The following is a 144,179-nucleotide window of genomic DNA, read 5'->3' as shown; positions in this document are numbered from 1 at the left end:
CTGCAGTTCAGCGGTTCTAATCTCACCGGCTCAGGGTTGACTCAGCCTTCCATCCTTCCGAGGTGGGTGAAATGAGGACCCAGACTGTGGGCGCAATATGCTGACTCTGTAAACCGCTGAAAGAGAGGGCTGAAAGCCCTATGAAGCGGTATATAAGTCTAACTGCTATTGCTACTGCTATTTGCCAGGAATTACCTCCCTACCAGAGACCTTTCTCTAGGATTAGAGGCGATTAGGCAGGTGAATTTGGGAATGGGTATCTGAGTGAGAGAATCCTGATTCCTGGGTTATGAAATCTGTGTTTTCTCCTCTGTCCTCTGTTTGCACGTAGGACTTTTGGCACACCTGAAAAGACCCCTTGGTCAATGAGACTACTACACCAACCACTGTTACTAGTCAATTTGTCCCAGCTAAAATCCACAGACAGCAGAGGCTCACAAACCTCTCCTTTCCTTTATTGGTCCGTTCCCCCCCCCCTCTTTCCCTCCCAATGTTGCGCCTGTGTTTTGTCACTGCAGTGGAAGATTTGATGTTTTCAACGATCTGCAAATACTCCGTTTTGTGGCATGTGTGAGGATGTGTGGGTTTAATTGCAGAGGACGCTTGTTTTTGCTTAAACTTGGAAACCTGGTAAACTTCAGTGGTGAAGAAAGAAATTATAAACCCTTCTCTCTCCCTCTGCAACACACTCATAAAAGTAGGACTTACAACTTCTTAGAACAGAGGGGGGGCAGTCTCCAGCATCATCTTTGATCCATCACTTTATTTTTAAGGAAAATGAACTCTCCGCTGACTTCCTACCTGGCGATTGGGGGGGGGGGGGGCGGACTGTTTCTGGGCTTTGTGCTGTGCTGAAAAGGCAGAAGTTTGAGAGATTCTCTCTTAAAGCTCAAGAGCCCACTCGAGCCACCATTCAGGCAAGGAAGTCCTTGGTGGTCTTCACTTATCATTCTCCTAACAATGCAAGACTCCTCTAGAATCAGAAGAGGGTTATAACTCTAGATAATCACAGTTTTCAATGCCCCATTATACCCTCCAGATGCACTGAAGAAGCCCAAAGGCATAAGGAAGAAGGGATTGTAGCCATAAGTTCTTGTTCCCTAGGAGCTGGTATTAGGGGATTCCAGATTCAAGGCTAATAGGCATTTATAGCCTAATTTTCTAGAAATTTGTGCAACTAAACTGGGGCTGTAACTATGCCTGATGGCAGTGAGTTACAGTTTCAGTCTTCGCCATAATGCAAAAGTGCTGCCTTTTTTATTGATCATGCTTTCCCCAGCACTTAGTTTTAGTAGGCAATCTCAAATGTTTACATTGTTAAGAGGAAAAAACTTTTTATATCCACATTTTTGGTGCCACATATAATTGTATTTACTTCTAGAATGCAGACTCCCCCATAATCTAAATGCACTGACATGGCAGCCTTCCCTATTAAGGAACTATTTTAGCCTTTACTCATTTTAGTTGCATCTTTCCCAAGGCTACAATAACTTTTAAGTGTAATGACCGCATCTTTTAGAAGGAAATTGGCATCTTATATTTCAAACGGCCTTCTTAATTGCAATAATAGACTCTCTGCTCTCTCTTTTTTTTTTACAACAGTCCCATACATTGACATTTTTATTAAGCTATCAATAAACTAATTCTACCTTCACTGGAGTATAGGTCTCAGGGAACTCAGTGAGTAAACGTATCTAGAATTGTATTGATAGTCCTTCTGGTTCACTCACAAGCTCAAGGTATGTGTTTAATCCTTCCTGTATTGATAAAATATATGGTTGGCTCTTCCAGCAAGTCCTTTGCAAGTTTTCTCAAAAGTAAATTATCTTTCAATTCAGCAGGTTTTCTGACAATGTGCATCAGACTTATGTGCACCCAGCAATCCTATTTAGATTCCAAAGTGTATCTCTGTGATTTTCACGAAAACACCCCTGCTTATCTCCTTCCCCCAATTAAATGTGCATAGAATTGTCCTGGTCGTACTTATTCTGGGTTATTATTATAATTCTGTTTGGCAAATCTATACTATTGCAGGATAAGCAAGTATGTTTAAAAGACCGGTGGTTCTGATCACACATGTGAATTTCGTCTTTACATAAACAGGGATTAGATTAGGTTACACAAAATACTAATCCTAAACTAAACTCTTTAGTTGGAGCATTCTTAACCCGGTTAAAAATTCAGGAATGGCATTTGTATAGCTAGTTAGGCTTTAGTTAATTTTTTTTCATCAGTTTTTAATCTTTAAACGTGTTGGGAAAATTCATTTGACTCAGGTAAATTAAATGGTTTACAGTTTAGCTGAAATCCAGGTTAATCCAAGGATCGAATTAAGCCTGGTGTCTGAATTCAGTGACAAACCGTATTTTAGCATAGTTTGGGGGGAAATCCCACTTCTTGCGTGCAGAATTCTTCCTGTTCGAAGCCTTCATACAAAGGTTGCTCTGTGAGATGGGAGCCAGATTCGGACGTCGCTTCACAAATCCCGCTAAAGCGTGGTTTGCACAATTCCGGTTTTTGAAATATGGTGCAATGGTGACACGCGCCCATCGTTTTCGTGTTCACTTCTTGAAGTTAAACTCAAACTAGACGTGCCAAATGACAGGTGGGGGGTCAATCTATGCGACGTTGCTGTTCGGGTTGTTAAACCCAATTGATTTGGTGCTTCAAAATGTCCTGTCCCATCCTTGGCCGACGCCGAGATGATCTGGAGTGTATTGCCGCTGTTTCCTCTGCTCTTTCCAGCCGTCGCCTTTTCTCACTTCTCCACCGCCGCCGCCCAGGAACAGCAGCGTTTTGGCCCGTATTCCGAAACAGGCTTTTTTTGTTCCGAGCACGGACTGATGAAGCGACAGTGGTTTGAGAACAGCTACCCTGGGCGCGGAAGGTTCGGGCAGAGCGCGCTTTGCGCATCCCTTAAATTAGCGGAGAATTCCATTTCTAACCCCCCTTATGGGTAACGTCGGCAAAAACCTGATATTTGAAATCTTTTCCTGACAGCCCAACGGGTCTTTTTCAAACCAGGGTGATTTCTGCTGTAGGAGCAATATCTATTATTTGATGGGACTTAAGCAGCTCTCTCAAACTCATGTCACCTGGATGGAAAGATTTGCACAACCTATGCCCTGTTTACTGTGGCACAACGGAGCCGAGGCACCTACCATGCTAGAAGTCCTAGAGATAACAGCAAAGAGGATATGGGTTGCATTTTAAGACAGTAGTGGGTAGACAAGTTAGAAGCTCAACATCTCAGACCATTGGGAAATGGAAACAGAAGAGGCTGGAAAATCCCGTGTCTCCTTTTCTTTTCCAGGTGGACCTACAGAATCCTGAAAGTTGCTATCTAATTAGGGAACTCTCTAAGAGCCAGCGCGTGCTGGGGTTTGAGGAGTCCTTAGAGAACTTTAAAATCCAAAATGTGGAATGGGTGCGGTGCTTTATGGAATATATAAGCCCACTAGCTGTTTATGTTAAGGCATTGTTCCTTGTGACTACACATATTTGAGTCCCTGAATTGTAGTAGACAATCTAATGGGGATTTCTGCACATATGGGTTGCATTTTAAGACAGTAGTGGGTAGACAAGTTAGAAGCTCAACATCTCAGACCATTGGGAAATGGAAACAGAAGAGGCTGGAAAATCCCGTGTCTCCTTTTCTTTTCCAGGTGGACCTACAGAATCCTGAAAGTTGCTATCTAATTAGGAAAAGCTCTAAGAGCCAGCTGGGGTTTGAGGAGTCCTTAGCGAACTTTAAAATCCAAAATGTGGAATGGGCGCGGTGCTTTATGGAATATATAAGCCCACTAGCTGTTTATGTTAAGGCATTGTTCCTTGTGACTACACATATTTGAGTCCCTGAATTGTCGTAGACAATCTAATGGGGATTTCTGCACTAGCTATAGTCAAAGAATATAAGTTTGAAGTAATAGAGATCTTGCTGAAACTTTTCTCTTGGATCCTTATTTCAGTGCAGAAATCCCCATTAGATTACCTGCTACAATTCAAGGACTCAAATTTGTGTAGTCAGAAGGAACCATCAGATTTAACACAAACAGCTAAGGGACTTGTTACATATACCCCAAAGCACCGCACCCATTCCACATTTTGGATTTTAAATTTACCTTGCAGCTGAGGACACCTCAAACCCCAACATGCTCCACCTTATGCTTTTGTGTATTTTATTTTAACATACTTTAAGATATATTATTTAAGCAGTGTGAACTAGGGCCCAAAAGCGTCTTCAAAATGTAACCCAAATAATTTGTTTAAAAACCAGCAGAAGTCTATGAGGCAATTTCGTCTAATCTAATCCTGATATTATATGGGCAGGAAATCAGGATTACTCATTGCCAGGCAAATATGTACAAATATGGACCTAGAAATGCTAAAGTTCCTTCAGTTCTTTTGTAAATTGTTTGCAGGAAACCTAATTGAATGAAAGTCATAATGCCTTGTTTACATAATTTGAGAAGCTAATTTTTTAAAAAAAAATGCTATTATTACTTGGTTAAACAGGATGGTTATGATGTATTAATAGGAGAAAGCTAAGTCTAATGGCTGGGTTTTCTTCAGTAAGAAATATGATTCTGTTAAATAAAGAAATAATGATAGCAAGATATAAGCTTTTTATGCTTTCTATAAATTCCACCTGAGGTTACAATTTTAGTCATCAAACACATCAAGAAAGAATTAGCTAATTACATTATCTGGTTTGATTAAAGCATATAGAGGATCCATAGAAAAATCACGTGAAAAAATGGATCAATAGAATTAATTCAAGAAAGCATATTACACAAACAACTTTTTTTTAAAGATAGACATTTTATTAACAAAAATACATGCACAATCATGTGGTTCAGCACTTACTGAAAAAAATTACCAGACTTCTGGGAGATAATAATGCCAGGACCCATCAATCCTGTGAGAATGAAATTTGGGGAAGTTGTGGCCTCTTCAGCATCATTAGGTTGCCACAGTCAATCATGGTCACATGATTATCATTCTAATGCTCCCTGACATTTTCCCACAAGTCAATGGAGAAGCCAGCAGGAAGTATACATTTTATCATGATTGCCATACTTCTTTCCAGCTTCCCAAAAGCAAAGTCTTTGCAGGAAGCATTGGCAATGGGGAAGCAGGTTTCTCAGGTGAGTTTCCCCCACGTATGCCACCTACCCAGCCCTTCTATGCTCATGTCATGTTGGATATTCGCCAGAGGTGGGTTCCTACCAGTTCGCACCAGTTCGGTAGAACCAGTTCGTCAAATCTACTGAACCGGTTAGAAGATGTTCCACCAGTGGACCCGGAAAGCAGGCCACACCTACAGAAGAGGTTCAAAAAAAAATTGAAACCCACCACTGACACACACACACACACACGCACGCAGGCAGGCAGACAGACAGACAGACAGACAGACAGACTCACACAGAGAGAGAAAGAGAAAGAGAAAGGAAGGAAGAAAGAAAGAAAAAAAAGAAAGAAAAAGTGAGAGATGAAAGAAAAAAAGGAAAAAGGGACAAAGACAAAAGGAAGGAGAGAGAGAGAGAGGAGAGAGAGAGAGAGAGAGAGAGAGAGAGATAACACATGGCCGGCAAGCCACTCCCACCAGGTCTCATGGCCGGCAAGCCACTCCCACAAGGGAGGCCACACCCACAGAGTAGGTTTGAAATTTTTTTGAAACCCACCACTGATATTCACACACCTCTGCACACTCTTTCTGACCTGTGCTACATTCTCATGTGCCCTTCCTGATCCATACCATATCTCTCACAGACACCACACACCATTCACAATCCATACAACACCCTATTCACTTTCCCCAAATCACATTGCCCCTTCATACCCTCTCAACAAATCATCTGGCACCTCTTGCACTTGTCCATGCACTCTCATCAACCTGTGTGGCACCTCTTGTACACCCCATATACCCTTCCTGACTCAGATATGGTACCTATAGAAGTGTCTGAAGAAGTCGTGGGTTTCAAAAATTGTTCGAACCTACTCTGTGGGTGTGGCCTCCTTTGTGGGAGTGGCTTGTCACCCATGTGACCGGATGGGAGTGGCTTGCCGCCCATGTGACCAGATATGAAGATGCCGACGACACTTGTCAGAACCACCTTAAATTACCTCACACACAGCACTGGCATGCATAAGAATAGGATGTAAACTTGTTTTTTAAAAGGCATCTTTGGTTTGCGTTAAAACAACTTCAACACACGCAATGTTCTGATTGCACCACAAACGCAGGAGTCATCCTTATCTTTCACAGAGGCACTGAGTTTTATAAATATGAGCATGATATTGTAGAATAATCATATCCAAGGACCAGGGGTGGGTTTCAAAAAACTTTGGAAGCTCTTCTGTAGGTGTGGCCTGTTTTCCGGGTCCACTGGAGGAATCTCTTCTAACCGGTTCGGTAGAATTGACGAAATGGTTCTACCAAATAGGTGCGAACTGGTAGGAACCCACCTCTGGTCTTAAGAGTTCAATTATTCTAGTTTATAAATGTAAAATCAAAGGGACCAAACAATTGATTGGCTATTCACTGCTACTTTACTGAATCTGTAAAGTGGAATCATGGAGAAAATAAACAGTAACTGTACAAGTATCAGGCAAGCCTTCATAAAAACAAGAAGCTGGTGTTTCATTCTACAACATTCCCTTACAATACAGGTAGTCCTCAACTTACAACAGTTCACTTACTGACCGTTCAAAATTACACTGAAAAAAGCACACTTGAGAGACCGCCTGCTGCCAATTACCTCCAATAGACCAATTGGATCCCACAGATTAGGCCTCCTCCGAATTCCATCCGCCGGCCAATGCCGACTGGCGACTACCCGGAGGAGAGCCTTCTCTGTGGCTGCTCCGACCCTCTGGAACGAGCTCCCTGTGGAGATTCGAACCCTCACCACCCTCCAGGCCTTCCGCAAAGCCCTTAAAACCTGGCTATTCTGACAGGCCTGGGGCTAAAGAGCTTTTGCCCCCCTCCTCGAATGGTATGGTTGTTGTGTGTTTTAAATTGTGTATTGTTATGTTCGTCTTTTTATCCCCTGTCTGTACCCCCTTCCCTGATTGAATTGTGACCCGCCCTGAGTCCCCTTCGGGGAAAAGGGCGGCATATAAATGTAATAAATCCAATCCAATCCACTGAAAAAAGTGACAGATGACCATTTTTCACACTTATGAACATTGCAGCATCTCATGGTCGCATTATTGACCTTTGGATGTTTGACAGCTGAGTCACATTTATGACGATTACCATACCTCGGGGTCATGTGATCAATCTTTTGCAATCTTCCGACAAGCAAAGTCAATGGGGAAACCAGATTGACTTAACAGCCATGTTACTAATTTAACAACTGCAGTTCACGTGACAAGAAAACTTGTAAAATGGGGTTAAACTAACTTAACACCTTTCTCATTCAGCAACATAAATTCTGGGCTCAGTTTTGGTCGTAAGTTGAGGACCACCTGTGTATACGTACTGTTAGTTCTCATTTAGCAAATGGAATTGGGATTTGCAACTCCCCTCCTCAGCACCATGGTGATTAAGCAAAGCATCACAATATTGCAATGGGCTTACAACCTCTTTGGTCATTAAGTGAATCACCAGAGTTGTTAAACAAAACATCACGTGGTTTACAATTTTACTTCCATGTTCTCTATTAACTCACTTTGTCACAAGCAGTTGTAAAGCACACAAATAGCAACCCCATGACTGCAGGATGCTGCAATGGTGATAAATGTGAGGAATAGAGAGACCGCCTCCTGCCGATTACCTCCCTCAGACCGATAAGATCTCACAGGTTAGGTCTCCTCCGGATTCCATCTGCCAGCCAATGTTGGCTGGCGACTCCCCAGGGGAGAGCCTTCTCTGTTGCAGTGCCAGCCCTCTGGAACGATCTCCCCGTGGAGATCCGGACCCTTACTACCCTCCCGGCCTTCCGCAAAGCCACCAAGTCCTGGCTGCTCCAGAAGGCCGGGGGGCTTGTGAAACATCCAGCTCCATGATAACTGTGAATGTTGCGTATTTTAAGGTGTTGTCTTGTTTATTTATCCCCTTCCCTTGTTTATTGTGAGCCGCCCGGAGTCCTCCGGGAGTGGGAGGCATACAAGACAAATAAAATGAAAAATGAAATGAAATAGTCTCAAAGCTGCTTCTTACACCATTGTAACTTTGTCGTTAAATGACTCCTTGTGGATCTTTCATTTGCCTTTAACTCAGTTGTAGAGCAAGATGTATTTGTGCTAGTGCTGATCAGAAACACCACAGACTGTAACGTTATGCAGATAAAGAGTAGGATCCTCCTAAGCTTTAACAGACAGTGTACATATTGAAAGAGGCATGACGCAGACTTACATTCCAGGTTCTTTCCTCTTAATTTTTATTTCAGCAATGCATAGACTTTAAACTTGAATTTTAATTTCATGTCTTTTTCTCCATCTGTGGAGATGAGAACATGCCTCTTCTGGTATACCCAGAAACAAGCTCTGTGGTAAGTCCTTTCCCTCATCTTATGAGGGGATTGACCAAGATGAATGATTTCTGCAAAACAAAATGTAAAAAAGGAATCCAAGACAATTAAGATCAATGTTGGCATAAGATCAGGAAAGCATGCCATGCATAGGGTAGGTGCAGTCGTGGGTTTCAAAAAAATTTTGAACCTACTCTGTGGATGTGGCCTCCTTTGTGGGAGTGGCTTGCTGGCCATGTGACCTGGTGGGAGTGGCTTGCTGGCCATGTGTTCTCTCTCTCTCTCTCTCTCTCTCTCTCTCTCTCTCTCTCTCTCTCTCTTTCCTTCCTTTTGTCTCTCTGTCCCTTTTTCCTTTTTTTCTTTCATCTCTCTCACTTTTTCTTTCTTTTTTCTTTTTTTATTTCTTTCTTCCTTTCTTTCTCTTTCTCTGTGTGAGTCTGTGTGTGTGTGTGTGTGTGTGTGTGTGTGTCAGTGGTGGGTTTCAAAATTTTGTAGGTATGGCGTGCGTTCCGGATCCACTGGTGGAACCTCTTCTAACCGGTTCGGTAGATTTGATGAACTGGTTCTACCGAACTGGTGCAAACTGGTAGGAACCCACCTCTGTGTAGGTGTCAAAGACAGCAGCTATATTACTAAAAATAGGGGAGGATACTTTGGTAACTATCCTACATAGAGCAATAGCAATAGCAATAGCAGTTGGACTTATATACCGCTTCATAGGGCTTTCAGCCCTCTCTAAGCGGTTTACAGAGTCAGCATATCGCCCCCAAAAACAATCCGGGTCCTCATTTTACCCACCTCGGAAGGATGGAAGGCTGAGTCAACCCTGAGCTGGTGAGATTTGAACAGCCGAACTGCAGAACTGCAGTCAGCTGAAGTAGCCTGCAGTGCTGCATTTAACCACTGCGCCACCTCAGCTCTATAAACAGGCAGTCAAAAAGTTGAGACAATTCTATTACAATACAGTACAGGTAGTCCTCAAATTATGCCCGTAATGGAGCCTGCCCATTATGGTTGCAAGTTGTAACTGTCATGAAAGGAGTTAGTTATGACTTTTGGTTTTGGTCATTAAGGGGATACTGCTGTCATTTAAGTACAAATGCCAGGATTGTTAAGCAAATCCGTTATTCCCATAGCACAGTTTTGCTGAAAACTGGAAGTGCCAGCTTTTGACAAAACCATTGTAAAACATGCTCACATGATTACAATGCAAACAATCATAAATTCCATTTTGCTGAGTGCTCGAAGTGTGTCATATGACCCTGGGAGGGGCAACGGTCCGAACTTTAGATCTAGGTCAAAAATCTTCTTTTTTTCAGGTAAGTCATAATTTCAAATGGTCACTAAGCGGCCAGTCATAAGGGTACTTTTACTCTGATTTCTCTGTATGTACTCATACTCTGATTTCTCTTCCACAGACAGTGATAGACATTTAGAAAGCTAGTGGGACCTGCACAATGTTTATGTAGAGAAAACTGGATTTCAAGCATTAATGGTACAAAGATTGGGGGGGGGGGGAATAAGACTGGAGATTTCACAAAACAAGGTTACTAGAAGAATTACACTCCTTCTTCTGAGATCCCAATAACATTTCTATTAATAGAAACTGACTAATGAATGTTTCAGGGTTGAAAAAAGTTTTTTTCAAATACCACAGGACTGCTGCTAGATATTATCAAGAATCATTGAAACAGGAGACACTATTCAAGTTTATCACCCAACAGAACATCTGTATTATATAAGCTTTGCCCCAGATAGAGAGCACATAGTGCATTTAAGAAGCCAGATTTGTTAATAGGAGGACTCTGGGTTCAACTTGGAAATCATCAGCCACTGTCATAAATGTAAAACAAATTCTGATAAAGCATGTTCTCTGTACACTAACTTTTCCCTCACTCATTGCCCTAAGATTTTTAATTCCTGCCCCAACAGTCCTAGATGGGGGAAATTATCTCTTTCTCTTGGTTAATCATAAATGCTTCTGTTGTAGCAGAGAATTGAAAACATATTGATGTTGTTTACTTGTCCAATATAGATCAGCCCAAGAAGGAATATCTTGTCATATGTTCCCTGGCCATAGAATGGCATTCACAGATGTTAAATTGGGTTCACTGACAAATGCGCGCTCGACAAAAGCGCTCCAACGAAACCGTGGTGACAAAAACCGCGAGTTCGAAATCGCGCCGACGAATGAGCACCTTCAACGAACAACTAATAACAACCGAATAACCCTAACCCTAAACCTAACTCTAAACCTAACCCTAAACCTAACTAAACCTAACCCTAAACCTAACCCTAAACCTAACCCTAAACCTAACCCTAAACCTAACCCTAAACCTAACCCTAAACCTAACCCTAAACCTAACCCTAAACCTAACCCTAACCCTAACCCTAGCCCTAACCCTAAACCTAAACCTAAACCTAAACCTAAACCTAACCCTAAACCTAACCCTAAACCTAACCCTAAACCTAACCCTAAACCTAACCCTAAACCTAACCCTAAACCTAACCCTAAACACAACCCTAAACACAACCCTGAACCTAACCCTTACCTTAACTGAAATCACGCTTTTGTGGGTGCGGTTTTGTCGGTGCGTTGTTGTGGGTGCGTGTATGACGTTACGGTTTTCGTCTGCGTGGTTTCGTCGGGGCACTTTTGACGTGCGCACATTTGTCGGGTCACGGTTAAATTGTGACAAAATCTATTAAGAAGTATTCTTATGTTTTTCTTTTAATATTTATTTTATTAGAATAGTGAAATAGAAGGAACAAAGTCTCTATTAGTGACAAATAAAAAAATGAGAACAGCTACTAAGCACAAATAAAAACACTGTGGGATCATATGCTAGTGACACATTCTCTTCATGTCTTCCATTTGTTTCACTCACCGTTGACTACAATTTAGATTTTTATCTTTTACATTGAACATTGAAGATCATTTCTAGTATCAATAAAAGACTTTTCATCCATTATTTTTAATTGGTCTTATAACCTTTTCCCTAGAAACCATATTCCATATGTCTAATTTGCCCTGTTGTGTAATAGGTAGTAAATAAAAGGAGTTGTTCTTGCTTAAATTTGCTCGAACTTCTATTATACATTGTCAGTTTTGTCATTGGATATTCTCCTTTTTTATTTTCCCAATCTTGTATTGTCAATAAAATTATTCTTTTTCATGGTGTTGCGCCAAATTTGTTCTTGCGGCAACATATAACTTATTGTGCTACTTTTCATTTATGTTTTCTGATATGATAAGTAATAAAAATATGTGTGGTTTCTAGTCAAATCTTGCTTTTAGGATTTTCTGAACATCTTTTGTGTATTTCTTACTGGTACTTTTGAGATTTTCCTTTACATAACCAACACACATGATAAAAAATATTACTTCTTTGTTATAACATGATCAGCATTTATTGTTATACGATTTGTCTATCATCATAATTATTGGTGTGGTTATATACCATCTGTAACACATTTTATATTACTCTTAAATTAGATTTCTCTTAAGAAAACCGCAATATTGTACTATGATTATCCTTTGAGGTTTTGTATCCACTTTATCGTGCATTTTTTTATTTGTTCGATCTCTTTGCCATATTTCAATATATTCTCACATTACTGAGCAGGTTGCAAAGATTCCTACAGTAACCAGAAATTCCAACAATTTTTCTCTTTGAGATTAAAGTTGACAATAAAGGGAATGAATGGTCATAATGCTTTTGTGCTTTGATGTTTTATTCAATTTGGTTTTAAATATTTTTTTTAAAAAAGTCCGTACATTTTATTCTACATTTATTTGTGCATCTCCATTCTTGTATTGCAATGGCCACTGAATAAAATTACAATTTTCTTTCTTTTTTTTAGGGCAAAAAGAAAAAAGGAATACTGTTTCCTGATTCCTACTTACATCTTTCTTCATTCCCTTCTCTCTATGTAACCACAGAATATTGGAAGTAATGCCTATAAATAAACCTTCTTCCTTCAGCTTGTCCTGAGAAACTTTTACTTCTGATATTCAATACTGTTTTAACAGTAAATAATTATGATTCTATGTACAGTTGTCTAATGCAATTATTATTTAAGTATATTTATACATACCGGTAGTACATTTATAGAACTATAGAACACTTTCTCCTCCTTTGTTGTATTTTTCTCATTTTCTTTTAAAAGAAAATTTTATTGTCTTTGACAATGTACGCATTTTCATCTTTGTAGGTTTTTCTCCCCATTTCCTTTTGTCACTGTTTTAAAAAGAAAAAAAAAGTATAAGTAAATGAATAAAAACCTCCTGAAATCCAACACTGCCCCATTTTTTGGTTTATACAGAAGGAATTGATCATAACGAAGTCATAGACGAGAATGTTATAACACATTAAAACTGCAAGAATTAGATGGTGAATTGTTAAACAATAGGCATGGCTTTGCCTATGGAGTGATAGCATAACTTATTTAACTCTGAGCAAAAAATGCATCCATAGCAATAGCAATAGCAGTTAGACTTATATACCGCTTCATAGGGCTTTCAGCCCTCTCTAAGCGGTTTACAGAGTCAGCATATTGCCCCCAACAACAATCCGGGTCCTCATTTTACCCACCTCGGAAGGATGGAAGGCTGAGTCAACCCTGAGCCGGTGAGATTTGAACAGCCGAACTGCAGAACTGCTGTCAGCTGAAGTAGCCTGCAGTGCTGCATTTAACCACTGCGCCACCTCGGCTCTTTATACTGCTGGAGCATACCACTATTGTTCAAGAAAAAGGTAACAAGATTAATACAAAATCGATAGAAGAGTCTTTAAGTGTGCCTAGGAAAATGCTCAGCAGAATTTTGATCATAAGGGCCCAAGAGATGACTATGAGCAAAACTTGTGAAATGTAGTATAATATTTTATCAGTGGGTACACATCATCAGGCAGAAGGTGTGCAGGCCGAACTGTTGCTTTTCATTAGATGTTAAGAAACATATGAACGCCAGAAAGTAAGTTCATTGCATATTTGTTGAAGTAGAAAAACTTATAATAATGAATAAGTTTGAATTATAAAACATGTTGCATGAATACTGAAGTTAGTTGCTGAATGCTATAGGAGTAAGTTATGGTGAAAATAACACATACATGAGAATAAATGGACTACTTAGCACAGGGCTGTAAAACTCTAAGCCTGCTGGCCAGATGCCTCACCCTCTAGCCATACCCATGCTCAGTTTAGCGAAGGGGGAAAAAGTTATGATACATCACATGATGATGCTGTGATGACATGAGTTTGACACCACTGACTTAGCAAATGGTTCAACATTGAGCATGACACAGGTATGTGATCTCCCTTTGGTTATTTACTGTATTTATGCATAAATGTAAAATAAATGCTAATGGTGACGTTAGAATTGTGTCTGTTTGCCTTGTGAATGTGTGTGTGTGTGTGTGTGTGTGTGTGTGTATTTAGTGTCACAACCCCTGGTATGCCCCAATTATGGGAGGAAGCTAACTGCTTCCATTATCTGTCAATCGGCTCGTCACAAGAGTCCATCACGACAGAAACCCAATATTTTTACTGTTGCCTTTGTTATATTGTGTTGTATTTGTGCTATAAATATATATATATATATATATATATATATATATATATATATATATATATATATATATATATATATATATATATATATATATATATGCAGATGATGCCACATTATTAGCTGATAAACTAAAATATATGCATTAAACATTAGGTTGTAATAAGTATAGATCTGCAAATTACTGATCAAAACCCAGGTAAATTATGTTTGACAACGTAAATGTATTGAATAATGACAAGTTATATATAAATGACAAAAAAAACTTGAATAAGTAGATGAATTTGTATACTTTGGGTTCAAAAGTAAGTCACAGATGCCCTGACATGTCATCTGTTAGGAATGCAGACTGTAGATTCAATCATACAATCGCTACTCCCATAAGTAAGTGTCTTAGTCACTTTACACAGAGTCAGAGTACTTTACACACAGTCAGAGTACTCCATCCCATTCCTCTGTTAGAAATAAAACAAAAACAATGAATTGGGGGGGGGGGGCAGAACACCAGAGAAGTGACAGGATAGAGGTTGAAAAGAATGTGAAGATACTATGGAAAAGCTTGGGATGAAGAAGTTGGTTTATCCGAGAAGTCCAGATGTAAGAGATATGGAAAGAAAGCATTTAAAAGAGATTCTGCTTTAATTTACTCACTAAACTGACCCTGGAAATTTACAGTTGTGAAGTCTTTTCTATCCAAGATGATAATTAAAGATATCTTTCTGAAAATTATGTGGTTTGTTTGCTTCTTAGGGGTTACAAAAAGTATGGCCTCCACAATCCAAAGAGCAATAACTTTAGTACACTTCAGCGCTCTCTCCACAATGGTTTTGGAGGGTTAATCTTAAAAAGTCCCCTATGAGTTGAGACTGTACCCCTCTAGATAAGGGGTTCTTGAAACTGCTTTCATGTCCATTGGTACCTTCTAGCTGGACTCAAAAGTCCCATCTTATAACACAGTGTTTCTCAACCTTGGCAACTTGAAGATGTCCGGACTTCAACTCCCAGAATCCCCCAGCCAGCATTCGCTGGCTGGGGAATTCTGGGAGTTCAAGTCCGGACATCTTCAAGTTGCCAAGGTTGAGAAACACTGTTATAACGCCTTACCTGGTAAAACACCTGGGAAATTCCAATCTTTTTCATGTACGATTGTTGTTATCCGATCAATATGATTCAGTTTCCTCAAATGTAACTAAGTTTTGTTAATTAGGCAGATTTTTATTATCCACTGATGAACCCAGTCCTAATTGAAATATTTTATTTTGCTTTGCTTTACTTTGCTTTCATTTTTATGTGTTTTTGTTCGTAATGCTGGTCAACAACCAGAAATAAAAATCTGCCACTGCACCCAGAGAGACAAGGAGAAGGAGGAGGAGGAGATGTGATCATTTCTACCAGTGAAACTGTCCTTTGTACAGATCTTGGATCTCTTATTTATTTTGCATGGGTAACTACAAGGGGAAAGAGTGTGTATTTCATCATGTTCAGTGGTGGGTTTCAAAAATTGTTCGAACCTACTCTGTGGGTGTGGCCTCCTTTGTGGGAGTGGCTTGCCGCCCATGTGACCGGATGGGAGTGGCTTGCCGCCCATGTGACCGGATATGAAGATGCCAACGACACTTGTCAGAACCACCTTAAATTACCTCACACACAGCACTGGCATGCATAAGAATATGATGCAAACTTGTTTTTTAAAAGGCATCTTTGATTTGCGTTAAAACAACTTCAACACACGCAATGTTCTGATTGCACCACAAACGCAGTAGTCATCCTTACCTTTCACAGAGGCACTGAGCTTTATAAATATGAGCATGATAGTGTAGAATAATCCTATCCAAGGACCAGTGGTGGGTTTCAAAAATGTTTGGAACCTCTTCTGTAGGTGTGGCCTGCTTTCCGGGTCCACTGGTAGAACCTCTTCTAACCGGTTCGGTAGATTTGACGAACCGGTTCTACCGAATAGGTGCGAACTGGTAGGAACCCACCTCTGATCATGTTGATATCATCCTGGTTAAGATGGAGAACTAAGTACTCTTACTTTGAATTGGTAATGTCCTGGGCAGAGGATGCTTGTTTCATTTGTAGCAAACATCTGTCTTGTGGCCTGCTCGTAGCATTTATTAAGTTTCATTTAAGCTGTTGTTTTCTGTTTGTATGAGCAGTTGTTATTGTTTAGCCACATATCTTTATACTGTGTAGCCAAGAAATAGTATTATGAAAATTATTTCAAGTTTCTTATTTACTTTTTAATTGTCAGAAAGGCAACACAGGGTGTGAGAGCTCTGGCTTACGTACATATCGGGAATAGGGAGAGTGTGCCAGGCAAAGCATCCCCCCCCCCCCGGAAGATAGGTGGCAGCAGTAGGATCTACTAAGCTGGTATCCCAAAATCTAGAGGCAGATCCAGGTTGTAAAGATCCACAAGGTTTCTGGGCCTTCTCCGGGTGCCGTTGACTAGACAATGTCGTCTGGCGGCTCCTCGGGGGAGGGCCTTCTCTGTAGCTGCCCCGGCCCTATGGAACGATCTACCCCCAGAGATCCGGACCCTCCCCACTCTCTCGGCCTTCCGAAAGTCTACTAAAACCTGGCTATTCCGGCAGGCCTGGGGCTGTTGACCTCTTGTAGAGGTCCAGCCCCACTAAGGTTGAGTGCATGTTGTGTCTTTTTAACTTGCTTTGTCTTTCTATTTTAAATTTTTTAATATTCTTTTAAACTGTTTTTATGTAAGCCGCCCGGAGTCCTTCGGGATTGGGCGGCATATAAATTCATTAAACTTTAACTAACTTTAACTTTAACTCAAGAGCTCATACATCTGCTACTTTACCTTTAGCTTTATCGTCTTGGCTCCATTTGGCAAATATGTCATAGAAACAGCTTGTCTAAGGAATAATTTAGCAATAGCAATAGCAATAGCAGTAGACTTATATACCGCTTCATAGGCCTTTCAGGCCTCTCTAAGCGGTTTACAGAGAGTCAGCATATTGCCCCCAACAATCTGGGTCCTCATTTTACCCACCTCGGAAGGATGGAAGGCTGAGTCAACCCTGAGCCGGTGAGATTTGAACCGCTGACCTGCTGATCTAGCAGTAGCCTGCAGTGCTGCATTTAACCACTGCGCCACCTTGGCAATAAATTATATGCAATTTATTGCATATAAGAACAATATAGAATAGTTGATAGCTTGCTGTAGTGTGAGGAGTGAAGAGGTTTATATCCTCAGAGGTTGAAACTCAGGGTTCTTTCCTTCTTCCCTTGTAAATTGAATTACCTAGGACAACAGTTGTTGGCCTTGAAGTTGTCAGTTGTGGTATATTTACTTTAAGGCCCTTTCTAGGGTGGGTACTGCTAGCTCTTGCCCTCGTGAGCTGCAATTCTAAACCAGGTAGAGCATTTACTGAAATGTTGGTTGAAGACAATGGTGGGTTTCAAAAAAATTTGGAACCTACTCTGTGGGTGTTGGCCTCCTTTGTGGGAGTGGCTTGACGGCCATGTGACCTGGTGGGAGTGGCTTGCCAGCCATGTGTTTTCTTTCTTTCTTTCTTTCTTTCTTCTTTCTTCTTCTTTCTTTCTTCTTTCTTTCTTCTTCTCTCTCTCTCTTTCTCTCTCTTTCCTTCCTTTTGTCTCTGTCCCTTTTTTCTTTTTTTCTTTCATCTCTCTCTCTCTTTTTCTTTCTTCTTTCTTTCTTTTCTTCTTTTCCTTTTTCTTTCTTTCTCTCTCTGTGTCCAGTCAGTCTGTCTGTCTGTCTCTGTGTGGGGGGGGGTGGCAGTGGTGGGTTTCAAAATTTTTTGGAACCTCTTCTGTAGGTGTGGCCTGCTTTCCGGGTCCACTGGTGGAATCTCTTCTAACCGGTTCAGTAGATTTGATGAACCGGTTCTACCGAATAGGTGCGAACTGGTACGAACCCACTTCTGGTTGAAGAGTAGTTATGTGCCATATTTTTCTAAAAAAGCAAAATGGCTGTTTTGCTTTTTTAGAGAAATATGGCACATAACTACCATTCTTCTGTGAACTTTACTTTATGAAAGTGAGAGCTGAGTATCTCGTGAAAAATGAAAGTAAGTGAAGTGCAGTGCGGATTGTCTATCAAATAGGTATACATAGTGAAACAAGGTAACGTCAGATTAAGAATGAATGGATGCTGAATGAATTTGGATTGAATCGGTGGTGGGTTTCAAAAATTTTTAGAACCTCTTCTGTAAGTGTGGCCTGCTTTGTGGGAGTGGCTTGCCGGCCATGTGACCGGGTGGGAGTGGCTTGCTGGTCATGTGACTGGGTGGGCATGGCCAACTTGTAAAATGTGGTGAAACTCACTTAACAACGCTCTTGCTTAGCAACCAAAATGTTGGCTCTAGAAACTCTGGCATTTGAAGCACGCAAGTCTTAAAGCTGTCAAATTACAAGACCCTAACCCTTCAGGAAAAAAAAAACCCAAGGGTGTTCAAACCTGACAGCTTTAAGACTTGTGGACTTCAACTCCCAGAATTCCTCCTCTCGCTCTTCATCTTGATGATGTGTGGATGGGCAGGGGGAGGGGGCTGGAATCGGTTCTAAATGGCACTGTAGATTTGTGGTACCTCTTCTGTAGAAGAACTGGCAGGAACCCACCCCTGGATTGAATGCAAACATGAGCTAATAGTATGAAAAAATAATATTGAGGTGGTTTGGCAGGGAGAATGAAAGAGGATCAGATTGAAAACAGTTATATATAAGAAGAATGAATGATTACAGGTGTACATTACACACTCTATCCCACTTTGTCTGCAAAAGGATTACTTTGCCATTTCTAAACTTAGATGCCCCCATAATGTTAGTTTAACATAATTACAGGGGTCAACATGAATTGGTGTTCTGTTGCATGCTCATATTTGGGGATTTTTTTTCTGTAGGAACCATTTCCTCAAATCACTTCCACAGCATTTCCAGGACTTCTTGTAAACCTTTCTGAGTGTAGTTTAAATGAAACTTGTTCCAGCTCTTCTTGTCTTGAGTGCTTCCAATTGTTCTCTTCCCATTGCCCAATCAATGACCTGACTAGATCAGGAGACTAGGAAAAGAAAAAGAAAAAAGACAGAATGTTAAGAGTCATCACCCCTTATGGGAATATGTCCTGTTCCAATTATCCAGAAACATTTAGAGATAGTGCTGAAAGGCTCTGTGTCTTTGACTAAAAAGTATTTAAAAGCTACACAGAGTAAAATACAGGCCTCAGAAATGACCTTTTTGGATTTTATTGTGGACACAGTGAACACATGCAGTGGTGGGATTCAAATTATTTTATTACTGGTTCTGTGGGCGTGGCATGGCTTGGTGGACGTGGCTGGATACTGCAAAATCCCCATTTCCTTCCCACCCCATCCCAGGGCAAGGATACTGGAGCTGAGGTGGCACAGTGGTTAAATGAGCACTGCAGGCTACTTCAGCTGACTGCAGTTCTGCAGTTCGGCTGTTCAAATCTCACCGGCTCAGGGTTGACTCAGCCTTCCATCCTTCCGAGGTGGGTAAAATGAGGACCCGGATTGTTGTTGGGGGCAATATGCTGACTCTGTAAACTGCTTAGAGAGGGCTGAAAGCCCTATGAAGCAGTATATAAGTCTAACTGCTATTGCTATTGCTACTGTAAATCCCCATTTCCTCCCCACCCCACTAACCTGCTTTCCAGCTCCGTTCTCCTGTGCAGGGCAACAGAAGAAGACTCAGCCGATCAGCTGGGACTCGGGAGGCAGCGACTAGATGGGGGCAGAGCCAGCCAGAGTTGGTATTTGCAAATTCTCTGACCTCCTCAAAATTTCCGCTACCAGTTGGCCAGAACCGGTCAGAACTGGCTGAATAGCACCTCTGAACACGTGTGAATGGGAAACACACACATTTCTCTGATTTAAATAAATGAAATTGCTTGATATTTTTTTCTTATGTTTTTTGTTTTTTAAAAAAACCTACTCCAACGGTTCAAACTCTTGATGAAGTTCACTCCTGTTTTTTTTGCATTTAGTGCTGGGCAATTTTCTCCTATGCTGCAAAATGTTCTGTCCAGTTTTTGTTGTAGCATAATTTAAAGTGGGCTGGAAGCAAGGACATTTGCTTGAACTCACCCTAACCCTAACCACAGTTTCTAATGGAGTTGCTAGATGTATTTTCTAATGTGGCATTCCTAGAATTCCTTCCTTCTTTACAATCAGTGCTACAATATTTTGATTCCTGCTTTTGCCTACTTGACAATCTTGGCCCCAGGAGTCTAATGTTCCACCTTCATCATGTGATATTGCCTTGACCTTGTGCCCAACCCAGTTTTATGCCAGTTTTCCCCATTCTTAAAAACAACAATTTCTCCTCATTTACGCTAACAAGGGATCAAAAAAGAAACAAATATGAAAACGCTAGACAGTTTCCAGTACTCTTTTAGGGAGGCAACCTGAGGTACATCTTGGGCATGAAAGAAGATATATTTAGATATATTTAGACACCTTCTTTGGATCAGTAGCCGATGAGTTATTCTGCCATGATAGTGACCAATTTCTAATATGGAAATATTCACTCTCGGTCCAAGAGGGCAAAGGACGAGCTTAGAAAAGTGCATGAAAAGAAAGCAGTTAAATTTTAACTAATAGGGGGAAAATGTTATGATATAGGATATAGTTAAATAAAGAAAGGATAATGATAATAAATTATATACATGGAGGATTAGAAAATTTTGGTATTAAATATTATGGATGTTTAGCTAAAACAGGATATGAGGACTTAATGTTAATGGAGGATTTTACAAATAAGTAAATGAAATGCCAGCATGTGGTTATGGATTGAATCTTGGTATACCTAAGGATGAAGGATGTTTAAATAACCGTAGTCAAATAAAAGTGGAGGTATGATGATGTTAGTATAGTAAATATTTGAGTTAAGATATTTGAATTAATATGAATTATATTTGATGACGGTGGAAGATATGCACAAAAGCTTTTTGTAACCAGCTGATATACTTTCTACAATATATGTTTGTTTTGAAAATAAATAAACAAATAAAAAAATTTTAAAAAGAAAAGAAAGCAGAGAGCATACATCAGAAATGCTATTTAAGAAATGAGTTATTTTCAACATCGCAGCAAGGGGGTGAGGGATGAATTAAAACACTAATGAGGAATAGATCTTTAAGTTACATACTTTACTCTGTTTGCATTAAAATCCTCATTCTGCTTTCCATCTCTAAGCAAGACATCACTTTTATGGATATTTCTGAACGTAACAGGAAGTTAAAGCCTTCACAATTTATCTTCCCATTTTTCTTTTTCCACTCTCTCACCTCACACCTGCTCCCCCCCCCCCCGTCAACAGCTATCTGCCCAAATGTCCTATTTCCTGCCATCCATACCACAGGAATGGAAGTTGGGTTCAAGAACCCAGCCTTGTCGTGCTCTAGCACATATAAATAAATTGTCATCCAGATGCAAGCATATAAAAACAGACCACAAACTTCCTCTTCTTTCTTCTCCCAACTCTTCCATCAGTTTGGCTGAACCACAGGAGCGAAAGTATCTTTAAAACTGATGTTATTTAGTAGCTGTTGTCTGCAGAAGCACAACTGCTCTATTTGATGGGGTAACTCAAAGTAATTAGAACAGTGTTTCTCAACCTTGGCAACTTGAAGATGTCCGGACTTCAACTCCCAGAATTCCCCAGCCAGCATTCGCTGGCTGGGGTATTCTGGGAGTTGAAGTCCGGACATCTTCAAATTGCCAAGGTTGAGAACACTGAATTAGAAGCTTATTGCAAGGGAGTTTAGGTAAGTACTTTGTATATCCCTTTTGTCCCAATCCCTTCCTTTTTGGTGAGTAATCACTCTTTTGGTTAAGAGATTACATCACAAGAACAACCACTTACATACAGAGAAAAATGTCATTTTTGCAGGCTTGATTAGAGATTAACATAGTTAGCCACAATTAATATAAACAGCATTTTTTTTTCAGTCTGGTTGCCTGGGACTGCACATTCCAGAGAACAATAAACAGGTTAAGTTACTTAAAATAGCAGCCAAAATGTTTTTGGTTAATTTGTGGTTCAACATGTCATGAAAATAATATTTATAAGCTATTAAAATGCCCGTTGCCATGACCTTCAACTGAGTGAAACGGTGCATCAGAGGGCAACAATTTTGGAAGATATCTCAAATGAGCTAGCTTAGTAAATGTATCCAAAATCTAGGACCTATGATTTCAAAGGAATTGAAATTTGGGGGAGTGTGGCTCCTTCTGTTATGCTGCAGGACTGCTGCTGGGATCATGTGATCTTCATTTTCAATGTCTCATGATAGTTTCCCAGCCAGTCCCACAATCCCTCTTCCCCCCCAAATCAGGGAGTAGCCACTTATGGTTCCACCACAAATCCGCGAAGTCCTTATCCGCGGAGACATAAGCGCGAAAACTAATTCGCGCCGTTCTAAGCGCTAAGGAAAAACGCGACCCTACCGCGATGACATAATCGCGGAGGGCAAAATCGCGCATTCCCAAGCACTCAGTACCCTAAACCTAACCCTAAACCTAACCCTAAACCTAACCCTAACCCTAAACTTAACGCTAAACCTAACGCTAAACCTAACGCTAAACCTAACCCTAAACCTAACCCTAAACCTAACCCTAAACCTAACCCTAAACCTAAACCTAACCCTAAACCTAACCCTAACCCTAACCCTAACCCTAAACCTAAACCTAAACCTAAACCTAACCCTAAACCTAACCCTAAACCTAACCCTAACCCTAAACCTAACCCTAAAACAAACCCCTAAACCTAATCCTAACTCTTACCTTAATTGAAGTCGGCTTTCTGCCGCGGCGCCGTTTTAAAGCGCCCTTCTGTTGCCGCGCTGTTGTCGCGGCGGTGATGACACACGGTGATGATGTCGCAGCTTTAGCGCCGCGATTTTATCACCGCGATTTTGACTAGCGCGGTTTTGTCGTGCCACGGCCACTTATCTGCTTGAAGGAAATGAAGGGGAATGGAAGGGGAAAGGAGGGGAGATTTCCAAAGCTCCCTACCAGATTCACACAAGGAAACTCAATGGGGAAAGCCAGCAGGATGTTGGAAGTCACTCGTAAACCCATTTTTTTTTTTTTTTTACATCTTTGGTTGTTCTGTTTTTCTCTTTAGGTAAAGAAATATTTCTAACAACAAAAACCCTAGACATAAATTGCCAGCTTGGTTTTGTGGGCCTACTTTTATGAGTTGGTCTATATTGTCTCTGTGTAATACATCTTTTACTGACAATGCATCTGATGCATTCACACCGTAAAAATTTCCATGAACTTCCAAACCCCATTCACTCCCATAAAGTAAACATATCAAGTAGTTGCTTCTGTTTGAAACAATGCTATTTTCAGAGCAATCACATTCAGAGGAGTCTAGAAAAATAGTAACCTTGGGGCAGAGAATGCCATTGTTGTAGACTGCACGAATGAATATTATTATAATTATAATCTAGCGAAGGGAATGCAGAAATCCTCAAATAATAAGTTACCCACCAGCCCTTCTTCCCTTCCTTCTCCCATTATATAAAACATCAATTGGTTTTATTATAGCCTTGGATGTTTTTTCAGTTAAGGGGAAAACGGAAGGAAAGGGAAGGAAGTCTGAGGTCTATTTTTGTTCATCTATTTTCAATTAAGAAAATTAAGTAACCCACACAATGTGGCAGCTACTCCTGTCTAACAGTTTCCTTATTTCTTGCAAAGACAGTTTACTTACTGCAGCCAAGCTAGGCTTCCTGATCCATTTAAAAGAAATTAGAAACAACAGCTAATGAAGAAACTGAAGGCAAAGCAGGGGGAAATTAAGGCATGGAACATCATCAGGGAAATTCCAGGCCACAGGTTGCTTTCATTTATGGAAGAAAACAAATCTCAAAGAAATGTAACTTCAAGGCAGCGGTGGGTTTCAAAAATTGTTCGAACCTACTCTGTGGGTGTGGCCTCCTTTGTGGGTGTGGCCTGCCGCCCATGTGACCGGATGGGAGTGGCTTGCCGCCCATGTGACCGGATATGAAGATGCCGACGACACTTGTCAGAACCACCTTAAATTATCTCACACACAGGACTGGCATGCATAAGACTATGACGTCAACTTGTTTTTTAAAAGGCATCTTTGGTTTGCGTTAAAACAACTTCAACACACGCAATGTTCTGATTGCACCACAAACGCAGTTGTCATCCTTACCTTTCACAGAGGCACTGAGTTTTATAAATATGAGCCTGATGGTGTAGAATAATCATATCCAAGGACCAGTGGTGGGTTTCAAAAAGTTTTGGAACCTCTTCTGTAGGTGTGGCCTGCTTTCCGGGTCCACTGGTGGAAACTCTTCTAACCGGTTCGGTAGATTTGACGAACCGGTTCTACCGAATAGGTGCGAACTGGTAGGAACCCACCTGTGCTTCAAGGGGAAATGGGTAGCTGCCCATAGGAAAGCCTGTCATTGGCCAGGGAGCCCAACAGAATTTCTGAGGTTGGTCACACATACACACCTTGTCCATAGAAGGCAAACCATGGTGCTGCTGCAAATAGTTTCTCCAATCCTGCTTTGGGAGTGGGTCAGACCAGGCCCCTGAAGATGGCTGCTTCTGGCTTCCTCTTGCTGCTCATCTTCTCTCTCTCCTCTTCTCCCTTATGCTTATGAAAAGGGCTTGGCAGATGAGAGGAAAAGAGAAGGAGCAGGACTCACGTTGGGCATCTCTTTCGGAGAAGATCTGCCTGCCTGAGCTTCCCCATAATCTTTCAATGGGCGCTTTGGTTGAAATGCCTAAGAGTTGTAATCCCAACACATTTGAAAGGTTCAAGGTTGGAGGAGTCTGTTATGACAGAGTTGCAGCCTAGAACTCTCCACTCTGAGTATCACAGGAAGATCCTTTGGAACCTCTAATAAACAGTTCGACAAAAAATTTAGATTTGAAATTACCTCTGTACATCATAATCAAATAGTAGCAAATTCGCTCTTCTTTTGGTTGATCATGAACTAATCTATGCAGGTAGAGGAGCCGAGGTGGCGCAGTGGTTAGGGTGCAGTACTGCAGGCCACTTCAGCAGACTGTTATCTGCAGTTCAGCGGTTCTAATCTCACCGGCTCAAGGTTGACTCAGCCTTCCGTCCTTCTGAGGTGGGTGAAATGAGGACCCAGACTGTGGGGGCGATAGGCTGACTCTGTAAACAGCTTAGAGAGGGCTGAAAGCCCTATGAAGCAGTATATAAGTCTAACTGCTATTGCTATTTCTAGGTAATTTATGCACTCATTGGGTTAGTCTAGCTAACTTTCAGTTTTCAACCGTGAACACCGAGATGGCCATCATCCATTTACAACACACTGACTCTGAATATGAACTGCCTCTTAGTAGTCATTCCAGGATCTGCCTACCAAGAACATGAGCCCTTTTTAAAGCTAACCTCTTATCCCTGTATGGGTGCCGCTCTGGGCATACGCTCTATGGTTGCGGCCCAGCTGCTGGCAGAGCATACAACCATAGACCATACACCCAGAGCAGCCACTGCTGGAAAGACTTGGATTGGAAGCCGCAGAAAAAGCCATGTGGCAGCAGCGGAGGTGCCCTGGCTCTGCGGAGAGAGCTGGGCCAGGGCATCATGAGGCTGGCAGGCGTGTGAGCAAGAGCAGAACAGCCGTGCGCGTAACCCCCCCTCTCCAGCCATGCAGAGCGCCATTCACTGCCATTTCGAAGGTGCCAAGCCATGGGAGCCGGGTGGCGGTGAACAGGCGCTCACGCGGCTTGGCGATACCCCTAGGTCAGTGAATGGTGCTGTGCCCAGCTGGAAAGGGGGTTTGCCAGGTGGCTGCTCATGAGCGTGGTCGCTTCATGGCTGCTGTGTTGCGCTGCTGTGTTGCGCTGCTGCAACAGCACAACACAGCCATTCACCCATGAGGCTGTGCCCGGCTCTTTGGGAGCCCGCTCGCAAGAGAGCAGCCGCCCGGCAACCCCCCTCTTCAGCTGGGCACAGAGCCGCTCACCAACCTAGCGGTATCCCGAAGTCGCCAAGCAACACAATCACCTTTGCCTCCCCTCCAGTTCCTGCGGCTTGGTACCTTCGTGATACCACTAGGTTGATGAGTGGCACTCTGCCTGGCTGGAGGTGGGGGGATTGTCCAGGGGGCTTATTTGCAGGGGAGGGCTTATATTTTTGCCCACCAGAAAAATTTGGCATGGTCTTATTATCAGGACATGTCGTAATTTCGGGGAAACACGGTATAATCTTCCTTTTTAAAAAAAAATCTTTAATAAAAATTACACACATAACATGAGAGTGAATGTGAGAGAAAAAAAATGAAAAATACAAGCTAAAATTAAATAGAAAAGTAATGCTAACCTGCATGCTAGGCATTTTAACAACAAAGAGGCCAAATTACAGTTTTGTTTCCTTGAGCTGCAAAGAGTTAAAAGTAAACAGCATTCTGGAGACGTAAAGAAGGAGGAAGTGTATGAAAATATGGGCAAGATCATAAATAAAAAGACTGTACTGACAACAAAGATTGGAGTAATTCAATAATGGTTTTGGTTAATGTATGGCTATAAAAGTGGGATACCGAGAAGCATTGAGAGGAAGAAAACAGATGCCTCCAAATTATGACTTTGGAGATAAGTTTATGAAAGTGCCCTGGTCTATAAGAAGAACCATTCAATCAGTCTTAGACCAAATAAAGATTGATTGCTCCCCTGAGGATATTATTAGCAAGTATAAACTCATATGCTTTGGGTAAATTTTGCCAAGGTAAATGAAGTGAAAAAACAGCAGAGAAGAGAAACGGGGGGGGGGGGGGGGGAATCAAAGAGATGATTGCAATATTCTTGAAACAGCAATGTGTTAATAAATACTACAGGTACAGACAGATCAAGAAACTGAGCATTCATCCTTTCGATCCCCAGGTGTTGAGCCCAACCTGATATTATATATGTGACTAACTACTTCCTGGCCTTAAATGCTGAGGACCAGACGCCTGAAATGGACAATGTGCACTTACTGATACAATTTGAGCTTGCCCAAAAGGGGCTGATTGTCTCAAAGAGGGCTGTATCTGGCCTTCTCTGTGCCTTAACAGCAGCCATGACAAGCCTACACCTGTACGTAATTATTAAACTTTCCACCGTGTCCTTTCCTTTAGCTACTTTTATGAATTAAAAAAAGGGGGAGGTTGGTTTTGCTTCTGGAAGATAGTCTTAAGTTTCTTGTTAAACTGTAGAGACTTTTTAAAATGCAGTTTTGTTTAAAGGGGTGGAGGGGGAGAGAGAGGGAGGGACTTTTCTTTAAACTCCCTAAGCAGCACAGTGGCAAAAACTGTGAACGGAGGCAGGAAGGAGAAATCAGGGGAAAGGCAAAACATCTTAAGCAGAACTTTGCATTTCAAAGACTGCTTCTGTTTATAGCTGACTGACAAAATGCCTCTCAGATGCCCTCCAAGAAGTAATTACATAGTCAATGGGTAGAAACACATTTCCCATAGTGTTATTATTCTGAGTTCATATAAAGCTTTCCTTCTCTGTCTGCAATTCTAATTTCCAGCCCGTTCATCTTCTGGCTTTGAGAGTAGGCTAATTTCTCATAATATCTGTCTTTTTTTGCACCATTTTGTACAATCCTTTCTAGCCTCTGTAAGTACGGCATAATGAATAGTAGGAGGTGGATAAGTGGTGGATAAGACCATATCACATACAGTGACGATCCCCAGCTTTCCTCTGGAAGTGAATGCCCACCTCCGCTTACGACAAGGCATCTGATAATTTGGCCAGGGCCAAACAGTTCACCAGGCCTTTTTGAATTGCTGTCTGACTTGAGCACCTGAGGGAGAAATCTTCCACATCTTGGTTGTGGGCAAAAGATGGTATCACGTTTCCGTTTACGGGCTCTGGGAAGTCGGGGGGGGGGGGGGAGGTGGGGTGTTATGGGGGAGGGGGGAGGGGGGATATATAGTATGTGCTAGATTTTAAAGTAACGTGACGGCACTTGTATACTGTTGCTCTTTAATTCCACTGTAAAAATAGGATAAGCTGAATATATTAATAGATAGTAGAAATACACCAAAGGGAGGAGTAGAGGGATAGAAGAAAGAGGGGTAGAGAGGGTGGGAGAGAGGACTGGAGGGAGGGTGAGAAGGAAGGGAGGGAGTGTACCGGGAGAGAGGAGTGGTAGAGGGGGAGGGGAAGTAGGGTAGAGGGGAATGATGGAGGGAAGAAGGGAAGTTGGAGGGGGGCGAAAGAAAGGGTGTATGGAGGGTCGAAGAGGTACATTGGGTTTCTATTTTGGGGGGTATTGCCGACAAGAGGAATGGCTGTGTTTATTGTTTAATGTTATATGGCCCCGGTTATGCACAGTATATATGTGACTGTACGAAAATGAAATGGAAAATAAAAACACATTTTAAAAAAAAAGATGGTATCACGTTTGCACACCTCTTCATTTTTAGTCATGAAATTTAATCACTGCAGAACGTGTTTTTGTTTTCCATATTGGATAGTTTTCACACATTGAATCTTTCTCTGAAAAGGCAATTCTAGAAAGAAGCCCAGGATTATATGCTGATTAAAAAAAAAAAAAGCCCAGTTTGCTGAAATGGCAGGAGATGAGGTGATGCTGGATGTATAATGAGCCGAGGTGGCGCAGTGGTTAAATGCAGCACTGCAGGCTACTTCAGCTGACTGCAGTTCTGCAGTTCCGCTGTTCAAATCTCACCGGCTCAGGGTTGACTCAGCCTTCCATCCTTCCGAGGTGGGTAAAATGAGGACCCGGATTGTTGTTGGGGGGCAATATGCTGACTCTGTAAACCGCTTAGAGAGGGCTGAAAGCCCTATGAAGCGGTATATAAGTCTAACTGCTATTGCTATTGCTATTGTACAGTGGAATTCGTGATACCATTAGTAAACATTCACCAGAAGACTGTATATAAGGTGATTGATACCCCCGTTGTTACCCCATTTAAAATCCAAACCTTTCACATAACCTGGTTTGGGGCAACTACGTTGACTGGTTCCAGAAAGAAATCAGAACATTTCTTCTCCTTTTCTCAATTCAACTGCTTGAGCAACATCCAACCACAACCGCAACATTGTCAGAATGCTATCAATTCATCTTTACAGCTCGCAGTCTATTGTAAATGCAACAAGGCATCTGGGAAGTCTTGGGAGGCTTTCCATCCTTTTGTTTACATTTTTTATAGTCTGTCTTCCTTGATAATTGTATGGCTTTTCATCATAGAATAAACTCCAAACAAATATATAGAACTAAATGTACCAAAAACATTGGCAACTGAGCGTCCTTATGTGTAGTAGAAATAAGAAGATTTTGGTTTGGAACTCAAGGTTGGGTGACATTTTTTGCCCTTTCTTATTGATCAGCTGAAAAGAAGGGACAATTGGCTCTTGGTGTTCTCTGCATGTTGAGGTTGGAAGAACTATAGCAATAGCAATAGCAGTTAGACTTATATACCGCTTCATAGGGCTTTCAGCCCTCTCTAAGCGGTTTACAGAGTCAGCATATTGCCCCCCAACAACAATCCGGGTCCTCATTTTACCCACCTCGGAAGGATGGAAGGCTGAGTCAACCCTGAGCCGGTGAGATTTGAACCGCTGAACTGCTGAACTAGCAGTCAGCTGAAGTGGCCTGCAGTACTGCACTCTACCCACTGAGCCACCTGAAATATAAAATAACCCATCAACTGAAGATGTTGATGGGTTATTTTTTAAACTGGAGGATTGGGGGATAGAAATACTGGTAGTGTGGGACTGTTTTCAGTCTCATCCTTCTGACTTCAGCAAAATCTGAGATTCATTAATTTCTTTACAATATGTAAGATAACATATGTGCAATGTGAACCAGGAAATCCAGGAGATAAAATATTATCTGTGCCATAAACTTATAAAAGGGGCTCAACATGTTCGATCTTTATAGTAAAATAATCTCCAGCCAGAAATTTCAATTTTTTCTTCCTATGGCACCACAATAGAAAGAATATGGGGAGTAGAAAAGAAATTGAAAATACCACAAGTATTTATTGGTTTTCTATTTATGCCTGATCCATTTACTGGAGGGTAAATTTTATCTCATCTGCAGCTATGTTGAAAGTTGCATTTCTGTTATCTGTATGGGAGATCATATGTTAATATTCCTGTTCAAGCCAGAAGTTATTTGCCTATCTGCATCACATAAGCAGATGCCATCAATATTTGACTAATGTCCTTGGAAGAGCACATGTAAGAAGGACAGGCATTTAAACTGGACTGCTCATATGGACTGAAGGCAGTGGTGAGTTTCAAAAATTGTTCGAACCTACTCTGTGGGTGTGGCCTCCTTTGTGGGAGTGGCTTGCCGCCCATGTGACCGGATATGAAATTATGAATTAGTACTTAGGTCGGTCCAAGTAGCTATTCAGAAGTTAGTGGTTAGAAGCAATCGTAAAGCAAGATATGGAATTAAAACCAGAAATATTTTGTTGGCTATTTGAAAGGGAGTATAATATATATTTAATTTTACACATGGCAATTGTGTTTGCACAACAATGGAAAAACAGAGATATGTAAATGAATAAATATTACAATGTGCAGGAATAAATAAATTGACAATTAAAATCAAGAAGGCTTTGAATACTTTTTCATGTGGGATTGGTTTTAACAATTGCCAACTAACGGAAACAGAAATTAGAAATCCAAAAGTATGAAAGAAAACACCAATTATGTAAGGAAAGGTCCCTAAAATATATAAGGAAATATTATTAGATCATTATTAATGCGTAGATAACTGCGGGACATTACACACCCACCAGTGGTGGGTTTCAAAAAATTTTGGAACCTCTTCTGTAGGTGTGGCCTGCTTTCCGGGTCCACTGGTGGAACCTCTTCTTACCGGTTCGGTAGATTTGACGAACTGGTTCTACCGAATAGGTGCGAATTGGTAGGAACCCCCCTCTGACTGAAGGGCTAGGCAGAGGTTCAGCCAGAAGTTGTGTCCATATTTCTTTTGATATGGCCCTGATTCCAAAAGGCTATAGGATACTTGCATTTTTGAAAAATTAAGAACTGGATGCACTTCATGCGTAGGTGTTTGGCAACTTCTAGAAGAATCAGCCTGCCCATGCTGCAGCATTTTTGGTTTAATATTGAGGTGGTCAAAACTAGCAATATTGAATATTGAAAAAAAAATCAATACTGCTTCATGAATGTACAAAATACAGCCTAGCCTTTAAAGGCAAACCTCTTTTCCATAAATAATGAAAGAAGTTATAGAGAGGCTATAACAATATCAACATTGTTGTGATTGGTAAAGGTGGGGAAATATGTGCTTTAGGGCAGACATGATCAGATTCGTATCAGAATCAGTTTAGTTTCATTTGCCCATATAAAGAAAGAAGGAAGGTAGGCAGGCAGTTTTTGTAAATAGAAAACATACTGGATTTCTGGTCCTTGCAGCTCTGCGGGTATTCTGAGCATTGTTTAGAAGAAAAGTGGAGCAAGTGCCGATCTTTTATACTCAAGCAGTGGGCATATAAGAATCTCTACAAGGGAGAGACAATTATTTTTTTCACTTTGGCCAACAGAAGCGGGGAGCTATAGCTCAGTGCCAAACCTCCTGCTTTTGCATGCCAAAGGCCCCAGATTCGATATCTCATGTCTCCAGATAAAGCAGGAAACACTGCACATTTAAAACCAGTTAGTAACACCGATCTAGCTAGATCATTAGTCTGACTCACGCTCGTTGAAGTTGGGCAGGTAAAAACACAATAAATAATAGAATATCCAGTTTCTTCCTAATTTCCTATTCAGTTATTTTAAAAACAAACTTATTTTATTAGTGTATTTGCCACTCATATCATTTCTCCTCTATTTGTGAAGGCATTTAAAAGATGCCTCATATTCTGCCCTTGGGCCAATTTAGGAAGTAGCAGTTTCAAAGGAGTGGGGGGGGGGGAACTTGTGCCAATTTCTTTTCTCCTTCTGCATCAGAGGGTTTGGATAGCCTTGCCAGCAAATAAGGGAAAATATTTCTCCTAATAGCACACACAAATTATATAACTTTATTGCAGCCGTTAACTAGCACAGCAACACAAGATCCTAGCGCAGTGTTTCTCAACATTGGCAACTTGAAGATGTCTGGACTTCAACTCCCAGAATTCCCCAGCCAGCGAATGCAGTATTTAAATTCAGATTTACTTACCTGGAAAGAAAAAAAGAATCCACATATTGAAAAATCTTCCAGCTTTGTGCTGTTGGTAGTCAGCTTTGGGTCTGAAGTTGTTCATATTTTTGAAGTTTGCAGGTTTTTAACATCCATGAGAATCTGCCTTTTAGCCTTTTAATATAAAAAACATAATTTTATTTATGCATAGCAATCCAACCAGATGTTCTTGGGTTTATAATGGACTTCCAATGTGCCTCTCAAGCATTTTTCTCCCAATTAGGCAACCGGTGTCAAACTCCCCTTCATATTGGACCCTGCAGCTATGAATCATACTGGTCAGTTACCAAGCAGCATCTGCTGGCACCAAGTTCTTATAGCCGTGGGACGATTCCTTCCAGTCTCAGGCTCCATGGATCAGTGTCAACAGCACTGTAACCAAAACAGAGCCTGCAAGCCACGATCAGCTGAGAGGAATCACCTGTTTTGCATTAGTAGCAGATAGATTTAAGAAAACATTGTTAAACAAGTAAAAATACCCTCAAACTCAGACTCAGCTGCGAGGACTAAACAGATTCAGTGATCCCAAAGTGATGACTGTTAACAGAAGGTGAAGCACAGGGAGGAAGCAGGGAGCAGCAGGAGGAATGAAATGAAGCCAGCCCTGCAGAGAAACCCAGAACTATTCTCAGATTTTTACTTTGGCATTTCCCCCTTTCTCAATTGATAGGCTTTTTAATGGTTTGTAGCCATGCTGACTGTGGATGATGGAAGTGCAACTGTTTGCATGGCGCCAGATTGCAGAAGGCTACAGAGATGCTCATCAATTGCACTGGGGGGAGGAAGTGTGTTGGAAACCCATTCATTCTAAGCCAGATTTTGTATTAGAAGCCCAAGAACTCTGCCACTGCAGGGTGTGATATGAGTTTAAAGCAGGTGGCTAGCAGCACTATTCAAAGGGTATTTTCCAGGGGTTTATTTAGTTAGGTGTTTTGACCCCCCCACACACACACCAAAGCACGCAGAGACAAAGATACTTCAAGGATTTATTAACACGCAGACAGGACCTTGGCAGCAAGCCAGCACAGACAAGACGTTGGCAGCAAGCCAGCACAGACTAACCTTGGCAGCCATCTAGCACAGACTAACCTTGGCAGCAATCCAGCCTGCCAAGATAGCCATGAGAGTTCTCCAGCTCAAGTGAATATGTTGACTCCTGCAAAGGGCGTGTGCACAATCAGTCCTTTTATAGTCTTGAGAGGAGCCTAATTACCACCAGCTGAGTGCAATTATCTCCTGTAACTGCGAAACTGTTCATTATACCTATTAGCTCTCTGTTGCTGGGCATCCAGGACCAACTCCCTTGTCCCCTCCCCACTGCTCCAATGCATAACGTCAGGATCACACTCCCTTGTCATCTCCCCACTGCTCCAAGGCTCAGGTGCCTCCTGGTGGCCAACCAGCTTCTCTGCGCCCTGCTCGGACTCGGAACCCTATCCAAGGTCCTCCACATCCTCCAGAGCCGACTCATAGGGCCCCTCGCTGTTGGAGACTAGTGGCAGCTCCAATGGCTCCTGCTGGGTCACAACAGTTAGGTATATGCATTTGATAGTCCAAATGAGTAATTTTTATTGCATACAAATAGGGCAAGTACATTATTTAAAAATATGGCCTCAAATCAGCATGGGCTGGGCTTTCTTTTCAAAACTGGAATTTGATCTTTAGTTGGAATAGACTCAAAACGTGACTTCAGCCGACAGAGATTTACATCAAAAAGTGATAAAGATATTAAAAACATATTTGGTTTCCACTGCATGTCGAGATGAGGATTCCTCTATCGCATATCTTTCATTTGGCCCCTTTCCATAGCCTAGAGAGCTCTAGATGCATAGAAAGAATATTTTCCCAGTCCCCGGTCAGCCTGCAAGTCCTTGGTCTGGGGAAAGCTGTACAAGGACACACACACTGAAGTAGTCTAAGTAGTAATTTTCCTTGTATTTAAATATTTTTTAAAAAACATTACAAATCTAGAATCTCCCCGTGGAGATTCGTACCCTCTCCACCGTCCAAGCCTTCCACATAGCCTTGAAGAACTGGCTCGCCCGTCAGGCCTGGGGATAGGATAGTTACCCCTCCCGAATGATGAATGTATGTTGCTTGCTATTTTATTACTTGTTTGTCCTAATGTCTGTATTTCCCCTTCCCAGTTTTTGTGTGAGCCGCCCTGAGTCCCCTCAGGGAAAAGGGCGGCCTACAAATTCTAATAAATTCTAAATTCTAAATTCTAAATGGGGTAGCAGCTTCAGGATTCAGATGTCTGAAACAGTTGTATACAGAAATCCTACTGGAGCCAGAAATTCCAGGACATAAGACAGCGTCAGTAGAAGTGGAAGCTTTTGGAAGTCACAGGAATCTTGGATGGATTCCTATTGGAGGCCATGGAGATGTCCTTCTGGGCAGGAGTTCCTGCCCAATAATCCATATGAAATTTCTCAGCCAGGCTGGCTTTTGAGCCAAAGGCACCAAATGTTATTTCAAGCAGAACAAACATCTTATACATTTTATACAAAATTATGTCAATTGTACATGTGCAGTTGAATTACAATAAGCTATACATTATGTTAGAGAGACAGTTTGCTGTGGTGGTGAAGGCATTAGGCTAGAATCTGCAAGACCATAAGTGCTAGCCCTGCCTTGGAGATAAAACCATCTGGGTGACTTTGATCTCCTTCTCTTAGCCTAAGAAGCCTGCATTATAGCATATGAATCAGAGATGGGTTCCTACCAGTTCGCACCTATTCGGTAGAACCGGTTCGTCAAATCTACCGAATCGGTTAGAAGAGGTTCCACCAGTGGACCCGGAAAGCAGGCCACACCTACAGAAGAGGTTCCAAACTTTTTTGAAACCCACCACTGGTCCTTGGATATGATTATTCTACACTATCATGCTCATATTTATAAAACTCAGTGCCTCTGTGAAAGGTAAGGATGACTACTGCATTTGTGGTGCAATCAGAACATTGCATGTATTGAAGTTGTTTTAACGCAAACCAAAGACGCCTTTTAAAAAACAAGTTTACATCATATTCTTATGCATGCCAGTGCTGTGTGTGAGGGAATTTAAGGTGGTTCTGACAAGTGTCGTCGGCATCTTCATATCCGGTCACATGGGCGGCAAGCCACTCCCATCCGGTCACATGGGGGGCAAGCCACTCCCACAAAGGAGGCCACACCCACAGAGTAGGTTCGAACAATTTTTGAAACCCACCACTGATATGAATATAATTTAAAGCGTAATTATGAAAAAAAAAATATCCCAGCATTAGTTGTACCCATTTCTACCTTCTTTTAGAGAGGATTGACGAACATTACATTTTGCTTCATTATATTTTGCAAATGCATTTGCATTTGTAGGGATTTGATTGTAAGCGCACATTATCATTTTATAGGATAGACATGTGACATGTCCAGGGAAGTCATGAAATGGGTTCCAAACATAATAGATGCATGGTGTTTCAAAAGTCCTTGCTGGCTGCACCAAGGGAGACAGGAGAGGCTCTTTTGTTATGAGTAGAAGAAACTAGGATACAGTATATTTTCATGGATGAAACACCTGCAAATTGTCCTCAATGTTTTCTTGCTGTAATTGCCAACATTAAAAGTCCAGGGCCCGGGGCAAGGAGTGGTTGTGGGAGTAAGGCCTTTCTGTCCGGGAAAGTGAAAAGGAAGTGAATTAGAAATGTGTTCTGGGAAGTCACAAGATGCAACGTATTTGCTGGAACTAACAGATAGCAATAGCAATAGCAGTTCGACTTATATACCGCTTCATAGGGCTTTCAGCCCTCTCTAAGTGGTTTACAAAGTTAGCATATCGTCCCCACGGTCTGGGTCCTCATTTCACCCACCTCGGAAGGATGGAAGGCTGAGTCAACCTTGAGCCGGTGAGATTTGAACCGCCGAACTGCAGCTAACAGTCAGCTGAAGTGGCTGCAGTACTGCACCCTAACCACCGCGCCACCTCGGCTCTTAAGAGTACAGACCTCACCACTAACCAGGACCATGAGCCTTTCCCTCTTCCAAATCTGGTCAGTGGAGGGCTTATTTTCAGGATGGACTAAGAGAAAGAAGTAAGCACATTCAGACTGAAATGGAAAGGACAAGACAAAAGGAGATTTGGAAAGATTATCCAATAGACTTGTTGGACCAATTTACCGATGGCTTGCCAGTTCTTCCTTTCTTCATTCTCTCAGGGTTTCCTACGCTTTTAATCACTAAACCAGAAGCGGATACTCAAAGGGTGATTTCCAACATGACACAGACCGAGATGAGCACCCTGCATTTTGATCCCATGTACAGCTTTCATTAATTGTATTGGGCAGGTGTTTGGGTCACAGGTTCTTGTCTACTGAGGAAGATTAAAGCAAACAAATATATCTTAATGATTCAGAGGGAAAAACAGACTGGGAATGAGGTCAATTCCATTTCCTCCACCTTACTCACCCTCCCACCGAAGTCTACTTTTATTCTTTCTCTGGAAAGGAAGGAATCAATAAAAAGCTAGCCTATCCTTAAATCGATCGAACACTTTATTGCCTCTTTTAAACCTATTAAAGCACACACTCAATTCTTTAGCTTATAGTTACTACTTTATTTTGCCTTGCCATGTGAGCCAAAGGTAATCCTTTGGGTTTTATTCTGCTTACTTTGTAAGCAGCAATGATGACCTCTAATGAACAAACACAAGGCTCCATCAGGTAACAGAAAAGGAATGGCACCCACTGGTGTAACTCTTAAGAACTGCAGGATAAAAGGAGTGAAATGACTTCCTTCTGTCAGGTGCGACTTCATTTCATAATCAGGAAAGAAACCACTCAACTCCATTTGTTTGAAATCAAGTGTACTTTTACTAATTACAAATGAAAAGTAGCGAAGCTAAGCTGAATCTGGTTAATTAGGCGCGAAAGCAAAGAATGTCATGTATGATTCAATCCCCTCCTCTTGGCCGACGTCCCTGGATAATAAGCCCAACTGTCCATAGTCCGATTATAATTCACCCAACTGTTAGGTGGGAGATGTCTTCAAAAAACATCACCAGGATGGAATGCTGGACAGTTAACTTTGGCGGGAAACTCCCTTCCTCCATATGCGCAATAAGATGGTCAGGTCAGCGTCTAGAATCTTCCTCCAGCACATAACGATTCCCTACCCAAATACCATGCCCCCCTCCCCGTTTCAAGGGCAGCCGAAGCAGCAGCAAAGCGGAGGTTGACAAGTATGACTGGTTTTGAATAGGATTTTTCAGGCTATGCTGAAGTGACCACTAGAAGTTGGCAAGTGTGACCCGACAAATGCTCGCACGACAAAAGCGTGCCGACAAAACTGCGGCGAGAAAACCGTGACGTTGAAATTGTGCCCACAACAACGCGCCCACAAAAGCGCAATTAGGGTTAAGGTAAGGGTTAGGGTTAGGTTCAGGGTTAGATTCAGGGTTAGGGTTAGGGTTAGGGTTATTACCTTGTTTTCGCGTTGTTTGTTGATGGCACGCTTTTGTGAGCGCGAATTCAACATCGCGGTTTTCTCGCTGCGGTTTTGTCGGCGCGCTTTTGTCATGCGCGCATTTGTCAATGAACCGTGGGCAAGAATTAGAGTTCCGCATCTTTAGGCTACCATCTTGATTTTTGTACCATAATTTTGGTATTGCTGCATTGGTTTAATGTCTCCCCTCTCTACTGCCAAATCCTAGGTTAATAATAGAATTTGGAAAGAAAGTAGGGAAAGGGAAGATCACAGTAGCTGAGATTTCTGGGAGCTGCAATTCAAACACATTTGATTAGAAAGTCAAGTTCGAAATATAAAATAGTTCTCAGTCTTTTTCCATTTCCAGCTTAGACAACTGGAGCTCAACATCTTATTTCGGTCATTAAAATCAAATCAAAGCACAAATTAAATTGATGTTTTATTCCATGTACTGTAACTCTTGTCTTCCTTTTGAATTGAATAGATCAGCATTTTGTAATCAAAGTTTTGTAAAAATTGCTATGTTACAATTTGATCTTTTTTTAATATTTGCCCTGGAGGGAGGTAAAAGTGGAAAATCTTGCACCACTAAGAATGAGAAAGGGAGGAAAAAACCTTCAGTTTCCAAATTGCCATCAAAACTAATACTGAAATATGAACAATATATTTGTTTGACCAGCAGGATTTCTCTACTCCCATCTGCATTGAACCCTTGGCATTACCCAAGTATGAGCTGAAAGACTACCATATTTTCTCGAAAATAAGACACAGTCTTATTTTCTTTTGACCCCCAAAATAAGTGCTCAGTCTTATTTTCGGGGAGATCTTATTATTTTTGAGGTGCAGGGGGTGGCGATGATGGTCACCTCATGGCTGCTGCTGTGTTGCAATATTTTCGGGGGAGAGCTTACTTTAGCGCATGCGCTGAAAAGTCCAATTGGGCTTATTATCCAGGGAGGTCTTATTTTCAGGGAAACAGGGTAACTAAGAGGAGTATGTGTGTCTTTAGAAGGGAAAGCTGTGGGGAGCAGCCCATATGCTGGTGAACTCCTTTGCTTTCCCTTTGCTCTCAGTGAAGTTGAATATTTAACTCTCAGCCCTTCCAACAGCAAATAAAATCATAATTGCTACTCATTTATGATCATTGTCAACACAGAATCAGACTGAAATTGAAGATGGCTGGCAGTGAACAAGCCCTTTGTTTAAACACCAGTAGCCTGGGAAAATTAGTAATTGCATGAAAGAATATTATGAAAAAATATATGAAAGGTAAATGATGCAGCAAAAGATTAAATCATTCGCGCTTTTGAAGTCTGTCAGAACAGGTGACTTCTTCCCACCACACCAACCAACTGAACACTGCTTTTCCCTAAATAGAGCAATACAATACAGTAGCAGCCTTTCTGAACTATAGCTTCCTTTATCCCGAGACAGCATGCCTTGCTGTTTGGGATATGGGTGTATCAGAGGTGGGTTCCTGCCAGTTTGCACCAGTTCGGTAGAACCGGTTCGTCAAATCTACCGAACCGGTTGGAAGAGGTCCCACCAGTGGACCCGGAAAGCAGGCCACTCCTACAGAAGAGCTTCCAAAATTGTTTGAAACCCACTACTGGAGGAGAGAGATACAGAGAGAGAGAGAGAGAGAGAGAGAGAGACAGACAGACAGACAGGCAGACAGACAGAGAATCACATAGAGAGACACAGAGGGACGGAGGGAGGGAGGGAGGGAGAGGCAAAGAGCCACACACACAGACAGACACACACACAGACAGACACACAGACACACGCAGACAGACTCACACAGAGAGAGAAAGAGAAAGAGAAAGAAAGGAAGAAAGAAAGAAAGAAAGAAAAAAAAAGAAAGAAAAAGTGAGATATGAAAGAAAAAAGGGACAGAGAGACAAAAGGAAGGGGAGAGAGGGAGAGAGAGAGAGAGAGAGAGAGAGTGAGAGAGAGAGAGAGAGTGAGAGAGAGAGAGAGAGAGAGAGAACAATGGCCGGCAAGCCACTCCCACCAGGTCACATGGCTGGCAAGTCACTCCCACAAAGGAGGCCACACCCACAGAGTAGGTTCAAAAAATTTTTGAAACCCACCACTGGGGTGTATATTCTAAAGTATCCACAGAAGCCCACAGTGGGGTGTATAACCCTAAGAATATATTACAAAGATATCTTGTTGTTGATAAATAATTTTAATAAGGAAATAATTAAAAATTGGTATATATTGAATGTATGATGTACAAGACAATAATGAACATAAGCATATCCGATAGTTGCTTGGTGGAGTTATGCATAATTGAAAACAGTGATATACAAGTATAAATGGCTGGTAAATCTTTTTCATATTGGGATCGGTGAGTATATAAAGGTATACTGTTATTAAATAGACAAGAATGTAAGGGAATTAGGTTTATTGGAAAAAAAATAACAATACTAATTGTAATTGAATATACATTGCACAATGAAAGTGAGGTATTTAGTTATACTAGATGAAAAATCTGTGATTGTAAATGTTATTTGAGAATATGGATGCAAAAACACTTGTAACCAAACGACATGCTGTATGTGATGATGATTTGTGTGTGTGTATGTGTGTGAGAGAGAGTTGTTTGTCTAATAAAAATAAAAATTTCCTGTAAAAAAAAAGAAAGAAGTCCACAGTGTGGGAATCAGCCCAGTACGATAGCATAATTCTCTCAAGATACATAAAGAACTTTAGCAAAAAAAAAAAAAAAGTTACAATGCCTTTAACTCTTATTTATGCTTATGAGGAAGTCAAACCAGAATGAGATGACATGAGCAAATGTTGAGGATTGGGTTGAATGTGCCTTATTGTCATTAGCAGATGTAATCAGGAGTGAATTAAATGCTTTTCAGTGACATCAATGGGAGCTCACCATTTATACTGCTATCTGTTAGCAGTGAATCTTAAACACAAATTTTGTTGTAATCTGAAACTGCAGTCCCTTACCTGGAAGTCCCTTTGAATTCTTCTTGGGCAGACAGATATAAAATGGTAAAGTTGTGCCACTTGTTTGAAAGGGTGCTTCAGAACCAGTATACAGAAGGCACTGCTTTTCAACTTGCTGAAGCTGCTATATTTTTGTATAGACGTATGCAGCTGCTTTACAAATAGCATACGCTCTGAAGATGCTCAACACACCCTTATAAGTGTACAGTATATTATTAGCTTCCTTTACTTGGGTTTGCAATGCCTGTGTTGTGTGTGATACGGAAACACAAAATAACCAACTATGAATATCTTAATATGTTGCCAAAACCCAAGCTAGGAAGTTAACCTAGGTGTCGTGCAAATCCAGAAAGATAACAGAGAAAACTGCTATGATATTAATATGTAACTATATTGTTGGTTTGAGCTCCAAGCTTGGTGATAAGGTTGCAAAGTTTCGTCCCCATTCGAGGAGACATCTTCATTGCGCGGAAGAATAGCTGCTTGTGTATGGAAGCTTCTCTGCAGGCGAAGGTCTGCCACAGAGGTGGGTTCCTACCAGTTCGCACCTATTCGGTAGAACCGGTTCGTCAAATCTACCGAACCGGTTAGAAGAGGTTCCACCAGTGGACCCGGAAAGCAGGCCACACCTACAGAAGAGGTTCCAAAAATTTTTGAAACCCACCACTGGTCCTTGGATATAATTATTCTACACTACCATGCTCATATTTATAAAACTCAGTGCCTCTGTGAAAGGTAAGGATGACTACTGTGTTTGTGGTGCAATCAGAGCATTGCGTGTGTTGAAGTTGTTTTAACGCAAACCAAGATGCCTTTTAAAAAACAAGTTTACATCATATTCTGATGCATGCCAGTGCTGTGTGTGAGGTAATTTAAGGTGGTTCTGACAAGTGTCGTTGGCATCTTCATATCCAGTCACATGGGTGGCAAGCCACTCCCATCTGGTCACATGGGCGGCAAGCCACTCCCACAAAGGAGGCCACACCCACAGAGTAGGTTCGAACAATTTTTGAAACCCACCACTGGTCTGCCAGCAACGAGGGGTGTTCAGTGGTGGACGCCCAAAGTTGGTTGAAATGTCTTTGAGTATTAGTAGCTCAGGTTGGTAGTTATGTCGTTGGTAGTTATAACGTTTGCAACCAAATCGCCAAGCTCGGAACTCAAGCCCACAACATAGCTACTAATATTCAAAGACATTTCAAATAAGTAGCTTTTATAATATATAATTTTACATAAATAATTATATATGTTTCAATGTAATTGCATTAGTAGCCATGGTTACCTTAATACCATAAACAGCGTACTGTGCCAACATAACCAATCTATATTACCTGAATTTGGAAAAAATATACAACGTGGAAAGCGGAATTGAAAACAACGTTCAGCATTAAGTTGAAAAGTGGGTGTAAATCATCTCTAGGTGAGATGGGCGCATATGAGTCAAATAAACAAACAAACAAACAAACAAATAACTTTGTCCTTCTATTTTTTTCTATAGGAAGAGAAGCACATTTTATTAATGGTTCGTTTGTATCCATGCCTTCTTATACTAGTCTATGACTGTCTATCACTGATTTGATTGATTCAATTTGAAGGTGTTAAAAAGGCCCAGAAGTATGTGGGTGTCAGTTTGAACACAACATAAAAGAAAAGAAAAATGAAATGACGTCTCTTCTGTGTATCTTTCCGCTTACGACTGAAGTAATTTAAACCAACTCAGATTATTAGCAGAAAGTAACGTGCTTAATGAGGTGAGGGTCTTCTCCATTGCAACACCCACATTTGGTACACATTCTCTAGAGAGGGTCATCTGAGATATTTCTTTTTTCATACTTTCACAAATCTGAAAGACCGAAATTATTTTGATGATATTCTCATACTTTTTATTAGTTTTACTGTATTGTTTATCAGCTAGAGTAACAATAATTAGTTATTTGAAGTGTTGAATGAGTAAAACTGAAGGCTCTTCTGACAATATATTAGAAGCAAATGGCAGGAAGAATGTGTGGCCACATAGATGGAGTTTGATTAGGTCATTTTCATTTAAATTTTGCCCCAAATTTGATCAGATCTGAATCGGATCAGAACAACCAGCAAATTGCAGCAAGGGATTACGAGTTTTCTGTATCTCCTTGCTGCTGTCTAGCAATGTGTTTCAGATCTGGTAGCCCTGGACTGCATCTTCAAGGGAACAGATGATATTTTCATGCAAGTAGGCTTTGCAACGGAATCATTCAATTTGAAAAGCTCCTTTTCAGAATTCTAGGCAACCAGCCATACTCTCTAAATTCCCTCTTCTGTTCGGCCTTCTATTATTCTCTGTTTCTCACCACTAAGAGTCACTCAACATTCCCTAGCTGCTCAGTCTGTTTAGGTCTCATAGGCTTGGGTTATTTTGGAGCGGGTGATGAGGGAGTGATTCATGGAGGTGCTTTCCTCCTTCAGTGTATTTTGTTGTTTTGAAATCCTCAGGATTCCTCTTGTCTGCCAATGCTGATTTCTTTGTGCATGAACAATGTCAATTTGGCCACATCAGGGTTTATTCTCAGAAAACGGAGAGATTTTTTTTTTGTTAGGATATAAGTGTGTGAAAGTGTATAAATGTATGTGTATAAATACCTATGTTTAGGCCCTTATCTTACTGAAATCCAATGGAAAATCTTGAGTTTATACTTGGAGCCAAGTTCAGTGTCTAACTGGTTATTCTCCTTGGATGTTGAGTTCTGACTTGAATAATTATATATATATATATTTATTTTGCTTTAATCGTTTTAGGGAAAATAATTATCACAGATCAGCTAGGATACCAGTCTGGAGATCTGGTGCCAATCTATGTCCCTTTCAGACAGATGTCTAAGATACAGACAAACTGAATTATTGTTTATTCAGATAAGTAAATGGCAAGAATAGAATAGAATAACAGAGTTTGAAGGGACCTTGGAGGTCTTCTAGTTCAACCCCCTGCTTAGGCAGGAAACCCTACACCATTTCAAACAAATGGTTATCTGTTCTGACCCCCTCCTCCATCCAGTAACGAAAGCCGAGACACGCTTAATGAGAATGTCCTTTAAGAACAAGACCAGATTCTCGGTGGCTGAAAGCCAAGTAAACAAACAGATAAAGACCTTGGCAGCAAGGCCGACAAACCTTGGCAGCAATTCAGACAAACTCTGGCAGCAATCCAGCCTGCCAAGTTAGTTTCTCTTTAGTCAAAGCATTGACTTCTGCAAGAAGGGAGTGGCACAAGCAGTCTGTTTTATAGTCTGGAGAGGAGCCTAATGACCATCAGCTGAGCATAATTACCTCCTGTAATTACGTAGTTGTTCTTGACGCCGAGTAGCTCTTCGACGGCGTGCATCCCGGAACAACTCACTGTTGGTTTCTGGATCACTCTCCTTTGTCTCCTCCCCACTGATCCAAGACTCAGGCGCCACCTGGTGGCCAACCAGTCTCTCTGTGTCCTGCTTGGAGTCGGAACCCTGTCCAGAGTCCTCCACATCCTCCAGGGCCGACTCATAGGGCCCCTCGCTGTCGGAGTCTGGTGGCAGCTCCAACGGCTCCTGCTGGGCCACAACAGTTATCCAACATCTTCTTAAAAACTTCCAGGGCTGGAACATTCACAACTTCTGGAGGCAAGTTTTTCTATCTGTCAAAGATATTGTATCTATTCTCTTCCATCGATCTCTATTACAGTTTAGGAAAACCACAAAGCCAGAAAGATATTCTGAGGTCTAAAGTTCCCTACATCCACTCCAGGTCTGGTCTTACAATTAATTTGAGGATGCAGTTAATTTAGTAGACAGTTCTGGTTTGAAAGCTGGGAACAAAGCATATGAACACATTCAGCTCCAACAAGCACAAACCACAGTTTTGCTATGCTATAGGTCACTGTAGTGCATATTCTTTTCCATTAGTGATGTCAGGAAAATTCTTTTATTTCTAAAGACGCAAGTCAGTTGCTAAATCCGAGCTCAACATCATCCATCCAATGATTTAATCCAACCAGAATTGGCACACAAGTTTGAGATTTTAATCAATACACCAGGGGTGGGTTTCTCGCCCCGTTCCAACCGGTTCGGTTGGAACGGGGCCGGCGGCGTCCTTGTGCACGCGCGCGGTACACGCATGCGCACTAGCGTCTGTGAGAGGCTCCAGCTGCTCCTGGAGGATCGCGCAGGCGTTGTATGCGTCCTGCGCATGCGTGGAAGCGCAGAACTCGTCAAAACCGGGTAAGGAGCGCGGGCAGGCGGGTGGGCCCTTCGCCATTCCCGGAAGTTACTTACTTCCGGGTTCGCCGACCAACCGGTTCGCAGGGACCGCCGCGAACCGGTTGAAACCCACCCCTGCAATACACCATGATAAAGTTTAGTAATTCTTTTTCAAAAAATTCAGGCAGATATCAGGGCAAAGAGAAGCTCTTTATCTCAGTCTCTTTTTCTCCAGTGGTCACTTCTGCAAAAATATAATCTTTTTTTTGTTTTTGCAAGTACTCAAGCTAATCTGAAAAAGTAAAATTGTTTAACAATTAATGCAATGTTTATATAGTTCCAGTCAAACATACATTATCATTCCACCAAATATATGAATAAGTTCTTCCACAATGAAGTTCTTGTTTTTCATAATAGTGCATCATCTTTCTCCTCACTTAAGTGCTATGGTAATTTTGGCTTGGCTATTTTCTGCTTTGGCTTGGCTTGCTCTTAAATAATAATAATTAAGATAACCAAGACTGACATCTTTTAGTCCTCAAACAATGTGCAAATCATATCATATTTACAATGTTTGCTAGTTTAGCCATTCTTTCTAGATTATGATACATTTAAAAATATTCTAGAAATTGTGTAGTTGTAGTATTTTTGAAATTAAACTTCTGAATTAATTGCCTAGAAAACTGCAGGGACTTCTCCAGGTCATTGTCAAGAGCCAAACTGAATTGAAGGGACAAAAAAAAAGAAAGGAAAAAAACCCTGTTGTGATTAAAGGGATTATCCTAAGGTGTTGTCTTTTTCTGCATAAACATTTCAAAGGGCTTTATTCTGACCACTTCAGAATTAACTATGGTATAGGCATTTCAGAGGTTCTCAAAGGGCATGACCCAACAAAAGCGTGCCCGACAACAGTGCGCTGACAAAACTGAGTTGATAAAACCGCGATGTTGATAGCGCGCCCACAAAGGTGCACCGACAGAAGCGCCATTACGGTTAAGGTAAGGGTTAGGGTAAGGGTTAGGTTTAGGTTTAGGGTTAGGTTCAGGGTTAGTTCAGGGTTAGGTTCAGGGTTAGGTTTAGGGTTAGGTTAGGGTTAGGTTTAGGGTTACGTTTAGAGTTACCTTTAGGGTTAGGTTAAGAGCACGCTTCTGTCGGCGCGCTGTTGTCATCGCACTTCTGTCCTCATTCTTCGGCGTGATTTCTAACTCACGCTTTTGTCCCCGCGGTTTTGTCGGCGCGCTTTTGTCGAGCGCGCATTTGTCAGTGAATCCTCAAAGGGGCGTCTCTTTTCTGCATTGTTCAATTCAGTTATTATAAGGAACAGTCTATAGTGTTCATGTCTGTGTGTGAGAGAGAGGGGGGGGGGGAAGGAGGGAGAGATGGAAAAGTGTGTTAGCACAGTCGGTCTACATATTCTTGCAAACTTTAGCTTGAGCAATGGCAACCCTGAGTGGGGGGAAAAGCACGCAGATTGAAACCCAAAGAGCTTTAGACTACAAAATCAGATATACAACTAAGTGTAACCAGCTATGTCTGTCAGAAAAGAATGAACTGGACAGAAACATAAATTATTAGCAGAAATTTATCCACACATTTCAGAGAATACCAGTTTAGTTGGCATTAAATATAGATCTTGCTAGGAAGCATGACTACTATTCAGTCAGTGGGCACTGGACACTATATACAACTATGTCCTTTTTTTAGTAAAATATATTTTTCCATGGATTTTCCCAGTCCACACTGCTAGAGTTTCCAGCACACAAATCTTGCTAGTTTCTGCTATTTGGGTCAACAAATGATGGCTGATTCAACCAACAAAGCTGAAATCCAGATGTTGGATATTGTGGACTGGAACATCTATCCTCCCCTCCCCTCTCCAGAGGTACTATTTCAGTCCCAAGATGGGCCATCCCAACAGGATACTTCAAAGGCATAGTCAACCAAGAATGAAGGGCTTGGTTAGCTCTTATTCAAAACACCCTTCTGATTTGCCATGTGCCTTTGAGATGGAGAACTTTGTTTGTGTTCATTAGCCCCAACTGAAATCGAGATTCAGACTAATGTGAGCGCCATTTTGTGGGCAACAATTTCTATAGGCTAACATCTGCATTCATCCCTTGTATTCATCTTCCAGCAAGCAGAATGGCTCTCTGTGTAGTAATAGAAAATAGACAGAAGCTGGAAATAATGGGCACAGGCAATCAAACTATCATTATAGGTACATTATGCACAAGGTGCTAAATTGGCAGGAATCCTTTATTGTTAACTTCTCTCTGGCATTATTAAATGAGCTCTGAAACCAGAGGAAATTTACAAGTGACAAAGGGTAATTATATACTTTAGAAGAAGATATTTTTCATTGTGAAGGTAGAACCGCACCAAGATAACAGCCCATTCAAAAGACAGTCAGAGGAGAATCTGCATATTTCAGGAGAATCATGCTGTCATACTTGGTGAGCAATTTTTGATACCACCCCCCACCTCCCCATAAAAAAAAGAAAAAGAATATTTCTATCTACTTTATGGGCAAATTCCTTGTGGAAGTATGTTGTGTGCAATACTTTCCATAGGAAAAAGGCCATGAAGCAAACAAGATATGCATTATCTAGATCAGATAGTTATATATTTTTATTTAAGTTGCTTCAAGCTTTTCCACACTCCTATTCAAAGATAACCTCCATCAATATAGCTCTCTTGCCACAACTGAGATCTAAAATATTAATACTAAAGAAAATTCTTAGTCAAGATTTAACCATCTTCTGCCTGCCAAATACTTTGAAGTTCCACATCAGTTTTTCCTTGCCAGTAGTCATCCTTGCTGAGGCTGGTAGGACTATAGCTCACTACCAACATTGGAAATAACCTGTGCTCAGTTTAGTAAAAACAGATCACCATTTTTTACCCAAGTGGATGAAATTACGTCTTCCAAGAATTCACCTTGATTCCCTAAATAGTTCGTTTTGCACATGTGTTCATAGGTTTGTACAAAGCATGAATATTGTACATTGATATTTAACTATAGTATCTATCATAAACTATTCAAATAACTTTTATTTTATTATTTTATTGTATTAATTGATTAAATTTGTATGCTGCCCGACTCCCAATGTGTCTTATCTAACATCCTCATCTAAGCTCTTTACAGAGGGCTTCCCTTATGACTGGCTCTCTATACCCATCTTTGAATTGGCAAAAACAATCCAATATGAGATTGTCTCTAAAGAGCCGAGGTGGCACAGTGGTTAGGGTGCAGTACTGCAGGCCACTTCAGCTGACTGTTATCTGCAGTTCAGCGGTTCTAATCTCACCGGCTCAAGGTTGACTCAGCCTTCCATCCTTCAGAGGTGGGTGAAATGAGGACCCAGACTCTGGGGGTGATATGCTGACTCTGTAAACCACTTAGAGAGGGCTGAAAGCCCTATGAAGAGGTACATAAGTCTAACTGCTATTGCTATTGCCTTACTGTAACTTCCAAGCACTGTCACTCAACTTGAGGCTGTCCTTAGACACTGCCAAAATAAGAGGGGGAACCTAATGTAACTGCAGTACATCCAAGGATGGCTTCAGCCTGATATGAAAGGAATAGAATGGAGATGTGGCAAAAAAAAAAAAGAAAGAAATAGCCAGAGCATGTTTTTGTCATGGTTAATGCAGATAAGGAAAGATCTTAGAAGACTTCCATAGAAATAAGAGCCATTGACTTTTATCTGTGCAGGGAATTATAGCCTTAATGCCAGGATCAGGACTTTATGTTAAGTTGCTGTTCAAAAGATTAATTGCTCAAGCCTAGAATCTAGTCAACTAAAGTTCAATACTAAATTGGCACCAAATAAGGGTCAACAGAATTCAAGAGGGGTTGGGCATGGACTACTGTTTATGAGAACATAATGATTCTAAGCTGATGATGCACTTAACCCTGCCTTTCAGCTCTTCTGCCGGTTCTTCTAGACTTAGAGCTCAAAGCATCTGTGGAATAGTAACTCATCTTTCCTCTTAGAAAAGGCAATTTCTATTTACTTCCCCTAGAAAATTGCTATATGACATAATACACTGCTAGTTACAGCTGTAGGGATCAGTAACCACACTTTTCTACAAAACTGTCAGGTGCAAAGAATCAGGACCTTTCATAAAATGGCAGCATAGAAGATTTATTCAAGCTTATACACAAGAATCTGGTCAACTAAAGTTTGACGCTATATTGGGGCTAAATAAAGGTCAATGGAATTCAAAGGGACAGCTGGACTTTGATCTTTTGTGGCAATGCAAGTATTCTAAACTGATGATGCATTTAACTCCCCCCCCCCAGTTCTGCCTGCTTTTCTCTTACAGGAACAATATTTGTGAATTATTGCCAATCTTGCGAGGTAGTTCAGAGAGAAAGCATGCCCAGAACTACTGTAATTCTACTTTATTGTAAGGTTAAAGTAAGAAAAATGTGCAAGTCTGAATGTACATTTCTTCTCTGTCACCTTTACTCCCAAAACTAGGGACAGTCCCTCCTAAGATATTTGCCACATCCACATTTCTGCTGTGGGTTCAGCTATTTCTGACCTGACCATTCCTCTGCCTGCATCTCTTTCCCTGTTTCCCGAGGTCATTCGTACCTTTCCATTCTCTACCATTCAAAAAGGCAAAGAAGCTAATAGCAAATTGTAGCAGCCTAATATTGTAAATATTGAGTTCATTTTTCTAAGATTAAGACGATCCAAGTTTTTTCCAGCATGTTTTCTGTATAGGAAAGACTTTTTCTAATTTCTTCCAGGAATTTGTTCAGGACCAGCCACTTTCTCCTACTAAAGATGGAATGGCAGATGCCATCTCTACCCCAGCAAAGTGCAAAATATCAGGACTGATCCAGCTGTTGTAACATCTAAAAAAAAGAAAAGAAAATCCTCATAGGATTTTCCTCCCTCTTTATAGAAGACCTCCCTCCAATAATAACAACCTGCTGTTTTTTTCAACCATCAAGATCATCTTCCTAAGGCAGATGTCTCTTTCTGCCTAATGCTAGAGCTGAAATCAGCATCCATGCTTTACTGTATCTTGTTCTCTGACCACAGTGATATATTACAGTACAATCAACTATATATTCTTCATTATACCAATTCTTCTCCAAAAAATGCTGGCATGCATGTCATTTAATCAAAACCACTCTACATTTGTTACATTTTTCATCCTCAAGATTATTGTTCTTTTAAAATATTGTCTATTGGTTGTGTTCATCTGATATTGTTAGACCGATGTTATTGTTTTTCATTAATACAAAAGATGGAGGGGATTTGAAAGGAAACAGTTGTCCTTATATGCTGCTTCTTACAATATATAGTATTTATTGTTGAATGTCAAGAGACTCCTCGGGGGAGGGCCTTATCTGTGGCTGCTCCAGCCCTCTGGAACGATCTCCCCGTGGAGATCCGGACCCTTACTACCCTCCTGGCCTTCCGCAAAGCAGTTAAGACCTGGCTGTTCCGGCAGGCCTGGGGCTGTTGAACCATCCAGCCCCATTCGAGGTTACGGCTGTTGTAGAATTTTAAATTGCTGTTTTTATTTTATCTTTTTGTATCCCTTCCCCTTTTTTATTGTGAGCTGCCCTGAGTCTCTCGGGAATAGGGCGGCATACAAACCCAATAAAATCCAAAATCTAGGAGGCAATGGATCCGCATCAAGATCACTGAACCATTCTTCCCTTTACATTAGCTAGAGCACATCACTCAAGAAGACAAAATTACTCAGGCTGAAACAGGACGCCAATGTGTCCAAATTTGGCACATAGAATACTGTATGCAGTTCAGAAATAATGTCTAACGTTTAAGTAAAAACACTGTACATTTTGGCCTAGAACTCCATCCAGTATTACAGGAATGGATCATTCATTGATGCAACATCTCACTCTGCCTTCAAATATGTTTGCACACTCACTAAGATTGCTCCTATTCAGAGCAAATCTGAGGATGCAGAAGAGATTGGGAAATGGAGACATATGTCGTATTGACGGATAAGGTCCTTTCAGTGGCTCAGTATGATTTGTTGGAAAATTATGATAACATAGTCTCAACTCAGTCTATTGCATAATGGTAACTTCTGAACTAATTTTCCCTTGTAAAGTAAAACACATACTGTATCTCTCCTAAGTTCTATCCAGAGAAAAGAAAAAGGGACTATTTATGATCAATATCCCAGAAAAACAAGCAACATGTAAAAGTATGACACCTAGGCAATATTTCAGAGTATGTAGAGCCGAGGTGGCGCAGTGGTTAAATGCAGCACTGCAGGCTACTTCAGCTGACTGCAGTTCTGCAGTTTGGCTGTTCAAATCTCACCGGCTCAAGGTTGACTCAGCCTTCCATCCTTCCGAGGTGGGTAAAATGAGGACCCGGATTGTTGTTGGGGGCAATATGCTGACTCTGTAAACCGCTTAGAGAGGACTGAAAGCCCTACGAAGTGGTATTTAAGTCTAACTGCTATTGCTATTGCTATTTCAGAATTTGAATTATTTCTTTTTAAAATATTTCAAATTTAATTTTCACTCTGATATCAAACAGGAAAAACAAGCTTAATTCTTTTTTGCTAGTTTTAAGGCATTGTAAGTATCACAGTTTTTTAATTTAAAAAATAGTTTTCTTGAATTTCAAAGATTTCAAAGATTTAGAAAGCAAATCTGAATTAAGACAACTCACTTGGGGGGTGGGGGAAACATTTCTGTCAATTATATTCAGAATTCTGGCTGGATAAAAGATTTAAGTAACCACCATTGGGCTCTCCAGTGACACTCTCCTGTGAACAGGTGACTGGAAATACTAATGGGAAGCCGTACCTATTGGAAAAGAAAGCAAAAGCTGGCCAATCAAAATAGGGTAATTGTTGTGGCCCGGCAGGAGCCGTTGGAACTGCCGCCAGACTTCAACAGCGAGGGGTCTTATGAGTCGGCCCCGGAGGAGGTGGAGGACCCTGGACAGGGTGCTGACTCCGAGCAGGGCGAGGAGAGACTGGTTGGCCCACCAGGTGGCGTCTGAGCCTTGGATCAGTGGGGAGGAGACAAGAATGATCCAGAAAACACCTGGGAGTTGTTCCGGGATGCACGCCGTCAAAGGGCTACTTGGCGTCAAGAACAACGGCGTAATTACAAGAGGTGATTACGCTCAGCTGATTCTTATTAAGATCTTCTCCTGATTATAAAAGAGACTGCTTGTGCCACGCTTTTCTGCAGAAGTCAACGTTAAGGACTAACAAGAAACAAACTTGGCAGGCTGGATTGCTGCCAGAGTTTGTTTGCATTGCTGCCAAGTTTTTGTAGGACTTGCTGCCAGAGTGCTTATCTCTTTGTTTATGTGGCTTGCAGCCAATGAGAGTCTTGACTGATTAAAAGAAACCTCCACATTCCCAATGTGTCTTATCTAACATCCTCATCTAAGCTCTTTACAGAGGGCTTCCCTTACGACTGGCTCTCTATACCCATCTTTGAATTGGCAGAAACAATCCAATATGAGATTGTCTCTAAAGAGCCGAGGTGGCGCAGTGGTTAGAGTGCAGTACTGCAGGCCACTTCAGCTGACTGCTATCTGCAGTTCAGTGGTTCAAATCTCACCGGCTCAAGGTTGACTCAGCCTTCCATCCTTCCGAGGTGGGTGAAATGAGGACCCAGACTGTGGGGGCAATATGCTGACTCTGTAAACCGCTTAGAGAGGGCTGAAAGCCCTATGAAGCGGTATATAAGTCTAACTGCTATTGCTATTGCTATTGCTAATTGATTCTCCTTAACAATGATTTTCCACTACATAAACTGATTGTCTATTTTTTTTCCTACAGTTCTGAACTTAACTGTTAAAACAATGCAGTTTTGGCTTCCAATCCCTCTTCTGCTATAAAATGAATGGCTACCTGAAAGAGAGCTTTATAGTTCTGGCATTCTTGGTTATAAGTGAGTTTTCCAGGCTGCACCACTATTTGGTGAATGCACCTGCCTTTTCTCACCCCAGCAAGGCTGCCAAGTCAGTCAGGGGTGGGTCGCTGCCGGCACTGCTGCCTGTTCGGTGCCTCAAAAATTTTGCTCACCCACTGCTCAAGCAGGAGACGCTATTACATTTCACTGGTTCCACTGGTTAATTGTTCTCACTGTCAGGACTACATCAATAGAGAGATAGTATCAATATCACATTCAGGTACCAATTATGACCGTAAATCAAAGGCTACCTGTAACTGAGATACGAAACACCACATATAGAAGTAGACCTCAAGTGTTGTGTGATCATGAGTTCTACGCACCAGAAGCGGGTTACCTGGATTGGAGTTCCTGGAATTGGCTTTTTAATCTAGGATGCTGACTGTGAAGAAAGCTATTGTCAGGTGCGACTTCATTTAGTAATCAGGAAAGAAACCACTCAACTCCATTTGTTTGAAATTAAGTATACTTTTACTAATTATAAACAAACAGTAGCAAAGCTAAGCTGAATCTGGTTAATTAGGCGCGAAAGCGAATAATATCATGTATAATTCAATCCCCTCCCCTTGGCACCCCAGTCCATAGTCCAATTATAATGCACCCAACTGTGAGGTGGGAGATAACTTCAAAAGTCATCACCAGGATGGAATGCTGGACAGTTAACTTTGGCAAGAAACTCCCTTCTTCCACATGCGCAGATAGATGGTCAGGTCAGCGTCTAGAATCTTCCTCCAGCACATCATGATTCCCCTCCCAAATACCATGCCCCCCCTCCCCATTTCAATGGCAGCCGAAGCAGCAACAAAGCAGAGGCTGACAGCTATTTTCACCCCTTATGGTTTGACATAGCAACTTCATTGAGGATCTGTGATAGTCTTCATTTATGCTGTCCTTGAAATACTGAGAACACGCAAGGAATACCGTGATTCAATGAATGCTCAATTTTCAACTGATTAGTCAGAAAGTATAAAGATTTCAATGTCTCATTCCCTGTTGCAGGTTCTGCAACAACACAATTTTCTTCAATCCCATTCCACACAAAAATCAAACAGAAGAAATAGCAATAGCAATAGCAGTTAGACTTATATACCGCTTCATAGAGCTTTCAGCTCTCTCTAAGCAGTTTACAGAGTCAGCATATCGCCCCCACAGTCTGGGTCCTCATTTCACCCACCTCGGAAGGATGGAAGGCTGAGTCAACCTTGAGCCGGTGAGATTAGAACCGCTGAACTGCAGATAACAGTCAGTTGAAGTGGCCTGCAGTACTGCACCCTAACCACTGCGCCACCTCGGCTCTTCCAAATGGCTGACAACCCTACCCATTCATCATCTGTGTATTTCTTGTAAAATACATTGTAAAAGCCCATTGTAAAAATAAAAATAAAAATAAAAACTTCCTGTAAGAGGATGCTGGCAGCAAAGGCATCATTCCTGCTGCATTTAAAAACCTCTTGTGAAAAGAAAAATACGTCACACATGAGCATTCCTGGCAAGCAGAGTTTGTCAAAATGATAGAATGTAGTTCGGAATGTCACAAAGCATCTGCCCCTTACAGAATTGTGTAGTGTTGTGACATAGGTTCAAAAGGGGATGGGGTTTGCCTCATGCAAGCCTTGCTGCTTGCAGATGTCTGTGATGTTATTTATTTTTTTGAGCCAGTCTTTTTCCCCTAGTATTTTTTAATCGTGGTTGCATGTTACTACAGAGATACATTCCGAGTAATGCTTCCAAACAACCTAAGGGAGGGCTCAGAGGAACGATTGCCCTGAGCCAGAAAGCAGAGCAAGGCAAACATTTTCACCAGAGGAGAAAAAGTTTGCAAGCTCAACAAAGCCTTGGCACCACAGAAGGGAAAAACCAGCTTTGCTCTGGCTCCACAGTAACCACAGCAAAAGACAGAAGAGGTGCAGCTCCTCTCTCAAGATCAGCAGATGTCATGCAGTCACCATAGCCTAGAGCTGCTTTTTAACTGTTGCAAAACTTTTCCATAGTTAATGCCCTTACAGAATTTCAGCATGACTCCATCCAGTTGCTTGGAACAGGCAAGACAGAAGCAACCGAGGAGGCAGCAATGGAAACAGCCCATTTCATGCTGGCGTCACTTTCTAATAGATCAAGAACTGATTAGTAGCCCTTGAACTCAATAGACTAAACCTTCATTCGAAATGGACCAGAGGTGGGTTCCTACCAGTTCGCACCTATTCGGTAGAACCGGTTCGTCAAATCTACCAAACCGGTTAGAAGAGGTTCCACCAGTGGACCCGGAAAGCAGGCCACACCTACAGAAGAGGTTCCAAAATTTTTTGAAACCCACCACTGGTCCTTGGATATGATTATTCCACACTATCATGCTCCTATTTATAAAACTCAGTGCCTCTGTGAAAGGTAAGGATGACTACTGCGTTTGTGGTGCAATCAGAACATTGCGTGTGTTGAAGTTGTTTTAACGCAAACCAAAGATGCCTTTTAAAAAACAAGTTTACATCCTATTCTTATGCATGCCAGTGCTGTGTGTGAGGTAATTCAAGGTGGTTCTGACAAGTGTCGTCGGCATCTTCATATCCGGTCACATGGGCGGCAAGCCACTCCCATCCGGTCACATGGGCGGCAAGCCACACCCACAAAGGAGGCCACACCCACAGAGTAGGTTCGAACAATTTTTGAAACCCACCACTGGGCTGATACATTATATAATTTCCTTATAAAAAGTCTGATATATTTTGTAAATAATGAAATTGAAGCTAAATCATATGGAACCATATTGCCTGGTCTTGACTCACTTTTAAAAGCTGACAGTTGGGAAATTTGTTAAGCCAACATTTACAGGCTTGGTCACCAGCATTCTCTCATGAACACATGCTCTTAAAAAAAAAAGATAGTCAAAGTTCAATACATTCAACGTCCTTCATAAATTGTAGGATTCCAGACTTTTCAGCTATAACTAAACAAAATATTAAAATCTTTTGCCACCTTTAATAACCTGATCCATCATTGTAATAACATCATTGATTAGATATCATATCAAAGTTCCTTTAAATTTATTACATCCCCCAACATACAAAAGACAAAAACTAACCAAGGTTTTTTTAATCCTATCTAACATATCTAACTATTCTTAAAATTTGAAACTATTAATTGGGCAACCTCAGTTAAACAAATTCCTTTGATTTGTTAGGAAATCCAGACATGCTGGGGTTCTGCATTAAATTAAAAACAAAAGGCAGTAAGGGACATATTTGACAAGTTCCATGTTGCAGCTTAATTACTGGTAAAATAAGCCCTTTAATAATTACATAAGCAAAAGGTTTAAAATAATAAATTATAATCCAAGAAATAAATTCCATAAGCAACATATGAACTGAACACTTAATTTGAACCATACTGACTGCTTTTGTTCACATTCAGTGATACTCATACTGAAAAAAGCATGTGTATAAGTGTATCATTCAGGAGTTCAATTCTCCTGGGATTCTAAGCTTCTAAAATATGCTTTACAATATCTTCTAAAAACCAGGTACAATGTATATTTTCTTGTTTTTCAGCTAAGAGAAACGCTCTTAGAACAAGTGATGAGGGGATGATACTTAGACTTAGTTGGTAATTTTAAAAATCTGTTCAGAATTCATGGTTCATCACACAGTCATCCAGATGTTCAGACTGGATTTGGTGTTTTTATCCACCTATTGGGTCCTTCCGAAGGACCTGGGATAGGCAGATGTTTTTGTTTGATGGTGTTAAATATATTGCCATGTGATGTAAGTTGTTCCAAGTAAAGCTGCCTTTTTATTAACTGATGGTGATTTTGTTAATGCCATTGGTGTTCAAGTGGTGCTCCAATTGTTTTGGGATTGCACCCAAGGTGTCTATTACTATTGGTAGTAACTTTGCTTTCTTTCACCATAGTCATTCTATTTCTATTTGAAGGTCTTTGTAGTTTGTGATTTTCCCCAGCTTTTTCTCTTCTCTTCTGCTGTCTCCAGATACTGCCACAGCCGCTATCCAAACTTTTTTTTGTCTTTCTTATTGACAATTGAGGTGGTGTATCGATTGTCAGCCCAGATTTGCAATATGTATTCTATGAGAAAGAAGGAAGCTGGTGTGGTGATGAGGTTCCAAAGGCCATTCCCTCAGTAGACATGCACAATCTTGTGGCATCACCCAACTGTTTTTGAGGCCATATCAAAACCTGTTCTTGTTTCTGTATTTTTGGCACAACAATGCCTGGGTACAGAGGTGGGTTCCTACCAGTTCTCACCTATTCGGTAGAACCGGTTCGTCAAATCTACCGAACCGGTTAGAAGAGGTTCCACCAGTGGACCCGGAAAGCAGGCCACACCTACAGAAGAGGCTCCAAAATTTTTTGAAACCCACCACTGGTCCTTGGATATGATTATTCTACACTATCATGCTCCTATTTATAAAACTCAGTGCCTCTGTGAAAGGTAAGGATGACTACTGCGTTTGTGGTGCGATCAGAACATTGCGTGTGTTGAAGTTGTTTTAACGCAAACCAAAGATGCCTTTTAAAAAATAAGCTTACATCATATTCTTATGCATGCCAGTGCTCTGTGTGAGGTAATTTAAGGTGGTTCTGACAAGTGTCGTCGGCATCTTCATATCCGGTCACATGGGCGGCAAGCTACTCCCATCCGGTCAAATGGGTGGCAAGCCACTCCCACAAAGGAGGCCACACCCACAGAGTAGGTTCGAACAATTTTTGAAACCCACCACTGCTCAACACCCTTTATTATTATTTTTGATCCCGGGTAACCCAACTGCTTTCTACCTAATGATTATCTATACCTGTATGAAACACCAGATGTAAGTACTACTGAGCAACTAGACAGAGGATGAAAAGATGAAATGGCGTGGTTCTCCAGAATGCCACTGCCCTGCATTTTGGAGGCTTTTCTTCCACGCTTTAGGGTGGTGCTAGTAAACCGAAGCAAAACCAAGAATAAATGCAATTCATTCTAAAAAGATGTAATTTGATTAGTACTAAAACCGATATGGGTGGTATACGCATTCCGTTCTTCTTTTTAAAGAAAATGTTGTAATTAACATAATCCAAATAGAATTAGAATCTAAAATTTGCAAAAAAAAAAAAAAACATGATGGCCACGAACCCCAGCTGATGGAAAATCTTATGCCTTTGTACAATTTCAAATATACATCTAGAAGGGTCTGTTTGTAATGCATCTTTACAGATTATGTTCACAAATTTGTCTGCTGATTAACATGAACACAATGTGTGTGGGTGGCATTTGTCGATGATAATTGGTGGATGGAAGTGATAGTGAAACCTTCCCAAATGCCTCCTAGTTTTCTGACTGAGACTGGAGTTCTCATATGCATTTCTCAATCTCCATTTAGGAGAAATGACCAGTTTTATGGTGGCTGTTATGCGAATCACATAGTTATTAAGCCAATCCAGATTCCCCAAAGGGAAATTTTTTTGTTAGATATCAACAAAAAAAGGTCACAGATTGCAATCACGTGTCTGCAGAATGGTGCGACCAGTTGTAAATGTGAGCCAGTTCGTAAGCATGATCAATTATCAATTGTGATCATGTGACTACCACGGTGGTACAACAGTCAAATGTGTGAGGACAAGTCATGTCACTTTTTTTGAGGCAAATGTAACTTAAGAGTATTATAACAGTATAATAGTATTATAGTAGTATTATAGTATATAGTATATATATAGCATATATAGTATTATATACTGTATATCAGTACTAGCTGGATACCCCTGCTTCGCTATGAAACTATGTGATCGGGCTTGATAAATTGACATTTAAAGCTTGAAAATTATTCAGCAGTTAAGGTTGAGGATGCTGTATATTACTCTTTGGAGTTATTGCCAGTGATGTGCGGTGAAGCTTATGGCTGGTGAGGTAAAAAGAAAGAAAGCGGCTCCCCCCCCCCCCCCGCAGCAGCTATGTCTGAAATAGAGGCGCCCCGCGCCACGCAGCTATGTCTGACCCAGCTGCGGGGCGTGGGGTGCCTCTATGTCAGACAGAAGCGGTGGGGCGCTTTCTTTTGGCTTTTGCCCGCCCCGCAGGGCAAACACTTCCACTTTGCAGGCGCCAGAGCCGCAGGCCACCAGGAGTACGTCCAGCCCGCAGCAGAAAAGCGCCGGTTCCTGCCCATGCTGGAGTGAGAGCCGCAGAGGCGAAAGGCGAAGAGGGGTGGGGGGGGTGTTCCAAGAGATCCCCTCCCCTTTTTGCACTCCGCAAGCCAGGCCTGCAGCAGCAAGAGGCTCAGCTCCGCTTCTATCGCCCCCCCCCCCCCCCCGCTCCAGAGAAGCCGGCCGCGGGCGAGTCTCCGCAGCCCCGGTTCCATCTCCAAGCAGCCCCGGGAGGAAACGAGCCAGCCCCGCTTCCCTCCCTGGACTTTCCAGGAGCGGAGGACCCGCATTCCGCTCCCCCTTCCAAGCCCCTAGTGGCCAGCCTCAGCTCCCGCCACTTTCTTCCAGAGCTCCGGCAGGCCTACCGAGGAGGAGCCCAGATGAGGCTGGAGCGAGAGCCGCGGAGGTGAAAGGCTGGCCACAATGAGACGTATTAGAGTTACATTCCCAGGGTTCCTATTCAGAGTCATATAGAAGAAGTATGCTAACATATTTGAAGAAAACCCTGCTTCTCAGAATAAATATTATACTGAAGCCAGTTAGTATACTTTTTGGAAAAAAAATCCCTCTCAGAAAATGAGATTTTCTGTATGGGATGATTTCTTAAGTTTTGGAATACGAATTTGGAGTTTAAACAGGGGGACAGCACCAATTATTTTAAAAAGAAATCGGCGCTGCTATTTCTTGTAACAAAAAGTGCCGATATGCCCTTAATCAAAAGTATAAGACCACTTCAAAATCACAATGACTATTAGGGAGGTCAAAGGACCATTATGACATCCTGCCCTTCAGCAGCTTAACCTCTCAGCAACTCAGGACTTATGTCAAACTGGCAGCAGTGCTCAGGCGAGAAGACGTTTCTCTTTTGTCTCCCAGCTTGTTGGTTCCTGAGTTGAAGGAAAGGAAAGAAAAGGGAAAAACCATGTAAATAAGATTTCATGGCAAAGTCTTCATTCTCCAGGAGGGCTCTTTGCCAACTCAGTGCAGGAAGGGGCATCTTTAACACCCTTTCTCTGCAGTTTTGAAGGAATTTTGCTGGTCATCTGAGAATGAAAGAAGGCTCACAATTAAATCTGAGGAGACAGTTGCAGAGGTGGGTTCCTACCAGTTTGCACCTATTCGGTAGAACCGGTTCGTCAAATCTACCGAACCGGTTGGAAGAGGTTCCACCAGTGGATCCAGAAAGCAGGTCACACCTACAGAAGAGGTTCCAAAAATTTTTGAAACCCACCACTGACACACACACACACACACATACACAGAAAGAGAAAGAAAGGAAGAAATAAATAAAGAAAGAAAGAAAAAAGAAAGAAAAAGTGAGAGAGAGATGAAAGAAAAAAAGGAAAAAGGGACAGAGAGACAAAAGGAAGGAAAGAGAGAGAGAGAGAGAGACAGAACACATGGCTGGCAAGCCACTCCCACCAGGTCACATGGGTGGCAAGCCACTCCCACAACGGAGGCCACACCCACAGAGTAGGTTCGAAAAACTTTTGAAACTCACCACTGGACAGTTGGTGGAAATTATTTTCCCTATCATTCGTAGGGAAGCGACCCTTCTGAACACAGTTTGGTCCCCTTCATAATTATGTATCCACATCATTGTCCCAAGTAAAGGTAGCAGATGCTTCTCTGTTGTAAGCCTGCCCTCTCGAACAACATTGCTCCAGGAATTAGTATGGCCTTAGAGATCTTAGTCTGGCTTCTGCCCCAGACCTCGGCTCAGTGTGTGGCTGGGCCTTTAAAGTGGAGAATGGGATGAATGGTCTTCCTGATTTGCTCTCTCTAGGTAACTTGTTCTTTATGATATTTTTCCTCTTGTTTTTTAATTTGGAAGCAACCCAGAGTATTTCTGCAGTCAGAGTTTTATCTATAGCCTTCACATTTTTATTCCAGTTTCCTTCTAACTGTGTATATCTTACACACCTGCCTCCTTATGAGACAGAGGAAGATAAGAGCTCATTCTATTGATTCGAACCTCCTTGGTGTAATTCGACAATTACGATGTACTGGAAATGCTGAGGGTTATAGGTTTGGTGAGTACTGGAGCTGCCAAAGCCACAATGGAAAAGTGGCAGGTCGAAATGACTATTGTGACATCAGCAGCTTAGTCTCTTAGGTCAGAGGTAAAAAAAAGGCAGCAGTGGACAGGAGAGAAGATAGAACTTTCTTTGTTTGGGTTTTAAGTTGAAAGAAAGATAGGAAAGGGATAATCATGTGAGGCTTCATAGGAATCTTCATTCTTTAACACAGTCCGAGAAGGCTCTCTGCCAATCCACTCCAGAAAGGGATACCTTTAATACCTTCTAACTTGTCTTCTCAACTCGGTAGTTCTGGAAATAATAGGGACTGAAAAAAGGCTCATGGTCTAAAAAAGACAAAAGAAGGTGGGAATTACGGAGGTTCTTTTGCTATTCTCCCCAATGAAATGACTGTACTATATCCATTGGCCTACTCATCCTGAATATCTCTGCTTTCCCATCATAACCAAGCGTCCTCACAGAGTGCCTTCAAACATGTAAACCACCTGAGTTGCCTATTTCCTGGTAGTCTTTGGGGACAATTTGTTCTTCATCAAGATGCTTCACTTTATTCAAGAATAATTTATCCACAGCCAGGAAAGGGGAAACATAATAGAATATTCCCCCCTCCCTTTTTGTGCCTATCTTCTACCTGTTCCTGCACAAGGGAAATCTCTGCAAATAATCTTTCTCATCTTTTTCTCTCTATTGCAGGCTATCCAAAACAATACGGTTCTTTCTGGGAAAGAACAACAAAGTTGCCCCAGAAGTTGTCCCGAAGGAAAGGCCCTGAATCCTCATCATCCTCACCAAGACCAACAGAGTCCACCCCTTGCAGCCCCTTGGAAATTCCTCCAAGAGGTATTTGAAGGGTTCTCACTGAAGGCTGGGGCTGGGACCTGAGTTCAAGAGGAAGTCCAAGAGCGGCAGGATCTCCTCCAAACGGAGATATCAGAAAGTGAGGATGGATCCGCAAAAGTAGCATGGCACGACAAAACCGCGCTCGACTAAAGCACGCCCGATTAAACCGCGTCGCTGACGTCATCAGCAGGGCGACAACAGCGAGCGCGGAGAAAGAAGGGCGCTTTAAATAGAGCTTTGAAAGCAAGCCGATTCAAGTTAAGGTAAGGGTTAGGTTTAGGGTTAGGTTAAGGGTTAGGATTAGGTTTAGCGTTAGGTTAAGGGTTAGGTTTAGGGTTAGGTTTAGGTTAAGGGTTAGGTTTAGGGTTAGGTTTAGGATTAGGTTTAGGGGGGTTAGGTTTAGGTTTAGGGGTTAATTTTAGGTTTAGCTTTTACAGCGTGCTTTTTTCTCCGCGCTGTTGTCGTGCTGTGATGACGTCAGCTACACGGTTTCGTCGAGCGCCCTTTAGTTGAACGCGGTTTTGTGGTGGAACCCAAAAGTAGAGCTGATGACCCAGTAGAATGAAGATCTGGCAAGTAGACCAGCTCTGGACAAGAAGAAGCCAGTGCTTCATGCAATTGCTCCTAGCAAGACCACCACAAGTCAACTTTCAGTGGGCTTAGAATTTTCAATGAGAAGGGAATGACGGACGAACTTTTTACTGAAATTGTAGTTGGTGCCTTTAAAAGGACACTGGGGTTTATATATTTACTTTTGTAGTCACTTTTATTATTTGGTAATCAATACTATTTTGTAATAATATTATTCCGTTCTATATTATATTATATATTATATTCTATTCTATTCTATATTCTATATTATATTGAAGATTAAATATTTAACACTATTTGAAAAAAGTCAGCGTGTGTGAGTGTACCGAGATACAGCTGAGCCAATGCAGCCCTTCTCATACTACTTATCTTTGTGAAATTCTTTCAAGAACCGACTAATCTCCAGTTTGAAAGGAATCATAATATAGAACAGAGATGGACAAAGATGAAGATTTGTGGGTGACAAATCAAGTTTGGCTTTAAATACAAAGTCCCTCGCTTGCCAACCAAGAGTTATGTGCTCAGTAATATTTTAGGAACATCACACTGAAACTGTCTTTGAGCAATTGCTGAGAATTGTTTGCTCTAAATCCAGGATCTCAGTCTCTTCACAGAACATCAATTCCTCATTTTCCTCAAGATTTCCTTTTGCATAGATCCCGGCGCCTTTTGTTAGCTCTTCACATCAAGATACCGACAACACATTGGAGACCCTGGTGTCAGGGTTACAAATAGCATCCAAAATTAAATCAGAGTCCAAGGTGATAAGCCAAAGGGCCTCCCTGGGTGGGGTGGGAGGACACCTGGAGGATAATACAGGACAACCTGTGTGAGCCAGATGTATTGAATCTTTGTCATTTGGTCATTCAAGACGTAAAATGTGTTTTTGTATTTGGTCCACCCTTTTCTGACCTAAGGCATATACGTTAGCACATCAAGAAAAACTTAGGACAAGAAATGTTATATTCCTATGGATGGAATGCTATTAATTGGAATCCTTTTGTGAGTACATTTTATAGCTATAGTAACATTTATGGCCATACTGGAGATTTGCCAAGATTACAATCTTCAGGTTATGATGGCAGCAGTGACGTGCGGTCAGCTTTATGGCTGGTGAGGCACTTTTTAGACTTGTGGACCTCAACTCCCAGAATTCCACAGCCAGGCATGCTCAGTTCCGATTTAAAGCGACAGCATTTTCCCCCCTTGCAAATTAAGTTTTCCCATTTTTTTTCTTCTCCCTCCCCCTCCTTCCTCCCTCTCTCCCTCCCTCCCCCCTCTCTCAAACAGACACATGCACACAGAGAAGTTGGATCCCTCTCTCACTCACACACTCACTCTCAAACAAACACAAACACAAACACAGAAGTTGGATTGGATATATTTTCTAAAGGCTTGAAAGCAGCTCCTCTGCCATACCCCCCCTTCCCCTGCTGCCTTCCGATCAAACTTTTTGAATTCCTCCCCCCTCCCCACACAGCTGTTTCAGAGACGATTTCAACTCTGCTTCTGCCTGCCCTGCCCTCCCCTCATGAAAGGCCAGAGCTCTGAGTCAGACTGAGCTAGTTGCTCCCAGAGAACTCTAAAAAGCCTCTAAAAATGCCCTCTACAGGAGGCGAGAGAACACGTGCCTCCTTTGCATACAAATTGTTTTGCTTGTTAACCCTTGCTTAACTCTTAAAAAGGCGAAAAATTGCTTATGCACAGGAGGCCCCTATTTCACTGGCCTCCTCCTATAGTTAACACTAAGCACTTTTCCAAAGTCGCTGTGAATCTGGTAGCAACTACCTTGGCTTTAATTATTTTTTAAAAAATTCTTTAAAATTCTTTCCTTTTCCTCATGACTGGTGAGGCCACGCCTCCCCTGCCTCTAGTGACTGCACGACCCTGGCTCTTGCACACTCTCAAGTGTGCTCTACCTCAAAGTTGGCACTCCAATCATGCTGTTATACAATGTACGCCCTCCAAAACTGTGCAATGGCACCAGGCTTCAGGTGAAGACTGCGTACAATCACGTAATCGAAGCCACAATTTTCACAGGCGTCAATCAGGGATAAACCATTTCCATCCCGTGAATTCCTCTGATCCCATCAGACTACCATTTTGAGTCCAAACGTCTACAATTTCCTGTTAAGGTGTGCTATGCCATCACCATCAATAAAGCACAGGGACAGACTTTGAAAGTGGCTGCTGTGCATCTGAGAAGTGACTGTTTCTCCCATGGCTAGTTGTATGTAGTTGTATGCTCCGAGTCAGTTCACCTGACAGCCTGGTCATCCTCCAGCCAGAGAGCAAAACCGGGAATGTGTGTTACAGGGAGGTCCTGAACAATTCATCTGAGGGAGGAAATGAAATCTATGTTATTGCAACCTATTAGCCCTGGCTACGTAGACCAAAAAAGCCAGGGGTGCTGGTGGCATTTCCCACTCTTTTCCCTTTAACTGGTCTTACAGTAGAAAGGACAGATTCATCTGAACTGAGGAGGTCAGTGGAAGAAGGGAGTTGGGGCTGAGACACTATGCCGGAAAAATTCAGTTCACAATCTGTTGCCTCAGTGGTGGTCGGTGATTGAAACACTTAAGGGAATATCTCTCCCGCCACCTTGAGTTTGGATGCAGTTCCATAGGTGGAAGGCATAGACATTTGGTGAGGGTACCGAAATTTAGTACTGTAGGATCCCCAGATCGTTTCCTGAGTGAAGGAACGGAACATCTGCCAGTTTGAACTGAGGTAACGGAATATGAGGCAACTGGAAGTTGGAAACGAGTTTTTTTCAGGTTGGGAGGGGGAGAAGAATGTCTAACCCTTGGCATCAGAGTATCTTAATCTATACCTATAAATACTGCATAAGAAATACTAATGATATGATGGTCCATTTTGAAAATCCTTTCACACACACACACACACACACCACACACCACACCACATGCATGTTGTTGCATATTGTGCTGACCCAATACATTACATATATACATACATACATACATACATACACACACACACATACATACATACCAGGGGTGGGTTTCTCGCCCGTTCCAACCGAACCGGTTGGAACGGGGCGGCGGCGTCCTCATGCACGCGTGCAGTGCACGCATGCGTACTAGCGCCTGTGCGATGCTCCAGCTGCTCCTGGAGGATCGCGCAGGCGCTGTATGCGTTCTGCGCATGCGTGGAAGTGCAGAACTCGTCAAAACCGGGTAAGAAACGTGGGCGGGCGGGTGGATCCTTCGGCGTTCCCGGAAGTTACTTACTTCCGGTTCACTGACCAACCGGTTCGCGGGGACTGCCGCGAACCGCCTGAAACCCACCCCCCAGCATTCGCTGGCTGAGGAATTCTGGGAGTTGAAGTCCAGACATCTTCAAGTTGACAAGGTTGAGAAACACTTGGTCTATATGCTGAATTAATGGAAGTTGGATTAGAAGAAGATGGAGTGTGGTTTTAAAACTAGAGGTACATACAACAACTTGCACTATGCTGATCTCAGAACCCTGATAGCTGAAATGCAGATGAGCTCAAGGCCAAATGATAAAAGTCAAGGAGCACAGTGAAATAAATGGGACTAAAATTAATATAAAAACAGACCAAACTATTGACAACAGGTAGAGCAACCAACCTTAGAATTGACAAGGAAGTTATCGAAATGGTGGATAGCTTCTACCTTTAGGATTACCTGTCAGGCCTGCAGTGGTTCCTTTAAGAATCTTTGGCCTGCCACACTCTCATTAAGGGGGGGGGGGATAGCAAGGGGTAGAATGTGTTGTTTTCAAAATAAAAAATTCCTTTCTAGAAGCTCAAGGTCATCTTTTGTCCCCACACCTTTGCACCTGACCGGAAACAGTTGGCTGTAGGTCAGTGGTGGGTTTCAAAAATTTTTCAAACCTACTCTGTGGGTGTGGCCTCCTTTGTGGGAGTGGCTTGCCAGCCATGTGACCTGGTGGGAGTGGCTTGCCGGCCATGTGTTTTCTCTCTTCTCTCTCTCTCTCTCTCTCTCTCTCTCTCCTTCCTTTTGTCTTTCTGTCCCTTTTCCTTTTTTTCTTTCATCTCTCTCACTTTTTCTTTCTTCTTTCTTTCTTCCTTTCTTTCTCTTTCTCTCTCTGTGTGAGTCTGTTTGTGTGTCTGTGTGTTTGTGTGTGTGTGTGTGTGTCAGTGGTGGGTTTCAAAAAATTTTGGAACCTCTTCTGTAGGTGTGGCCTGCTTTCCGGGTCCACTGGTGGAACCTCTTCTAACCGGTTCGGTAGATTTGACGAACCGGTTCTACCAAATAGGTGCGAACTGGTAGGAACCCACCTCTGGTTTGAGAGGAACTAAATTACAGACACAAACATGATAACACCACAAAACAGACATCTAACTGTGAACCATAGCAAAACCAATATGGATAGATCTAGTCATCTCTAGAAATTTTGCAACAGGATATTCCAGATCTGAATCTGGGACTTTTTATTTATAAAATACATTCAACTGGTCCTCCCCCCCCTCCCCAAGTTTAGGGGCTAGAAATAAAGACTGAGCAAAGGCACCCGTGTAACTCTACTGTCTTGAGATCAGTTCCAACCTGATTCTTCATTAGATTGTCCCTGTCTACCTCCTACTCTTATCTATTCCTTCTCGACTTCTAAGTGATCAATTAAAGCAATTTGCACAAAGAAACTATAAAACCTCAGGGCTGCTCCTCATGTTGTTGGGGAGGGAGGAATAGCCATAGAAAGCCTTTCGCGCACACCCCCATTGCTTTGAGAAGAGAAGGAACTCCGTATCGTTTATTAACACCACAGGGTAGATAGCAGTCCAGGGTCTTCTCAAATTGCCTCAAGTGCCTCAGTAGATCAAAATTAAGTGGGCCAGTGCACAGCAGGGGAAAATTGAATTTACTTTTAAGCATTAACTAAGGATGTAGCCTCTTCTCACTGCCTCTTCTACCTTGCTAATGCTCGTGCAAAAGTCATGCTGTTAATGAATAGCTGATTTAAACAAAGCCAATGTATTTTTAGCACAATAACAAAACCATCCATGATCTCTAATTAGGCAGGGCTGTGAGAAAGAAGATGCTAGTCTTGCATTAGCCGGGGCTTGACTCCAATTCTAATAGGCCTTATTCTGCAGCAGAAAGCATTCTTTTGTACTTTTATCTCTTGGGTCTGGCTTGGAGCCTGAGGTAAATACAGTCCAGGTCCCGGAGGAGCAGTTCTGCTGGGGTGGTACACTGCAGTTAGGCAGTGCAGTGGGATAATGCATTGTAATGTCAATTACTGTGATTTGCTGCTCTGTGATTCACAGATATGATTGCATCTAATTTCAGGAATAAGTGGAGCCGTCTGCTCTTTTCTATTCATCAGAATCCCTTCACTGGCATTCAAATGACTCCCGCCTTTGCCACCTTAAAGTGGGGGGGGGGACTCAAAGGACCCATTTGGTGGCATAGCAGGACTTTCCCCAGTGTACTTTCCTGCTATGGATTATCTTTTTTGGGGGGAGGGAGGAGTTCTTTGGGGAGGGGAGAGCAGCCTCAATCAGTCAATATGAAATAAATTAGCTGAATATCCCCCGCCCGATATTATTTTCAGCAAATTAGTCCATTCAGGGCGAGCCACTGACTCTAAATGGTCACACTTTCTAACAGCAAACTTCCTAACTCCCCCCTGGAAGCAGACACAAGTTTAGCTTAGCTATCCCCCCCCCCAGAAGAGGCTACTCTCAGAGTATACGGAAGAATACCTATGGTCTTTAACCGCTTTCAAACTTTGGCCAAAACTGAAATAAAGACATTTTAATTGAATTGGGATTTTGTAATATAAAGTCTGTCTGTATTTCTCTCTGTTTTTTTTTTTTTTTTTACTTTCCACAAAGGATGGAAGCAAGTCATAAAAATAGATGGATTTTATATTTCCAGAAGGGAAAAACTTATTTTTCATTGGGGTGGGGGGTGCTCAGAATGCTGCACAAGATAGGGTTCTCCTTATCTTATCATCACAATTCTGTGGGACAGGTGGTATCAAAAGCAGTGGCTGATCCAGTATGGCCTCATTTGTGAAATAGGGAGTTAAACTGATTTCTCTCTGTCAATCCTGTATCTTAAGCAGAGGTGGGTTCCTACCAGTTCTCACCTATTCGGTAGAACGGTTCGTCAAATCTACCAAACCAGTTAGAAGAGGTTCCACCAGTGGACCCGGAAAGCAGGCACACCTACAGAAGAGCTTCCAAAATTTTTGAAACCACCACTGGTCCTTGGATATTCTACACTATCATGCTCCTATTTATAAAACTCAGTGCCTCTGTGAAAGGTAAGGATGACTACTGCGTTTGTGGTGCAATCAGAACATTGCGTGTGTTGAAGTTGTTTTAACGCAAACCAAAGATTCCTTTCAAAAACAAGTTTACATCCTATTCTTATGCATGCCAGTGCTGTGTGCGAGGTAATTTAAGTGTTCTGACAAGTGTCGTCGGCATCTTCATATCCGGTCACATGGGCGGCAAGCCACTCCCATCCGGTCACATGGGTGGCAAGCCACTCCCACAAAGGAGGCCACACCCACAGAGTAGGTTCGAACAATTTTTGAAACCCACCACTGACCTTAAGCATGACAATACAAATCTTTGAGGCAATGCCTGCTACAAGCTATTTTCAGGGATGGCTCTGACAAAATCCTATGTTCATAATTTCCACTTTCTATCTACTGTAGACTGCAACAGATAAGAGATCAAAGTTTGAATAGCAGACCATATTTTTTGTTTGTCAATTTATATGATGAACAGGTTGCCTTTCTGCTTTAAACTACTGAATGGACATCTAACATGTTATTAAGGCAACCAGAAAAAATGGAGGAAGCATTTCCATCAAAGGATAACAGCTTGGTTTGTCTTCCTTCCTTCCTTCCTTCCTTCCTTCCTTCCTTCCTTCCTTTCTTTCTTTCCTTCCTTCCTTCCTTCCTCCTTTCTTTCTTCCTTACTTACTTACTTTCAAAAGATGGAAGAGATAATTCTATAGTTGCAAATTATTCACCATTTGCCTACATTTGTTTTGTACTTACTTTTGATCACCTTTTTCATACAGGAAATTATGCTTTCCTCTGAAGAGTTGCAGCCACTATTGCAAAAGTTTAAAATGGCTAGAACGGTTCAAATGTTGCATTAGGACCATGGAGACCAGTGGTGGGATTCAAATAATTTAACAACCGGCTCTCTGCCCTAATGACCATCTGGGTAGGTGGGGCTCGGTGGTCATGTGACTGGGTGGACGTGGCCAACTCAAAGTCACTCAGGTCGATGGGCGCTTCGCCTTAGCTGTTACAATGGAATAAGGGTTAACCGGAGAGGCAGTTTCTGTAATCAGGGCAATAAAGATTAGGCTAGAAACAACACCAGAATGTTTCCTTCCTGCCTCCCTTGCAGGATTAGCCCTGTAAAGTGGAAAAAACAAAAGAAGATTTCTTCCAACAATCGGTATAGAGCCGAGGTGGCACAGTGGTTAAATGCAGCACTACAGGCTACTTCAGCTGACTGCAGTTCTGCAGTTCGGCGGTTCAAATCTCACCGGCTCAGGGTTGACTCAGCCTTCCATCCTTCCGAGGTGGGTGAAATGAGGACCCGGATTGTTGTTGGGGGCGATATGCTGACTCTGTAAACCGCTTAGAGAGGGCTGAAAGCCCTATGAAGCGGTATATAAGTCTAACTGCTATTGCTATTGCTATTCTAATCGGTTCTCTGAACTACTTAGAAAGTTACCAACCGGTTCTCCCGAATAGGTGCGAACCGGCTGAATCCCAGCACTGATGGAGACCTAAAGTTCATTCTCAACAGTAGACATTCACCGATTGGATAAGTTACACCAAGCCTTCATTCTTAGCCCAATCTGCTTCCCAGGCTGTTGTTGGGGAAAATAGGAAGAGGCCAGCCTTGTGCTCTAGAAGGAAGAAAAAACAGAGTATGAATCCAAATAAACAACAGGCACATAAATCTCATTATTTGTGGCCATTAAAAAAAAAAAACAAAGAAAATGGATTTTTATCAAACTAAGTCCAACGTCCTGAATCTTAATTTGTCAGACAAGTTTACTTTTGACACCACTTTCCTAACCTTATTCTGACTTAACTCCCACAGGCCTTTTTTCCCCAAACACTTAAAATGTTGCCGCTGAACAGTTAGAAGGGATTTGCTGTGGAGAGCCCGACGGGCAGAGGTAAGGGATAAAGCATGAATTGCACCCAGCTCAAAAAAGTTTTAAGGAAATAAGAAAGGAAATCATTTTAAGATGAAGCGTTCAATTGCTTCCCCATCTGAATGCCTCTTTGTACTGAATAGCAATGAATCCAACCATTTGCCTGGGTGTCTGTCCTGGCCTCCGTAGGCTGTGCAACATGGCAACAAAATCATGTGCATGAACTTGAAGTGAGCTGTCGTGAACATTTAATCTGAAGCTGGACATGCTTCCCAAGGAGGAAAGAAATAGATGTGTTCTAGGTATGGCAATATGTACATGTGTGTACATGGCAGCCTGATACCAAGGGGGAAAGTCGGGAGTGACAGAGAGACTTCAGTTCTAAATCGATTTTCCAAAACATTTAAAGATTTAGAAGACAGATAACAATGATTGTTCAACACTATGCCTGCATTGCTCTGGGAGGAGCAGCTAACAGGGCAACTGAACTGAAATGAATTTTTTTTTTCCAGTTCTTCACACCAGCTCTTTATTTCTTTTAGCTTCCCAGACTCCTTCTGGTGTCCGTTCGGAAGCATGTCTGTCTTTCTGTCCCTGTAGGGAACATCCAATGTCACTGCTTGCCATGTGCACTGGCGGCAACATCTCTACATGAGTCAGACATTTGAATACATCATCCCTGAAGCAGATGTGTTGGAGAGAGAGAGAGAGAGAGAGAGAGAGAGAGAGAGAGAGAGAGAGAGAGAAGGAGAGAATAACAGTAAGAGACAGCTATCACCAGATGAGAGACCATTCTGGGAGGAAGTTGGTAAATAACTCATTACTATCCATAGGAGATGCTGGGATCTATTTGAGCCTTTTGCTTTGTAAAGCAGTCTGAGGCCTGTTCCTTTCTGGCTATGCTTCAAGAATTTATAATTCAGAATCCTCATTCTTTGTTTCAAAGATTAGAGGCATCAAGGAGGTTGAATTCTCTGGGAAAAGAAAGTATGAGAAAAGTCTGTATTGGGAAGGGAGCAGAGGTGGGTTCCTACCAATTCGCACCAGTTCGGTAGAACCGGTTCGTCAAATCTAGCGAACCGGTTAGAAGAGGTTCCACCAGTGGACCCGGAAAGCAGGCCACACCTACAGAAGAGGTTCCAAATTTTTTTGAAACACACCACTGACACCCCCCATACACACCAGACAGACAGACAGACAGACTCACACACAGAGAGAGAAAAGAAAGAAAGGAAAAAGAAAGAAAAAAGAAAAAAAAAAAGAAAAGTGAGAGATGAAAGAAAAAAAGGAAAAAGGGACAGAGAGACAAAGGAGGAAAGAAAGAGAGAGGGAGGGAGGGAAAAACACATGGCTGGCAAGCCACTCCCATCAGGTCACATTGCTGGCAAGCCACTCCCACAAAGGAGGCCACACCCACAGAGTAGGTTTGAAAATTTTTGAAACCCACCACTGGAAGGGAGTAGCCAGGAGTGGGCTTCAAAATTTCAACAACAGGTTCTCTGCCCAGTTGCTGGGTGGGTGTGGCCATGGTAGTTGACCTCCTGCACCAAGGCGGGGAGGGGGGCGTTTTCACCTTCCCAGGCTCCAGAGACTTTCCTCAAGCCTCCGGGAGGGTGAAAACTGCCTTCCTCAGGCTTCTCCCGAACCCGGGCGAACCGGTACCAGCCCACCCCTGCAAGTAGCCCATCTATGACTGTCTAGAAGTTACTGTGGGTATTCAGGAAAAAAGTGGTGGGGAACATTTTCAGTGCTATAACATCATTCCTTGGCTTCTGCCCTTCTGAGTGGAATAATAGGTTCCACCACAAAACCGCGGAGGACAAAATCGCGCTCGACGAAAGCGCGCATTGACGTCATCACAGTGCGACGAAAACATCGCGCTGTGATCGAAAAATGTAAAAATAAAGCGAAAACCTTACCCTAACCCCCCCAAACATAACCCTAAACCTAACCCTAAACCTAACCCTTAATCTAACCCTAAATCTAACCCTAAACCTAACCGTTAACGTAACGCTAAACCTAACGCTAACCCTTAACCTAACACTAAACGTAACCCTAACGCTCTAAACCTAACCCTAACCCTTAACCTAACCCTAACCCTAACCCTAACCCTTACCTTTATGTGAATCGGCTTGCTTTAATTTTAATTTTATTTCAATTTTTAATTTTTTTCGTCGCGCTGTGATGACGTCACATGCGCGCTTTCGTCGAGCGCGATTTTGTCCTCCGCGGTTTTGACGGGTCACAGAATAATAATGGTGGAATTAATTGCCCCAAAGTAGAATCCACCAAATATTTTTATAAAAGCATGCAAAAGTTGGACCTCTCTTGAAAAAAGAGAGCAAAACTTTTTTAAAAAAATATACAGCATAACCTGGATATACACCAGTGGTGGGTTTCAAAAAAATTTTTGGAAGCTCTTCTGTAGGTGTGGCCTGCTTTCCGGGTCCACTGGTGGAACCTCTTCTAACCGGTTCGGTAGATTTGAAGAACCGGTTCTACTGAATAGGTGCAAACTGGTAGGAACCTATCTCCGTGACCCGTCAAAACCGCGGAGGACAAAATCGCGCTCGACGAAACTGCGCATTTGACATCATCACAGTGCGACAAAAAAAATTAAAAATTGAAATAAAATTAAAATTAAAGCAAGCCGATTCACATAAAGGTAAGGGTTAGGGTTAGGTTAAGGGTTAGGGTTAGGTTTAGAGCGTTAGGGTTACGTTTAGCATTAGGTTAAGGGTTAGCGTTAGGTTTAGCGTTAGGTTAAGGGTTACGTTTAGGGTTAGATTTAGGGTTAGGTTTAGGGTTAGGTTTGGGGGGGTTAGGGTAAGGTTTTCGCTTTATTTTTACATTTTTCGATCACAGCGCGATGTTTTCGTCGCGCTGTGATGACGTCAAATGCGCGCTTTCGTCGAGCGGGATTTTGTCCTCCGCGGTTTTGTGGTGGAACCCCTATCTCTGATATACACACACTTACTATCAATTCTATGAGGCCCTTCAATAGTGCACCTACTAGGTATCAGCTGAGAGCTCTGGTGATCTCAAATGTGCATGTATTCCAACAGAAAGCAAAGAGTTGGAAGGAAGTAATTCATACAACTTCATGCTCAGTGCAGAAATCCATCTTAAAATATTCCCCAAAGATAGCTTTGTTTGAACATATCCAGCCCAGAGGAGTTTACCCCCTGGCGAGGATTGATCTGCTTCCACCACCAGGATTTTTTTCCCTCCTATTATTTTATCTGGCTTTGCCATCCCTTTAATTTAAAATCATCCTGAACTCTGATTGTTCAAGAAAATGCTTTGAATAAGCAAACTAAGAGCTTCTTAATTCAATCCTTACTGCAGGTTATTAAACCAGAAATCAGTAACAGTGATTTGTTTCTCAGATATTAGATACTTGGGAAATTCTAGGTAGTAAATGGTGGGCATTTTCTGAAACACGTAATCATGTGTTTTTTTTCGCAATCATATTTTTGTCTCATTTTACTAGTGCTATCATGAACTAAATTACCAACAAAAACACATAACACCTAGAAAACATTCAGAAAACAACAGAAAATATCATACTGAATATGCTCATAGATATTTTTAATTTACATTTCATTAAATTTTCTCTCGAGATAAAGTAGTAGTAAATAAGAGGGCAAAAAGGAGAACTCTTAAAGCAGTTTCAAATCAAACCAGCCACACATGGTAAAGTCTAGCATCTGGAGCAGAGGTGGGTTCCTACCAGTTCGCACCTATTCAGTAGAACCGGTTCATCAAATCTACCGAACCGGTTAGAAGAGGTTCCACCAGAGGACCCGGAAAGCAGGCCACACCTACAGAAGAGGCTCCAAAATATTTTGAAACCCACCACTGGTCCTTGGATATGATTCTACACTATCATGCTCCTATTTATAAAACTCAGTGCCCCTGTGAAAGGTAAGGATGACTACTGCGTTTGTGGTGCAATCAGAACATTGCGTGTGTTGAAGTTGTTTAACGCAAACCAAAGATGCCTTTTAAAAAACAAGTTTACATCCTATTCTTATGCATGCCAGTCCTGTGTGTGAGGTCATTTAAGGCGGTTCTGACAAGTGTCATCGGCATCTTCATATCCGGTCACATGGGCGGCGAGCCACTCCCATCCGGTCACATGGGCGGCAAGCCACTCCCACAAAGGAGGCCACACCCACAGAGTAGGTTCGAACAATTTTTGAAACCCACCACTGATCTGGAGCTTCTAATAAGGTTAAGCATAATCATTTCATAATGATTATATGCCAATCCTGATCCATTTATGCAAGTATATAGCCTCTGCTCAGCTCATAACCACTATTGTTAATACGTCTTTAAGGAGGAGAAGGGAGTATGTAGGTGGTGGGGAGGAGTGAAAATAACTTCTAAACCAACTCAGGATTCTTTCTGACCAACAAATGAAGGCTAGGCTGGATATATTTTAAATCAATGAAGTCTTATAATTTTGATTACCTAGATACACCCATGTTACACCTATCCTCCGCGAGCTGCACTGGCTCCCATTGGTCTCCGGACGCGCTTCAAGGTGCTAGTCGTTACTTTTAAAGCCCTACATGGTTTAGGACCTGGCTACCTGAGAGACCGCCTCCTGCCATTTACCTCCCAACGACCAATAAGATCACACAGATTGGGCCTCCTCCGGGTGCCGTCGGCCGGTCAATGCCAATTGGCGACTCCCCAGGGGAGGGCCTTCTCTGTAGCTGCTCCGGCCCTATGGAACGATCTTCCCGTTGAGATCCGGACCCCTACTACTCTTCCAGCCTTCCGTAAAGCTGCTAAGACCTGGCTGTTCCGGCAGGCCTGGGGCTGTTGATTAGTATCCAGCCCCACTCTAACCGTATGCATGGTGTGAAATTTTAACCTTTGTATTCTTATTTTTAATTTTTATATATGTTTTTGTCTTGCCTGTAAGCCACCCAGAGTCCCAATGGGAGTGGGCAGCATACAAATGTCAATAAATTCAAATTCAAATTCAATTGATTAAAAATGATACTTTTTTGGAGCAGGAATAAAATTGTAAAAGGAGGAGAGGCAACCATTACCAGACAATGTAAGCAAAATGTTTGTATTAATATCTCAAAACCGCCTTTCAGGCTTGTGCTCCCCTGTCTAGAAAACCATTACTCACTCTCACTTTCATATGGCCTGATCCTTTGATGTGTGAAGATGTGTCTAATTGGCTGGGCGGGGGGGGGGGGGGAATAAAAGTCTCCGCTTGTCTTTCAACAGAGAATGATTAACTGCTTCCTGAAATATCCAGGCAGCGTGTTTCTAATAGTACCAAAGCTTTGCATTGCTGTTGCTGTGTTGTGTGTTTAAATAGGTGTTTCAAAACAATGCACTATACAATTCAGAACTAGAATGATCTTTTCGTGATTAATCTAAATACGATGGATCTTCCAAGTTCCGGACTAAAATATTTCTTTAATCAAAAGCTGATAAGAAATACATTTTCAATGTCTTGCAGTCAGATGCAAGTTTTTGTTTGTTTGTTAAAAAATCTATTGGGACTGGGATTAAGACAGTGATATTGGACTTTTTACCCTACTATTTGAAGTAAAACCTATTTACATATTGCCAAAAAAATGGATACATTCAAAGTTAACACTGAGAAACGGATCTTTCCCGATCAGCAGGTGGCAGTACCTGCCTGATCTCCTTGGGTTCCGCAACTGAAGCAAATTAGCTTGCTTAGACCTAATAGAACTTGGACCTAATCCTTGACCTAAAATTTGGCTCCCCATGAAAGCCAGAAGTTGAACACTAAGAAGTTGAAGAAACAATGTCAGAGAAAAACAATGGGAAACCACTCCCATGTAGCTGCCAAGAAAACCACAGAGATGTTTCCGTAAAGTATCAAAAAATGGAGATAATTTGAATTGCATTTCATTGCGGTGTAAACCATCTTAAGAAGACTATTATCTTAATAAGGCGGCTAAGAAATATCATTCTTATACAACCAATCTTTGGAGCAAAACCGAATCTTCTTTTTTCTATAATTTTCCAAAATTTTGGAGTTCTAAAATAATGACACGTTGGAATGCATTGTTCCCCTGCAGTGAAGAAACTGAGCTTAGGGTCATCAGTGGGGATATTTTTCCAGGTCAAAGACTGATCTCCAATTTAGAGTTGGTCTCAGGGGTTGTATCTCAATGTGAGTGGGCTGAAGTCGGAGGGGGACGGGGACACATATTCAAAATAAAGAAAGGAAGCCCAAATAAATCTCCAATATGATTGTAAGAGTAATCTCCTTTTCCAGTGGCTTTGGGAGACCGAAGATAAAGTACATTTTGGCTATCAAACTGACATATCTTCTGTCAGCCTGAGAAGTCAAATGGCTCTTAGCAAATTTGTAAAGAACAGCACTAGATAATTCCAAGCAGAATTATCTACAACATCTCTGAAATTCTTCCTCATTGTGGAGCTCCAAAATTATCACTGTTTTGTATTTTGCCTTCAGTATTATTTTTGAATCAAGCTTTTTTTAGATATAACCTCAATTTTACGCTAAAAGGCAATGAAAAAGAGCTACATCTATTTCTTGCACAGAATGCCTTGTCAAGTTGCTGAATCAGAGCCGAACAGCCCATTCACAGGTTCCTGTTATTGCTGAAGGTATGGGAAACAGGAAATATCCCCATTTGCCAATTGTGTGGCCACAATCATAACTTTATTTCAAATATTCTTCCATTTGAAAGCATCAAGGAAAATCTCCAAGGCTAACCTTGCAGCACAGATTTTGCTATAAAGATAGCTCATGCTTTCTACTAGGAATAGATGATCATGCAACAGGTTTGTGAGCTCAGATGTCACCCTACTTCATTCACTGTCTCCAGGAATATTTCTATTTCTTTCCCTGATGATACCTGGCCTCAGAAGCTGTCGCGATTCATTGCCAATTTTGCAGCAACCCCAGAAATCATAAGGATGCATTACTGCAAATCGACTGCCATGATAAGTGCTGCTCTAGAAGATGATTCAAAATCCTCAAGCTGTTGGGCAAATCACGGGGGACAGTCATTATCCTCTTCTGTGTGGCAAATTTCATTGGAAATAGTATAGTGTGTCAGCGAGTGTATAGGAGTACAGGTGTACATAGAAGGTTCTACCTCTATTCCAAGATCTGCTGGTCCTGGCCCTCAATATCAGGACTGGGCCCTGATTTCCTTGTAGATGCTTCCCTTGCCCTCCCAGCTTTTCTGCTCTGTTACTTAGACACTTTCAAGTGTTGTGTTGTAAATGAATTCCTTTCTCCCTTCATTAAAGTTTTGGTTTCTTTGCAATAAGTGTGAGAGAACCAGAGGTGGGTTCCTAGCAGTTCGCACCTATTCGGTAGAACCGGTTCGTCAAATCTACCGAACCGGTTAGAAGAGGTTCCACCAGTGGACCCGGAAAGCAGGCCAGGTTCCAAGAGGTTCCAAGATTTTTTGAAACCCACCACTGGTCCTTGGATATGATTATTCTACACTATCATGCTCATAGTTATAAAACTCAGTGCCTCTGTGAAAGGTAAGGATGACTACTGCGTTTGTGGTGCAATCAGAACATTGCGTGTGTTGAAGTTGTTTTAACGCAAACCAAAGATGCCTTTTAAAAAAGAAGTTGACATCATATTCTTATGCCTGCCAGTGCTGGTGTGAGGTAATTTAAAGTGGTTCTGACAAGTGTCGGCGGCATCTTCATATCCGGTCACATGGGCGGCAAGCCACTCCCACAAAGGAGGCCACACCCACAGAGTAGGTTCAAACAATTTTGAAACCCACCACTGGAGAGAACATTTCCTTCACATAAACTTCTTGGGAATGTTGAACTGGTGGCTGAGGGAGGTGGGCTCCTTAATGTTACCGGAAGCTTATTTTCTGCCTTTGGCTGCCCAGGAAGAGATGCCAGGCAACAATAAACAATGAGGATGGTGTGTAGAAGAAACAGGAAAAGGGCGACTGAGGAAAAGGAGAATGTAAGGTGTAAGTTTTCATATCAATGACTCTCGCAGCAATGCCACTTCATTTCTTTTTTTCTTTTTCTTTATTAAAAGTTTTAAAAAGGTTTTACAAATGGTTACCACCCCTCCCCCCCCAAACCCACCTCCCCTCCCAACTCCCCCCCTCACAGCCTCCCAGAGCAAATACAGGGTATAAATCTTTAACAAACATATTCCAAAATAAACTAACAGACTTTAGCATCATCCCTCACTTGTGCTTTAACTCCCCTTTTGTTAAGCTAACTCTAAACAAATTATATCATTCCTGCTCTTTCAATCATAAGCTATCTGGAGTTTCTTAGTTCCATATTATTTTGAATATAATCAATCCATCTTCTCCACTCCAGCTTATTTTCTCGTCTGAATGATCCTTGAGATATGCTGATATTTTAGCCATCTCTGCTAAATTTGTTACTTTTAATGTCCATTCTTGAATAGTAGGCAATTCTTCCTTCTTCCAGTATTGCGCCACCAACAGTCTCGCTGCCATTGTTAGGTTCAAAATCAAATTCATCTCTATAACCGTACAATCAGTAGTTATACCTAACAAGAATCACTGAGGGTAGACTTTATCCTCTTTTTAAAGATATTTTGCATAATCCACCATATTTTTATCCAAAATGCTTTGACCTTTTTACAAGTCCACCAATATGATAATACGTAGCATCAACACAATCACATCTCCAGCATTTAGGTTGTAGGTTCGGATACATACAAGCCAATTTCTTTTTTCTGATGAATTTCATTTTGTGCATTTCTCCCCTTTTCCTATGTATTCATAATGACAGAGGGAAGGAGGGAAGAAGGGAGGGAGGGAGGGAGGGAGGGAAGTAATGGATGGATGGATATGGAAGATAGATAGATAGATAGATAGATAGATAGATAGATAGATAGATAGATAGATAGATAGATAGATAGATAGATAGAGATGGATGATAGATAGATAGATAGATAGATAGATAGATAGATAGATAGATAGATAGATAGACAGACAGACAGATATGATTATGTATTATACTGACTAATACTTCATACTCTCCAGAGTTGTATTTAACACTGTAATCTTGTGACACTTAGAATTTTCACCAGGGCTTTTTTCATGATAGGAACATCTACCTTTACAGTAATTTCTTCAAGGGAAAGAAATCAAGCTGGTAGGTGTTGTGATCAGCCTAGAAAAGAGTGAACTGCCTACTGACCCAACAGGTTTCTTCTAAAATAGTCTATTTCCACCAGTGGTGGGTTTCAAAAATTGTTTGAACCTACTCTGTGGGTGTGGCCTCCTTTGTGGGAGTGGCTTGCTGCCCATGTGACCGGATGGGAGTGGCTTGCTGCCCATGTGACCGGATATGAAGATGCCGACGACACTTGTCAGAACCACCTTAAATTACCTCACACACAGCACTGGCATGCATAAGAATATGATGTAAACTTGTTTTTTAAAAGGCATCTTGGTTTGCGTTAAAACAACTTCACACACGCAATGTTCTGATTGCACCACAAACGCAGTAGTCATCCTTACCTTTCACAGAGGCACTGAGTTTTATAAATAGGAGCATGATAGTGTAGAATAATCATCTCCAAGGACCAGTGGTGGGTTTCAAAAAATGTTGGAACCTCTTCTGTAGATGTGGCCTGCTTTCCGGGTCCACTGGTGGAACCTCTTCTAACCGGTTCGGTAGATTTGACGAACCGGTTCTACCGAATAGGTGCGAACTGGTAGGAACCCACCTCTGATTTCCACATACAATTTGGTCCATCTCACTAGTACAAAAACTCCTGGGAAAAAGGAAGGGAAGGCAGATGCTACAAGCATTTATGGATTCCTGATTATTTTCACATAAACCAGGTGTTCTGCAAATTGTAGTTCCAATCTCTTTTTTGGTCTGCTGACTGTCTACCACATAGGACAGTAGCAACTAACAAGCAATCAGGTAGTCTCTCTTGAATGCTAGGGTCAGCAAACACACCCAGCCCATAATCAGTTCAGCTCCTCAAAGAAAACACATTAATTAGAAGGGTTTCAGAAAGTAAACCATGAGTGTTCCCAACATTATGTAAACATAAACTTAGTGGTTCCAGATGGTGTGGATGTGGGTTCAAAGCTTAAATTAGATGGAATTGTTAAGTTACTCCATCACTGCATAAGAGGCATCACTTCAGCACATCTAACAGAGTTATTGCTGTCGTCTTGCTTATACAATAGCTTTCCAAAAAAGGCAATGTTCAGGTTTACCAAAACTATGAAAATTCCATAACTGTATTCTTACAGTTGTTTGTACGGGAGTGTTGAGAACAGTGTTACCTCTCATTGTGCATCTGGGAGATGTACTTTGATAGAATGGACAATAAAGTAGGAATCCAGAAGATCTTGGCTACAGATACAATGGCTTATTTGCACAAAACACTTTTTCATGTTTATCTTAATCTGCTTTACCAAGTTAACCCAATTTTCTGAGCTATAAATTACCCACACAGGTTGGATTTGAACCACAGGCTGGACTAAATGAAGTTGACAGATTTATAGTCCAGTGTATCATGTAAAGACGGTTCACTGACAAAACCGCAAAGCCCTTTTCCACGCCGACATAACCCGGAGGGCAAATCCGCGCCTTCCGAAGCACTCAGCAAAATACTAGCATTCAAAAGCTAACCCTAACCCTAAACCTAACCCTAACCCTAAACATAACCTAACCCTAACCCTAACCCTAACCCTAACCCTTACCTTAACTTAAATCGGCTTTCTGTTGCTGCGCTGTTGTCACCGCGATGATGTCGCGGCTTTAGCAACACGGTTTTGTCGGCGTGCTTTTGTCGTGTGCGCTTTTGTTGGGTCACATGTAAAGACAGTCAGTTACCACTAGTAATAGAGTTGTACTTGCAAATTCATCTTTATTAAAACTTAAGTTTCTGTCTTCAGTTATTTGTCACTTCGTCCAACTGAATTCGTCCAACTCCAGATCCTGCCTACTATATATATTAAGTGTTTTAAAGTTCCATTGTGCCTCAAACCACCGAATGAGAACAGAACTATTTTCAGTGGAGATGGCCATCTGTTATTATCTTAATGGAGGGAGGCTGTCTGGTAGCTCATTTGTGGCGCTGCAGTATTTTAAGATCACAATGCTCAAACTGACCAAATGTTTGTCCAACATGTTGAGTAATCTTTCCGTTTTGGGGTGGGGTTCTGGGGTGAGGATGGTAGTGGTTTACCTCCCAGAGGACACCTGCCACACTTCCTTAGTACCCCTACTCAAAAGCATAAAGCAGTCAGGCATTTCAGCTGAGCCCCTTCTGGTGTGACTGTGTGTTGGTACTGGTGAGTGGCATCCTGATGCTCACTACATCAAGTAACTGAATAGCAGCTCTCCCTCCCTCCAACCAACCTGTACAATAACTGAGAAAAGTTACGCCGAAAGGCAAATGATACTAAGATTGGATGCTTTCGGTATCAATTCAGTGCCTGAGTATTAGCCCAACTCTTTCTCAACTAGCATTCTACAGTTTAAGCATCCCTCTTTCTTTCCAAGTGATCTTGGAACACAGGCATTTACATCTGATTTTAATGAAACTTGAAACGCTGTTGTTTTCAGTCTGTTAATGAAGAAGCTGAACCTTTCCAGGACTTGGTTACAATTAGCGTGTTTGTGTGTATGTATATGAATGTGTATGTACTGAAACAGTGCTCATTATCTTGAGCATTGCTAATCTAGTTACCAGCTGTAAAATTAATCCTTCACCCGTTTTGCACATCATTTTATGCCTGAAATGAATAAACTTAGAAAAGAGGAACCTGCTGGAATCTGGTCCTTTTTTCACAAAAGTCTTCGCAGAGAAAGACGCGGCCAAGGCAGCCGCTTATGTCGATTTATGTTTACTGAAAAGCCACTTGAAAGCCTTGTTGGCTTCTTGATGTCTCAAGCTCACAAAGTGTAATCACATTTGGAGTATCAGTTTTAAAGCTTTTTTTTTTTTAAAGCAGCAAGGTAAAGAGCTGAGCGACAGGCATTAGCAAAAGGGCCTTCGTTCCCTCCTTTGGCATTTCAACATTGATATTTGTGTACATTTTCCTGAGGCATTCTGGCAAGCCCAGCTTTTCAGGATGGACAGGTCACTTCCATTGGCTGTGGCATTGGCTGGCCTGAAGCAATTTCATATACTGTTTGTTTATATCCTTACTGATTTTGTACATATACAGCTTACATATATACAAAATTAAACCTCTCCGTACATGCATCAGGAATTGGCTACTACTCTTTGTGAAATGTGTGTGCATGACAGAATGGATATCTACCTTTCCCTCTCTGTCCCTCTCTTTCTCTGTCACCCACCCTCTCCCCCCCTCTCTCTCTTCACTTACCTCTCCCCCCTCTCTCTTTCTATGTATGTATGTATGTATGTGTGTTGTATGTTGTATGTATGTATGTTCCATTTGTGCTGATAAATAAATAAAGGGAGACTAGTATTTATCAGCACAAATGGAACACAAATTTAACAAAGGCAACATAAAAATGGCTTTCTGCCTGGCTCCTAGGGTGAGCCGATAGACAGAAAAAGGAAGCAGTATGCTCCCTCCCATATTTGGGCATATACTAGGGGATTTGTACATGGGAAAAGACCAGAATACAACAAGACCAGCATACCTACAACCATGAAAATCTATGAAAACATTATTTATATATAATATATATTATATTATATATATATATATATATATATATATTATATATATATATATATATTATATATATATTATATTATATATATATCTGTGTGTGTGTGTGTGTGTGTGTGTGTTTATTTGTGCTGATAAATAATAAAGGAAGACTAGTATAGATCTATTTCAAGCTATTTAGCTCTCATCAGCTAGCCATATCCTTACTGGGATTCGAACCTGTGCTCTATTGCCTCCCAGGCAGGGAGTTAACCATTTGAGCTACAGAGAACGCTCCTTTTATCAGCCAGCCAGGGTGGGAGGTATATACTTAAAGTCACAACCCCTGGTATGCCCAAGTGTGGGAGGAAGGTCACACTTCCACTCTCTGTCATTAGGCTCGTCACAAGAGTCCATCCAGACAGAAACCCAATATTTTACTGTTGCCTTTGTTATATTTGTGTTTTTATTTGTGCTGATAAATAAATAAAGGAAGACTAGTATAGATCTATTTCAAGCTATTTAGCTCTCATCAGCTAGCCATATCCTTACTGGGATTCGAACCTGTGCTCTATTGCCTCCCAGGCAGGGAGTTAACCATTTGAGCTACAGAGAACGACTCCTTTTATCAGCCAGCCAGGGTGGGTAGGTATACTTAAAGTCACAACCCCTGGTATGCCCAAGTGTGGGAGGAAGGTCACACTTCCACTCTCTGTCATTAGGCTCGTCACAAGAGTCCATCCAGACAGAAACCCAATATTTTTACTGTTGCCTTTGTTATATTTGTGTTTTTATTTGTGCTGATAAATAAATAAAGGAAGACTAGTATAGATCTATTTCAAGCTATTTAGCTCTCTCATCAGCTAGCCATATCCTTACTGGGATTCGAACCTGTGCTCTATTGCCTCCCAGGCAGGGAGTTAACCATTTAGCTCAAATGGTTTAACTCCCTGCCTGGGAGGCAATAGAGCACAGGTTCGAATCCCAGTAAGGATATGGCTAGCTGATGAGAGCTAAATAGCTTGAAATAGATCTATACTAGTCTTCCTTTATTTATTTATCAGCACAAATAAAAACACAAAATAACAAAGGCAACAGTAAAAATATTGGGTTTCTGTCTGGATGGACTCTTGTGACGAGCCTAATGACAGAGAGTGGAAGTGTGACCTTCCTCCCACACTTGGGCATACCAGGGTTGTGACTTTAAGTTATACCTCCCACCCTGGCTGGCTGATAAAAGGAGTCGTTCTCTGTAGCTCAAATGGTTAACTCCCTGCCTGGAGGCAATAGAGCACAGGTTCGAATCCCAGTAAGGATATGGCTAGCTGATGAGAGCTAAATAGCTTGAAATAGATCTATACTAGTCTTCCTTTATTTATTTATCAGCACAAATAAACACAAATATAACAAAGGCAACAGTAAAAATATTGGGTTTCTGTCTGGATGGACTCTTGTGACGAGCCTAATGACAGAGAGTGGAAGTGTGACCTTCCTCCCACACTTGGGCATACCAGGGGTTGTGACTTTAAGTATATATGTATGTATGTATGTATGTATGTATGTATGTATGTATGTATGTATGTATGTATGTATATATGGGAGGAAGGTCACACTTCCATTCTCTGTCCTTCGGCTCGTCACAAGAGACCATCCAGACAGAAACCCAATATTTTTTTACTGTTGCCTTTTTGTTACATTTGTTATGTAAATTTATATAAATGTAACAAAAGGCAACAGTAAAAAAATATTGGGTTTCTGTCTGGATGGTCTCTTGTGACGAGCCGAAGGACAGAGAATGGAAGTGTGACCTTCCTCCCATATTTGGGCATACCAGGGGTTGTGACTTTAAATATATACCTTTCACCCTGGCCTGGCTGATAAGGAGTCGAGCCCTGTAGCTCAATTGTTAACACATCTGCCTAAGAAGCAATAGAGCACAGGTTCGATTCCCAGCAAGGGTATGGCTAGCTGATGAGAGCTAAATAGCTTGAAATAGATCTATACTAGTCTCCCTTTATTTATTTATCAGCACAAATATCACACACACACACACACACACACACATATATAACACACCCACACATACATACACAAACACACACACACATACATATATATATCCATCCATCCATCCCTCCCTGTTCACTTACCTATCTCTCTATCTCTCTCCCTCCCTCCTCCTCTCTCTTTCTCTGTGTCCACTTACAATTCAACATTTCCATACCCAACATCAGGCTCTTTCTGTAGTGTAGACAACAAGAAAAATAGATTGGAAGGACTCAAGTATAGTTTCACTTCAAATAGCCCTTGAGGGCTACAGCTGTGACACCTGAAAGCAGCAGGTTGTCACAAAGAAATTTAAACGAAGAAGAATTTTGGCTTCTGCGTGACCCGTCTGAAGCAGAATTTTTGAACCTACTCTCAAGATTGTTGTAATCTCTTCAGGTATTCTCTCAATAAGAACATCATTAGGGAGCGCAAGATACCTGAAAGACAGCTTGGACACCAGAAATAATTCTCAGCAATGAGAGCCGCCACAAAAGGCTGCCAGATGTGTTTTCAGTTGTTCATTCCAACAAGATAATAATGTGGCACAGTTTATGATCTGAGGGTCTATCATGTTTGTGATATGTTCCTGTAGGTCTTAAAGTAGCAGGGATTCTGTGACAGTGGAAAATTTGAAGAACAGTCATCTAGTTGCACGGAGGTGGTGCAGTGGTTAGAGTGCAGTACTGCAGCCACTTCAGCTGACTGCTAAGCTGCAGTTCGGCGGTTCAAATCTCACGGCTCAAGGTTGACTCAGCCTTCCATCTTCCGAGGTGGGTGAAATGAGGACCCAGACTGTGGGGGCGATATGCTGATTCTGTAAACTGCTTAGAGAGGCTGAAAGCCCTATGAAGCGGTATATAAGTCTAACTGCTATTGCTATTGCTATAGTTGGGCTAAACCAGGTACACTATGTATGTCTCTCTCTCTGGGTGTGTGTTGTGTGTGTGTGTGTGTGTGTCATGCTGCATCATATGAAGAAAGCAACAGTGTTTTTTCAGTGACCATTTGGAAACCTAAACGAAATGTTCTTCCAAGCAGCGAGGCACTAATTCTCATTTTATTTCAGAGCTCAAGTAACATTAAGTGGACTACAGTCCTAAAATTCGGTTGCAACTTGAGAAGGAAATCCCTCTTTTAAAAAAGATTGTAATAATAGCTGCTGAGCAGTTCCATGACAGAATGGATGAAATCTAATAATATTTTTTTTTTAAGAAAAGCAAGGCTTTTTTTCAGGGAGTGAAGACTTTTTCAGAACACAATTTAGGCCCCCTTCCTCTTTTGAATTGAAAATAATTAGAAAAATAAAACCAAAACAAAATGGTGGGTAGGAAGTTGTATTCCATTGCAGGGCCCCCTTTTTCAGGCTTCAACCAAAGGCCATAGAAGCACTTATCGTGTACCAGATCAGAAGCCCTTCTTCCCAATCTTTCCCAAAGCCTGTGCAGCCCCAACATCACGCTTTCTTTTTATTATTATTATAAATTTTTATTTTAAACACATAAAGCACATCAACAAAAACAAACACGTGACTTAAGACAACATAGGAACACGGAGTTCCATCATATATCATACAGCAGTTCCGTATCGGTTTCTTTGCAGTTAGTGTTTTCCCTTCTATACATTTCTATCTTGCATTCATTGTCTCCTTATTCGTTATCCATTTTATGTACTATTCTATATTATTTATACTTAGCTATTTATAACCAAATATTGTTTACCTATATTGTGCTTTGTATTCTTACTGTCATTTATTCTCTTACATACAATTATAGGTATACATTCACATGGTTGTTCTTTTTCTTTGCCATTCTATACTATTGTTATTCCATTTAAAAGGTTATAAGGTACAGTTTGGATTGCTTTGTTTACCATCCCTAGCGCCTGTTATGGCACCACCTTATTTTCTCTTTCTTTTCTTTTCTCTCTCCCTTCCTTCTCTTTCCTTCTTTCCTCCTCTCCTTCCCCTTCTTTCTTCCTTTACCTCCCCCTACTCTTCCCCCCCTCTCTCTTCCCCTTCCTACCCTCTCTCCTTCTCTTTCTCTCTCTTCCTCCCTCCTCTCCTTCTCTTTCTTCTCTTCCTCCCTCCTCCCTTCTCTTTCTCTCCCTTCCACCCACGTCTCCTTCCTTCTTTCTTCCCTTACCTCTCCTCCACTCTTCTTCTTCCTTTCCCACTATCTCTCCTTCTCTTTCTCTCCTTTCCACCTTCCTCTCCTTTCCCTTCTTTCTTCCCTCCCTTCTCTACTTCCTTCCTTCCTCCTCTCTTCCCCTTCTTTCTTCCCTTACCTCTCCCCTACTCTTACCCTCTCTCTTCCCCTTCCTACCCTCTCTCCTTCTCTTTCTCTCCCTTCCTCCCTCCTCTCCTTCTCTTTCTCCTCCCTTCCACCCTCCTCTCCTTACCTCTTTCTTCTTCCCTCCCTTCTCTCCTTCCTTCCTCCTCTCCTCTCCCTTCCTCCCTTTCTTTTTCTATTGTTATAGGTGTCTCTTTAAAATCTCAATTTATGGTTTTCTTGTGGATGGTATTTCCACAAACCCAACCTCACGCTTTCTAAAAAAGCACAAATAACTTTCAAGCACTCTAAACAACTCAAGCTACGTCTCGGCTTGAGAGACGGATCCTGTCATGCTGACATAATACAGCCTAAGTCTGATTTTGCCAAAAGTCTCATAGGAAGCCTTTGTCCTGCCAGATTGTTTATTTCTGTTCTGATTCCTAAACTGTTCAACTCATGCTAAGCATGCAGAAAGGATCACGGGCACTCTTCACATTACCCTTGTCGGCTGCCAAAGCACTTTAAAAGTGGTGAGATTAACAATCAAAAAAGGCCAGGAGTAGTTGCTCATCTTGCAGCCTGATGCAAACTTAATTCACATAGTAGAAGTAAGAAATCAAGATCAGGAGAAGATGGATCTATTATCCGAGGAATTCTGCAGGTCACCTGTGAAAGGGTAGAACTATCTGGAATGGAGGAGATACTTTTGCTTTCTTCTTGCTGGAGGCCAATAGGAGAGCATCAGCTCTGCCTAAGGGAAATATCTCTGTGGATACGTGCCACAGGTTGCCAGTAGAACAGTTGTTCCCAAACTTGGCAACTTTAAGGCTTGTTGACTTCACTCCCAGAATTCTCCAGCCAGCTGGCTGGAGAATTCTGGGAGTTGAAGTCCACAAGTCTTAAAGTTGCCAAGTTTGGGAACCACCCGAAGTAGGAGAACAAACTGATTGTGGAAATTTCTTAGCCACAGATTAGTTTCTTTTTCCATCCTCACTCGCGTCTTGGACCTGAATTGCAATCTGGTTGGACAATTGTATCTTAATTTGCAGGCTACAAAACAATGAATTTTCCCAAAGGTGCTTTTTTGAGAAGGCAAAGTGGGCCTTCGCTTTTGGTTGAAGCATTTCGCTTCTCATCCAAGAGCTTCTTTCAGTTCTGATGAATGGTGGGAAATGGAAGGATTCATATCCATGCAGTCCTCTGATCTTTAGCATTCTAATGATTAGGCGTCTGTAAGGAATATAAATCCTTCCATGCCCCACCATTCATTCAGAACGAAGAAGCTTCTTGGGTGAGAAAGTGAAATGTCTCAAGCAAGTCCAGTTTGCCTTTTGAAAAAAGCACCTTTGGGACAACCATGACCTGGATGGCAGAGAATCTCCATACACAAAAATGGATTAGTGAGGTTATGTGTCTTTAAGTATTTTGAGCACTTGAAGAATTGCACAAATACAAACCTTGCATATTTTTTTTATTAAATTTTTATTTCCATATATACATTCACAATTATATGATCTCATAACTGTTATTATAATAGTATTTGTAACAAATTTTTCTCCCCTATAGTTGACAATACTTGAAATGCTTTCTTACCATCCCATAAACCCATCTTATCTTACAACAATCCTACTTCTTCTTCCTCCCTCCTTCCTTCCTCCTTTCTCTCTCCTACTCTCCTTCCTTCCTTCCCTCCTTCCTTCCTCTCCTCCTTCCCCTTCCTCCCTCCTTCCTCTCTCCTTCTCTCCTTCCTTCCCTCCTTTCTTCTCTCCTTCTCACCTTCCTTTCCTCCTTCCTTCCCTCCTTCCTTCCCCTTCCCTCCCTCATTCTTCTCTCTTCTCTCCCTTCTCTCCTCCTTTCCTCCTTTCTTCTCCTCCTTCTCTCCTTCCTTTCCTCCTTCCTTCCCTCCTTCCTTCCCCCTTCCTTCCTCCTTCTTCCCTTTCCTTTTCCTCTCTCCTTCTCCTCCTTCCTTCCCTCCTTCCTTCCCTCCTTTCTCTCTCCTTCTTCCTTCCCTCCTTCCTTCCCTCCCTCCTTCCCCCTTCCCTCCCTCCTTTCTTCCTCTTTCTCTCCTTCCCTCCTTCCTTCCCTCCCCTCCTTCCTCCTTTCCTTCTCTCCTTCTCTCCTTCCTTTCCTCCTCCTTCCCTCCTTCCTTCCCCCCTTCTTTCTCTCCATTCCCTCCTTCCTTCCCTCCTTTCCTCTCTCCTTCCTTCCCTCCTTCCTTCCCTCCTTCCTTCTCTCCTTCTCTCCTTCCTTCCCTCCTTCCTTCCCTCCCTCCTTCTCCTTCCCCCTCCTTTCTTCTCTTTCTCTCCTTCCCTCCTTCCTTCTTCCTTCCTTCCCTCCTTCCTTCCTCCTTTTCCTCCCCCTCCTCTCCTTCTCTCTTTCCTTCCCTCCTTCCTTCCCTCCTTTCTCTCTCCTTCCCTCCTTCCTTCCCCCTTCCTTCCCCCCTTTCTTCTCTTTCTTCTCTCCTACCTTGCATATTTTTTTATTCAAAGTTATATGCCATTTATTATCAGGTATTGAAAAAAGCAGCACACATATTAAACCGTGAGAATTTACAATTAACAGATTTGTTTTTTCTCTGATCTGAGCTTCTGGGTTTTATGAATGCAACTGGCCTTTGCAGCGTAGAAATGAATATATGGGAATTAGTTTTTCCTGTTGTGCACAGATGCATCTGTGAAATCTTCCTTTCAGTCTTTGAATAGCTCCTTTTCCTTCAGCCTCATTATGGCCCCCAAGTTGACCTCATGAGGATGTCTTTCCCCTTGTCCCCATGAGTAGGAAAGATTTGCCTTCCTTGGCTTTATCTGCATTAATAGACCAATTCTGTATCCTTATTCCAACATGATCCGAGGGCAGAGTCAAACATATAAAACCCATTTGAGTTTTATTTAGTGAATGCAACAGCTGAAAGTGAAGCAGCAGAGGCAGGATTGGGACAGACAATGGGATGTCAACGTCGTGCCATTTTGATTTTCTAAAGGTTTGAGATGGATGGAGAGCACTTTAACTCAATAGCAAAGAATGATTCAACAAAGACATCCCTCTTTCATTAAGCAGTAAGAAAACCGTTTCCATTATCCATACCAGATTTCAGCGTGGGGTGGGTGGGAGGTTTGTTACTTCAAAGAATTTACAGTTGATTCAAAGTTTTATTATCAGGTATAAGACATTCCCATCTACCCAGTGGTGGGTTTCAAAATTGTTCGAACCTACTCTGTGGTGTGTGGCCTCCTTTGTGGGAGTGACTTGCCCCATGTGACTGGATGGGAGTGGTGCTTGCCGCCCATGTGACCGGATATGAAGATGCCGACGACACTTGTCAGAACCACCTTAAATTACCTCACACACAGCACTGGCATGCATAAGAATATGGTGTCAACTTGTTTTTTAAAAGGCATCTTTGGTTTGCGTTAAAACAACTTCAACACACGCAATGTTCTGATTGCACCACAAACGCAGTAGTCATCCTTACCTTTCACAGAGGCACTGAGTTTTATAAATAGAGCATGATAGTGTAGAATAATCATATCCAAGGACCAGTGGTGGGTTTCAAAAAATTTCAGAACCTCTTCTGTAGGTGTGGCCTGCTTTCCGGGTCCACTGGTGGAACCTCTTCTAACCGGTTCAGTAAGATTTGACGAACCGGTTCTACGAATAGGTGCGAACTGGTAGGAACCCACCTCTGCATCTACCCCACACCCTACAAACACATTTATAAGTATATTACGCAAGTGTGACATCTCCAAGGACCTATGTCAACACTGGGCAAAATTTATAGAGTTATCACTCATCATTTCCTTTCAAGTGAAGTTTTTGGAATGGCATCCAGTATCTACAATATCTACCTTGATGCCTTCAGGTTCCCGCTCTATCCAACTTTTTTTCAAAATAAAGTTTGGATAAACAGTTAGGGTATCAGTATGACTTGGAAGTTCTCCCCACCTAAGGCTACTGCCATAGAGTTCAACTCCAAACTTTGCCACTCAACATTACAAATTAGGTACTGAAGGGACAAAGTTACTGGGTCACATATGGGCTGCTTGGCTTAAGTCTATAAGGATAGAGTCTCCATCCAAGAAAAATATCTGAAGTGAAAATGAATATGTCCTGGAAAGCTGAAGATTACTAAGCTGCAGAATATTTAGAAGATAAGTGAAAGAAATGTATGTGTGTTCCAGTTTAGCAATTCCTGTAATTGTCCTATTACTTGGAACGGAGTTGGCCGCAGAGGAGCCATGGAACTATCTAGTATCTTGAGGAATTAGAAGAAAACTTGGACAGACAGATTGTGAAGCTGTAACCAAGAGCTGCGTATCCTTCTTGGAACAAAGGATTTGGGGTTTGAACCGTGGGGATTAGTTTAGATCATTGGTGTATCTGGCATTCTGCTTTGCCAGATTGTTTACATATTGGTTCTAACTAAAGGAGGTTGTGCAATCGACATTTGAAAGTTTCGTTTCACTTAGGCTCCCCAGGACGCCTAGAGGAAGAGGTGGCGTGCACTTTGTACTTAGGAGTAAATAACGTATTTGGATTGAATAGTTTCTCTAGGCGCTTTGGTGTTGTCGGATGTGTAGAGAGAGGAGCAAGGTGTGGATGATGGAGGCAGGACTTATGAAGCAAGCCCTGGAGGGCCTTACTGAGCCAGATGGTTATATTCTACACTCTCCACTTACTCTCTGTTCAACATTCTTGGCTGCCTTCCACTGGCAGGGTCAGGCAATAATGCATGAGATGATGTCAACACACCAACATGGTTTGAAACTTAGTGTAGAATGGGAGGAATGAATTCAACAAAGGAAAGCAACAGCTTCTTCCAACTCCCCCTCCCGTTTTTTTAATAAACTATACTTTACCCTAATTGCTAACAAAACTATATATATATTAAGCAAGTGTGACATCTCCAAGGACCTATATCAATACTGGGCAAAATTTATAGAGTTATCATTCATCATTTCCTTTCAAGTGAAGTGGAATACTATGTAGAGAGCTGAGGTGGCGCAGTGGTTAGAGTGCAGCACTGCAAGCTACTTCAGCTGACTGCAGTTCTGCAGTTCGGCGGTTCTAATCTCACCGGCTCAAGGTTGACTCAGCCTTCCATCCTTCCGAGGTGGGTAAAATGAGGACCCGGATTGTTGGGGGCAATATGCTGACTCTGAAAAACGCTTAGAGAGGGCTGAAGCCCTATGAAGCGGTATATAAGTCTAACTGCTATTGCTATTGCTAGATTAGGAGTCTGACTTCATCCTTTGGTAGCAAGAAAGAATCATAGTGGCTTGGTCCACAGAAGACAATTTGGTAACTTTATACTAGGGCATGAAAAGAAAGAAAATACTGTTTTACATTTTTATCCCATTGGCAATGATATACTGTACCTGTTAATCCATCTCTCTCATTATTCTAGTTTAGTCTAAAATATAATTCGATAATATGTCAGTAATCATCACATTTGTATGGTTGCAGCCAACTGAGCCGAGGTGGCGCAGTAGTTAAATGCAGCACTGCAGGCTATTTCAGCTGACTGCTAGTTCGGCAGTTCGGCGGTTCAAATCTCACCGGCTCAGGGTTGACTCAGCCTTTCATCCTTCCGAGGTGGGTAAAATGAGGACCCGGATTGTTGTTGGGGGCAATATGCTGACTCTGAAAAACGCTTAGAGAGGGCTGAAAGCCCTATGGAGCGGTATATAAGTCTAACTGCTATTGCTATTGTATTGTTCTCCTTTCAAATAAAAAAAATATTTTACCCTACCCAGCTCAAACCTTTTAACTGAGATGTTTCTGTACTGTGTCTTCAATTTACAGTGCGGGGTTAATTTTAGGGAAGGAAGCCCGTTGCAAAATAACCATAAGGTGATAATTCGCTTTACTAGTTAATGGAAGGAAGGTGATTTGCAGGGTGGGGTGGGAAGATCCATGGCTCTGCCGTCTTCTTCCCTACCCCGTCAGTAGCATTGTTTCAATCACAAGCTCTAATTTGTAGCAGGCTCAGGACTTTCTTCCAACATTAACGCAGCAACCTTCATGTCAGCGGTGTTTCTGAAAAGCTTGCAGGGTGATCAGATTATATAAAATTACATGCACAGAAAACTGCATTAGGCAACTCAGGCAAAGCTGCTTAACCAGGCTGATTCTCTCTCTCTCCCCCGCCCTCTCTTTCTCTCTCCCTCCCTCTTACAGTTAATCAAAATCACTCATGCTCATCATGTAAGCTAGAAACACAAAAGGCTTCCAACACAAAAGCCTGAAGTCTTTTCACATCCAATGTTTCTTTACATCTCAAATTTCCCCATCTATGTAACCAATAGATTTGTTGAGCGCTAACAAACTGGTACTCAACCCGGACAAGACCGAGTGGCTGTTGTGTTTCCCTCCCAAAAATTTGGCCAATGTTCCATCACTCAGGCTGGGGGGTCAAATTTTATACCCCTCAGATAGGGTCCGTAACTTAGGAGTCCTCCTGGACCCACAGCTGACTTTTGACCACCATTTGTCGGCTGTGACCAGGGGGCATTTGCCCAGGTTCGCCTGGTCCGTCAGTTACGGCCCTACCTGAACCGGGAGGCTCTCGCAACAGTCACTCGAGCCCTTGTGATCTCTAGGCTGGAATACTGCAATGTGCTCTACATGGGGTTGCCCTTGAAGTGCATCCGGCGACTGCAGTTAGTTCAGAATGCAGCCGCGCGAGTGATAGTGGGCGCACCGCGGTTCGCCCACAAACACCCATCCTCCGCGAGCTGCACTGGCTACCTGTTGATCTCCAGGTGCGCTTCAGGGTATTGATGACCACCTTCAAAGCACTCCATGGTAGTGGATCTGGGTACTTGAGAGACCGCCTTCTGCCGATTACCTCCCTCCGACCGATTAGATCGCACAGACTGGGCTCCTCCAAATCCCATCTGCCAGTCAGTGCCGACTGGCGACTACACGGAGGAGAGCCTTTTCTGTTGCAGCTCCGACCCTGTGGAACGACCTCCCCGTCGAGATCCGCACCCTCACCACCGTCCAGACCTTCCGCATAGCCCTTAAGACCTGGCTATCCCATCAGGCCTGGGGATAGGTTCCCAATTTACCCGCCCGAGTGTTGACTGTTGAATGCAAGTTGTGTCTTATCATTTTATTTTGTTCACATATTGTTTGTTTTTGTATTGCACCCCCTTCCCTACGATTGTAAGCCGCCCTGAGTCCCCTCAGGAAAAGGGAGGCCTATAAATCCCAATAAATGTCAAAAAAATGTCAAAAATGTCAATGATTTCTTGATGAGATTATGGTTCTGGTCATGTATGGGAGGTAGAAAATCTACATGCTTTCTGCCAAGGATGTGTGTGTGAGAGAGAGAGAGTGGGGGGAGAACATACTGTATGTGCGGTCACACAAATGTATGTACTTGCCAACACCTCTTAGTCTTGAACAGTTTGAAACTTACTCACAGGTTTGTTGGAAAAACAAGATTGTGCCTTATTTATTTGCCCTGACATAGAAGTGAAATGAAAGGAGCAAGGTCAGCTAATGTAACCCCAACCTTCAGATTGTAACATTGTTGGTCTGGGCACAGATTCATCCATTCAAGCATCTTTGTCTGCATGTAGTCTTCACCAGAGAACTTCTGGTGATCTGCTTATGCATCCATATAATAGCAATACAATCTCCCTGTGTTGCCTTAGGGAAAAGTGTATTTATCCATCAAGAGCATATCAGGGCTCTACCAGAGATTAACAAGCCGAGAGAAGAAGGTTTTCCCCCCTTTTGTTCTGCATTTGTTTAGTTCACAAGGAAAAAATGATCAAATAATTACTCAACAAGGGGTTTGTGCCTCAGTCTACTTGTCACAGCAGTCATGGCAGTTTTGGTTTGAAAAACAGTGACTGGCTCAAGCCTTCTGGTCTAAGGGAGGACTAGAAGTTATGATCTCTCCACTTTTGTCCAGCACTGCAACTACTAGATTACATTGGCTCTCTAGGAAGGCGGACCTATACTTCTTGAGATACAGTTGGAATGCAGCTCCCCTCCATTCTGGACTATGGGCTAAAGCTGATTTGGAAATTAGAGTTCAAAAGTACCAAAGGCACAGATTCTATATAGAGTACAAGGAACACCTCTGCAGATACTAATATACTATTGATCAGATGTATTTTATTTATTAAACCCCTTCATTTGTCCTCCCAGCGCATTCCACATTGTTCACAACATTGGGGGGGAAAAATCCAAGCCATAAAACCGATGCAATCCCACCTCCTTCTCCCACATAAAATCATCTCAGCCAACTACTTGATTGGCTCCGTATCAGCCTGAAGTTCCCAGGCCTGCAGGCAGAACCATGTCTTCAGAGCCTTCTGGAAAAGTAACAAGGGAATGATATTCCATAGGGAAGTAGCGGCTACTGAGGAGGGCCTTTTTCTTGGCCCCACCAGATTTATAGATGGAACCCCCCAACATGCATACCTCCTGCCCTGCTGGGTTGGGTCGATGTAACTGGGGGAAAGTAACCTGGACCTCAAATAACCCGGACCCAAGCATTTATTTATTTATTTATCTATTTCTATGTCACTCCACTCCAAAACTGCACCGAGTGACTAAAATCAACATGGGAAATATAGTGAAAAGTGAAGGAATCAAGACACTGCATGGAAATAACATCAAGAGTTTGGATAAAGACAATAACTACAATACCTGGGTATTTTGCAAGCTAATAACATCAAGCAAATTAAGTTGGGAAGAAGGTTAGAGGCAGTGGTGGGATTCAATTTTTTTTTACTACCGGTTCTGTGGGGTGGGCTTTGTGGGTGTGGCAGGGGAAGGTTACTGCAAAATCCCCATTCCCTCCCACCCACCCACTAACCTGCTTTCCAGCTCCTTCCTCCTGTTCAGGGCAACAAAAGAAGATCAGCTGGGAGGCAATGGAGGAGGGCCCAGCCTATTTGCCGGTTCTCTAAACTATTCAAAACTTCCACTACGGTTCTCCAGAACTGTTAGAACTGGCTGAATATCACCTCTGGTTAGAGGTGAATACATTGTGAGAGTAAAGAACATCTTAAAGTCCAAACTCAGTGGAGAAAATACCATCAAAGCAATGAACACCTGGGCAAGTCCATTCATTAGCTGCACAGCTGGAATAATAGACTGGAATCAAACCAGTTCGCACCTTTCAGTAGAACCGGTTTGTCAAATCTACCGAACCGGTTAGAAGAGGTTCCACCAGTGGACCGGAAAGCAGGACCTACAGAAGAGGTTCCAAATTTTGAAACCCACCACTGGTCCTTGGATAATTATTACACTATCATGCTCCTATTTATAAAACTCAGTGCCTCTGTGAAAGGTAAGGATGACTACTGCGTTTGTGGTGCAATCAGAACATTGCGTGTGTTGAAGTTGTTTTAACGCAAACCAAAGATGCCTTTTAAAAAACAAGTTTAACATATTCTTATGCATGCCAGTGCTGTGTGTGAGTAATTTAAGGTGGTTCTGACAAGTGTCGGCATCTTCATATCCGGTCACATGGCGGCAAGCCACTCCCATGGTCACATGGGTGGCAACCACTCCCACAAAGGGGCCACACCCACGGAGTAGGTTCGAACAATTTTTGAAACCCACCACTGAATCAAACAGGACTAAAAATCCTAGATAGGAAGACCAGAAAAATAATTACACTGAATCATGCCCTTCATCTATGCAGCAATACGACAGACTCTCTTTACCAAAGAAAATAAGTAGATGTGGAATATTGCAAGTACATCAGACATTTGAAGAAGAAAAGGGGCATTGGAAGAATATCTGAAGGGCAGTGAAGATGCACTGAAGTAATATACCAAAAAGACTTAATGAGTACTGGACATGCCAAACTGGCATAAAAGTAAGAAAAAAGGAAGAATATAAAAGAAACATGTCAAGTATTACATGGCCAGTACATTAAAAAAAATAGCAGGTAAAACAGATAAAAGAACTGGCAATGGTTAAAAGCAGAAATTTGAAGAAAAAAACAGAGAAGTTAATTCTGCACAACGCTAAGTCTTAAGAACAAATGCATTTAAAGATAGAATTGAGAAGACAGAAACAGACAGCAAATGCCGCCTTTGCAAAGAAATTGAAGAAATTGTGGACCACCTAGTTAGCTGTTGCAAGAAGATCACACAGATGGACTGTAAACAAGCATAACAAAATAGCAACAATGGTGTATTGGAATATCTGCAAGAAATAACATTTGCCTGAGCAAGAAAATAATAGAAAACGAAGAAGTTAAAAGTGCTCTGAAAGTTTAGAATTGGAACAGACAAGCACCTTCACATCCCAGACTTAACAATTGTCGGTAAAAAGAAAAAAAGTCTGGATGGTACGTGTGGCAGAACTTGGAGACAACAGGCTGGAAGAGAAGGAACTAGAGAAGCTCACAAAGTGAAAGACCTGCAAATAGATATAGAATGACTGTGGCAAAATAGAGCAAAGATAGGACTCAATCAGCACTGACAAATATTCCCTCGGTCAATTGCAAAAGGCAGCTTTAATTGAATCCGCTTTACAGCCTGCAATGATACCTTTAATACCATCGAACAAGAACGATCCCAGGTCTTTGAGAAGGACTCGATAGGTGGACAAAAATACGAAATCCAATCTCAAGATATGGCCGATTGACTGTAACAGTCAATGTTTAAACACCTGATATTCTCCAAACAATCCCTTCCAAAGCTGGAAGACTTTCTCTTTTAGGAAACTCAGTAAGGAGGAGGTGGTGCTGTTATGTAGATCACAGTAGAGGCACCACCACTGAGGAGAAATATCTTGGGGAAATTATCCCTGTAGAAGTTACCACAAATAATCAGGTAAGTTATTCTAGGAGTTTCTTGGCTGTGCTGCAGAGGTGGGTTCCTACCAGTTCACACCTATTCGGGTAGAACCGGTTCATCAAATCTATCGAACCGGTTAGAAGAGGTCCCACCAGTGGAGCCGGAAAGCAGGCCACACCTACAGAAGAGGTTCCAAAATTTTTTGAAACCCACCACTGGTCCTTGGATATGATTATTCTACACTATCATGCTCATATTTATAAAACTCAGTGCCTCTGTGAAAGGTAAGGATGGCTACTGCGTTTGTGGTGCAATCAGAACATTGCGTGTGTTGAAGTTGTTTTAATGCAAACCAAAGATGCCTTTTAAAAAACACGTTTACATCATATTCTTATGCATGCCAGGCTGTGTGTGAGGTAATTTAAGGTGGTTCTGACAAGTGTCGTCGGCATCTTCATATCCGGTCACATGGGTGGCAAGCCACTCCCACAAAGGAGGCCACACCCACAGAGTAGGTTCGAACAATTTTTGAAACCCACCACTGCTGTGCTGGGATCTGAAATCAGGTTTTACAATGATATCTGCAGAATGCTGCAGTTCGCTTCAGTACAGAAAACGAATCCTCTGCCTGGGTTTTATGTTAAGGGTTCTTCAGTATCGGAGTGTGACTGTCCTAAACAAGCAACTTCCCTAGGCACTTTAGGTCTTTTGAACTTGGGAGGCAAGAGTGTAATTCCATCCTGCTGGTAATCAACCACTCTTTCTCCTTGGTTAAAACTTGGACATGTTTGGAATGGTAACATCCCTGATAAAACATTAATAATACTTTCTAAAGACTGGCTAGTGCAGTACTGCGGGCTATTTCAGCCGACTGCTAGCTGCAGTTCAAATCTCACCAGGCTCAAGGTTGACTCATCCTTCCATACTTCCGAGATGGATAAAATGAGAACCCAGATTGTATTGGGGGCAATAGGCTGACTCTGTAAACCACTTAAAGAGGGCTGTAAAAGCACTATGAAGCGGTATATAAGTCTAAGTGCTATTGCTATTCCTTCCTTCTTCTTCTTCTTTTTCTTTCTTTCTTTCTTTCTTTCTTCTTCCTTCCTTCCTTCCTTCCTTCCTCTCTTAATTCCCTTTCTCACTCTCCCTCCTGGTGGCACAAGGGTTAGAATGCAGTATTGCAGTTTAGGTCTGCCTACTACCAGCAGTTCGATCCTGACTGGCTCAAGGTTGACTCATCCTTCCATACTTCCGAGATGGATAAAATGAGAACCCAGATTGTATTGGGGGCAATAGGCTGACTCTGTAAACCACTTAAAGAGGGCTGTAAAAGCACTATGAAGCGGTATATAAGTCTAAGTGCTATTGCTATTCCTTCCTTCCTTCCTTCCTCTCTTAATTCTCTTTCTCACTCTCCCTCCTGGTGGCACAGGGGTTAGAATGCAGTATTGCAGTTTAAGTCTGCCTACCACCAGCAGTTCGATCCTGACTGGCTCAAGGTTGACTCAGCCTTCCATACTTCCGAGATGGGTAAAATGAGAACCCAGATTGTGTTGGGGGCAAGAGGCTGACTCTGTAAACCACTTAAAGAGGGCTGTAAAAGCACTATGAAGCGGTATATAAGTCTAAGTGCTATTGCTATTCCTTCCTTCCTTCCTTCCTCTCTTAATTCTCTTTCTCACTCTCCCTCCTGGTGGCACAGGGGTTAGAATGCAGTATTGCAGTTTAAGTCTGCCTACCACCAGCAGTTCGATCCTGACTGGCTCAAGGTTGACTCAGCCTTCCATACTTCCGAGATGGGTAAAATGAGGACCCAGATTGTGTTGGGGGCAAGAGGCTGACTCTGTAAACCACTTAAAGAGGGCTGTAAAAGCACTATGAAGCGGTATATAAGTCTAAGTGCTATTGCTATTCTTTCCATCCTTCCTTCTTCCTTTCCTTCTTCTTCCTTCCTTCCTTCTTCCTTCCTTCCTTCTCCTTCCTTTTCCTTCTCCTCTCTAATTCCTTTTCTCACTCTCCTCCTGGTGACACAGGGGTTAGAATGCAGTATTGCAGTTTAAGTCTGCCTACTACCAGCAGTTTGATCCTGACTGGCTCAAGGTTGACTCATCCTTCCATACTTCCGAGATGGGTAAAATGAGGACCCAGATTGTGTTGGGGGCAAGAGGCTGACTCTGTAAACCACTTAAAGAGGGCTGTGAAAGCACTATGAAGCAGTATACGTATGTCTTAAGTGCTAAGCGCTATTATTTGCAAGATGAAACTATGTCAAAGGGTGGAAGGAGGGAGGGAGGGAGAAGGAGAGAGGGGTGGGAGAGAGAGAGAGCTCATCAGATCAACCAGCAGGACAGTCCAGCAAACCCCAAATCTCTTGAGTTTTGCAGAGTTCTTCAAAAGCCAGGGAAGTGGTGCAAGGAGGAGCTGGTGGGTGTTCTGTTGGAGGACAACTACAGCTGGCCCCTCCTGGCCAGGCTGATCCCTCAGCTTCTGAAAGTCCTGGCTAATGTGCGGCTCAGCCAAAATACCTCAAATCACTGCTTTAATTGGAAAGGGAACCAAACACAATTTCTAGATTAAATGTAAACGTAAGGCTAATACTTTTGCTTTTATTCTGCTAGGAGGGAAAATTGCCATTGTTGAAAATTTCACATTTGGGATCTGAGAAACAAATTAAGGGTCGCGACATGTTGTCTGCACCGAGGAATCCATGTTGGGCTTTATCAGAGCCACGTTGACTCTATTGTGAAGGCTTCAATGGCTCTTTGTTTAGACCATTTTGATTCAATGCTATCGGATTGCGCTGATGGGAGCAAAACATGAAGGATTACCAGCCTGCTTATTGCGGTTGTGATTGTGAACAAAAGCACATTCTTCTAGGCTTCCCTAAATTCTCATTGATAGCTTGGCCCACACAAGCAGGCAGAACCACTCAGTATCGTTGCAATTCAGTGGCAATTCGTCCAAACACAACTTAGTTCATAGGTTAAATGAAGAGAAAACACGAGGCGTGGTCCCATTTGTTCACATAAGTGTGTTTGTTTGTAAAGTCTCTGCCAATCCAGTTGGGTTTGGGAAGCCAGACTTCAATTCGTGCAACAACTCCGGCATTACCTGTCACCAGAATCACTTTTCCATGATTCATTCCATGAGGGAACATGCAGAATTGTTTTGTGACTGATTATTTTAACAGAAGAGTGCACCAACAATGGAGATAAGTTTCCAGTTTGCTAAACAGATGAAAATTCACATGTGGATACCATGCAATATACACGAACATAGAGCCGAGGTAGCGCAGTGGTTAAATGCGACACTGCAGGCTACTTCAGCTGACTGCAGTTCTGCAGTTCGGCTGTTCTAATCTCACCGGCTCAAGGTTGACTCAGCCCTCCAACCTTCCAAGGTGGGTAAAATGAGGACCCGGATTGTTGTTGGGGGGCGATATGCTGACTCTGTAAACCGCTTAGAGAGGGCTGAAAGCCCTATGAAGCGGTATATAAGTCTAACTATAGCTATTGAACAAGGGCCCAGCATATTCAGAAAGTGGAATAAACATTTCAGACTGCAACTGGGAAACTGAGCATTTGAAAAAAACAAGCCAATCCCTCGTTCCACACCTCAGCCACCCAGGTTTTTCTATCCATCCATTCTAAACCTACTACCTTCCCTACAGTTGGGAAATTTTCATCTATTTTTTTTTTTTTCGAGGATGGGGAAATATTTAAACATGTAACTCCCTTACCTGCAGTCAAAACAGAAACATCACTCTTACCATAAGTAGTTCTAGCAATGCCAGCAATCTTTATATTTTGTGAAAGGCCTAGAAATGTTGTCTTGAACGTCTTATAGCAGATCTCGAGTGTGATCTGGGAGTCCCTGAAGCCCTTTCAAGTCTAATAATATAAAAAAATAAACTAAATTTAGCATTCCTCAGATTAATTTCTAAAACAGTGCACACCAATAGATATAACCACATAAACCAAAGCTCTTTGGGGCCCTTAATCATTTTTAAGGCTGTAAAATGGCCCTAGAACTAAAATGTCTGAAATCCATTGTGTTAGCATGCATAGAAAGGTGTTTATGTGGGACTATGTTCAAATAAGTGATCCCTTCCATAGGTTTGATATGTGGGAACATTGTACAATCCTTTGAAATTTGTATCATGTTGTCGGTAAACTTTTGAATAAGCAGGACAGCAATAGCCTCTGACATGGTGAATTTCTGTGAGCTGCACTGGCTTCCCATCGGTCTCCGGACACCCTTCAAGGTGCTGGTTATTACCTAGAAAGCCCTACATGGCCTAGGACCTGGATATCTCCGTGACCGCGTCCTGCACATACCTCCCAGCGCCCAATAAGATCGCACAGGGGGCCTCCTCCGGGTACCGTCGGCTACGCATGCCGTCTGGCGGCTCCTCGGGGGAGAGCCTTCTCTGTGCTGCCCCGGCCCTTTGGAACGATCTACCCCCTGAGATCCGGACCCTACTACCTCCTGGCCTTCCGTAAGTCTGTTAAGATCTGGCTGTCCGGCAGGCCTGGGGCTGTGATCTTGACTGAACTTCAGCCCCTTTACAACTGAGTGCATGTTGTGTTTCTGCTTTTTAAGTCGTTCTGTTTTGTGTTTTAATCTATATATATTATAATATTATATATATATATTATATATATTATATATATATATAATAAATATAATATATTATTTATTTATATTTATATATATTTATATGCTTATGTAAGCCGCCCGGAGTCCTTCGGAATTGGGCGGCATACAAATCTATTAAAATTACAATTTACAAATTATATTCCTAGTTTATGTTCTTGTGTTGATCAGTTAGCACAACGGGGAAATCATAACCATCAGCATTCTGTCCCAATCTCAAGGGATTCAAACATCCATAATTAACTCTTTTGAGAAGAAATGTTGATGAAGTAGAATTTCTTGATCTTGTTCTAAGAATTGGTGCAGTTGAGCTGAGAGACATTTATGAACAGATTCGGTCTAGAATATCTACAATAACAATCACTAACTACCTCTGCAGATAATCATCCTAGCCTCAAAGATGTCTCAGGCTACTGGTAAACCATACAGAAAGGTGCATTAACTTGATATGTTTTCTTTTCTGTGGTAAACAGCAGCTTTTGGGCAATTTTAATTGGGGATAATGGCATGGACACAAAGAGGAGAAAAATCTCCTCCCAATGCAACAATACCTGCACTTCTGTTAATTTTCTGTTAACCCTTTCCCCACTTCCAAATGGTGGGGATTCCTATGCTCTGTTCTCTTGCTTCAATCCTAAATTTTTGAATCTCTTCTCAGAAAAAGCCATTTTTTTAAAAAAAAGGGTTGACGTAGATAGTCTGCTTCAAGGTCGTCACATATCAACAGTGCAGACAAGATTTCCTTTGATTAAACTTTACTCCAGAATGTCAGATCAGACCAAGGGTTATTGAACAGATGACACAGATAGGCAGTGCGTCCCTGCCACTTCCATGAAGCACAGGGGTGTTCAACTTTCCATGTCACGGGCAGAGGAAAACAGTGTTGTGGCAGGATCATTTGGGGTTAACAACTGCTATTTGCAACATCTGAAAACTGTTATTTTTTTTCCTAGCTGAGGTTTATCCTGTAGCTTCAAAACTTTCCATTTCAAATTAAAGAGCTTCCTTTTAAAACTATAATAAACTTTTATCTTGAAAAATGGTGTGTGTGCGCCTTTAATCATTTCAACATATTACTTCAATTAGGTTTTTAAAAGTTTACAGCACTGTTCTTAATTTGGGCTATGAGGTTTCTTCTGTACTCAGCTAGCATCAGCTCACCCAGATACCCCTGTTGAGGGTGCGGACGAGACTAGCACCATCTTAGATTCAAATCTCCACCGTGGAGGTCGCTGCCCACTTAACCTGTTAATCAAATGCCTTGTTTCCCACATGCAGATCTCTTTGTTATTAAACTGCGATAAATGTTTAGCTGAGGAACATGGCAGCATCTGTTGCTGTTGCTTAAATAAGTCACATGAATCTGGAATCTTTGACCAACAAGTACCTATGGGAAGCCTTTCTGAAGAGGGACTGTTGTGATAGCATTTCTCAGTGGTAGCCTCACCCTCCGGATTACTCTCCCTGTCGATGCCCACCCAATGCCTGCACCACTTTGTTTAGAAAACCAGTGAAATGGATACTGTTCCAGCAGACCTTTGATTCTGATTGATTATGGTTTGCTGTCAGAATGGTTTTGGCTATTATATATATATTTGTTTGTTCCTTTTTTAAAAAGATATATATAATTTTCCACCACATTAAATTGGTTTGTTAGCTAACCACAGATTGGAGTGTGGTTATAAATACTATCAATTAAATAAATAATCTGATCACATAACTTTTCTCCAAGAAATCTCTACTGAATTTCTTGATTTTATTCTATGCATTAAATTATTTATTAAATTTGTTTGGTGCCCATCTTACTGCAAGGTAAGCTTACAACAGCGAAAGAAAATATACAAATGTTAAAAAAAAATCATACGAAATACAAATTATAACTAAAAACTATAGATGAGGAAGAAAGGATCAGAATGTACAGACGAGGGATCTGCTAGTTAATCAACCACCTCCAATGTGTACTCCCATTGGGGTCCCAACTAATAGGCTTTGTGGAAAGTCAGGTGAGTGGGAACAATCTGGTTCACCGACCAAAACCGCGCTCGACTAAACCGGCCCGACTAAAACCGCGTCGCTGATGTCATCAACAGGGCGACAACAGCACGGAGACAGAAGCACGCTGTAAACCCTAAACCTAAAATTAACCCCTAAACCTAAACCTAACCCTAAACCTGATCCTAAACCTAACCCTAAACCTAACCCTTAACCTAACCCTAACCTAACCTTAAACCTAACCCTTAACCTAACCCTAAACTAATCCTAACCCTTAACCTAACCCTAAACCTAAACCTAACCCTTACCTTAAGTTGAATGGCTTGCTTTCAAAGCGCTATTTAAAGCGCTTCTTCTCCCGCTGGCTGTTTCGCCCTGTTGATGATCAGTGACGTGTTTAGCGGGCGCGGTTTAGTCGAGCGCGGTGGTTTGAGGGTCACGGAACATCTCACCCCAGGGCCAAGGTGTTCCAAGAACCAGGGACATAGCAGAGAAGGTTCTTCTCCTTGACTCCACTAGGCATAATTCCTTGCTTGATGGGACCTGAAACATGCCTCATCTGCAGCAGGGTCGGCAGGCCTGTTCCATAGGGTGAGACATCCTCAAGTAACCTGGACCATGCCACGCAGGGCTTTATAGGAATAGCCAACGCCTTGAGTTGCATCCAGAAAAATAGTACTCTGCCCCAGTGAAGCTTCCAAATGCTCTTCAAGGGTTACCCATGTAGAGCGCGTTGCTGTAGTCCAGTGTGAGATGGACAGGGCTTAAATGACTGAGTGCAGGACTCCTGATCTAGAGCAACTGGCACACAACCAAAGTGTGCAAAGGCTCCCATAGTCATAATTTCCACCTGCTCTGAGCAGGAGTTGTGGTCCAGGAGAAGGTGCCACCCAGAGCTAACAGATTGAAATTTCTTGTAAAGGATCACCTGAATAAGGGTGTAAGAAGCAGTGTAGAACTCATAAAAGGATTAAAATATTCATCATAAGAAGCAAGAGAATCCAAGAAGAATCATAACATCAATAAAAGCCAGGAATTTGGGAGAGGGGGAGTTATACAAAACCCCCTTCCAAGGAAAGGATATTTTCTATAATGGAAGGAATTTAGAATATATCTTGGTGATATCCCAAGGAAAACCACCCTCTGGGATGTTTTGAATAACCACCATGCAATAAATATTCACATGATACGGCATTATTCCCTGACAATACACTCTTTATTAAGTAGAAGCTGCAATGGTTTCTTGGTTATAGAGTGTGAATGAAATTTCCCCCATAAACACTGAATGCCATCTCCTCACCCACCCATATGTGGATCCTCTAATGTGAAAATTGTTTGAGTTCCAAACCACACTGCACTAAGCTATTATTTATCTATGTGATGTCCCTGATGACTCAAAATAAAATAGATTTTTCTTCCACAAAAAAGAACATTATCTAAGTTCTGGGTGTCTAATAAAGCACAGGTTAGGGATCAAGTTAATTTCATCCACTACCCCAGTATGAAATTTTACTTGTGACGCGTCATCACCCTCGATCCTTGATGCATGAGGAAGGGAACTGAAGATGGGCTGGAGCATATCCTACATGAGTCCATTTACATGCTGATTCAGTGGTGGGTTTCAAAAATTTTTGAACCTACTCTGTGGGTGTGGCCTCCTTTGTGGAGGGCTGGGCCATGTGACTGGGGGAGTGGCTTGGCGGCCTGTGTTTTTCTCCCTCCTCTCCCTCCCTCCCTCCTACCTCCTCCCTCCCTCTCTCTCCTCTCCTCCTTTTGTCTCTCTGTCCCTTTTTTCTTTTTTTTTCATCTCTCAGACTTTTTCTTTTTTCTTTCTTTTTCCTCTCCTTCTCTTTCTCTTTCTTTCTTGTATAAGTCTGTCTGTGTGTGTGTGTGTGTGTGTGTGGTGTCTTTGCCTCTCCTCCCTCCCTCCCTCCCTCCCCCTCCTCTGTGTCTCTCTATGTCTGTCTCTGTGTCTGTCTGTCTGTATGTTGTGTGTGGTGTGTGTGTGTGTGTGTGGTGTGTGTGTGTGTGTGTGTGTATCTCTCCACTGGAACCTCTTCTGTAGGTGTGGCCTGCTTTCCGGGTCCACTGGTGGACCTCTTCTAACCGGTTCGGTAGATTTGACGAACGGTTCTACCGAATAGGTGCAAACTGTAGGAACCCACCTCTGGTTGATTCTTTCTGAAAGTGTCTCAGTGTTGAGGAAAAATTGGTTCTAAGACACTTATAATGGAAATACGGTCAAACAAATCTCAGCAACCTCATTCATAAAATTCTAAGGGAATTTGACAACTACTGGAACAACACGCGCTCTTTCTGTGCTCCTGCAGAATGAAGAATTCTGGGAGTTGAAGTCCACAAGTCTTAAAGTGCCAAGTTTGGGAACCACTGTCCTATGTTAACCTGAGCAATCTCATCTTTCTCCAAGACTGCTTTAGAAACGCAGAATCAAAGCAGTTTTCTGCAGGATTGTTTTTTTTACTCAGGAGTTCCCTCTTAATCAAGACAATTTTGGGGGGAAAAATAGATTTTTTTTTTCAGATTATTGTGAATTCTCCATCCCGTCTGTCTTTAGTTCTGGTTTTTTTTAATCTTAATCTGTGTACTTTTAATTTTAATTATTTTTCTATTTGCTTTATAACCTGTAAGGCAGCGGTCCCCAACTTGTGGTTGGAGGTCCAGTGGGGTGGGGAAGACGTAACCAGGCTGTGCAAATGGGGGCCAGTGCAGCAGCGTGCATGCATGCAGCTCAATTCGCACAAGTGTTGGGCCAGTGCACTCAGATCAATTTGTGCAAGCATCAGGCCGGCACACACATACACATGCACACACAGTTTGATTGCAAGTTGAGCTGTGTGTGCATGTATATGCACGCGGGTTTGCTGTTCACATAAGTCGAGTGATGCACGCTCATGTATGCACTTGTCTATGCGAGTAAGCTGCATCAGTGGTGGTTTCAAAAATTGTCCGAACCTACTCTGTGGGTGTGGCCTCTTTTGTGGGAGTGGCTTGCACCCATGTGACCAGATGGGAGTGGCTTGCCACCCATGTGACCGGATATGAAGATGCCAACGACACTTGCAGAACCACCTTAAATTACCTCACACACAGCACTGGCATGCATAAGAATATGATGTAAACTTGTTTTTTAAAAGGCATCTTGGTTTGCATTAAAACAACTTCAACAAACACGCAATGTTCTGATTGCACAAAAACACAGTAGTCATCCTTACCTTTCACAGAGGCACGGTTTTATAAATAGGAGCATGATAGTGTAGAATAATCTATCCAAGGACCAGTGGTGGGTTTCAAAAGTTTTGGAACCCTCTTCTGTAGGTGTGGCCTGCTTCGGGTCCACTGTGGAACCTCTTCTAACCGGGTTGGTAGATTGACGAACCGGTTCTACCGAATAGGTGCGGACTGGTAGGAACCCACCTCTGAGCTGCATGCATGTGTGCCAGCCCGTGGCCCAGTTGCAACATGCCTTGGCCCAGTAGGGCCACGACCTGAGTGGGAGACTCTTGATCTCCACCTTTGCAGGTTGGCGGCCTAGCTCGAGACCCTGCTCTAAGCCACCAGAGTCATTTTACATAAAATGTATAATAAGTAAGTTCCTTACATGTTCTTTCAAAATTAAGATACTGTTTTAAGTAAGATTTTTGCCATACAAGAGTGCATTGGATCGACACCCAACAGAGTAATCATCTACTGCTTATTTGGATTTCAGTGTAACTTGAAAGAAAGAAAGGAAGTGATGAAAGAAATGTCCTTCTGGGTTCGGCTCCAAGGGGGAAAAGGACACTGGAGACATGGAGGCTGCTTGGAAAGATGGTTTATTGTGGACAGGACCATGTGGCTTAAGCCTGAACAGAAAAGGTGATCACATGCTTCAACGTTGGTGGAGAAGAAGAGAAGGGCTGAGGGAAGGGCTTTCCAGGCTTTTATAACCTGTCAGTCCCACCTCTCTGTTCCTATTCCTGTGTAAGAAATGTATTCGATTGGTTGTCAGACTCCCATGGGGCCATGCAGGGGCAAACTTCTGGGCTGTGTTTTGAATCCAGGTTGGTTGAGTTCTCAGATGCCATGGCGAGCGTTGGGTAAAGTTCCTTAATCCCATCCCCTGTAGCTGAAGTGGAGAAGCAGTTATTATGTAAAGTGGACTAGCTTGGCCTTCTTAATGCTCCATTGACAAAGGGGAGGGCAGGAAGCTACAGGCAGCTATTCTGTCTTTTAAACTGTTTCTTTCTTTTCACATCAGAGAATATTCTGCCTTTTCAATATTTCCTAGGATATTTCATTTTCTGGGGAGGGCTGGATGATAACTTCCTACAGAAGAAAGGAAAGAAGGAAGGAAGGAAGGAAGGAAGGAAGGAAAGAAGATGAAGGAAGGAACAAAGGGAGGAAGGAGGGAGAGAGGGAGTCAAATCAATTGTAAACTTAAACTAAGATTTATTTATTTATTTTTTAAAAGGAGTGTTCTAAAAAAATAAACCTTTTCTATTGTCAGATAAAATATTCTTTAGAGTAGGGTTTTCCAAAGTGGTCACTATTGATTCCCAAGAGGCAATGGAATTATCCATGTTGTTATTAGTGGTAGCAATAGTATTATCAGTAGTATTATTAGTTAAAGCAGAATTTTTAAATTAGTCCAATTTAGTACAGGCATCACATCCAAAGCAAAATTTCCGAGACCTTTTTTTTCAAATTTAACTTCATTCTAGGCCAAACACTAGCTGTTGTACTTCCTCATAAAGATGTCTTTCTCAAGGTTAGCCATAAAACTCTTCAGGTGGTGATTCAGGTGGCGCAGTGGTTAAATGCAGCACTGCAGGCTACTTCAGCTGACTGCAGTTCTGCAGTTCAGCTGTTCAAATCTCACCGGCTCAGGGTTGACTCAGCCTTCCATCCTTCCGAGGTGGGTAAAATGAGGACCCGGACTGTTGTGGGGCAATATGCTGACTCTGTAAACCGCTTAGAGAGGGCTGAAGCCCTATGAAGCGGTATAAGTCTAACTGCTATTGCTGATTGCTATTTTACCCTGATTTCTCCTGGGCTGCTGCCAAGATCTGTGGTTTCATGCCATGGTTGTAGGGAATGTGAAATGATGGCTCACAATTACCTATCAATGCTATTGATTTTGGAAGAGATCACAGAGGGTATTTTCCAAGCCCCCTCCTGAACCTGAAGAAAACTCTTCATATTAGCATAACCATTTTTTCCCAGTAGTTTAAAATCCTAGATTTTCTACTTCCAGGATATGAATTAAAAATACAGTAGCTCTGGGAAGATGTAGAAAGGGTATTTTTTATTAAGTTCCTTCAACTTGTTACTACATTGTGTTCTGCAGTCTTAATCATAAACATAACTGCCACTGTGGAGTTGACTTGAAACTGCTTTAATGTGCCTCCTTATTATCCTGGTCATGGTCGAAAGATCCCTCCAGTGGCTCACAGAGAACAGGCTACATTTAAATCTCCATTTCCAGCACCATAAGTTATTATGCTTTTATGAGATCGCCTGAGAAACCGAATCACATTGGAAGTGAACTTTGCTTCCATAATAGCAACGGAGTGTGGCATTAATTTCCTCAGGAAAATTTCCTCGTGTCTCCCAAGAAGATGCTTAAATACCTAACTGAAAAGGAGATGTGATTTCCAAGAAAGGAAATCTACACTGAACTACGGTAAACCTGTAGTGGAACCACGCCTTAGGGAACAGCCAAAAAAAAGATGTATAAGATGAAGAAATTGGGAGAGGATATTTTTTCATTTCATTTTTTAACAAAGTTAATACGTTTATTTCTCCCTAACTAAAATGATAGCAATGCGCACAATGGCACTTGACAGGGTATACCAGGAGGCACAAGTTACTCACCTCTAGCCACAAAAAAAAACTCAGAGTAGCATCTGGCCGATCTTTGTACCCCTAATAAGCTCGGAATCACTCTGAATTGCTGGGATTAACATTAATAACATTCCTTTCCAAGATTCCCTCTGAAAGTGTCCCATTAAATACTGTCTTTTATACATAATTTCTACCACTTATCCTTATCTTCTAAATAGAACTATTCAATGATCTTCTTATGTATGCAAATTAAAATGTTTCTTTTCAACTCACACACCCTGAAAAATAATATGTGTTGGAATCTCTCTTTCCTCCTTTTTCATGAATTTGCATTTAGAAACTAAATATAGAACAAAAGAAGAATACAAAAAGTTAGAAATCCAATCCCAAGAGTTCTTCCTTGGGCTCAAGAAATTATTTCCAATACTTATAATAATAGTGAAAGCAGTCATTTGCATTTTCCTTATTCTGAAAATGTTGGGAGTCTGTCTTTCACAGTCCAAAAGCTGAAATAAGGAGTTGAACAAAGTTATCCTCATAATTTATAAAGTACGGGATATGAAAATGTTTGAAGGTCAACTGTATCCTGTGCTTTATAAATTATGAGGAACTTTGTTCATCAATTCTTTGGAGAGCATACAAACTTCAAGCATCTCCAAAATCCTATCAACTGATATATATTGAATCTATGGTTGGGGGGGGGGGACCATAGGAGGTTTTTCTTCTCTTCTTTTTTCCTTCTTCTTTTTTTTGAAGCCAGCCACTTACCACAAATAACAAACACTTGTAGCAGTAGTCACAGTGAGTTATCTGTGAGCAACTCAAAGCATGAAATTCAGTCCTATAAACAATTTGTCAAGGATTTTTGAGTCATGAGCTAATTAGTAACAACTGATGTCTGAGAATGAACGGATAACCCAGGAAGAGAAATCAGCTAAAAGCATATGAATTAAATGCATGCTAGGAGACATCAAATTTATTTGGGGAGAACTGTTTGCAGACCTTTGGTGGATAGTTCAGAGATAAGGGTAACGACACTGAACCATTTATAGAAATTCAAGATATCTACCCAACATGGCAATGGAATGGATATGAGGGTAAAGAGAAGGCTCCAGATATCCGCTCCATATCTTTGAATGCCATAAAGAGGAGGGGGGGGAGGGAGGGAGGGAGGGAGGGAGGGAGGGAGAATTCTGGCTGCATGGAGAAATCCCTCCGGATATGCAGTAACTCTGTTCTGATGGTCAGACTATGTGCTAAGGATGGGAATGAACTCATCCCATCCTCTAGACTGGACTACTGCAATGTGCTCTACATGGGGCAGCCCTTGAAGAGCATTCGAAGACTTCAGCTTGTCCGAATGCAGCCGCTGCGAGCGATCGTGGGTGCACCTCGGTTCACCACGTAACACCTATCCTCCGCGAGCTGCACTGGCTGCCTGTTGATCTCCGGGTACGCTTCAAGGCGCTAGTCGTCCACTTATAAAGCCCTTCATGGTATTGGACCTGGGTACTTGAGAGACCGCCTGCTGCCAATTACCTCAATAGACCGATCAGATCCCACAGATTAGGCCTCCTCCGAATTCATCTGCAGGCCAATGCCGACTGGCGACTACCCGGAGGAGAGCCTTCTCTGTGGCTGCTCGACCCTCTGGAACGAGCTCCCCATGGAGATTCAAACCCTCACCACCCTCCAGGCCTCCGCAAAGCCCTTAAAACTGGCTGTTCCGACAGGCCTGGGGCTAAAGAGCTTTTGCCCCTCTCCTCGAATGGTATGGTTGTTGGTGGTTTAAATTGTGTATTGTTATGTCGTCTTTTTATCCCCTGTCTGTACCCCTTCCCCTGACTGAATTGTGAGCCACCCTGAGTCCCTTGGGAAAAGGGCGGCATTAAATGTAATAAATCCAATCCAATCCATTCTTCTCCCTGCCATTGTGCCGCCTTAAAACCTTTATAGGAGGAACTGGCTTGCAAAAGCTAGATTTGCATTAAGAAAGTGAGTGATTAAATAATGCGTGTCATAGCATCTATTAACCTTATGTGTACTTCTGAAATTATTTAGGCAATTTATTTGGGACCACAGGAGCAAGTACAGCAGCTCCCAGCAATTCACTAAAGTAGTCTGAATTTTTCCTTTCAGGCTTTTGTGCCAGTCTTGTAAAGTAAAGCTATGGTTTTTAACAGTTACAGTCATTTTAATGAGTGGATTCCTTAAAGCACTTAAGAAAGCTGAAAATGCTGCTTTAACAGCCGTGAAGTGATATCTTCCTATTTAATTATTTACAGCTCTAGCGACCATACACTGTGTGAGCATCTAGGCTAAGAGCTTTGCTTTGCAGCCAAAGGCTAAAACTCATACTTGCTTTTAAACTCTTGAACCCATGTTGGTGCAGACAGTAAGTAGATAAGTCAGCAGTTGAGTAAAAAGCACAAGCTCTAGAATTGGCCCTGGGATAATGGGCATCTATACAATCTTTTTCCCCAGTCTTATGCTCTCTAAATTTCTGAACTACAGTTCCTATGTTCCCCCAGTCAGCCTAGCCACTGATATATAGTTAAAGGAAAACATCTATGTCAACTGGCAAAGACAGGTAAGAGGAATTATGGCAGCTCTCCCAGCATCTGAATTAAGGCGGTTGGTGACCCTTGTGAGTTCTGTTGATACATATGAGGGAGTGAGGGGTGTTGGCTGGATCTTGCTTTTTATCTTGTCCTTGTCCTATTTCTTCCTCTTGATGTTGCCTTTTTGATTGTTGTTTTATTCTTTCTCCTATTGTGAGCTGCTAATTTTGGAGTTGGTTGGAACCTAAATTAATTGAATACTACAAAATGATTTGGAAGGAATAATGCTTCAGACGTCATATGAAGCCCCACTTATCTCAGAGGTGGGTTCCTACCAGTTCGCACCTATTCGGTAGAACCGGTTCGTCAAATCTACCGAACCGCTTCGAAGAGGTTCCACCAGTGGACCCGGAAAGCAGGCCACACCTACAGAAGAGGTTCCCAATTTTTGGAAACCCACCACTGTCCTTGGATATGATTATTCTACACTATCATGCTCATATTTATAAAACTCAGTGCCTTGTGAAAGGTAAGGATGGACTGCTGCGTTTGTGGTACAATCAGAACATTGCAGTTGTTGAAGTTGTTTTAACGCAAATCAAAGATGCCTTTTTAAAAACAAGTTTACATCCTATTCTTATGCATGCCAGTGCTGTGTGGGAGGTAATTTAAGTGGTTCTGACAAGCGTCGTCGGCATCTTCATATCTGGTCACATGGCGGCAAGCCACTCCCATCCGGTCACATGGGTGACAAGCCACTCCCACAAAGGAGGCCACACCCACAGAGTAGGTTCGAACAATTTTTGAAACCCACCACTGACTTATCTGCTACTTTTTAAAGCGACCTATCTTTATTCGGGGTTCCTTATGAGACTGAAAAAGCACGTGGCTGCTTTAATAAATAGCAGAAAGGTGCTAAAATCATACTTCTACAAGATCCTAGCATTTCTACCAAATCATTTGGAAAACATGCCCAGATCTTTTAAATGTGGTATTTATACCACACTTTCCCTCCACTGTGCAGCTCAGAGCAGCAGATGTAGAATTACATGGCAATATTCTCTATTGTTAAAATGATCCAGTTATGCTACATTTCTGCATGGCTACTTTACGATATGGTTTGAAACACATTATGGGGCCAGAGCTTACCCAACACACTCTTCTGTCTGACATAATCGGTTTCAATCTTATTGAACATTGGGAATAGATTTGCATTAACCATCTGGGGAGGGAGGGGTAAGAGGCTATCACCAGGGGTACAATAAATCATTAATACCCTTCCCAAACTATTCCCAATCCCTTTTCCTCACCATGGGTCACTTTTGAAGTAGCTTCCCTTTCTGTCTAATATAGAACTGGTCCAAATAGTCCATAGTGCTTCAGCACTCTAAGATTTCATTAGTTTCTAAACCAAACTTGGCTGATTACTTGAGGGACTATGTGGGTAGGAATTCTCATCAATCTGGAATTCTTGGTGAAGGTAAATGATTTGAAAATTCACCTGTAAGAAGGAATTGGACTGAGAATTTTCTAGGCCTTCTAGAAAATCCCAAGCATTTTTACAAACCTGAATGTTGAAAAAGGACAGTGATGGTTGTTGAAAGATTACTCAGATCCAGTCGGACCAGGAGCCTTTAGAATCACAAGCAGAGGAGATCCTGGATCACAACAGTGTTGCCACTCACAATGTTTTCCTCCCCTTCACACGTTTAGGCCAGGGATGTGAAACTCAAGGCCGTAGGCCAGATTCGGTCCACGATGTGATCAGATCCAGTCTATGGGCTGTCCTGGAAATGTAAGGAGCCAGCCCGCATTGCTTCTGCAAGTCTACCTGCATCACTTTGGCCCAATCTAACCAATGTTGCTTTGGACCAGTCTACCCAATGCATAGAGGAAACCTTGGGCCAGCATGACATCAGCCCAGTCTAACCAGTGAGACTGGGTAGTGAGAAGAGGAAACATCAGGCCAATGTGGCTTGACCCGGTCTACCCAATGTAAAGAAGAAACATGTCAGTGGTTTGGAGAGTGGCGTCAAAGCTGGCCACGCCCAGCAGTCGACCACCACCAGTGAGTGGTGTCAAGCTGGCCATGCCAGCCAGTCGGCCACACCCAGTGAGTGGTGTCAAGCTGGCCACGCCCAGCCAGTCGACCACACCCAGTGAGTGGTGTCAAGCTGGCCACGCCCAGCCAGTCAGCCGCACCCAGTGAGTGGTGTCAAGCTGGCACGCCCAGCAGGTCGGCCACACCCAGTGAGTGGTGTCAAGCTGGCCAACTCAGCCAGTCGGCCACACCCCGTGAGTGGTGTCAAGCAGGCCATGCCCCAGCCAGTCAGCCACACCCAGTGAGTGGTGTCAAGCTGGCCATGACCCAGCCAGTCGGCCACACCCAGTGAGTGGTGTCAAGCAGGCCACGCCCAGCCAGTCGGCGATGTCCGCCACCAGCCCCCTATGATCAACCACAGCCCTGATGCGACCCTCAATGAAATTGAGTTTGACACCCCTGTTCTAGGTTGTCATTGCAAGAGAAAGCAGAATGATATGAATCACACCCCGTGAGTGGTGTCAAGCTGGCCATGCCCAGCCAGTCGGCCACACCCAGTGAGTGGTGTCAAGCTGGCCACGCCCAGCCAGTCGACCACACCCAGTGAGTGGTGTCAAGCTGGCCACGCCCAGCCAGTCAGCCGCACCCAGTGAGTGGTGTCAAGCTGGCCACGCCCAGCAGTTGGCCACACCCAGTGAGTGGTGTCAAGCTGGCCACACTCAGCCAGTCGGCCACACCCAGTGAGTGGTGTCAAGCAGGCCATGCCCAGCCACTCAGCCACACCAGTGAGTGGTTGTCAAGCTGGCCACGCCCAGCCAGTCGACCACACCCAGTGAGTGGTGTCAAGCTGGCCACGCCCAGCCAGTCAGCCGCACCCAGTGAGTGGTGTCAAGCTGGCCACGCCCAGCCAGTTGGCCACACCCAGTGAGTGGTGTCAAGCTGGCCACGCCCAGCAAGTTGGCCACACCCAGTGAGTGGTGTCAAGCTGGCCATGCCCAGCCAGTCGGCCACACCAGTGAGTGGTGTCAAGCTGGCCACGCCCAGCCAGTCGACCACACCCAGTGAGTGGTGTCAAGCTGGCCACGCCCAGCCAGTCAGCCGCACCCAGTGAGTGGTGTCAAGCTGGCCACGCCCAGCCAGTCGGCGATGTCCGCCCAGCCCCCTATGATCAACCACAGCCCTGATGCGACCCTCAATGAAATTGAGTTTGACACCCCTGTTCTAGGTTGTCATTGCAAGAGAAAGCAGAATGATATGAATCACACCCAGTGAGTGGTGTCAAGCTGGCCATGCCCAGCCAGTCGGCCACACCAGTGAGTGGTGTCAAGCTGGCCACGCCCAGCAGTCGACCACACCCAGTGAGTGGTGTCAAGCTGGCCACGCCCAGCCAGTCAGCCGCACCCAGTGAGTGGTGTCAAGCTGGCCACGCCCAGCCAGTTGGCCACACCCAGTGAGTGGTGTCAAGCTGGCCACACTCAGCCAGTCGGCCAACACCAGTGAGTGGTGTCAAGCAGGCCCATGCCCAGCCACTCAGCCACACCCAGTGAGTGGTGTCAAGCTGGCCACGCCCAGCCAGTCGACCACACCCAGTGAGTGGTGTCAAGCTGCCACGCCCAGCCAGTCAGCCGCACCCAGTGAGTGGTGTCAAGCTGGCCACGCCCAGCCAGTTGGCCACACCCAGTGAGTGGTGTCAAGTTGGCCACGCCCAGCAAGTTGGCCACACCCAGTGAGTGGTGTCAAGCTGGCCATGCCCAGCCAGTCGGCCACACCCAGTGAGTGGTGTCAAGCTGGCCACGCCCAGCCAGTCGACCACACCCAGTGAGTGGTGTCAAGCTGGCCCCGCACCAGCCAGTCAGCCGCACCCAGTGAGTGGTGTCAAGCTGGCACGCCCAGCCAGTCGGCGATGTCAGCCCAGCCCCCTATGATCAACCACAGCCCTGATGCGACCCTCAATGAAATTGAGTTTGACACCCCTGTTCTAGGTTGTCATTGCAAGAGAAAGCTGAATGATATGAATCATACTGGTCAAGTAGTACTTGGCAGTTCCCTGTACTCCCTACATGTTCTGAAACCATTCTGAAATGTTACAGCTGCATGCATTGATGTATGTGTATCAAGAGCGTCTTCGTTATTTACAGAGCAAATATTGTGTAATTATTCCAAGTTGAGAATCGGAGCCTATATATCTGTCATACTGTAACACTTCAGCTATTTGCACTTGATCATGAAGTTGTTAGGCACTCTATACCCCACCAGGAAATCTGAAATGAAGCAATCTGAAGCAAGCATTGGTTTGACTAATGTTTAATATTCTGTCTGCTAGAGCTCCAAGCAGAAAGTCATTTACAACAGCGTAACCAAAACCCTATTTATATGCAGTTATGCTTCACTTTTCATCTAATGCCCCTCAGTGATATACAGAAATCCGCTATTTGATCAGGGGACCTGACTCCAGAGGCTTTCATGGCTTGCAAACCACAGCCAGCTAATAAGCACCCTGCAGCTTGTTTGTTAAAATAGATCTGTGCTGGCAGGCGCTCAAAAACTCTCGCCTTTGAAAACTTAGAACTCTTTTCACTTGCCCAGCCCATTGTGTGGCAAGCAAGACAATAAAAACTCCCAACTCTTCTGAAGACTCAAACAATTAGACATAAGTTAGTTATACAGCTGTGGTAAAAGCAATGCCTTGTTTCAACCTAGTAGATAATCAAATTTCTTTCTTTGGGTCATGTTTTCCTAGAAACCGAAGAGAAATCAGAGAACCCTTGTATGCAACATAATGGTGCCATTTCCTTCTTAAATAAAAAGGCAGGAGATAGGAAAGCTTTTGGCTTCCAGGTCAGAAAGAATGAAAAAAAAAAGACAGCATTTATTCAGGACTTTCTTGCATAGTTTCAGATGTATTCTTTTTACCTGCTGTCATCTCTTAAGAGAGAAATTCTTAATGGTCTACATTTAAATATACGCCACTAAAAACAATTCAGCTTCCATGCAATTTGCTTCTTTAAATTTTTCTTTTTAAAGCAATAACTGTGGACACAGCTCTATCCTATGTACAGCAAAACAAAAATCCTTGCAAATCACCATAAGTGATATGTCTACCCTGTTGATTTCTAGCACAGAACTGAGTTTACTAAGTAATCATATATAATATGGATTTGTATATAATCATATAAAGTGATTTAATTAAATCTTACAATTTCCAGAGTGTAATAAATTCTGACCCAATTTCCTGCCAAAGGAAAATAAACTCTCCCTTAAGTCATGTTTAGCTCCTAATAATTCCATGGAGATGGGGGGGGGGTGTTGGTCAAGAGGAACAAGAAAATACGGTAGTGAAATACCAGTAAATATTTTAAATTTGCATACTCGTCTATAGCTTGGGATTTCCTCAAGAACACCTTTCAAGAATAATTTAAACTGCTCAAAGTTAGTGCAACAGGAAGAAGCTGAGTTCAACGCAGAGATGTTATTAACTTCTCTTTTTTATTTCCTTTGTCTTAATATATTTTAGACTGTGTTTGTTAAAATCTACACCGTGTATGGGCTCTGAAAGTCGGGAGGGGGAAGGGAGGTGGGGATATATAGTATGTGTCAGATTTCAAAGTAACCGCGATTGCACTTGTATACTGTTGCTCTTCAGTGTAAAAATAGGACAAGCTGATATATTAATAGATAGTAGAAATACACCGAAGGGAGGAGTAGAGGGATAGAAGAAAGAGGGGTAGAGAGGGTGGGAGAGAGGATGGGAGGGAGGGTGAGAAGGAAGGGAGGGAGTGTACTGGGAGAGGAGGTGGTAGAGGGGGAGGGGAAGTAGGGTAGAGGGGAATGATGGAGGGAAAGATGGAAAGTTGGAGGGGGGCGAAAGAAAGGGTGTATGGAGGGTCGAAGAGGTACATTGGGTTTCTATTTTGGGGGGTATTATTGACAAGAGGAATGGCTGTGTTTATTGTTTAATGTTATATGGCCCTGGTTATGCACAGTATATACATGACTGTACGAAAATGAAAATGGAAAATAAAAACACAATTAGAGAAAAAAAAAGTTTAAACAGAGAAACCAAAAAGAAAAAAAAGATAAAGAAATTTTAAAAAATTTTTTTTAAAAAAGAATACCTTTCAAGGAGCAACCAAATTCCACTCTCTTTAGCAAAAGTTGGCCAGATCCAACATCCAGGTTGGTGCAACAGTTTAAGGCATAAGGCTAGAAACTAGGAGAATGTGAGTTCTAGTCCCACCCAGCTGGGTGACAGTACACACATTCTCAAGGAAGAAGACAAGGGCAAACCAAAACATTGCCAAAATACTGTAAGGACTAGTAGCCACCAGGAGCCACCAGGAGTCAACACTGACTTGAAGGCACAAAGAAGCATACACACAAAATGTTTTGAAAGAGATGCATTGCATCTCTCTTCAAACCGTCCCATCTTCCTCCAGGTGGATGAAGCTGCTTTGAAAATATTCCTGCTGTTTCCATGCAGTACACGCTTGACATACAGCAGGGCTGTCAAACTTCCAGCCCGCGGGTCGGATGCATCACAGGCTGGCCACGCCCATGCCCAGTTTAGCAAAGGGGGGGGAAGTCCCAATACGTCACATGACACCGACGTGATGATGTGAGTTTGACACCCCTGACATACAGTTTTGATGCATACACACATGCAGAGGCAATCACGTAAGCCCGGAGAAACAGTTTGTTTTAATAAATTGAAGAGAGATGCTTTGTAAGCCAAAGCATTTGTGCAGCTCTTTTAAAGCTGGTTTGCTGTCATAATATTTTTTTTCTTTTTTCTTTTTTTATTAATTTCATATATACATTCACAATTATATGATCTCATAACTGTTATTAATAATATGTATTTATAACAATTTTCCCCTACAGTTGACAATATACTTGAAATTGCTTTCTTACCATCCCATAAACCCATCTTATCTTACAACAATCCTACTTCTTCTTCCTTCCTTCCCTCCTTCCTTCCCTCCTTTCTTCTCTCCTACTCTCCTTCCTTCCCTCCTTTCTTCCCCTCCCTCCTTCCCCCTTCCCTCCCTTCTTTCTTCTCTCCTTCCCCCCTTCCTTTCCTCCTTCCTTCCCTCCTTCCTTCCTTCCCTCCTTCCTTCCCTCCTTCCTTTCTCCTTCCTTCCCCCTTTCCCCCTTCCTTTCCTCCTTCCTTTCCCCCCTTCCTTCTCTCCTACATTGCTGTCATAATAACTTCCCACTTTCACGGAATAAATAACTTTCAGTTTCAGAGCCGAGGTGGCGCAGTGGTTAGGGTGTCAGTACTGCTGACTGGCCACTTCAGCTGACTGTTATCTGCAGTTCGGCTGTTCAAATCTCACCGGCTCAGGGTTGACTCAGCCTTCCATCCTTCCGAGATGGGTAAAATGAGGACCCGGATTGTTGTTGGGGGCAATATGCTGACTCTGTAAACCGCTTAGAGAGGGCTGAAAGCCCTATGAAGCGGTATATAAGTCTAACTGCTATTGCTATTGCTATTCAATGATCCAAAAATTTTTCATAAGAAATTTGGAGAGGAACAAATGTTGCTGGGACTCAATTTGTCACATGACGAGGAGGAAGCATGGGTGTACATCTACTTCTTCACCAGTAGACCAGTTGATGGAGAGATGCGGTAATTTCCGACTCAGAGTAACAAAACATAAGACCAGCCAGGTTGCCTTTTGGAAAGCAGTAGCCATATAAAATATTAAAAGAATATGCAAAAAACGAGCAGGTTGTGCTCAGTTTCACATCAAAACATTTCATTGACATCCCCAATTTTGTTCAGTCTTTAATCAGACAGTCAGGGAAAAGCCATCCACTGCATTACTGAAAATCCAGAAGCACATAATGTTTATTACTTAAAAGCATGGTTTACATACATATTACTATCATTTGACTATAAACTGGACTATATTACAAGCCAGGGTGAAATTACTCACCAATTGGCCTGTGAAGATCACGTTTAATGGAATGTATAAATCTAACTTCCCTCTGCAGGCATAAAGGGCCCCATTCATTAAATGTGCACATAGGCACCTTTTATGCTGAAACGGGGGGTTTTGATATATAATTCAAGGTGAAATTATCCACCTCGAGATCTGCAAAATCGAACATTTTAGTGCTCTAGCTCCTTCTACTCAGCGTCACTTAGTTTTGAAATGCTGGGTCCTTTCGTCAAATATCATTGAATGCGGGTGAGGAGGACTAGACAACTATATTAAATATTTCTGAAACACTGAATAGTATATTTTTACTGTGCTATGGGGGAGAGGATTGTCAAGCCAAGAATCTCACCCAAGTGAGGTTTAGCAGCATTTTTAAAAACTGTACAGTACTGCCTGATTTCAGTGGAAACCTGCCATACGCGTTACAATCTTTTACAGGGACCACTTCAAGCCTTAAAAACAGCTACGCCTCATCCCAATTCTCCTAACTGAAACATCATCTTACTTGGATTGAGCAAGTACCAGTAGGGTTCTAAGCAATGGATGGATTGGATCCTTAATATGCCCATCCTTGCTATACACTACCTGATGATCCAAAAATGACCTCAAAGGGGAGGCTCAGATATACAACATTCAGAGGTAGATTCACCTCTGATCATACAGAAAGAGCAATATCATCGTGGGAGTTAGTAGCATTTTGGTGATTGGGATTATAGCACATTCCTTTCACACATTGCAAATAATAAACATACTACTACCATTGCAAATATTTGGCCGTTCCAAATATTCATAAATTGTATACACATCATCCTAACGTCTAATCAAACATGGTGCTGTCTTGCTATTAGCAGTGGCACAAATGCATTTTGCCTGGCTTGGTTTTTATTTAAAGGAAATGGAAATAATATGGGGAGAAAAAGAGAACAACGTTTTCCCAGCAAGCTAATGTCCCAGGAAAATAATATCCTATGGTTGAGGCTATACATCACAAAGAGAAGCAGCCCTTGTTCCTTGAGCAAACAGCACCCACCCACCACCCCCGTGTGTGTGTGTGTGTGTGTGTGTGTGTGTGTGTGTGTGTGTGTGGTTTCATGACTTAGGTGTGATTTAAAGCAGGGACCACTTTCTGGTTCTTCCAAGGCCAGTCTTTTAACCGCCCCATTAGATTAACCCCTTGAGCCGACCTCTTCCTCAACTGCTTCCCCCCGCCCTCAATCGGTATAATAAGAACCATCTGTCAAATTAAGCCATATTCACAGTGAATTCAGAATTGGGGTGGGGCGGGGGGGGGGTCGCATATAGGCATTTCTTTCTCTCCTTAATTGTACACAACTCATAATACCGGAGCTACGAAGCACTGACTTAACGGATGAAATCATCCCTGAACAAATCGTTAAGAGGATTTGAAGGCTTGAAAAGTGACTTTAGAACTATCGGATAGAAACTGAAGCTAGAATGGCACCTAACTAGAATAAGCTGTGTTTTATTCTGTGGGTTGCTTTGATGATAAAAGCCAAAGGCCATGAGTCCTACCACATGCAGCATTCTATCACATAATCAAATAAATGCAAGGAAATATACAATATGTAACCCTAAAATTACCGATTGCTTTCCAAGCGTGAATTAAGGTGCTGATATTAACCTTTAAAGCTTTAAACAGAGGGAGCGGCTGCCTCTCCAGTTTTAATCCAGTCCCACTCAGGGCCGGATTTAGATGAAAAGAGGCCCTAGGCTATTCCACTTATGAGGCCCTTTCACCTCCCATTTTTAAGTTTGTAAATTACATGAGAGACAATAAAATACATCATTACTGTGATATATATCAATATATATAGCTGGCCTCCCGACGGAGGGCGGCTCTGCTCTGCAGCAAAGGCAGCAAGGCCAGCCGCCTCCCCTGCTGCGCTCAGCTGTCCGGCTCAGCCCCCTCGCCCTCACCTGCCTGGCCGCTGGTGGGCTCCGCGTTGACGGGGCGGTACTGGGAGCGGCCGTGCCTCTCGCCCGACCGCCGGTGCCGGGAACGTGGGCGGGCTCCCCAACTGCCGCAGTGCTGGAACGATCTTAACCAATACATTTTATGTTTGTTTATTAGTCATATGCGTAGAATTTCTCCTTATTTTCAGTTCAGTGTTTTAGTGTTCACTGTTTTTAGAATAGTGTAATTTTAATTTTGCTAACAATTTGAATGTAGGCCCCTCTTGATCTTGAGGCCCTAGGCTGAAGCCTAGTTAGCCCATAGGAAAATCCGGCCCTGGTCCCACTTCTTAACATTTGCAAGAGCTGCCCTTCTATAATGCAATAACATTCATTGTCTTCTCTGATGCATCAAGAGGGCCTTCTCCTAAATTACTCCTAAGCACTGGTGACACTCCCTCGGGTCTCACTTGCTCAGCATTTACAAAAACTGCAAGCCTCCCTTTAACCACCCTTTCAAAAGTGAGAATTTCCACTGTTTCTTCTATTTCCTCCTCCATCCCTTCAATAATATTGACTGTTGGTGACTGTCTGGACTGCCAACAGTTTTCTTGACAACTTTTTTCCAGAAATGGCTTGCCATTGCCTGTTTTCTAGGGCTGAGAGAGAGGGACTGGCCCAAAGTTGGCTTTCGTGTCTAAGGCTGGTCTAGAACTCCCAGTCTCCCAGTTGCTAGCTTGGTTGCCTTAAACCATTACACCGAGCTGGCTCTCACTTATTTCTGTTCCCATGTGTACATTTATTTTCTTTCCGCTACAAAATGCTTCGAGCTGGTTTACTTCCAAGTAAAAAATCCGTTCAGCAAGATAAATAAAACAATAAATAGAATAAGAACTCCCAAGTTCTCTTAACCTCCCAACGGCCCATAAGAACTCACAGGCTGGGCCTCCTCCGGGTGCCATCGACCGGACAATGCCGGCTGGCGGCCCCTCGGGGGAGGGCCTTCTCTGTAGCTGCTCCGGTCCTGTGGAACGATCTACCCGCAGAGATCCGGACCCTTCCCACTCTCTCGGCCTTCCAAAAAGCCACCAAAACCTGGCTGTTCCGGCAGGCCTGGGGCTGTTGACCCATGTTTGAGGTCCAGCCCCCATCTAAGTCGAGTGTATGATGTGTTCCTTTTAATCTGTTCTCGTCTTTTCCCTATTTTTTTTTATTTTTTTGTTTTATTTTTGTATTTGTAAGCCGCCCGAAGTCCTACGGGATTGGGCGGCATATAAATTTATTAAATTACGAAATTAATTAATTAAGCAACTGGATTGTGATCAGCAATTACTGGGCTGGGAGGATTCAAGATCTTGTTAGCCTATTGAGAGATATTATTTCAAAACTGTTTTAGAGGGCGCCCAGGTTCTCCCATCAACTGTTTTGCACAGTTATGTCCACTGGCCATGCCCATCTTCCCCCTTTTTGCTCTAACCAATGCTCCAGCAAGTGGGTGAGTACCAAATGCAGGAGGCATTTGATTGATTATGGGGATTCATCGGCTCAGTTTTCCAAGACTGATGGAACTTGCCAGGTGGATGCATCTCTGGCATGTTGCAGGGGATCCAAGTTTGCCAATTTGAAATAGTTTCTCATTAACATTTTAGAAGTCTGTCACTGACTTTTCCATCTATAATTGCTGACTGAATCAGTATTGAGATCTTTATTTATTCAGGAATGGCAGAGAGTGAAATCTGGCTCTAAGGCATGTGGGAATGCTCAGCCTGTATACAAGTCCAGCTATGCAGTCTGGGCTCATTCAGGGAAAGCAACATTTTTGGTCATGTAAATGCCAATGAAGATCACAAGGGCATTATACCATATTGAGAATGGCCCAGATATGTGTCTAGAATTGATCTAACATAGCTATGAGAGCTCTTGTCTATACGTAAGTATGCAAAGTGTTTCTAGATACACATGTACAGCTAGAGATTAACTTCTATACAGAATATGGGTGGAAACTAATCAAGGAGAGAAGCAATTTAGAACTAAGGGGAAATTTCTGACAGTGAGAACAATTAATCAGTGGAACAACTTGCCTCCAGAGGTTGTGAATGCCCCAATACTGGACGTTTTAAGAAGAGATTAGATAAGCATTTGTCTGAAGTGGTGTAGGGTTTCCTGCCAAAGCAAGGGGTTGGACTAGAAGACCTCCAAGGTCCCTTTCAATTCTGTTATGCTATTCCATTCTAATTTGATGTATTTTCCCATTTCTTCGCTTGAAATATTATTAATATTTTCCTGTTAATTGTTGATATCTGATTTTATTCTGGAAACTAAATACCAATCTGACTGTTATTATTTAAATATATAACAAAACCAGTTCCTTACAATACAAGATTAGCCATTCTTAAATGTAGTAATATATTTTATCCAGTGAATGGACATTTGTGGGGAAGGGATATTTTGAACGTTGCAAAGCCTGATGGGGGTGGGAAGCATGATAACAAATCTGGCAGAAATACGGTAGCTTCTCTTAAAGAGATATCGTTTCGTATTATTTAAGGATATGGTACAAGATAGTGCAGCTTTATTTTAAGATGTTATTAAAGCAATCTGCAAAACTAGGCACCTTGGCTGTCTTTTGACATGCATGCAAACTAATGTTCCTGGTTGAAAAGATTGCAAGCAAGAATCTCTAGCCTGGCCTCGGAGGAGTCACAAGGTACTTCAGAAATGTTTTTTTCATGGGCAGAAAACAGTTCTGAAGGATCCCTGGAAGCCTCTGATAAAGAGGCCAAACGATCTGTAATATTTTGCTAGCAGTAGGGCAGTGGTGGGTTTCAAAAAATTTTTAGAACCTCTTCTGAAAGTGCGGCCTGCTTTGTGGGAGTGGCTTGCCATCCCATGTGACCAGGTGGGAGTGGTTTACCAGCCATGTGATCGAGTGAGAGTGGCTTGCCAGCCATGTGACTGGGTGGGAGTGGCCAACTTGTAAAATGTGGTGAAACTCACTTAACAACGCTCTTGCTTAGCAACCGAAATGTTGGCTCAGAAACTCTGGCATTTGAAGCACGCAAGTCTTAAAGCTGTCAAGTTACAAGACCCTTGCACCCCTAACCCTTTAGAAAAAAAAACCCAGGGGTGTTCAAACTTGACAGCTTTAAGACTTGTGGACTTCAACTCCCAGAATTCCTCCTCTCACTCTTCATCTTGATGATGGGGAGGGAGCTGGAACCGGTTCTAAACGGCACTGTAGATTTGTGGAACCTCTTCTATAGAAGAGATTAGAACTGGCAGGAACCCACCCCTGCAGTAGTGGGAGGGAAACCCCATCCTTTGACAGGGAAGCTTTTCCTTTCTTTTAAAATGATCATAATGCATTTACTTAAAACTGGACTTATTGGGGGCCTCTGAAATGGAGCTCTCTTTCTCTCTATCTAGCAACGGAGGCTCCGGTAGCCAAGGGCCTCTGCCACCAGTACCAGGGGACTGAAGGGGGATGGTGGTGCTACATCCACACTGGGAAGGGGAGAGATCCAGGGGTCTGGCAAAAAACACCACCAAAAGAACAATCTCTTTCCTCCTTGCTGTCTGCCAGACCCTTGGATCTCCCCACGCTCCGCATTTCATTTTCCCTCCAAACTCACTTCTGGTCAGGTTCTTAAAATTCATTTCAAACCATCTCCACCTTGATTTGCGACACCTTCTCTCCTACCATGTTTCTGCGCACATTTCAACGTTGCGTTGTTTCCATTCATCATTTTCCTGATATACAATACACTTTTCTAAAACGATGCCCCTCTGAATATTATGCAGATTAATGTACCTTTCCCTTAATTTTCATAGTTTTTGAGCAAACGAAACTCTCCCCTTTTCTTTAGGGGATGCCCCTTTTGCGTGTGGTTGTGGCTCCAGTCCTATAAGAGCAAATTGTTTAAATTAGCGTAAATCTACGAGTGGAATAAAGAGACTCTGCTGCTTTTACATGTGGGCTGGTAAGATCGGGAACAGATTGTTGTAGGCAGAAATTTAAATGGATTTGTTGCTGAAAGCTTCTGAATGAAGCTGAGGATCAGGCACACAGTGACATCCCACAAACCCCACTGGCATTCACACTTTAGCACCTTTCTTGTAAATCCAGTTGGGTTCCTTGCTTTCTCCATTCAGTTCCCTCCCATCTTTCACACTGAAATACACTGATCAATAAAAAAGATACACTTTATTTAATTATTCATGCACTAACTGCGGCGCGCATAACTTATAGCAGTTAGACTTATATACCGCTTCATAGGGCTTTCAGCCCTCTCTAAGCGGTTTTACAGAGTCAGCATATCGCCCCCACAGTCCGGGTCCTCATTTCACCCACCTCGGAAGGATGGAAGGCTGAGTCAACCTTGAGCCGGTGAGATTTGAACCGCTGAACTGCAGATAACAGTCAGCTGAAGTGGCCTGCAGTACTGCACCCTAACCACTGCGCCACCTCAGCTCTCAATATTGGAGAAAAGAAAATACACCATCAGAGCTAGATATAATCAGAAAAGTGTTGGCCTGTGCGGAAGGAGATAGGCTCACTCTTGAACTTAAAAATAAAGGGGAATCGGAATATTTTGAAGTCTGGAACAGATTTTATGACTGGTATAAAGATAAGGTGACAAGACTGGAACAAACTGCATATACTGTGATTGGACAGAAGGATTGATAATGTATTAAGTAGGCTAATTGTCAATAGTTGTGACTAGTTGTATATAATGTGAATGTATAGTCACTCCGACTTCGCGGTACTGCATTGTTTTAAATGTAAAAATAATAAAGATATACGGGGGGGGGGGAAGTCCACCTTCTGGCACACTCTATGTTTCGCCACAAGGTGCCTGGATGAAGAAGAAACTTTTCCTGAAGTGTAATTGTAAGACTCCCTGGAGAAGAGCCTAATGGTGGGAAAGATTGGGGGCGAAAGAAGAAGGGGACAACAGAGAATGAGGTGGCTGGATGGAGTCACCAAAGCCGTCGGCGTGAGCTTAAATGGACTCCAGAGGATGGTAGAGGACAGGAAGGCCTGGAGGAACATTGTCCGTCAGGTCGTGATGGGTCACTCACGACTTCGCAACGAACAACAATGACCACAAGTGTAAGTAAGGATCAGAGGAAGACCAAAAAACAGGTGCAGGGGAAATTCTGCTCGCTTTAGAAGCGTTCACTTCTTTTGGGGGCAGAGAAACAATGAGGAGAAAAGATTCCATCTCTTCAAGGACTGTTGGGGACAGGACTTCCGGTCAAGAAATAGTTTGAGGGGCACTTGGTATTTTGAGAAAGCAAGTTGGAAGAGCACAACTTGAAGTCCACCTCAAAGACAGCAGGACCGCCACTGCTGTTGAATAAGGATGCCATGGCTTTCCTAGAGCAGGGGTTCCCACCCAGGGGTGCGAGACGATATTCCAGGGGGTGCAAAAACTTTGGTTTAGAAGTTTCAAAATTATAGTGTATATGTATAATTATATGCATATGATTATTTATTTTTAAGGGGTGTGAGAATATATTGGAAGGGTTCAAGGAGGTACAGAAAAGGTTAGGAACCTGTTCTGACCCCCTCGTCCCACACCAACACACACTCCAAGCCAGAGATAAGTTACGGCATTTAATTAACAGACAGACAGGTCCTTGGCAGCAAACCGGCACAGACAATCTCGGGCAGCAATAAAGACAGATAAGGCTTGGCAGCAATCCAGCCTGCCAAGCTCACAGTAATGTCCTCCGACATTCAATCCTGCGTTGACTTCTGCAAAGAGGGGCGTGTGCCCAAGGAGTCTTTGTATAGTCTGGAGAGGAGCCTAATGACCACCAGCTGAGTGCAATTACCTCCTGTAACTGCGCAACTGTTCCTGACGCCTAGTAGCTCTTCGATGGCGTGCATCCAGGAACAACTCACTACTGGCATCTGGCTCACTCTCCCTTGTCTCCTCCCCACTGGTCCAAGACTCAGGTGCCTCCTGGTGGCCAACCAGCCTCTCTGCACCTTGCTCGGAGTCGGAACCCTGTCCAGGGTCCTCCACATCCTCCAGAGCCGACTTAGAGGGCCCCTCGCTGTCAGAGTCTGGTGGCAGCTCCAACGGCTCCTGCTGGGCCACAACAGGAACCCCTATCCTAAAGGTGGTCTGTAATGGAAGCTACACCCAGAGGGCAATGCAAATCACCTGTTGCCTCCTTGTGTGCCTAAATACATCCTGGGGAAGCTGGCAAATGCAGACATATCATGAGGATCCTAAGGCTCTGGCACGCTTTTTGTTCACAAAAGAGCATTGCACAATTCTGACTCCTGTGAGTCTGTGTACTTGAAGTATTTGAAGTAGTGAATACGACAGACAGGAGAAGTCGTTACGTACACAAAGGAGCAATCCTTACATTTTTGCGGCACTTTGGATTCAAGGGCAAAAAAAAAAGTGTTTTGAGATTGAACACTGAACAGCAGGAACGCGGCATGCCTCATCTCGGGTTTTTAAGCAGCTGCATTTTTTCTTGGGATCCTGAGGCAACTGCAAGGGGCAGCCCCCCAAGCCCCCCCTGCCCTGAAGAAGCCTTTGTGCTTGAATCTCGAACGCTGCACCCCTCTACCAATCAGATTACGTATAATTTGAAATCCAATTACCCACCGCCTTTGGGAATGCAGCTTTTGGCAGCCAATCAAAAAAAAAAAAAAAACCACATACGTTTCTTAGCCACAAAATGTTGAGCATCCCAGTCATAAGGACTAGAAACTCTTCTTCGAAAAGCTAAATTCTGCCTAACCTTCCAGTCTGGACCGTGATGGCGCTCAGAATGGATAAAAGTAAAAACAAACATTTTGGCAATCCTGAGATACATAACATAGCATCCCAAAGTGATTGGCGGGGTGGGGTGGGGGCTGGGGAGTTACACAGCCTCTTGACTAAATCCAGCCATTTGGCTGGCTCTCCTTTTACTAATTAGACAAATATGAGCTATGTCTGGGCCAATTCTGGGATATGTGTGGGTCCTTGATAAACACCAAGAGAAGCAAGCTTTAATTAAAGGTGGGTGGTCACAAATTTCTCATACTCTCCCCTCAAACAAAACAATTGGCCTCAACTACGTTCGGCAGTTCTCCTGCTACCTGGAGCAACAAGCAGCTCTGTTTATGCCCTGCCCTCACTGCTCTAACAGAGTTAGGGGGCCAAGGTGCAAGAAAAGGCTTGGCAATTCAATATTTCCATTTACATTTCCATTTATTGAATTTATAGGTCGCCCAATCCTGGAGGACTCCGGACGGCTTACAGAAATAAGGAATATTAAAAAGGATTAAAACAAATAAGACACAACAAATTAAAACAAATAAGACACAAATTAAAAGAACACAACATGCACCCAGTCTAAGCGGGGCTGGACCTCAATCAAGAGGTCAACAGCCCCAGCCAGGTTTTGATAGCTTTACGGAAGGCCATGAGAGTGGGCAGGGTCCGGATCTCTGGGGGTAGCTCGTTTCATAGGGCCGGAGCGGCAACAGAGAAGGCCCTGCTCCGAGGCGTCGCCAGCCGGCATTGTCCAGCTGATGGCACCTGGAGAAGGCCCACCCTGTGCGATCTTATCGGTCTTAGGGAGGTATGCGGCAGAAGACAGTCTCGTAGATATCTAATAATTGAGCTCGCCTTGTGGCTGACTAGCAACAGAGATTTCCTCTGATGGCAGCTAGTGCAGTCAGGTTTTTAGTGGCGGAAACTGGAACACTGGCTAAGAAAAATCAGGCTTGGACCTAATTAATTTTTACCAGCTTTAGTTCAATATGATTTCCCATTCTGCTTTTAAACAAGGCACTCTGCTTAATCCCAGCCCCTTAAGGTTGATGTTACTGCAATCCTAAAGTCACTAGCCCCATCAATTTAGAATATGGAGCCCAGCTGAAGTTTTGCTGTGCGCGGGATGAAGATAATACTACATGACACCATGAAAAAGGCTGTAATTCCGGATTGTGGATTTACTATGTCAAGATTGAGGATAAATTCTGGTTTTAACCACCCCAAACCGTAGGATTTGTGTTCAGGAAATGTTATTTAGCAAAGCGTTTGGGAGTCTTTCCCGCCTAGATGGAAGACCATCCTTTCTACTCTTTATCAGCCTAATAGAGAGGGACACACGTTTAATTTGAGGTGTAATGCTGCCCCCTTCTGAACATTCTGGGTATTGTAGTCCCATACTGGATATTCCTCGGTTGAAGGAACTGCAACAACCTTAATACCACATAACGCCTCCCAAATCACACACCCAAAGATGCCTCCTTTCAATTTAATATTAGATACACAAGGTACCTTTGCATCCATACGGCAAATTAGTCTCACCGAGCAGACCTCTGCCACTGCTTTATTAAAGTGTGTTGACATGGAGTGGGGAAAAGACTCCATTTTCCTGACGATGAAATTGACCTGGACAATAGATCTGGACCAGGCTATTCCTCTGGAGACTTTTGTAAACATTTTCATTGTGTCTGTATTTGTATTTGTATTTGGTTTATTTGTATGCCGCCCTTCTCCAGGAGGGACTCAGGGCGGCGAACAACTCAAAGGGGAAAGGGAACATAAACAACAGTACACATAATTAAAATGCACGAAAATCACACAGCCATACCAGTCGAGAGGGGAGGGGAACTCATCAACCCCAGGCCTGCCGGCACAGCCAGGTTTTGATGGCTTTCCGGAAGGCCTGGAGAGAGGTGAGGGTCCGGATCTCCGCGGGGAGTTCATTCCAAAGGGCCGGAGCTGCTACGGAGAAGGCCCTCCCCCGGGTAGTAGCCAGATGGCATTGGCTGGTGGACGGAACCTTCTCAATTGTGTTAAGAAGGAGAAGGGCAGGGCATCTTCAAAAGCGTTGTCGTTCTCTCTCAAGGTGGAATTATTTACTCATGATAAAAAAACTATGTAATCGACAAGCTCTGGGTCCAGCAACAGAATGTGGCTGAAACAAAACTGTCCGCTAATATTGTTGTGACCCTTGACTGTTATGGAGCTCATGTGACTTGCATAATTGTGGATCAAGTAGGATGGCTGTATACATGGATTAAATAAATGAATAGATCAGAGAATAGGACAAAGAACCAAACGGGGGCTTCCTTTACTTTGAGGAGCTGTGCTTTGCACCACCAAAATGAAATGATAAAACTATTACAAGCTTCTTTTCATTTTTAATTAAAAGTGAAACACAGCATTTCATTTGAGCTGAGCGATTTTGGTTAAACTCAGTATGTTTACAAATTGAAATGATGCCATCATCAGACGTAAGAACTAAAAATTCAAGGGAGCTTTCCCCCCTCCCAGGTAATTATGACCGATAGCTTAATTGTGAAATGTTATTAGTGGTTTGGTTTTTTTTGTTGGGGGGGGGGGGGGAACCAGTGTATTTATAATTTGGTCAGGGAGTAGAAGGAGAAACAGAATTTCTTTTTTTCTCTTACAATTCCAATTTTCATTTCGTTATGTACCTGCCTCACAGAGTCACCCCTCCCAAGGAAGATTGTAACAACGCATTAAAAGATGAAGCATGATTGAATAACATGGGGACAGGGTCACGGATAAAAGAATAGCGAAACCACTGCAAATTATCTTAATTGTCTGGGCTCCTCCCGTTTCCAGGAGCGGGTGATTAAAAACTTTCTCTGGAGTCAGGGCTCTGAAGGCGGGGTTGGAGCCCTGGAGCCCACTAAGGTCAGATTCCTCTGCCCTCCACTTGTAATCCATTCAGACTTCCTCTCTGGCTTACAAGAACAAAGTCTCACAGACGGCCAGGTTACAGCTCCATATTCTCAAAATAAGCCATTACAGCCCATTTCGGTATTTATTTTTCCTCTAATTAAAAGTCACTTTTAAAAAGGCATTATCTACTTCCTCCAGGATGCAAATTAATCTTGGTGTCTATCATTCTAATTGACACTGTCTTGGAAAGCCCACCGTGACGCTAATGGGCACTTAATCAGAGCACAGCAGTCATGCTGCAGAGGGATGAGGGTGCTGGCTGAAGGAGAGAGAGAGAGAGAGAGAGAGAGAGAAGGAGGGAGGGGAGAGAGAGAGAGAGAGAGAGAGAATATGAATGAATGAATTCTGGCTGTATGGAGAAATCCCTCCGGATATGCAGTAACTCTGTTCTGATGGTCAGACTATGTGCTAAGGATGGGAATGAGCTCCATCCCATTCTTCTCCCTGCCATTGCGCTGCCTTAAAACCTTTATAGGAGGAACTGGCTTGCAAAAGCTAGATTTGCATTAACGAAGTGAGTAATTACATAATGCAGTGTCATAGCATCTATTAACCTTATGTGTACTTCTGAAATTATTTAGGCAACTTTTTTTTTGGACCACAGGAGCAAGTACAGCAGCTCCCAGCAATTCACTAAAGTAGTCTGAATTTTTCCTTTCAGGCTTTTGCGCCAGTCTTGTAAAATAAAGCTATGGTTTTTAACAGTTACAGTCATTTTAATGAGTGGATTCCTTAAAGCACTTAAGAAAGCTGAAAATGCTGCTTTAAAAGCCGTGAAGTGATATCTTCCTATTTAATTATTTTTACAGAGAGAGAGAGAGAGAGAGAGAGGGAGGGAGGGAGGGAGGGAGGGAGAGAGAGAGAGAGAGAGAGAGAAAGAAAGAAAGAAAAAAGAAAGAAAGAAAGAAAGAAAGAAAGAAAGAAAGAAAGAAAGAAAGAAAGAGAAAGAGAAGAGGCAGGAGAGAGGGGGCCCGTCTGGATGAAAGCACTTAATATTAAAATCCGGAAACATAGATTGAGGTCGAACCTTGCCAAGAAGCTGCTCTCTAAAGAGAAGAGGATCTCCACAAGATAAGAAATGTGTTTGGCTGTCTGGTTATTAGAGTACCACTTAGAACCAGGGTAGCTTGCTGTTGACATCTCCCCCAAGATCAGGGTGCAAGACCACCCATGGAGACATTAAAAAGAGCCACTCAATACAATAATTGCTTGCAGTGATTAATGAACCAAAGGCCCTCAAGTGAGGGAGAGATTCTGTAATACCTGGTTGAGGGCTCTATTGAAGACTAGGCTGTGTGTTGTGACTGTTGGATATGGTTTGGAGCCCAAAGGACACGTCGTAATGCCAGCACTAATGCTGGATAGTTCAGATTACAAGACAAAGGAATTCTCAGGGCAGTAGAACCATGATGTTGCAAATCTATGTGGTTTGCAGGCCAAAAAGTTGGGCTGGAGAAAAAAATAATCAAGAAAAAAAATGGGGGGGGGGAATTAATCAGGCAATGGCGGCAGGATGATGATGATGCTCTTTAAATGCTCTCTAAAGCAGACTACTACAGGCTGTGTTGCATTTCCATTCTCATAATCTTCTGGACAGCACAGTTCAATATATCTGAGTATTATAGAAAGTTGCTTTTAAGTGTTGCAAATAATCAAACCGAAAGAGAGCGCAGGCTTCTAATCAACATGGTATTGTGGGAAGTTATCACCCAGCCCTCTCCCAGAAAAATGAAATATCCTAGGAAATATGGCACTGACACTGGAGACATGGAGGCTGCTTGGAAAGATGGTTTAATGGAGGACAGGACCACATGGCTTGAGCCCTGAACAGAAAAGGTGATCACATGCTTCAATGTTGGTGGAGAAGAAGAGAAGGGATGAGGGAGGGGCTTGCTAGGCTTTTTATACCCTGTTTAGTCCCACCTCTCTGTTTCCTGTTCCTGTGTGAGAAATGTATTCTGATTGGTTGTCAGACTCCCATGGTGCCATGCAAGAGGCTACTCTCTAGGCTGTGTTTTGAATCCAGGTATAGATGAGTTCTCAGATGCCATGTGGAGAGTTGAGTAATATCCCTTCCCCCTGCAGCTGCAGTGGGGAAGTCTTTATTATGTAAAGTGGGCTAGCCTGGCCTTCTCAATGGCCTATTGACAAAGTGTGGATGGGCAGGAAGCTACAGGCAACTATTCTGTCTTTTGAAGCATGTTTCTTTCTTTTCACATCCAGAGAAATATTCTGCCTTTTCAATATTTCCTAGGATATTTCATTTTTCTGGGAGAGGGCTGGGTGATAACTTCCCACATCATATCTCCACTGAGCTCTTCTTCCAAGGAAACTGGCTTGTAAACCTCTTCTAGTATTTCCTGCCACCAGGGAAGTGAGACGTGCAAAGCAATATCCAGAGTTTAATCTGTTTCAGAGGCTCAAGTATATTGCAAGCCACATAAAGAGGCTCTAGAGAATCCCGTGCTCAAACCACCCAATATCTCCTTTCGCTGCAAGACAAGTGGCTGTATTAGCAGAAGCATTAACTACATACGTTCAGGATCCAGGGCTCTTTGTCAAATGAGGGCTGCTGGGCCCTTGAGTTTCCTGACTTCCCCCCCCCAAAAAAATGTTGTGCTGAGACTAAAAAGCCCACCACTCATACAGGGAGCCTGTGTATTTAATGCATCTTCCCTTTCCCCTTTCAACCACCGGACCACAACTCACGATTCCCCTGCCAGCATGGGCTCTGCTCTCTACCTTCAAGTGATTCTTTACCAATTTTTCAGTAATGAAATTCTCACGGTAGGGGAATGGATTGCAAACCTGTCAGAATTTGCAGAAGTCGAAAAACTGATCAGAGAAAAGACAACACAAACTTTTCTGAAAGACTAGGAACCTTATCTGGACTTTTTACTGAAAGGTGAAACAAAGGAAAGAGTGATTTCTGGATTGAAAGACTAAGGAAGGTGCAGATTCAATGAAGAACTGAAGGGATTTGTATAATGTTGAAGAGGGAGAAGAGCAAATAAGATTGTAAAATCTGTCAAAAAAAAAGATCAACACACTTTTATATATTAGGTTTTTTTCCCCTTTTTTTCTTGTACTTTCTTCTTTTCTCTCGTTCCTTCTTTCCTTCTTTCTTTTGATTGATCTTTTACTGGACTTCTCTGTAAAAAATTATTAATGGGTTTTTTTTAAAAAAAGATATGTTTTTCTTACATAGCTATGAAAGGAAAGGAAAACCACAGGGGAAAAAAGCTCTCCTTAGTCCCATTCCTTCTCTCAGCATTTTGCACCTATTTTCTGTGGTTCCACCACAAAACCACGTTCGACTAAAGGGCGCTCGACGAAACCGCGTAGCTGACGTCATCACAGCGTGACAACAGCGCGGAGAAAAAAGCACGCTGTAAACGCTAAACCTAAAATTAACCCCTAAACCTAACCCTTAACCTAACCCTAAACCTAACCCTTAACCTAACGCTAAACCTAATCCTAACCCTTAACCTAACCCTAAACCTAACCCTAAACCTAACCCTAAACCTAACCCTTAACCTAACCCTTAACCTAACCCTAACCCTTAACCTAACCCTAACCCGAATCCTAACCCTTAACCTAACCCTAAACCTAATCCTAACCCTTAACCTAACCCTAAACCTAACCCTTAACCTAACCCTTAACCTAACCCTAACCCTTAACCTAACCCTAACCCGAATCCTAACCCTTAACCTAACCCTAAACCTAACCCTAACCCTTAACCTAACCCTAAACCTAATCCTAAACCTAACCCTTAACCTAACCCTAAACCTAACCCTAACCCTTAACCTAACCCTAAACCTAACCCTAAACCTAACCCTTAACCTAACCCTAACCCTTAACCTAACCCTAACCCGAATCCTAACCCTTAACCTAACCCTAAACCTAACCCTAACCCTTAACCTAACCCTAAACCTAATCCTAAACCTAACCCTTAACCTAACCCTAAACCTAACCCTAACCCTAACCCTAACCCTTAACCTAACCCTAAACCTAACCCTAAACCTAACCTTTAACCTAACCCTTAACCTAACCCTAAACCTAACCCTTACCTTAACTTGAATCGGCTTGCTTTCAAAGCGCTATTTAAAGCACCCTTCTTTCTCCACGCTCGCTGTTGTCGCCCTGCTGATGACATCAGCGACGCGGTTTCATCGGGCGCCCTTTAGTCGAGCGCGGTTTCGTCGTGCCACGATTTTCTGTCAGCCCCTCTCTTTTTTAGCTTTGGTGTGTGCTACCCCTTCCAAATGACTCTTTTACTCTGGCCAGAAGGGAAGAAAAATGTGTCCGAGCAACCTGAACAGCTGCGTAAGGACAAAATGGGCTCCCATTCATCTCGCATTGCTCTGGCAATTGAACTAAAGGGGATGAGGCCTCGACTGAGCAGTCTCTAGCCAAGCTAGGCTGTTGTATTTTTGATCAGATTAAATCAGGGGTGAGATTCACATTTTTTTTTTTACTACCGGTTCTGTGGGCGTGGCTTGGTGGGCGTGGCATGGCTTGGTGGGCGTGGCAGGGGAAGGTTGCTACAAAATCCCCATTCCCTCCCAATCAGCTGAGACTTGGGAGGCAGAGACTAGATGGAGGCGGGGCCAGTCAGAGGTGGCATTTACCGCTTCTCCGAACTACTCAAATCTTTCCGCTACCGGTTCTCCAGAGGTCGTCAGAACTTGCTGAATGCCACGTCTGGGTTAAAAGTCCTTACAGTCACCTTAAAAAGGACAATCTCTTCGCCCCACGTGCTAGCTTCTGCTCTGGAGCAATCTTAGTTCTGGGTCTCGCGTGTCATCACAAAAATGTAGCAAGTGGGAGTAACTTGCAAGTGAAAGATAGTGAGCAGGTTCATAATTCCTGATAGGGGAGAATGGCTTGGAAAATAATGTAATGGGTTGGTAGCTAACCAAAGGATCTGGTGTTAGGCTCAGTAGAATAATGATTTCCACTGGTTCTTAATTGTTTGTTAGAAGTTGGTCTATGTAGCAATAGCAATAGCAGTTAGATTTATATACCGCTTCATAGGGCTTTCAGCCCTCTCTAAGCGGTTTACAGAGTCAGCATATCGCCCCCACAGTCTGGGTCCTCATTTTACCCACCTCGGAAGGATGGAAGGCTGAGTCAACCCTGAGCCGGTGAGATTTGAACAGCCAAACTGCAGTCAGCTGAAGTAGCCTGCAGTGCTGCATTTAACCACTGCGCCACCTCGGCTCTGATCCAAATTGCAAAGCAGGACTCCATGAGACAAACAGGTTCTTAAACCAAAAAGATTCCAGCAGTGTTTCAGCCAACTGATTACCTTGATGGTGGTTTCAAGATTATTTCTCGTAAAGATTTTAAACTGGCCAAATTTTACAATCAATTATTTCACTGGTTGCTTGTCTTGGTATGGTAACTTAGAGTTTAGAAACACACTTGCAACTATTCAGGGATCTGAATATCATAACTTCATCAGCACTGATGATGTCACCTAGTTTGGGCAATGAGATATCTGCAAGAAAACAATCGAGCTCAGAGAGCGTCAAGGACCCTTCTCTTCAATCCTAAATTAAAAACATTCTCCTTTATAGACATCTTATTGTTCTTTAAGATTTTTCCTATTTATTTTTAGAAGAGAGAATGAATTTCATTTTCCATTAAAGCAGTCAGCTAGCCTACAATTATCAGGACTCTGATCTCTTCCCAGTGCAGTTTTTCCTAGGACACTAGCCCAAATGCCACAGTGACCTCCACACAATACATTTATAAAGACTCTCTTTCTTCCATAACATGCATTTAAAATAGGAATGGACTGTACTTTTATATCTTGAGAATGGCACTGGTTTTTTTTTTCTTAATTTACCAATGATGGTTGTGAGGTCCCTTTCCTTCCTTCCTTCCTTCCTTCCTTCCTTCCTTCCTTCTTTCCCTCCCTCCTTACTTACTACACTGTTAGGTTTGCTTTTCAAAAGATTGTTTGCAGTTAACCTCTGAATTTTGGCAATGCCATTTTAGTGAATTCTGATAGCCACAAAAAAATGATCTGCGGCTTTAAAGAAATTGACCTTGGAGGGCATAGTTTAGTCTCCACTTAAGGAATTAGGACAGTGCAGTGTTTAGACCGATTGCCAAAAACCGCTTTGGAATGTGCAAAAGTGTGAACGCAGCACCTGTCTGCGACACATTCAAGCAGCTGCACTTCTTCTCAGAAAAAACACGGATGCTTCAAGGTGTTACAGACAGGTGCTACTTTCCGTTCCAACGTGTTTTGAAGCACTTTCTGGAATCAGAATCCAAAAAGTTGTGCAGTCCCAGAAAGAACATGGTCAACAACAGTTTCATATATGACCACATTTATGTCTACATGTCCCTGGGTCTGTGTACACACACACCTACATCTATGTTTGCATGTACACATGCAGCTGACTAATGAAAGTCAGTCCAAATAAGATCCTGCAACACTTCTGAAGATATTCAAGATGTTCCCTGCAGGGGTGGGTTTCAGGCGGTTCGCGGCGGTCCCCGCGAACCGGTTGGTCGGCGAACCCGGAAGTAAGTAACTTCCGGGAACGCCGAAGGATCCACCTGCCCGCCCGCATTTCTTACCCGGTTTTGACGAGTTCTGCGCTTCCACGCATGCGCAGACCGCATACAGCGCCTGCACGATCCTCCAGGAGCAGCTGGAGCATCGCACAGGCGCTAGTACGCATGCATGCACTGCGTGCGTGCACGAGGACGCCGCCGGCCCCGTTCCAACCGAACTGGTTGGAACGGGGCGAGAAACCCACCCCTGGTTCCCTGCCATACTCCCAGTTTCCTACTAGTGGTTGCTTCATGATGTTTTTTCTCCCTAAAGTCATGTTTCTCTCCCTTTTGACAATCCGGTCTATGTCATTGAAAAGGGTCAAGATACGAAGGAGCAAGATGAAATAAGGACCTTTGGGGGCATCTCAGGCTCTTGCCAATTTCTTTTTACGGAACAGCTCTCTCAGTGCCGGCTGCACACTAAGCAAGGAAGCGTTGGCAGATCGCTCCTTCTTGGCACCAGCTAAGCATGTGGCAGCTGGATGGCTTCTAGCTTGTATATTTTGCAGCTGGTAGTTGTGGCATTTGGCAAAAGCCAGCGGTCCAGATGGACACTAAATTTCCTATAATGTTCATAACATGTCAAAAGTGAATAATCCTATGTCAAAATGGCTTAGGAACACATTTATCTATCTTGTTTACAGACACTTGACTTTGACAGCTTAGGAGCAGCCAAACCACCTTCAATTGCCTACCCCAAACTTTGGTTTTTTAGCATTTCTCCCTACCTGAGGTGAGCTTTGCACTTTCCAGGCACAACTAGAAATTGTCCAAGTAGCATTGCTATGGTTTGGTATGCACTTTTAACTCTACAGAACGAGCAGTGATGAACATCCTATTCAGAATGTTCAGCCAATGATGTCTAGTGTTAGAATATTTCCGTGACCCGACAAAAGGGCGAACGACAAAACCGCGCCTGACTAAACCGTGTCGCTAAAACCGTGATGTCATCAACGCGCCGACAACAGCGCGGCAACAACAGCACGGAGACAGAAGAGCACTTTACAACAGCGCGTCGACAGAAAGCCGATTTAACTTAAGGTAAGGGTTAGGTTTAGGGTTAGGTTTAGGGTTAGGGTTAGAGTTAGGATTAGGTTTAGGGTTAGGGTTAAGGTTAGGGTTAGGTTTAGTTTTACAGCGTGCTTCTGTCGCCGCGCTGTTGTCGCCGCGATTCAGCACTCATTCGTCAAAGCGCTTTAGAACACGCGGTTTTGTCACCGCGGTTTAGTCGGGCGCGATTTTGTCGTTCGCCCTTTTGTCGGTGAACAGAATATTTCAATCCTTTTGACCTCCAGCCCCCTGGTTTTCAATCATGTATCCCATTGTCTTCCCTGTAATAGTCTCTGCTGAAGAACCCAACAGCAGTCATATCGTTGATATTCGTTTATCTGATCCATCTGCACTTTTAAGCACAGTAGCTCTATAGGCAGAATACTCTGTGTATGCATCTACCTTGGCAAATACTAATTGAAAAAGATAAAGCTTTGTTTGGATAATCAACCAACAGGAACAGTAAAAGTCATAGACTAATCAGATTTACTAACCAGTGCAAGGTATATTTCCATTGCACAGTTCTGATACTGACAATGTGTCATTATTCGATGCAAATAGCCAGGTATATTTTCTGTTGACCTACGAATTTAACTTTGTAAGTTACATTTGCTACAAATGCTACGAATCACCAATAATATCTTCCGTTGACTTCCATGCTTCATTTTATTTTAATTCTAAGAACTTGAGAAGTACCCAGACTTCACACTCTCTTAACAACATAAATATATTTGACGACATAGGGCTTCATTCAGCATTCCAGCCTAAGGGTACATCTAACTTGCCTTGCCACTGATTTCAATTATACCCTCACACACTGTTTTATCAAGTGTGAGGGCAGTGGTTAGGTGCCCAGACAATTGGTTCTTTTGGATCCAGAGACAGTAAACACTTCAGCAAATGAAGAGATTTTAAGCTTTATTATTAAAGCAAGTAGACACCTAAAAGCATAGCATGAAAACATATATAGCAAGCCAGACAATACCCAAATCACTTACAGGCTGTCAGGAACTCCTTAATAACAATAGTATATGCCAAGGGCGGCCAGTTTCTACAGTACCCATAAGAACTGAAAGAGATTTTCACAGATTTGCAGCTATGTGAAGATTCTCTCCCCTTTTCTTGAGAGTCTAATCTCTTGGGAGACGAGAGCAGGAGATTAGACTGTTGATACCAATGAAGAATCATTGTTCCAGGCTGCCTCTTAAATCAGGCTTCCATCAAGAATTTACTCTCTCCCTTGGCATGGCAAGAAGCCTCGTAGAATATCTTTGCTCTGCTTTCTGCTCTAATCGCTGGGTGCAGGGGCTTGAAGGCCTTTACATCGTCATGTGCAGAGTATATGTCAGAGGTGGGTTCCTACCAGTTTGCACCTATTTGGTAGAACCAGTTCGTCAAATCTACCGAACCGGTTAGAAGAGATTCCACCAGTGGACCCGGAAAGCAGGCCACACCTAGAGAGGAGGTTCCAAAAATTTTTGAAACCCATCACTGGTCCTTGGATATGCTTATTCTACACTATCATGCTCCTATTTATAAAACTCAGTGCCTCTGTGAAAGGTAAGGATGACTACTGCGTTTGTGGTGCAATCAGAACATTGTGTGTGTTGAAGTTTTTTTAACACAAACCAAAGATGCCTTTTAAAAAACAAGTTGACATCATATTCTTATGCATGCCAGTGCTGTGTGTGAGGTCATTTAAGGTGGTTCTGATAAGTGTCGTCGGCGTCTTCATATCCGGTCACATGGGCGGCAAGCCACTCCCATACGGTCACATGGTCAGCAAGCCACTCCCACAAAGGAGGCCACACCCACAGAGTAGGTTCGAACAATTTTTGAAACCCACCACTGCCTTACATCATCATGTGCAGAGTATATGTGTAGGGTCCATCAAGAGTGATAGAGGTGGTCACATGATCACCTTCATGCCGTCATCAACTTCATACTGTCATTGATGGCAGCCATCTTACGTGCTTTATACCAAGATGAACCTTGATTAACTCCTTCCCCTCCTCTCCAATACATACTGTTGATTTCTATTCTATTTCCAGCATGACTTGGAAAGGTACCTAGAGTTTGGCTATTGGAAAGATCATAATTCTGTGCGTGAAACATCTTTGGCAGGAACATCTCATGACCATGATTTTGAACACAATGCTGCATAATTAATAGTGCGTTGTTTTGAACCAAAGATTCTGGTGAATTAGTCTATGTTATATTGCTTTCTCATTAGATAGATAATTGGTGCCAGATTTCTAGATCAGCATGTACAACTGAGTATATTTTAAGCAGCATTAATCACTAATCTTTCTGCACATGTTTCACATTTTGTGAAAAGATCAAACGAAAACATTTACAACTGATTCTCTTCCAGAAAAAGATTCTTCTATGCTATCAGCTCCAGAATCCCATCCTGGCTAATCCGCTCCCAGAAAAAGCCTGGGAAAACATGTTGGACCTACCAAGACACATGTTACAGATAAGTTTGTTCATAACGTAAGCCCTTGAAATGGCTTGAAAAGCTAGTTTCAAGTTCTTTGCAAAAGCATTGCTATGGTATTCCTAGTTGCTTCTCAGATCAGATACCAGACACGCTTACATCATTAGGGATTGTAAATCTTTGCTTGTATTTATTATTATCAACGGATAAAGTATACTAGTTTGTGGATTAAGGTCACTTCCACTTCAGATGAAAGGCACAAAAAGATATTTTCACATCAAGCTGAAGTGGAAGTAAATTTCGCACTGGTTTTGAAGTACATCTGTTACTCTATACTAGGGGATTGTTGATTATTATTATATACTTTATTCATTAAACATGAAACTCCAGCCAACTGAACATTCAAAAATGCATTACAAATACCAATGACTGGTGCTAATGGCTTGCTGCCAGCGTCCTAGGTATCAACCAAGTACCTTCTTAAAATATAAGATGTTCCAAGTAGCGCAGTTTTTTGCAGTTCCACTGGTACTACTACTACTACTACTACTACTACTACTACTACTACTACTACTACTACTATACAATTGTATCACAGCGGCCAGTTGTTTTGCTGGATTTGGCATTGGTTACTAGTCGGGCCCCACCCAGGGGCCTAAGACGTCGTAACATATTTTCGTAATATGCGTGCAGATCCAAGCAGTGCGGCTTTTTGCATTTGACTGGTGGTGATTTTGTCAATTTTTAACTGTTTTAAATGTAATTCCAGTGCTTTTGGAATAGCACCCAGTGTGCCAATTACCACTGGAATTACCACTGCTGGTTTGTGCCATAGTCGTTGAATTTCGATTTTTAAGTCCTGGTATTTTGCGATTTTTTCATGTTCCTTCTCGGCGACCCTGCTATCACCTGGTATTGCGATGTCTATGATTGTGACCTTATTTTTCTCAACCAGTGTGATGTCTGGTGTATTATGCGCCAGTATTTTGTCCGTTTGTATACGGAAATCCCACAAGATCTTGACTATCTGATTTTCGGTGACTTTTTCAGGCTGATGTTCCCACCAGTTTGTTGCTGTTTTAATATTATAATTTTT

Source organism: Thamnophis elegans, chromosome 1 (genome assembly GCF_009769535.1).
Source record: "Thamnophis elegans isolate rThaEle1 chromosome 1, rThaEle1.pri, whole genome shotgun sequence".
Lineage (NCBI taxonomy): Eukaryota > Metazoa > Chordata > Lepidosauria > Squamata > Colubridae > Thamnophis > Thamnophis elegans.
This window is presented reverse-complemented; position numbering follows the sequence as displayed.